This window comes from Crocodylus siamensis, chromosome 4 (assembly GCF_052110815.1).
Source record: "Crocodylus siamensis isolate JL-2025a chromosome 4, ASM5211081v1, whole genome shotgun sequence".
Taxonomy (NCBI): Eukaryota; Metazoa; Chordata; order Crocodylia; family Crocodylidae; genus Crocodylus; species Crocodylus siamensis.
The window spans coordinates 141,742,053-141,886,231 of NC_143398.1; the positions used below are offsets into that span (position 1 = coordinate 141,742,053).

The 144,179-nt window shown below is 46.1% G+C and overlaps 2 protein-coding genes across 3 annotated transcripts; one reads left to right on the top strand and one right to left on the bottom strand.

The window, feature by feature from the left end:
- Nucleotides 1–2,201: 2,201 nt before the first annotated feature.
- MFAP5 (microfibril associated protein 5) lies at nucleotides 2,202–22,544 on the bottom strand. Of its 2 annotated transcripts, XM_090043977.1 has the most exons (10): nucleotides 21,375–22,544; nucleotides 20,901–20,963; nucleotides 16,528–16,584; nucleotides 13,357–13,392; nucleotides 12,208–12,243; nucleotides 11,285–11,314; nucleotides 11,108–11,143; nucleotides 9,856–9,943; nucleotides 4,910–4,983; nucleotides 2,202–3,509 (listed from the first exon to the last, which is right to left on the bottom strand). In XM_090043977.1, coding segments are annotated over exons 1-10 (543 nt in total). In that variant the 5' UTR covers nucleotides 21,376–22,544; the 3' UTR covers nucleotides 2,202–3,387. The 2 variants fall into 2 exon arrangements, with proteins under 2 accessions (XP_089900103.1, XP_089900104.1); XM_090043978.1 differs by lacking the exon at nucleotides 12,208–12,243 and having other exon boundaries at nucleotides 21,375–22,539.
- Nucleotides 22,545–41,583: 19,039 nt separating this feature from the next.
- Nucleotides 41,584–115,872, top strand: RIMKLB (ribosomal modification protein rimK like family member B). Its single transcript, XM_090043972.1, is given in 8 exon segments — nucleotides 41,584–41,941; nucleotides 43,301–43,496; nucleotides 51,251–51,472; nucleotides 102,489–102,719; nucleotides 106,607–106,693; nucleotides 109,246–109,391; nucleotides 109,393–109,450; nucleotides 111,015–115,872. Coding segments are annotated over 6 exon segments (1,161 nt in total). The 5' UTR covers nucleotides 41,584–41,941; nucleotides 43,301–43,496; nucleotides 51,251–51,297; the 3' UTR covers nucleotides 111,479–115,872.
- Nucleotides 115,873–144,179: the final 28,307 nt, after the last annotated feature.

Genomic DNA, 144,179 nt, shown 5'->3' on the forward strand with positions numbered 1-144,179 from the left:
AGCATATACAGGCTAGCTGATGGCAACACCCTGAGGGATAGTCAGCACGGGTTTGTTGCAGGTAGGTCATGCTTGACCAATCTTATCTCCTTTTATGACTAGGTGACCTATCACCTGGACAAGGGGGAGGAGTTTGAGGTCATATATCTTGACTTTAAAAAAGCCTTCGATCTGGTATCCCATGATCACCTCTTGGCAAAACTGGTCAGCTGTGGCCTTGGGTCCACCACGATCCCCTGGCTGGGGAATTGGCTCCATGGTTGGACCCAGAGGGTGGTGATTGATGGAAGTTAATCGTTGTGGTGCCCTGTGGCCAGTGGGGTCCCTCAAGGCTCTGTCCTTGGGCCTATATTATTCAACATCTTCACTGATGATGTGGACATTGGTGTCAAAAACGGACTGGCCAAGTTTGCCGATGATACCAAACTCTGGGGTAAAGCATCCACACCTGAGGACAGGAGGGTGATACAGGCAGACCTTGACAAACTCATGAAATGGGTGGATGAGAACCTGATGGTGTTTAACACTGAAAAATGCAAGGTTCTCCACCTTGGGAGGAAAAACCTGCAGCATCCTTATAGGCTTGGCAGTGCTACGCTGACTAGCACTACGGACAAGAGGGACTTGGGGGTCAGGATTGACCACAAGATGAACATGAGCCTTCAATGTGATGCTGCAGTTAGTGAAGTGAGCAAAACCATAGCATCCATAGATGCTTCTCAAGCAAATCCCAGGACATCATTCTCCCATTGTACTCGGACTTGGTGAGGCCACAGCTGGAGTACTGTGTCCAGTTTTGGGCTCCACAATTCAAAAAGGATGTGGAGAAGCTTGAGAGAGTGCAGAGAAGAGCCACACGCATGATCAGGGTTCAGGAAAACAGACCTTATGACGAGAGGCTGAGAGCTATGGGACTCTTCAGCCTGGAAAAGCGCAGGTTCAGGGGTGATCTGATGACCACCTACAAGTTTATCAGGGGTGCTCACCAGGATCTGGGAGAACGATTGTTCACCAGAGCACCCCAAAGGATGATGAGGTCGAACAGTTATAAAATCCTGCAAAACCGTTTCAGGCTGGACATACGGAAGAACTTCTTTACTGTCTGAGTCCCCAAGGTGTAGAATAGACTGCCACCAGAGGTAGTTCAAGCACCTACTTTGAACGCCTTCAAGAGAAACCTGGATGTTTTTCTTGCTGGGATCCTATGACCCCAGCTGACTTCCTGCGCCTGGGGCAGGGGGCTGGACTTGATGATCTTCCAAGGTCCGTTCCAGCTCTAATGTCTATGAAATCTATGAAGTCTATGAAAAGAGCAGTAGCATTGGCCAAGCACTGCTCTACGCCTGTCCCATGACAAGATTTACTCCCCTCGCCAGCCCATTCTCCTCCTCTTCCCCTCATTTTTCTCTCAGCCATTTCTGGAATAAAAATGTCAGAGACAGAACAAAGGAGGGGGCGTGACAGAGAGTGAGCAAGAGATACACAAGGAGAAGGGGAAATAGGAATCCTGGTGTTCTTCAGGGCAGAAGAGGAGATCCCAGCTGGCATCAATGCCAGCAGAAAAAAGCCATGGCTTCCTTCCAGCAATGGCTTTACTAGTGACACTGGCTCCCTCTGCAGGGCAAAATGTTGCAGCTGCTACATGGAAGGAATGAGATGCCACAATTCATAACCTAGCAGTTTTACCTTGGGGTTTGTTAGTCAGTGGCATCCAGTGACCTCAGGGGAAGGATGAGCAAATTCAGCTGGCTTGCAGGAGGTGGGTATCTGCCCTCTGGCCCCAAATCACACCCTGTTATTCCAGCTTGAAAACAAATCAGCTAAGAGCTCTGGGACACCTGTTTAATTGTTGTTCTGCCACTTCTCACTGTGCACAACCCAACCTCAGGAGAACCAGGGCTGGCTGGAACTGTGCTTATATGCACTCTCCTGACAGCCATCTGGAATGGCTCAGAGACCTCTGCTCAGACTGTGAAAGGGTGCGTAACACCCCCTCCCTTTCTTCAGCTGGACTATGGGACATCCTCATCAGCAAGGTACAGTACATTCTTGATGAATGGGTTTCTCCGAGCTGCAGAAAGGAAGGGTCTGCAGGGCAGGACTGAGGGGTATGGGCAGAGCTGTGTGTAGAACCCAGGACAAGCTGTAGGTCAGGATCAGATAAAATGAAAGCCAGAGACAAATAAATCCACACACGAGAGTTGCTAAGAATAACAGGAAATAAAGTTTTCTTTTAATGGTTTTTTGCGTGCAGTATATGGACTCTAGTGTTCAGACAGTGTCTCCCAGGGGACTCCTTTCACTACAGATTCAAGCAGCAGAATAGGTTCCCAACTCACTTCTTCAGACTGTGTTGAGTCCTAGATTTCTATATGCTGGACAGCACCTATGTGATATATTTCTGTACCTATATACGTTTACATTTGGTTCTATATGCAGAGTGGAGACTTGGTCTCATTCGATTTCCAAGAGCTCCTTCTAATATCTGATTTCCACCCCACCCTCCTTTGCTTGTGCTAGAACCTCTACAAGACACTGATCCTTTACCACAGGAGTCAGTGGGAAAGTTGCCATTGACTCAAATGGAAAGCCAGATCAATTCTTACAGGCCCTCTCCTCCCAGAGAGAAAGGCTGCACTCTCCATAGGAAAATTATGCCTGTGTATAGGCTGGCGCTCCACCCCCTTTTACACCTTAGAACATTCCTCTGCAGAGTGGCTCTTACTAGAGAAATTCAGCCCCTGTACATCCTGCCCCTATATAGGCCAAATCAGCCAGCACATAGGGTATCTTCCCCTATATGGGAGGTGCTACAGCTTCTCCCTGTAGGTAGCAGGTATCTGAGTGTTTTTTTTATAGAGCAGTTTTGCCTTTAAACAGCAGAGATCTGCCCTTCTCTGGCTATCTGCCCCCTACATTGTGTTGCTTGGGCCCCATGGATCAGAGCACTGTGCCCATCAAGGAGAATTGCGTTCAGTACAGCAGGGGTTGTAATGCAAGAGTGAACTGAGGGCCTCATGAGAGCAAAGCAGTTTTCCCTGGTCATTGGAAAATACACCCAAAAATGGAGAGGCACAGCTGGAGCAGGAGAAGTGCAGTTAATAAGGACCTCTGGGGAATGAGCAGCTCACAGCTTGCGAGATCAAGCGTGGAATGAGAGGTGTGAGGATCCAGCTCTCTCCACATCTGACCTGAGAAGTGATGGCAGCCACCACCTGTGGCCAGCAGGGAGGAGACTCCATGTGGCAGCACCTGGAGAGGAGGGTGGGGGCTGCCGTTGCAGCAGGCCAGGGAGCTTCTTTTGGGAGTATGCAGTGGACGGTCTGGGTGGGGCAATGGCATCTCTTCCTTCCTCCCTACCCTCCTCTCTCCCCCAGCAGTGATGGCTCAAACAGCATTGAGCTTCCGCAGTTGCTGGTCCTGGGGCAGGTGACAGGGAGGGCCCAGGGGCCGGCCAGAACGGCGGAGGCGTCGTGGTGGGAGACCAGCCAGCTGGCGGCAGAGCTCCTCTGAGGACAGAACAGACACACACATAGATCAAGTTAGGGCCTCAGCATGAAAATCAGAAGACCTACAGATCTGCATTGCTCATATGCACAGGTCTGGGTCAGAAAGAGATAGGGAGTAGACCCCAAAGCCTTCATCTAAAGCTCATTCCGCCATCAATACATGCTGATATTGCCAGGAGCCTAGTCAGAGTAAAGACTGGGATAAAACCATGGGCTAGGTTCTGGGAAAGCTATGGGCTCCTCTTTTACCCTCAGAGAGGTTTAGGTAGATTTATCCAGCTTGCTCTGAAGTAAGAACTTGCCCAGAATTTAAACAATCCGATCTCTTATTTATGGGAACACCATGGAAATTCTGGGTAAAGAGCCTTTAAAATCTATTGCAAGAACTTGCTCAAATGTATTATATTTGGCTCTTGACCTGCTAATATGGCAGTGGTGATGACAAGTCCCCAGGGTAGATAAGACCTGGACCCATGGCTGGATTTTGCAGCTGCTTCCTATCTTTGTAAGAGATCAAACCAAGCCCTGGGACCTGAACTGTCAGCAGAGAAGGGTCTACAATCCTTGAGGCCTGGCCTGCAGCAGACTCAGTAGTCAGACTCAGATTCCAGCTCCAGAGGGTTGCCTGGAGCAGCCAAGTTGATGAAAACATGGTGCGATAGCCCAGGGCAGCTTGACAGGTGACAGGACGCCTGGAAGCAGATGCTGGATGTAGGGCCAGGATGGGGGAGGGCCTGTCAGTCATATGCTTCTAGATTGGAAATGTGCTCAAGAACAGTGACTTGAGAGGATTAGACTGTATCCAAGGGACAGATTGTCACTGGGGTGGTGGGGAACAAAGGGAAAGGCATGATTGTACAAAAAGGCCATTGCAGCAGGTCCCTCTCTGCTGGCAGGGCAGTCTAGGCTACTGGGATGGAGTCCCAAGATCAGAGGACAGGAGTGGGGTCCACCAAACAGTTACCTGGTAAGGAGCTAAGGTCAGTGGGCAGGTGAAAGGACTGGTAGGAGGGCTGGAAGCTGAGTCCCAGGCTGCGTGAAGGCCAGCTTCCCCCACAACAACATCACAGAACCCTCTGGATCACCCAATTAGAAATGTCCCTGGCAGACTCTATTCCAGGGGTGGGCAATTATTTGGGCTGGAGACCACTTGAGGAGTTAGGATGAGTTGTTGTGGGTGGGTGGTATGGGCCTCACCAGATGCTGATCCTCACCTGCCCTACGGCCCCATCCCATCTGCCCAGCTGAACATGCCCTGTCTCCAGGGGGTCCCAGGCAGGTCTCCCATGGTGCGTATTTTGACAACTCCTGTTCTATTCAGTGGCTCATATGCAGCAGAGCAGACAGGAATAAGGCGATTCCCCCTCCACAGAGACCTCTGCCTCACCCCAACCTCTCACCTTGCATGACTTCATTCTCTTTGCAGATGATACGAGAGCACACTTCCTTGTTGATCATGTATATGCGCCGCATGCTGTGGGGTTGCCAGAGACATCAGGAATGGGAGGGAGAGCAGATGGGACAACAAACAGGGAAATCATCATCACTCACAGGGCAAATGCAGATTCCAGTAGTCAAGCCCTTAGAAGGCAAAGCCCCCATTGGTGTCAGCAGTTATTTGGGGCCAATTCTAAATTGGGCCAAAGGGCAGTTGCCCAGGCAGGCAATCCAGATTGGCAGGTATAACAGGGAACCCTTACCCTGTTAAAAAAAAAAGTGGAATGGCCCTTCAAGGGAAGATTTTGGTGAACCAGCCAAAGGCAGCCAGCAAGACTGGAGTTAATTAAAAGCCCTGGGGGTGGGTCAGCTGACAGGGCACCTGACCAAAGGTGGGCAGGGCTTGGAGCTCAGCCAAGCAGGGAGTCTACCTTTGCAAGCTAGGGGATGAGGGGTTTTATGCTAGGCTCACTGCAGAGCTGCTCCAAGGGCTACCAGCACAATACTGGTCCCTTACGGAGGTCCTGCTGCAAGATAGCAGGCTATCATGGTCATTTGCTATACCTAGAGTAGGTTAAATTTATTTTAAAGCTGGTGTGCTTTCTCCCTTTGAATTCAACTGTGGTTTGTGGAAAGGAATAAGAGATGGTTTTGGAGAAAGGGAGGAGGTTCAAGGACCCTGAGTGGAGAGGTTAGTCGGGAAAACCCCTGACTCAACACCAATGGTGGATATTGGTGCCCTTCTGAAAGACAAACATTTTCAAGTGGAACAAAGCCAAGAGGAGGGATTTCAGCATGTGTTCTGTTAGCACTTGGCCCAGTGTAATGGGGAGGTGTTACATCCAGACTTGATGGAGGCAACCCTGAGAGTCAATGTTTGAGATGACCTCCTTTATAGGATGGGGGGCAGGAATAGTAGAGGAGGTGGAACAGCTACTGGTGTCGTCATGGTATGTAAGGGTCTTACTAAAAGTTGTACACAAGGTGACCATGGAAGGATATCTTGGGAAAGATGAAATGGACTAGAATTCAGGAGAGACTTTTATTGGCCAGGGTTGCTTTAGTAAAACACTATTGTACCTCATGCCCCATGTGCCAGAAGGCAGTGCCCAGCTACCTGTCCAGGGCACCTTTGGTTCCCTTCCTGCTGATTTGAGACACCTTTGAACAGGTGGCCATGGACACTGTGGGCCCACTACCAAAGAGTAGTACAGAGTACCAGCATATTTTAAATATCATGGACTATGTGACCTAGTACCCATGTGGACCTTGTCCGCACTGAAGGCAGCAGAAGAATTTATTGAAACTGTTTTCTTGGGTAGGACTCCCCCGAGAACTACTGACAGACCAGGGAACCAATTGCCTGTCCCATGTATTTTAGGGGTAAGTAAAATACTAGGAATTAAGCACCTGAAAACCTCAGTACAGTATACCACCCTCAAATTGACTGGTTGGCTGAATAGTTTAATCACACCCTGAAAGGTATGTTAAAAACTGTGACAGAACCCCCCCGTAAATAGGATCAGATGTTACCCTCTCCTGCTGCTTGCAATGCAGGAGGCACCCCTTTGAGTTTTTACCCTTTGAGTTATATGGGTGATGGGCTTTGCGGGGGTGGGGGGAGCCCTGGATCGGAAGACCAGTGGTATAGGAGCAGAAATCCTGTACAGTATGTAATTCAGCCAAAAGAGAGGCTCTGAAGTTAGCTCGGAACCGCCCTGCAGTCTTCCTGGTCAGGAGTTCCTCATCCCTTGGCTTGAAAGGCTGGATTCCCTGGCTTGGCTGAGCTCCAGGCTCATTCCACTCAAGCCCTGTCCATCTTTGATCAGGTGCCCTGTCAGAAGCGGCACAGAAGGAGGCCCTAAACAATCTCAGAGGGGTCCAAGAGGGGCAAATGGCCACCTATGTTCAAGAAGCCCGGATGAGGCACTTCCAAGTTGGAGACCAGATACTAGTCTCGTTTCCTGACCAAGATCCAAAGTTGCTCATATCCAACTTTGCAGAGTGAGTGGTATCTTGACAGAGCTCACATGAGTCAGAGCCCCAGTCAAGGTGAGATGGACCCCAGAGGCAGAAAGTGCCTTCTAAGAAATAGAGGGTGCTCTGTCAGTCTCCTCTTTTGTATACACCAGATTTTAATAAACCATTTTTGCTACAAATAGATGCACTAAATGTGGCTATTGGCACAGTCTTAATGCAGAGAGACACGAAGAACTCTCAGTGGTATACATACGTGGGAAACTACAGCCTCAAGACTTATGCCACAATAGCGAAAGAATGTTTGGCAATTTTAAGTGGGTGATAGAAATGCTCAGATATTATTTGTTAGGTTGCCAGTTCACACTAATTGCAGACCATACCCTGTTACATTGGCGCCACAATATGAAGACTAACAATACAAGATTGATGAGGTTGACCCTCAGTCTACAACCATATTATTTCTCAGTAGAACATCCACAGGGGACTTGGAATGTGGGCGCCAACTTCTTCTCATGGAGATATGGGTCAGAGGAGGATTTAAAAAGGAGTTTAACCCCCCCAGGGAAGGGGGGGTTTCTAATGCAGACCCCTTACCTTGTTACAGAAAAACAAAATGGCCCCTTTAAGCAAAGGTTTTTTTTGTGAACTGACAAGATCAGCTGGCAAGGCTGGGGTTAATAAACAGCCCCGGGGTGGGTCAGTTGACAGGGCGCCTGATCAAAGGTGGGCCTGGCTTGAGCCACATGTATACTGGGAGTTCAGCCTTGCAAGCCAGGGGATGAGTAACTTCTGGCCAGGAAGACGGGGTGACATGCTAGGCAGACTTCAGAGCTGCTCTAAGGACTGCCAGCAGAATACTGGTTCCTTATGAAGGAATACAACCCTGGGTAAGGGCCTTGCTGCAAGACAGTGGACTATTGTGGTCATTTGCTATACCTAAAGCAGGTTAAGTTTGTTACAGCTGGTGTGCTTTCTCCCTTTGAGTTCAACTGGTGGTTTGTGGAAAAGACTAAGGGGCAGTTTTGAAGGTCCCATTAGTGCCTAGTAGGCCTGTGCCTGGAAGGGGTGGAGGTGGGGGCCAAGGCAGCAGCGAGAGCCAAAATGGGCTCAGTGCCTGAGAGGGTCTAAGACAGGGCCAGGAACCCGAAGCCTGCCAAGGACAGAACCAGTGCCTGCAAAGGGTAGAAACCAGGGAGCCCATGCCCACAAGGGTTGAGAACTGGGGCCAAGGGCCCAAAGCCTGAAGAGGGCTAAGCCAGATCCCAGTAGTTTGAGACTTGGACTGGAGCCTAGAAGCTGGACTGAATAGAGTGGATTTGAGCTAAGTCAGCCACAAGGGAAAAGGGGGAGAAGCCAAGTGGGCCAAGGTCCTAACAAGGGAGACTGTCTGGACAGGCATCTGCAAGGCATGGGAATGGTGTTAGGAGGTGGTTTGGAGCCATGTAATAAGCTCCTAAGGCAATGGGTACCTTGGCACATACAGGCCAGGAAGGCCCAACTACAGACAGACTGGATTTGGGTTAGTGGCGCCTGGTAGGGGATCCACTGGTGAAAGAAGAATGAGGACTGTTTCTAGGATGAAAAGGCATCTTCCCTTTCCTAATTTAACGATTACATCAAGGCATGGCAGGGGGGAAGGTACCAAACTGATACCAACAGCAGCATGGAGATCTCTGCAAATTTCAACATCCACAGGCAGTACTTACACTGCTTGTTGGCTGTGCTGTAGCCTACTGGTTATAGCTCATACTCGGGTGGGGGGAGATAGGAGTTCAAGACCTGTTTCCACCTGAGGAGCTTAAGCCCATTTGTCACCTTTTACAGTGAATGGGTCCTTATCAACCTACTGTGAAAGTGCTGAGCGCATCTTCCTGGGAAGGAAGAAACAGTTTTTTTATCACTACTGCCAGAACTGCTTGTGTATCCTCTGTTGGACAGTCACTTACTAAAGTACAGAAATAGCCTTGCAGCAGGGATCAGCATCCAGGACTGTCCCCTCCTGGGTGATAACCATGTTACAATCAGGTTCCCTCTCACATGGTCTCTTTCTGACCCCATGAATCTTGCACTTCTGGTTGCCCTGCCCAGTGGCCTAGCTTCAAGAGCAGAAATGAAGGGGGCCCTCACACAGTTGATCCTGTAGGCTGGGGGTTATGGTGCTCTCCTAGGAGTTGGGGGGATGTAGTGTTGGGTCCCCTCAGGCTGAGAAGGACCTAAAACAAGAACTCTCCTTTATGGGGGTGTGCTCTGACTACTAGGCAATGGTGCCAAAAGTGGGCCCTGCCACCACCACTCATGTGCAAGAAAGAAAGCTGCTTTGAGCACTGTGCTCTGCAGGAGCAAGGCTGCTGGCAGCGGTAACCGGGCATTATGCATGCTCTTTGGATACCTAATGGACTAAGGGGCAGGCAGAGGCTAGCTGCAAGCTGAGTTTCAGCAGAGAGTAGCCAGTCTAGACACCAGGGTGCTTGGTCTGGATCACTTACAAGTGACTGTAGCAGCCTCAGGCTATACCTGATGGGAACTCTTCAGGACAAAAGGGAGATGCCTCCTAAATGTAGGTGCCTTGGTGGTTTTGTGGCTGTCGAAGCAAGGTCAATCTGTGTCACTTTTTGTGACTCAGGCTCCTCAGCTCCACCTAAGTCCTGCTTAGGCATCTATAATTACAATTTGGTTCTGGGCCTGGCCTTTGGGGCTTCATGTAGTCTTCATGGCCCAAGAGATAAAATAATAATTAACAACAGGGAATGCTTCACCACTTCCAGGAGGGTACGAATATTAAATTATGCTTCATTAACTAGTAACCTCAACAGGGCACCGTTAGGTCTCACTCCTCCAACTGCTCACACAAGAGGGCAGAACCAGGCTGGTGGCCCCAAGGGGATCTGAAGCTAACTTGTTTTTTATTTGTGGGTTGCAGACTTCTTACCTGGTCACACACAGGTAACTGATACATTGTTTCACAGGCTTGTGAACAGAGTACAGGCGTGTGCATGGAAACTGCTCCTCCCGGCATTCTGGAAACACATACAAACACAGATGCAAACTGTTGCCAAAGGCAGCTGTGGTCAGTCTGAAGTGAATACAGGGTCCCCAAGAACTGGACACCAGCCATCAATTCAGTTTGCAAAGACCTTGTAACTTGGGCTGCATCAAAATTACTGTTTATGTCAGCGCTCCACAAAGTTTTGGAGCTGTGGGCTCTATCAAACTGGCTCACGTCCCAGGTGTCTGCTGCTACCATTTCTCACCACCACTTAGCAGCACTGGTGTGCAAACTCCCTTTCTGCTTGGCCAAAGCAGCCCCAGTATGTAAATACCTCCCCACACCACTGGACTGCTATGCAGTGCCAGCATGCAAAGCCCTCCCAGCTGCAGCATCACGTATGTGCAACCCTCTTCTCTACTCCTTGATCCCTGGCTATGGCGCAGCTGCCTTATGCATAGCAATCATCTCTACCTTCCACTGCAGCGTAAGATGGGCCATGGTGCAGCATGGACAAAGTCACCTGACTCTGTGCGCCAGATCCATATCTGGCCCACAGCCTAGGTGACGAAAGGTTGCATACCCAGCTCCCTGATACCTATGAGAGACTGGGGTTCTTTAGAGAGGGACATTTTTATTCCTCCAGGATCCCCATGGAGAAGCAAGGGAACATTGTTGACTCTGGGGAACTGAGCTTGACTAAACCGGTGGAATTTCCTGATGCAGGATTGACACTACCCAGGGAGTGGAGAATGATTCAGAATGGACATACTGTACGAATAATTTTAGAAATAAAATTTTCTGGCATGTTACTTAAAATGCAAGTTTGTAGAGGGCATGAAGTCACAGTGCTTCAGGACACAAACCAACTACTTGTCCCTTGAGGTGAGGAAGAAAATCCCCCTCACTCTATACCATAACTCTGTTCTGGTCTGATCCAGTCTGAGAGTTAGTAGCTTCCCTTTGATTTAGGGCTGGATGGGATTTGATGCCAGACAGCTGAAAGGCTCCATGTCATATATTTGAGGCCCCAGGCCAGTCACAACCCCTGACTTGAGGCCTAAGATTAAATTAATTCATTAACAAGGGATTGCCTCCCCCCACCCCACATCCCCTTAACCCCAGGACTGGACAGAAGGAGGCAATAAATGAACAGAAGGGGCCAATCAGAGGCAAGCAGAAAAACAAAACCTACCTTGTACCCCTGTCACACTGTCAGTGTCAGCCAGAACTAGAAAAAGACAAAGGATTTGCAGAGTTTGGCTCTCTGCCATAGTTCCCCCACACCAAGGATCTGCCAGGGGCCCTGCACATCAAGGAGGGCAGCAGGCAGGAGGGGCCAAGGAGGCACAAATAACAAAACTGAACATACCTTGCGGCTTTGTTGGGGTCTCAAAGTCAGCTTGAAATAGAAAATAAGACATTTGCATAGTTATGGGTTATTTGCCATCAGTCCCAAAGAAAAAGTGAGCAGAAGGGAATCTCAAGTAGGGTAGCCTTCAAACCAAGGGGCAGCACTACCTCTGACCGTGCAGCATCCCAGTAATGTCCTATGGTACTGGCCCTGGTATTTCCCAAGTACAGAGCAAAGGTTGGTTAATGCTCCTTCAAAACTTGGGGCACCTTGGACCCTGATAAAACAGTACCTTGTGGAGTCTGCCTCAGGTATTCACTCAGAGACGCATCAAAAGGGAGCTCAAATGCCTTGTGAGAGATGGCTTGCCATAAGTACTGCTATGAGAGCTGAGGTCATCTTATTCCCCTGCCCTGGTGTCAAACAGCCACCAGTGCTGTCAACAGCCAGGGCCACAGACCAACGGTGAGCACAAGGAGAGGAGAATCTCTGGGGCACGATTCACAACCAGGGTGCTGTGAGATCCTTTTGGGGGTGCCACAGGGTGCTGTGGAACATTAGCACCGTTAAGTATGCAAAAAAATCTATGCATGATTCGCAAGACAAACTTAGAGATTTTCATTGGAATCTAGTGTCAAAACCATTCTACCCTGCTTTGGTCCCTCTGAGTTTTTGGCAACAGAGTAATTGCTCTATTATTTTTCTGTGGTCAACAAGTGAGTGAAAGCTAAGAGTTGGCATTTTCTGAGAGGTGCCTTGAGACCAACAAGGTTGAAAACCACGGCTTTAGGGAGCTGCAGAAGGAGCAAGGGGCTGAGCCTGGCAAAGGGAGACTCTGAGCATGGGGAGGAGGGGAAAGCTGGGTGTCTTGCAGCTGGGATGGGATGAGAAGTCAGAGGAGGCCCTGAGCTGCCCTGCTTTAATCAGAAGAGTGAACTCACCAGGACTAACTGTCGGAGATGCTGGATACAACCCAGCTGGAAAAGGAAAGACAGTTCTGCTTTAAGCCTTTGCTCCCCTACAGAGCTGGCCGCAGCCGGATGGTAGGGCCCCAGGCCAATCCAGTGGATTCACATACTCTGTGTCCCTCCCTTCTCCCACCAGTTCTCTAGGGGCTGGCCTTGGCAGTGCATGCTGCCCACCTCACCCAGCCAGTGTTGATCCAGCTTCACCCCACATCCCTCTGTGTTACTCATTCTTCGGTCCCCACCTATGAAGTTTTTCCTCCAGGAATTCATGTCTCTGTCTCCTCCCTGGCTGCTAATCACAGCCTCCCATGTCTTTTTTTTTTAATTTTGTGTCTTGGGACAAATCATCCAAATCAGTTCTGAATTCTGTTGACTGAGCAGAGCTCAATCATTCAGATCTATGTAGTGCTACCACCAGCAAGTATCCTCCCTCCCAGACTCTTCTGGGGCTTCACATACTCCAAAATTCAAGGCAGGCATCCTACATGCAAGCCCCAAACCCAGAGGCCTTGGAGTTCAGGTGTCTTCTAGTCTTACTTGCCTCTAGCCAAAAGGCTGAAGGAGCAACATAGAGGGAAAGCCTGAGAGTAATTCCCCATCACCATAAATTGCATAGCCTATATATCCTCGCATTTGGAGGCATTTGTAGACTCTCACAGGGGTCAGCCTGCCTGCAGTGCCTCACACTGTCCTTGCTGTACCCCAAAGTGGCCGCTAGTTGTCAGCAAACGCACACTAGTAATCTGTGTCACCACAGCCCACATGCCAGCGAGTCCTGCCAAATCCTGCCTCTGTTGTGCTGCCCTTCTTCCCTGCAGTGGTCCCCTGCTCAAACTTCACTTTTAATTGCTCCCTATCTCACCCTCCCCCAGGAGGTCAGGATGTCCTGTGTACATTGTCTAGATCAAGCACCAAATGGCATCCCCCCAGGAAACCACCCCAAACACCTCCTCCTTGTGAGGAACACAGTGAGAGCAGCGATCCAGAGCTGCAATGTAATGTGCCTCTATGGAGGCACTGAGGGGAAAGGAGGCTCTGAAGGGTCATACAGCTGGGAACAACACCAAGCCAGGAATAAGAGGCTCTGAACCCTCCCTGCTTTGCTCAAAGAGATGAACTCACTAGGTCTTGCAGTGGAGGGTCCTTGCTCATCTGCCTCTGGAAAAAAGAGAGAAAGCTGTAAATGATCCTGTTAGTCTCCTACTGAGTTAGCTAAGGCAGGCCCTTAAGAGAGTGCTAATGACTCAGTAAAGACTTGTGGTGTATCATTGCCCAGTCTCAATGACTGGGCTGGCATCTCCTAGTCTAGTGGTTCTCAACCTTTTTTGTACCTGGACCCATTTGTAAATGTTGATGGCCAGTCTTAACCCAGTGCCCCTCACTCCCAACCCACTGCCGCCAGGCTCCAGCTCCCCAGTGTGTGGGGCGGGGAGTGGGTGTATGTGACTTTGCGGGGGAGAGACAAGCAGCCCCTTGCAGGCTGGAACTCTGCCAGCCTGCAAGGGGAAATACACAATTTCCCACATTTTTGACCTTTAAAGGAGAATCCATTTTTAAAGTTTGCTTATCTATTTTTAATGTTTGTTCATGACCCTTTCATATATTCTTGTGGCCCACTTTTGGGCTGCAACCCCACTGGTTGAGAAATGCTAGGGTACATGCTGCACTCTTAGGTGCAAAACTGCACTGAACTCTGGACCCAGCTACCAACTTCCCAGCTTTGGGCTATCTTGGGTGGCCAGATTGCAGACAACCTCAGGTTCAGGAGCCCATGCTGCTGCATGCCCTTGAGAGTCAGACAGGGGACTGCTCCCTAGCCTAGGTTGTTAGCCACTGGAATTCCCCTCTAGAACAAAACAGATTGCCAGGCAAGGAGCAACAAGTGGCAGCAAAGTACCATCACTTCTTTGCTCTACCCTATGGGTTTTCAACCTTTTTGCATCAGTGTACCCCCAGCGGCCAGACATGGAGCAGTGTACCCCTGGTGGCTAGACATGGACTGGGGAGGGGGGGTGACCGGACATGGAACCGAGGCTGGGCAGGGGACACAGCTGGATGTGCGCAGGATAGTGCGTGGTGACACTCTGTCCCCACCCACCCAAGCATACCCCCTTGGGCTATCTCAGGTACCCCTGCTCTACCCAAAATTTTCACAGCCCTGTTACAGAACAGTTTCACAGTTTCACAGCCCTGTATCAGCCAAGCAGCCTCCAAGGCAGCCCCAGGCACACTGTATTGCAGGAATGGGGCAGATGGCTGAGGGGAAGGCATGGTCATGGAGCTCCCTGTGTTTCCACAGCACTGTACAAGCACAACTTCAGGTATTCTCTTGCCTCTTTTGGCAGGTATGTCCCTATCATCATCCTACTGTAAGTATGGGGAAACTGAGGCATAGAGCTATATGATGACTTGCCCAAAACTCCAGGGTGAGTCAGTAGCCAAGCCAGGGACAGGCTCTGGGTCTCCATAGTTCAGCGTGATTCCACCACTAGTTCATTCTGTCCCCAGCAACATGTCCCTGCTCTGCACAATTGGGTTTCACTGAAGCAACAGTTTGGTTCCCCTCACTTCTAGATTTTAGAGAGTGACTCAGATCTATCAACACCCTGCCCAGCTGCACCTCTGACTGCACCCTCCTAGCCTTGCCCCTCCAGGCCATGTCTGTCTCCTGAAGTTTCTACCTCCTTCTCTGAGATCTGGCCTTTGGTTTGTGCCTACTCACCTACAGCTATTGTCCAGCTCACCTCCGGTCACCTCTTCTTTAGCTCTCTGACAGGCCTGTCACCCCTCTCCCATCCATTCAGACTCCAGCCACAAAGGGCATGATATGCCATCTTTACTACACCTTCCCCCTTTTCGGATCCCTCCTGTGGTTCCTGAATCAAATCAGAATCATGTCCTTGCCATTACAGGCCTGTCAAAGTGCTCCCTTATCCTCTGTAAATGCCTTTTGTCTCTTCCTGCATTCTTTTAGTTGTCCAGGACACCAGCCTCACCACCCTTTTTAGGCACCTCTCTCCATCTTGCATTTCTGTAACTTCTTCTAGGCCACCCCATCCACCAGGAACTTCCTTCCTCAATTAATCCATAAAACTGTTACCTTTTCCTCTCCTGAGTTCCTGTTTGGCACTCACTTCCACCGTCACAAACTGTCAGATGACAGTCACTACTCATGCAGGGATTTAAAATAATGAAAAGGTTAAAGATCAGACAGAGCCTGGGCAAACCCATCAGGCTGGTGTGTTTAGGACAGTAGCTTCCAACCTTAGGTTGCGACCCAAATCAAGGTTGTGGGAGGTCTGCCCCTCCTGCCTGTGGGGCTGCTGCCCCCTGCAAGCCCAGCCCAGCCCAGCCCAGCCCAGGCATAACTGAGTCGGTGGGGGGGGGGGTCGTGACCCGGATTTGGGGTCACAGCAAAAAAAAGTTGGGGAGCCACTGGTTTAGGGCATGTCAAGTTCTGTAGCCAATGCACACATGTGAGTGATGGGGCCAGCATCACGTTTGGCAGCCTTGGGCTTCCCAGCCCAAATGGGCAGGTGCTAATTTACAGCTGAGTCAGTGGAGGGTGGCCCCCAGCATGAGGCTCAAATTCACACTTCTGGGTTGGTAGCATGGCATTTTACCTGCTCATCCATCACATCTCATATCATAATACACCTGGTGACTCCGAACAGACTAGTTGCACACAGAGCCAGTCCATGTAACTGCTATTGCTGCAGCACCTATGTCTTTCCTACCCTCTTCCCTCTATTTATGACACAGGTTTGTGGTGTCTGTAAGCGTTTTAGGCAAGGACTGTCTCTTACCCCATGCATGTACAGCACCTAGCACATAGGAACAATGATCTCAATGTCCATGTAATTAAAAATAGCAGCCCTGTTTGGAGTGGATCCTAGAAGCTGTATGATGCTGTGGAGCCAAGCTTCATGGCAGCTGAGGCCAGGAAATAGAATGCCATTTGCAGAGAGCAAGAATATTGACCAAGACACTGGGACCAAAGAACCTATTCCTGCATGAAGATCCCTGGGGTTTAACCCCTGTTATAAGCTTCACCCAAAAGGAAGCACCTCTGATACCGAAGGGCCTCCTACGAGCATGAAGGAGTACTAGGGTGCTTCCCACTGAGCAGCCAGCACCCAGATTCTCCAATGCTCGGGACCAGCCAGGCCCAATCTCTAATGAGACTGCAGCTTGACTGTGTGTAATTACAATGCATCTCCCTCCACCACATGACCCACACACTCCTGTATGTGCGTGCACACCATTTAGGGCAGACCAGACAGCAAGACTTACTGACTGTTGGGAGTGTTGGTTCTGTATCTTGTCCATTGACTACTTGTGGAAACCAGTCTGCAAGAGAAGAGGGGACAGGGCAGAGGTCAGAGTACAGGATTTGCATAGGCTAGAACACTTTTTTTTTAACATTTTTCATTTGCAGACCCCTAACATTTTTTTGCAAAGAGGTGCAAATTTGTAAATTTTGCAAATTTTGAATGGTGGTGCAGACCCCTTTGAATTGTAAGGAGGATATTCAAATACTTTTGATTGATCATAGTCATCTTTCACAGACCCCTTAAACATAGTCTGCAGACCCTCAAGGATATGTGGACCGCAGGTTGAAGACCACCGGGCTAGAAACATTTATGAAATACTTGGAGCTGGTGTATGGTGTATGTGAGGCCACTGCCCTCTACTGGAGGGGAGGAGAACCACTCAACTCTACCGATTATTGTTTGTTCTTCCCAGATTCTTGGAGTGAACAGATCTGGACACTGCTCCTGCTGAACCTGTGAACATCTGAGGTGGCAGTGTGGCCTGGAGGGACACTACCAAGCACTCCCCAGCCACATGGGCCTAGTGGCATGCTCCAAACCTGGAAATATAGTGGTGAGGCTGCTTCAGGAGGCATCTCCAGCAGCCAGTCTCAAACACTGGACATCGAGGGCTTGTGAGTGGCTGCAGAGGGATGTCCCATCTTCTCCAGCTGAATTTCAGGTGGGACTAGCATGGGGTTGCCCTAGCTGGGGCCACTGCTACCACTGTAGCACTGCGCCTGACAGGGACTCTTGAGGAGAAGCCATATACTCCTTTGTGGTTGGGCTTGTTCACAGATTCTGAATTTCTCCAGCACCCATCTGAGGACTTGGTTGCATTTTACAAACATTAACAAATTGCATGCCACAGCCCTCTCTTAGGCAGGTCAGGATCAAGCTACAGAAGAGGCAGTAAGGTATAGGCAGAGGATGTGACTTCCCAAGCCACAGAACAAGCCATTAGCTGTTCAGGCAAATGCAGTCTGCAGGTGGCTAGCCTTTCCCTCTGTGTAGGGACTCCCATGGTCCCACTTACCCCCTCCCTTGGCATATTGCATAGTGAGAATGACAGAGGCTGACTGTGCATCCAGTGACACAGACATGGAACTGAAATAGAGTTAGCCTCATTGCTTTTCAGAATGGAAAGGGTGAGATTGGTACTGCCTCAGGCAGTCAGAAATGGGAAAATATTTTCTTCTTAGTATAGGAAGAAGAACATGTCTGCATCACTGCTCTGGGAAAAGGACTCAGTTGGCAGGAAAAGGCTGGGAAGAGTTGCAGTAGCCCACTGTAGAGGGTGCCCTGATGATCCTGTCTTTGCCTTTGGCCTGTCTGGCCTGCCTCTAGCTAGCAACTGGGGGCTTTGCATGTGTGAGGACTACAGAACTAGGTCTGTAAAACCCTCTTTAAGTCCCAATACAATAGCAGTTATTTGTATCTTGCAAGGAAACACTTGTAGCCTGGCCACAGCTCTACTCAACAGCATTACAGGGCACCTACACGTGTGCCTGACACCTCTGATGCATGCTGCAGCCTCGATGAATCAACTTTTCTGAAGCATGCTAATTAGCACACTCCAGCAGACTTGGCATCTCATGTATTCAGTGTCCCTGAACTTCAAAATTGCATCTTTAACTAAAGCTCGTCAAACAAAATTTAGTTAAAGCACCCCCAGTATCCCTTTTGAAGCATGGGACACTGAATACACAAGAGCAGCTCCTGAAAGCCACTTCAATTAAAGCTTCCCCTTCCCCCCACATGTAAAGACCCTGTACAGAGTCCAAATATTCCATTTCATTTCCTAGTCTGTCCCTGTGTCCATGGAAGAACTGGGGTTGTAGCCTTTCTGCTTTCTTTGTGATGTGAAAGGAAGACCTGAATCTCTTAATGTTTTTATATTTTTTGTTGTTGTCTTTTTTTAAATTTTGCTTATTTTTCATTAAGAATTCAGGACTTTTCTCACCTGTTCTTCCAAAAGACCCTAAGGAGGGGTGTCAAACATCTGGCCTGGAGAGGTAGGTCATCCACCCCACAGGGCTTCTAAAAGGCAGAACCACTCACCTCTACAGGCCAGATTTGGCTAAAGAGCTTGTTGCCATGGGTGCCAGGGCCCCTGTAAGGGTGGTGTTAATCCCTGCTGTTCCAGCACAGCTCCAGAACCCAGGGAGTCACTTGACGCGTTCCCTCCCCACCTTATTCTTTGCTTAAAATGGAGATTTTAGTCACCCCAAAATCAGCACTAGAGGAAAGTGTGGTGTGGGGAGGGGAATGGCAGCAATGTTAACTCTTTGGTTCTGGAGCTGCCTCGTAACAGTAGCTCTGGCAGCTTCAGGGATTACTGTCCATGGGTCCTCCAGCCTGCAAGAAGCCCTGTTATCTAGGTCTGATCCAGAAGAAGCCCCACAGTCACAATCTAGTCCACAGGACCCAATAAGTCTGATGGCCTGGCTCTAAGGACATCTGGTCTGGATGTAAAATCACTGAGACCCCTGAGCAACTGAGAAGGGTAGGGACTTTGTATTAGGCTATTTAAATCCCTTTAGTTTGGGATGCATAAGGCTAACAAAATGTTAGGAGCACATTGTTAAATCTGTTCTCAGTTCCAGAAGGCTCCTACTTGAATTCTCTAGATCTCCAACTAGCCCTTTAGCAAATCAGATCATTGCTTGGAACTCCATAGTCATTTGCAGGTAAAATACCCCCAAAAACCCAAAAATAAAAACCAAGCAGGAATAATCCCTTTCCTAACTCCTTTATGTACCACAAAAAAAGAAAAAAAGAAATAACCTTTTCCCCTTCCTATTTCTTAAACCACCACCCTTAAGAGCAACATCTCTGTGCTATGGATGCCTCTCCTCCCTGCACTGTGGCCACAAGCTTTGTGTCTTCTGTGGAGCCTGCTTATGGGACAAAGCACTATTTGGAGTAGGAACAGGACTGAGGTGCATCCAAGATCCACAAGTGTAATAGGGAAATTCTCCTCTGAAGGTCACCCTCTCAACACAAGCTGGGTACTCATGATGAGTGAGGAAAGGAGATCAGAAAGTAATAGATGTGGATGCAGCTGATGGTCTTCCCCCTACCTCCCCTTCCATATCCAGTCCCTGGTTTTCTCCACCCTAGATGCAGCTCCCTCTTTTATAATGGAATTGTCCCTTGGTCTCTGCTCCAATCTCACCAGTTAACTCTGCTCTTTGTGGCTGCCTTCTCCAAATTTGGTTTCTTCTGCAGATGTTAATCCTCCTTCAATTTATCACACAGGATAAGCCAGCACAGATACAAAGTCACCAGAAAAGAGGGCTGAAAAACTAGGCTTAATTGACCAATAAAACTAGGAACTCAGCAGCTGGGAATTGGGAATGATGAGGAAGAAGCTTTGGAGGCTGAAGAATGGCAGGCATGTCACTGTTGTGAGAACAAGTTGCATGGACCATCTAGAGATGCTCTGCAGACTAGATCCAAGACGCTGCCATAGGCAGCACCTGGCAGGCACTGGTTACCAATGTCTCTGCTGCACTGTCAACTCCCATGGAGCATGCAGCATGCTCACCACAAAGCACATATTGCAGCTGACCCCCTCCCTAAACACTGGCTCTGGACTCCAAGGGGCAGGGATGGATTCATGTGCAGTCCTAGAGGGCCTGGGCCCATGACCCCCTGCAGCAGAAGACCCTACTGATGGAGCTCCCACCACTGCTGTTTTTCTACAGATGCAGCTCAGTCTGTTGGCTGCTGGATGATTTGTGCTATCATCGCCATACAGAGAGGGGGGCAATGCCAGCCCAGTCTTGCAGGGGGTGCTTCGTACTGGCTATTTTCTACTGTGGGTGGTGATCAATGCAATCTTCTTTGGGCCCCATACTTCTTGGGCCCACGGCCCCAAGAATTCTTAATCCATCCCTGCCAAGGGGCACCTGTCCATATGAGAGGAAAACTAAGCCCATGTTATCAAGAGGGGCTCTCCACTGATTCATCTCTGCGGGCCCCTCTACCAATTTCTATGCCTCCCACCTGGTGGGCAGAGTGGTAGCTACTTGGCAAAGTGGCCCTATCTTGCCTCCTGGCATCTCCCCACTGCTTACTCCTTGGACCTTATGAGGAAGGGAGAACACTGGCCCTGCTCACTGCTTTCCAGGCTGCACTGCCTCACAATCCCTCCTCCCTTCCCTCTCCTCTTCTGCACTCTTCCCTTTTCCTCCCCTTCACTTTCCTTTGGAGGGTGTGGGTCTTCTCTTGTCCCACACAAGAGAAGGAGTGTGCGGCAGTGGTCCCTGGGGAGTTTCCAAGGAGCAAGGAAAGCGGAAAGAGCCCTGAAGTCACTTCCGGGGCCAGGGGGGATGGAGGGACACTCACCACCTGGGGGCACAGAAAGAGCTAGGATGCACAGCAGCACACGGGCTCCCAGGGTCATCATCACTGCAGAGCAGAGGAAAAAGAAATCCAATGAAAGTCAAGCACAAGCCATAGGGAGGTCTATACCCGGCAGCATGGACACTTTTCTCACCCACTGACCACCTCAAACATGTGTGCCTTCTCATCCTCCCTCCCTCCAGCTATCTCCCACTATCTCTGCCTTCTCACATCCTCAGCTGCTGCCCAGGCACTTGAGATTGGACAGAGTGCTCTGTTTACCTTCTTTCTTTATCCTTCATCCTCCTTTCCTCTCTTTGTTTCTCTCCCACTTCTCTCTCTCTCTCCTAACCAGCCATCTAACCTTTCTCTTTTTCTTGCCTATACTGTTATTTTATTAACAGGAGCCAAGAAAAAAGTTCTTCATCATAACCCCCCCTCAAAAAACCAAACCAACCCAAAAACAAAAAAACTTACTTGCTGGGCTAGCAAGGAAAGGGATGGGATCCCTGTCACTGAGTGCTGTCCACTGCCTCTGCTCCCTTCAGCTGCAGACGTTGTCTCTTCCTGCTTTGGCTGGTCCCCCATTTGGCCAGAGTGTAAGTCATAGGCAGCCACTCCCAGAAAACGTTCCACTGTTAGTTGTCTTCAAAATACAATTTTGAAGAAAAGTGGAGCCAAAGAGTAGGACTTGGTGTCATAATGCAGATGGAATGAGGGGGGAGCGAGCCGAAGAGGCCCACACCCTCATTCCAGAGTTTATTAGGATCCAGAGGGAGCCAGCTCCTCCCGCTCCCTCTGGACAGTCCAGCACTGGGCCGGGTTTCCAGTGCCTGTGTCAGACCCTTGTGTCCTGTTCCATGCTGCCCTCCAGTACAGACGTCCTTTCCTCCCTGCCTTTCCCTCCCTCTGGCCCTCCTCTCGCTGCTCAGCTCTCCTTGCTGAGCTGCCTGCTCTTATCCATCTCCTCCATGTGCCTCTCTCACTGCCTGCCTATTGCTCTCTCGTATGTCAGAGGACTGCAAAGTACTCACCTGGATTTTCCTGACTGCAATTTAAATGTTATGTAAAAACTCCAAATTGCATAGAGATCCCAACGGTCATTCTCACCTGGCTGAAGGGGAACAGCCTTCCTGCAACCCACTAATATACCATTCTGTCCTAATTCTGGATTTAAAACCATAGATGAAGCTTAGAGCATTGGTTGCAACAATGTCCCAGGCTTTGCCTGGTCTCAGGTAAAGAGAAACATCGGGGATCTGCGTTCTAATTAAACTACCTGCATTACACTCAGAGATGATTACCCTGCTGATTACTGGTCTAAAACCAGTGACACAGTCATGGGTGAACCAGGCAGCTACCTGAGGCCCAGACAGAAAGGGGCCTGAAAATAGTATTTTTTTTTCATTGTCTGATTATTATTATCATTATCTCTAGCAAAGGAGGGCCCAAAACTAAAAGTTCACCCAGGGCCACCGGGAGTCTCGGTACAGTGCTGCCTAAAACATATCCCTGTAGAAGCATGCATCTATCACCATTTCTCTATTTTCCTGTTGCGATCTCACTCTTTTTTCTTCCACTTGCCTTTCCCCTTTCTGAACATATTTCTTCCCTTCTTTCTACAAACTTTTTTAAGGTCTGATTTCATGCCTTTCCCTCCTCCTTCTTCCTCCTTTTTCTCCTTCCCTCATCTTTTCATGCCTGAATATCTCCACATGTAATATTTATTTCCACCACCTGGGGACCTAGGTGTATCATCCTTTAAGCTCAGCTTGTTGAGTGAGAGGGTGAATTATATTCACCCCCATTGGTATCTCCCAGGATTTCTGCTTCCAAGGACCCTGGCTCTGTGGCTTAGTTATTACAAATAGGCAGCAAGTGATGAGTCTAGGAGGAATTTTGGATCGTTCAACTAACATAATTTAGCACACGAGCAGTGGGTGGGGACAGCCTGTAAACTATTGTCCTGACTGGATGGACTTGCACCACTGCTCTCTGCTCACACAGGACTGTCCTGAATGCTGCATCACAGACCCTGTACCATTATGGAGCTAATGTGGATTCTTCTTTAGTTCAAGCAGTCAGATCCTGGGTTTTTGGAACGGGAAGAATGAAACATTGTCTTTGCAGCTGCATGACGTTCCAAGTGGCCGAAGAGTGGAGCAAGGTGAAGTCTTAAGTGGCCACAGATGTGCTACAAGAGAAAAGCAAAAGACATGAGAAAACAGAACAGGGAGATAAAAGGAAAGAGAGAAAAAGCCCAGAACAGAGACGAACGATTTCCATGGCTCCCAGACAGATGGAGGTCCTGGCAGACAGCCAATCAGCTGGCAGAGAAAGTGATGACATCACCTAGCGTCTGTGTGCCAAAAGCTAGAGAGCTTAGCATCCTCCTTTTGCTAGCTACTCTGGCAGAATGGGCTGTGGGAGGGGGCTCGCTCCTGGGAACAAGGGGGTAGAGTGCAGGGATCAGCTTGAATGGGTTGAAGGGGGAGTTTGGTGTGGCTTTTGCCATGCTGGCTACTGTCAGAGACACAGGGAGGGAAGAAAGGCACAGAAAGAGAAGGAGAGAGTAAAACAAGGGGGACACAGGGGAGGAGCGCAAGGACAGCAACAAAGAGAGCAAGGAAAGGGAAAGAATGAGGAGGAAAGGGAGAGGGAGAGAGCGAGAGCTGCATGAGCCATTGGTATCAGACCCTTAACCCGCATTAAGAGTTTTGCCTTAGAGTTCAGCATCTTTCATGAACCTGGGGGTGCAAATTCATGCCTCCTCAAATACCCTCCTCCTCCTTTCCCAGCTTGTCAGCAACCCTACCTCCTCCCACCCCTCTGACAAGTCCCCCAGGGTCCTCCTATTAATTTTTGCTCCCTTTGGGGTGAGCTAGGGAAGCAAGGGATGACTTCCTTCCTCTTCTGCAGCTCCTGAATCTGACAGTTCCTCCTTTGGGTCTGGGTAGATACTGCCCTGCTCTTAGTCCCAAAGCCAATCCCATGGGTGTTCAGGGAAACTCTCTTCCTCATCAGGCAGCAGATGGAAGCCTGGCAGGGGAGGGCAGTGCCCCATAAGGCTTAACCCTGTAGTAGGTACCTCTCAGTGGTACTCTAGGAATAAAGCCCAGTAACTCCCAGAGGATGGTTGCTAGAGAAATCCACAGTATGCCCCAGTACTATGCCACAGCTGGCAGGGCTTGGGGGTGGATCCACAGATTTCACTGAGGAGGCTGGAGTTAGTACTGGAGAACTGTGACTGCTGCACAGTACATCTCAGCACAGGGTTCCCTGGCACTATAGGATTTTTATTTTTTTTTTGGTGGTGAGCCTGCTTCTTCTGCCCCTGAGACAACCTTTATCCCAGGCAGGGCAGATTCTTAAAAAGAACAGATAAAGGAAATGGCTAGGGGCTTCTTCCTGTTTCTTGCCCTCCCGGAAACTCAAGAAAGCAGCCTTTGGTCTCAGGAGGAGGTGAAAGGAGGACAGGGGGTGCAGGGTATTACTGGAGTCCCCTGGTCATTAAGGGAACAAATTAGACATTATGGCCTGCAGTGCCATCAGTCTGTGTCTCTGAAGCCAAAAAATGCAGATTCTACAATCTGGCCAAGATTCATGTTTGGCTGATAGGTGTTTGGCTAACCTGCAATTCAGAGGAGGCACTATAATGGTGAGGAAGTAACCAAGAGAAATTGTGGCAGAGGTTTCTGCCTCCTGAATGGAAAGATCCTCTTGGATCCAATGGGGGATCTTCTCAAATCAGCTGTTTCCCAATATCCAGAGGGTGGGGAAAACAACTTCGTTTCATCTCTACCTGGATAAATCAGTTTTTTGTTACTGGGAGGTTAGGAACACAGGAACATCAAAAGAAATACCATACTGGAACAGACCACTGGGCCATCTAGTCCAATATCCTTTATATCACAGTGGCAGAGTCTGGATTTCTAGGAGCTAACATGGGACTGGAGGAGGCCACTTGGGCCAAATCCCATCCCCTGTATTGACAGGAATTTCCAAAGTTGCTACTTCAAACCCTCATGCATGCTACAACGCACACAATCCAAAACATCAAGAACAACCTGCAACATGCCACAGGCATGCAGGGGAAAGAGAAAGACATGGCCAGGGCTCTGCCTCTTCAATTAGTTCTTAAATTCTCAAAAGATCCTGGGCAAGGGACCATACTGCAGATAAAGGCAAAAACCCTCAAGGTCCTTGCCATTTTGATTTAAGGGAAAAAGTGCTTTCCTGACTCCAAGTTTGGCAATCAGTGTGACCCTGACCAGAAGAGCAAAACCCTCTAAGTACCTCTGGGTTTTCTAAGTACCAACAGAAGCATCAACATACCCCAGTCAAAACCCTATAGACTTTCCTATTGCTAATGTACCAATGCTCGGAGAAAGGCAGAAAAAATCCTCAGAAGCCATTAGCATTCAGGAGGGAGGAAAAGAGATGTTTCTGGCCTCTACTGGCAATCAGTATAAACCCTGATTTGGAAACCCTTTTGTGGTTTGAGTTTCTTTGTAACTTTAAAACAGCCTGTCACAGCAGTTATAAACAGATATGGCACGTGTGCTAACAACTATCCTGTCTAAAGATCTAGGGCAGCTTCTGCTAGACCTTTCTTAGTGAAGGATCATCAGTCTGAATTCAGTTTCTTTTCCTTTTCTAGTCCAACAAGGCCTACAGCATTTAACAAGTCAGGGTAATTTGTAGAGCCCAGCTGTTTACTCAGCATACTCAGGGGCCAGGGAAATGGATCCCTAGTCTCTATATTGGTTTATCAGTCAGGCAAGACGGATGCGTCACTGCTGTTTATCTTAATTATGGTTGGAGGTAGTTCAACATTTTATAAGCGTACATGATATAAAGAGAAAATCCAGGGGTTGCCGCCCTTGCACTCAGGGGACACTGGAGGGAGCTACAGTATTCCAGCATGCTGAGCCTCAATCATTCCAGAGTTGTTCTTCTGCACTTTATCACCTGGATGACTGTTCATGGCTCTCCCTCAAAATCTTGTTTCTAAATGACCTAGTTCTACAACATTTTATTTGTGAGGATTTGGTGGGGGGAAAGAATCTGTGATTGTTCTCCCTGTTTCTTCCCCATGAAACTCTCAGAGATTTCAGGAGAATTAGTCGTTTCCAAGAGAGGCTTAGATTCACTTTACTTCCTGTCACTTAGTTCTCTGTCTCTCACTCTTCTTTATTCTACTCAGCTACAGTCATCCTTCCCCAGCAAAGGCGATGTTGGTAGCAAGATCTCTACTTAATGGTCCTGGGTACAGGTGCTGTATTTATATAGAAGACTCAAAAGGAAGTAATCTCTCCCTGAAGTTCTGAACCCAGTGATCCAATATGGTGTCAGAGGGAATAATGGAGGAGACCCAATGTGTGCTGACAGAGTGACACTTGCTGAGTGATCAGCCCCCTGAAAGTGCTCTACAGCTATGCCCTGACAGAAGTGCACAGCTGCAGAATGCTTTAGAGTGCCTGATCACAGAGCAAATTAACCCTCATCTAACGAAGGTTCAGATGAAGGTGCTCCAAAGCAGAGTGCCTTCTTAACTTGTCTCAGTCCATGTGCATGATTGGGGCTGGGCTGATGCAGCCCAGCCTCACCCTCAATGCTGTCTGCAGGTTGGGAGGGATAGCAGGGAGGGGAGGGAGCTCCGGGCTGGGGTTTGCCCAGCCTGAACTATGAAGGGTGGGGGGGGGGGGATTGGAGTCCCCCCACCTTGTGCCCCACCCTGCATCCTTCTACCTTTCCAGTTCAGGCTGGGTAAACCTCAGCCCTGAGCTTCCTCTCCTCCCTTGTCCTCCTTCCACCCTACAGACAGTACCAGAGCTGAGGGGGAGGAGGGGGCTAGGGGAGAGAGGCTGCATGCAAGCAGCCTCTCTCTGCTGGATTGACTCTAAAATAGAAGTCAATCCCCCCACCACCTCCAACCAAACAGCAAACATCTGTTGGGTCACGGGGGTTGCTCTAACTTATGGTGCTTTATGTAAAGCACCATGAGTTAGAGTGGGGGAGTTGCATGTCTGTCAGCACCCAATAGGGAATGCTCTCTTCCAGTGATGGTTGATCCCGGTATGGTACCAGGGGGTTCCATGTGGCAGTGAGTAAGTCAGCAGGGGGCTTTCTTCCTTCCAAGATCACTCTGACCCTAATGCTCCAGTTCTTTGCTAGGGACATGGTAGTGCTGCCAGCATCAGATTTTGGATGCAACACAAAACCAGTTGCTCTAGCAATACAAAAATCCCATGATATTTTCTACCTCAGGTGTGGTTGCTTTTCAGTGGGTGAATATAGAGCCTATGAAGGTTTGGGGTATATTGTAAATGCTAGCTAATTTCACTCGTGCTATGTCTTTGTTTTCTTAGCTCTCATACAGGCTCATAGTAACCAGGCATTAAGTTACATTTCAGCACTGAGAAATTAATGAGCTGCTGTGAGATGTTGAATGTATCATTTCAATAATGTAACACAACGTGTTCATCTGAGTAAAGGCAAGCAAGGTGAGCATTCTGGGGACCCACGCAGCTGATTCATCCTCCTTCTATTACCTGAGCCCTGGCACCACCCTTCGAGTAGACAGATGTAGGTAGAAGTAGTGTTAGTCTGAAGTCAGGCAGAAGGCAGGGTAGATCTGCACCTTACAGACTAATTAAATCAGAGATAGACATATTCCTATACTGTTCCCTAGGTTGGCAGTGAGGATGGACTGTCAAAGACAGGTTCAGAGCCAATTCAAAGCCAGATCCAATCATTTCTCAGTTTCAGGGGGTTTGAAGCTGAGCTTGTGTTCAGTTCATTGCAGATGTGGGAATGATTGTAATGTTCAGGACATGATGCTTCTCTGTTTGACAAGGGTCATGCCTTTGCAGTGCTGGTCCTGAGGATATGGAACTTTCTCTCATCCCACCCCTCTTGATATCTGCTTCAGAAACCACTGTTCTGACAGGCTGCAGAACATATGGGCACAGGGAGCCCAAACAGGCCATGAGAGTTAGTTGGACCTTCACCTTATCTTTCCTGCATCTCCACGTGCTATACAAGGTTTGAGTATGGACTCACTGACTCATGCATCTTTCTCTTGCTGCCAAGTATCTCAAGCTTCTCAGAACTGAAGAAAGAGCATCAGTGACTTTTTGCCTGTCCTAGCTCCCTGCACCATATTCTTCCTGCCTTCTTCCTTGGTAGCTTCTTCTGCTGTAAGCAAGGCCCCCTCCCTGAGGTTACCCAAACCATCCCATTGCTGTTCCTATCCTAAAGGAAAGCAATCTTCTGACATAATCTGTCTTTGATTTGCTGTCCCCAAATGTAGTTTCTACTACACACCCTTCCTTTCCAAGCCCACTGCTTCAAAAAAGTTGGGATTAACTTAAGCTAAATCAATAGCTCTAACCTCGTTGTAAATCAATTAAAGTATGTCAGCACAGGGGTAGACAGTCATGTAAAGAACAATTTTACCCAAGCTGGTGCAAGTACTGTGCATAGAGAAGGATGGAGTTACATCTTACTATCTGGTCTGTCTACTTTGAGTGGGAGCCTTTTATGCCATTTTGTTTTTTTCTTTCATACTCAGGGTCAAACTACTCCTTCCAAGAAGAGGGGGCTTGCAGTTTTGGCCATCCATAATCATTCAAAAATCATGACGTACACCTCAAAGATCATGACTAGCTTAAAAATCTGGAAGATTTTTTTTTAATCTGTTTTGTTTACCTTTCAAATTTCTTAGCTTCTCGGGTACACTTGGTCCCAAGAGTCTCATATAACCCCAGGACTTTAGTACCAAGGGCTTCAAGGAAAACATTACATCTCAAAAGATTTGGAATGAAATTGTACTATTTGGCAACACTCATGCACAATGGAGGCTGGGGAAGGAACATGAAAGGCTGACATCTAATGCTCCATCCCTTCCCCTTCCCCATCTCAGTACTTCCAACAGCAGTGTGAGCTCCCTCCCCATCCCATTGGGGTATCACCACAGCAGCTAACAATGTAAAGACCCACATTCAAAAAATAAAATTTTCCATATGAAAATTATGTACTCATAAACCATTACAGATCATTTTCAAAATATGCCAAGCTGGCAACATCCCTTTTAGTGATGATATTGTTAACTGTTGCCCTGCTGATGAAAAGGGTGAGAAAGGAGAGGTACAGACGTGTTGCACAGGTTTCTGCAAAGGGCTGTAAATATCATTGTTTGGTACCAATAATGGGTGAGGTTTGTGCTGTGGGTAGAGCCTGGTAATAACTCACATTTTGAGTTTTACCCAGCTATACCCTGTCCTGACACAAGTAAAGCTATGTAAAGACTCATCTATCTTTTAGGTCTTTTATGATGCTTTATTCTGCGGGACAGGGGTCAGCAACACTTCAGGAGCAGCGAGCCAAAATTACCCAGCTCTGTCTGAAGCAGGCTAGCCTGTCTGACCTGGCTGCTGCTCTTTCTTTCCACTGCTTGTCATCTTTCCACCATTCTTTCCACCACTTTCCCCACATCTGGCAGGGGCTGCGTCTCCCACTGCCTAGCTGTTGGCTGCTGTGCAAGTAAAGCCCTCCTGGTGCTGAAATGCTGCTGAAGCCTGCTGCTGCCAAAATACTGCAGGAGCCCAGGCTTTACAGACTAAACAGAATGGCTCCATAGGCTGGATCTCGCCCAGGGCCCCTAGGTTGCTAATCCTTGCTGTAGGAGGCACTAAGACTTTGTCTACACCCAGATTTTATTGACCAATGCAGCTGCACCAGTTCACACCCCTCTTATAGGAGTAGTTGACCTGGGTCATATTGCTGTGCAACAGTATAAATGGAGTTTACACTGGGGCCTGATTCCTTATTGCCCTTCATTGTGTACAGTCATATGCACCAGTACAAAAGGAATGTAAAACACAACCATGCTGGTATGTTAGTAGTTGAAACCTTGTACAGATTGCATTGGTGAAAACCACCCTGTGCTTATGTAAAATGTCCATCTACTAGGAGTCTGCAATGATGTAAACTACCCCGATTTGAAACGGAGGTAGGTTGTAGCCCTTCTGCACCAACACAAACTACATCTCCACAAGATGTCTGCATTGGTACAGGGAAGCTGGTAACTAACATGCCTGTGGAATCAAAGCTAAATGCAGTCTTCAGTGGTGTTTTGGTCAGTCACAGCTTAGGTCTGTCACTGTGGCTGTCTCTAAAGTGCCTACTAGCTTGCAGGAGTGGAGGAGAGAGAGACAGAGAGGTGTGTTTTAGCATCTGCTACTAATTTCCTGATTCATAATTTGTACTTGCATTTAGAATTTAAAAAATACTTCAATCCTATATAAACGTGGCTGTGCATAGTATTTACATCCATGACAAAACTTGCCTGTTAACAGAACATTAGAAAATGCAAAAGATCTGCTCTCATCAATCTGTCCCTCTCTCCTTGCCTCTTTCTTTATGCGTATCTCCTCTTCAGCTCCTTCTTTCTTGCTGTCTGTCATTTCTTGGGTCCTCCCCTCTTTCATTCCTTTTCCTTCCTGCGTTTTCTCTGTTCCTTTTTGTACCTATTTCTTTTTCTCTCTTGCTTTTTTCCACCCTCTGTTCATCTTCTTTTCTTTCCACGTGCTTTGTTTTCTTTCTGCCCTCTCTGCTTCTCTTGGTTTGTCTTTCTGTCTCCTACTTTCTCTCTGTCTCCTTGGTTTCCTCTCAGTCACCTTCACTGGAATGTTGGCAGGGACATTTTTTTCTTTGAAAACAAAGCAGCTACATAAATAAATAAATAAAATATCTAGGAGTAGGCAGGACTTGATTCCAGAAAGGTCTGTATTCTGAGAGCCTTTCTTTACTACTTAGCAAAGGAGATGGTTACACTCCCATACCCACCCCCAACCCTATTTGGATCCCCCTCCCACGTGAAGACCTTGGCTGGGAGTGATGGATTGCACTGCAGTAAGGGCTGAGAGCACTGCAGGGAGAGGAGGGGGAGGGACAGGGGAGGGGAGGAGACACACTGCCAGCGTCAGGACAGGAAAGGATAAAGTGGGGACTGAGTATAGCAGGGGAGGGGTGGAGGATTGAGAGGACATCTGGGATGGCGTATCTGCCTGCAGACTGCACCATTCTGATTCTGGCTAAGCAGCCTGGAGATCCAGAAACCTGGCACAAGGCAAGGGCTGGTGGCTGCCACAAGGACACCAGGACAGAGGCAGAGAGAGGGAGAACTAGAGAGACAGGCAAAGAGGCAAATGATGGGGAAGGAAAGTGTGTTCTCATGTGATGCAATAACTATAAAATAATACACAACAGCGCTAGGTCTCTTTTTTAATCTTTCCCCTGGCAGAAGGCAGGGCTACGTCATAAATGGAAAAGGGCAAATAATGAGGATTTGCTTAATATAGTCCAACGTATTTTTTTTACTGCAAACTAAGGGTGATAACAGTATGATCCATAGGCAGAAGTGAGGTGCAGAGCTATGCAGGGTCTTGTAGCTGGAGTAGCAGGTGCTGCAGGTCAAGAGTAAGGGCATCTGCAGAGATATTGGGAATCGTGAAGAGTGGCAAGGCATGATGGGGAGAGTAGAGTGGGGCTGTATGACAAGGCTGAGGTGCATCACAAGAGCTGGCAAATTGAGACAGGTCTGGAATAGCAGCAGATGTTATGAGCCAGCCCAGAAGGGCACTGAATTAGCTTTGGGAAGGGTTCTCAAGACTGCATTACCTGGTGTTAAAGGTCAGGATTAGCTGATTTTCTTTGAAGCTAGCATGATCCTGTGGGGAGAGGAGCTGGCTGCAGAAGCTCTATAGCTCCATGAATGTGGGTAGAAGCAATGAAAATGTACACTTTTAACTGGGCGTGTTTAGAAATGACAGTTGTAATATTGATGTAACTGTCTCCCTATATAATTCCCTTCCTTCCTCCCCTTTCTCTTCCTCCCTTTATTCCTATCTTCCTCTTTATTTTGTTTTCTTAGTTCCTTGTTTTTTTCCATCTGTTTCTGTTTGTGTCCAGATTTCTTTCCACATATGTTTTTATCTACTTTTCTTTCTTTTAGGCTTTCTCTCCAATGCCTTTTCTCACTTCTTCAGCTCCATCTCCTCTATCCATCCATCATTTTCTGTCCCTTCACCTCTCTCTTGCTTCTTCTACTGATTGCTTTCTTTCCCCTCAGGCCTCATTCTCCACTGAATATACTGTGTGACAGTTTTAAACCCCTCTTTGCACTTTGTCTGTATAGAAGGAACAATCCAGGAGCTCAAGGAGATGGAGAAGCAGTCCCAGAATTTCGTCCATACTTTCTCTTAGCAGGGAAGAGGGGGGTTCAGATGGTGGGAAAGGTGTGTTCGTTTGGGGGGGAGGCATGGGGAGAGGGGGTGTGTCTGGCATGCATGCAATCAGCCTACCGGAGGCTTCCCCGCCCCTGCAACTCCTCACAGCAACTCCCACACAATTCCCCCTCCTTTCCCACTCCCCCCCTCCGGTCATTCCTCCCTCCCCCATCCCTTCCCGACATCACACTGCACCAGCTGCAGCTGCCAGCTATGCTGACCTACTTCTGGCCTCTGCAAGGCACCCTCCTCCTTTCCCCTGCACCTGCATTAACTGCAGCCAAAGGAAAAGGGAGCAGCGTTGGCCTGTACCCCAGTGACTCCCCCCACCCCAATCACTGCTTAGGTGATGCTGCTCCCACAGGGAACAGGGGATTTAAAAGACACCCCGCCCCCATCACATCTCCATCTGTTTAGTGTAGGCAGGGGGCACTGAACATATAGCCCTCTTTGCTTGGTGAAAGGAGGCAGCTTTAAAGAGGGTTGATGGAGAGATCGTGCTCCACAATGAGACCCACTTCAAAAGAACCCCCGAGCTAACGAACCACCTAGTGCCATTTGCACGCAGATATAAAACACCACGAGAGCTCTCCTTTAACCCTCCCTGTAGAGATCTTTATTTCACAGAGCGTATGTTAATCGCCCCTTCTCAGGCCTTTGGAAACAGTGCCCTAAAGACACAGCCCCTGGCAACTCCATCACAGTTTCCTCCCCACGCTGCAAAACCCCAAGTCATCATCACAGGACAGCATGCAGCAGGAGACAATAGGGAGACACATCGATAGACCGAATGAGAGAGTCACAGAAGAGGAGGCAAGAACAAAAGAGGAAGAGACAGAAATAGAAAAGGTACTTTCCTGAGGCAAGAGAGAAAGAGGGAACTAGAAAGGGAGAAGACCTGATAGACTAAAGGGCTGGAAAGGAAGCACCAGGGAGAAAGGAATAGGGAAGAGAGCAAAAAGAAAAAGGGAAGGAGTGAAATGGAAGACAGCAGGGGAGTGCAGGAAATTAAAAGGAGGACAAAGCAGATGATAAGAGAGGATACGCTGTATTCTAATCCTACCTGCTGCCTTCTCTGTCTTGGTGGAAGAGACCTCCTCAGTGAAGTTCTCCCAAGTGCTCTTGGAACACCTTAGCCACCAGCTCTTTGGCCTCAGCCCACCTCTCTGCCCTACAAATTATCCGTTCCTTCAAAGCCCATCCTAACCCTCTTCCTTTCTAACTCCCAAGTATTATTCCCTGTCTCCTGCTTGTGGTGCCATCTGAACAGCAGCTGTCTCGTTCTCTATCCCCGCTTCTTTCCCTGCTTATATTTCTGCTTGTAATTCCAGCAGATTCTCACTCTTTTTTCTAATATGCCCACACTGGTGCCCCCAAAACTACTTGTCACTTGCAAGTGCGGTGGTACTCTCTACCATTCATACCATGAACCCTCAAATGTTCAAAATCAGGCAGGAAAGTCCTGTTATGGTTCATCTATCCACATCCTCAGAGGATGGTGCATCATGAGAGCAGAGTATACACTCCTGGGCTTTTTCAGCCCTAGTTTCTGAAATGCTGTGAATAATAGAGATCCCACTCCTCTGGGAAAACTACAGTATTCTGCAGTGTAACAAACCCTCTCCTCCTGGTTCAGTTTTTAATTCATAACTCCCAATCCACAGCAAATGGTCCCTCAGCATGCACCCCTCCCAAATTTGGCAAATAGGTAAGTCATACCTGGCCCCCTCCCCTCTCAGCCCATGCATCAGTTGACGAATGATACGTTTTAGCTTTATAGCTTGAAAAGGTTTTTTGGGTAAATCTGATATCTTTTATTTAGACCAACTAAAATAGTTGGAAAAATTCTTCTTTGCAAGCTTTCAGGTACAGACCCCCTTCATCAGGCTGAGGAAGCATCTGCAGTCCGTCTGTGCTCTTCCTGGGGTTAGGCAAGTTATAATGTGTCATAGCTTCATAGCTTGAATCTCTTCAGCTCAGGGTGGGAAAGAAATGGGGGCAAAAGAGAGGGAGGAAGTGGAAACAGTTATAAATGATCAGCATCTCTCCCAGGGTTGTTGATTGCAGCCGTGTTGGTCTAAGGACACAGGCAGACAAGGTTCTTTGGGCAGATGTGATATCTTTTATTAGACCAAGTAAACAGTTGGGAAAATTGTTCTTTGCAAGCATCTCTCCCAGCAATTCTTTCTCCCTCCTTCTCCCATCCCTGCCCCCGTCTCGTGTCCCCCAAGCTGGCCCCAGCCACCCTGCCTGCGTGTCTGTGCCGCGTAGGCATTTTCGGAGTGAATTCAGCGCTGCTGCGCGGTGGCCCGAGCTCAGGGGAGAGCTGGAGGAGAGGGATGGGCGGGGGAGCGCGAAGGCGCTGAGCCATTCTGACTGCGGAGAGCCGGCTGCTGGAGCCGGCCGGTTCTAGCCGGCTGGCACAGAGGGCTGGGAAGGCTGCAGAGAGCGGAGCTGCTACTTTTGCTGCAGGGATGTGCCCGTGCAAGCAGGTGGCGCGCCCCACGCCACAGCTCCTTGCCGCACCCATGCAGTCTCCCGCAGAGACACGCAGCTGCACTCCTAGCCCGCACCCCCCCACATCCGTGCAGCTCCATACATTTATACTTCTGTCACATAGCACATGCCGTGCAGCCACACGCTGCGCCCGCCTCTCCTGCACCTCCAGGCATTCATCCAGCCCCTCATCTACTCTCAGAGCCAGATGCCCCCCACCAGGGCCAGATCAACACATAGGCAAACCAGGCCCTAAGTGAAGAAGGGGCCCAGTTGTGCTTATTTTACGTATTATAATTATTGGGTGAAAAAGAGTAGTATAAATATATAGTATTTAGTAGGGCCCCATGAGTTTGTTTGCCTAGGGCCAAAGCAGGGGTCTTTACTTGCATTGCAGCCCATGGCCAGGCAGTGGGAGAAGCAGGGTTAATCTGGCCTTGCCCCCTGCCCCCCTCCCCCACTAGCTCAGGGGTAGGGAATGTTTTGGGGCAGAATGTCCAAAACATCTGCAGCCTCGACTTGTAAGATGTTGGCGTGCCAGGACAGATGGCATGGGAGCCACGAGGGTCTGATCCATGTTGTGGCAGCGTAGACCTGGCCCCTTCGCCACCCTCCACCCAGAGGCACACATGCCAAGCAAAATGGCTTCATGTGCCACACTGGCACTCGTGCCAGGGGTTGTCTATCCTTGCACTAGCTCTGCACTCTCACAGCCACATGCATATGCACATACATCTTTGCACAGGGCTACAAGACACCCCCCCACCGCCCAAAAAAAAAAAAATGTTTCCCTATCATAGATCATAGAGAAGTGGAGCTGTTGGGTTGCAGTGGTTGAGATGAGATTGCCTCCTCCACATCCCTTTCCAGGATTATCTTTTCACCTTCCAGCCTGAGGCTTCCATGAATCCTTCCTTTTGCCACTCCTAGCCAGCCTGTCATTTGCAAAAACACCAGGCATTAGATGGAAGTGACACGCACACACACACCCCTTTGTGAGCCTAGGTTGGGGATTTAGGAGCATCTGTCACACCCGCAGAGGTGGCAAGGAGTGGCAGCAGAAGGATCTATGGAAAGGATGGGGGTAGATGGGGTTTTTCACAAAGTAGGTGGGTGTTGGATGGGGCACACAGTAATGGTTGTGTTATGTGCATTGAAGACTGGGGTACTGAGTTGGAGGTCATGTAGGATAACCATGTATCTTGTTTTTCCCAAGACAGTCCCATTTTAAACATCTGCCCTGGACATCCGGGCAGTTTGGTCAAACTGTCCCATTTTCAGAGAATGCCAGCACTCTGGATTCCCCCACCTCACCCCCCTGCACACACATGCCCATGTTTGTAGCTGAAACCAGAGCTTTGAGACAAATGAGCATGCTGGTTTGGAGGGGTGGGGGAGCAGAATGTCCCATTTTGAGACTCAGGTAATATGGCTGCCTTGATGTCATGACAATGCTTCATGACTAATGTGGACACATCTTATAGGAGAGCTGGGGTAGGCAGTTGACTGTGTCACATGGATAGTACTGAGTTGGGGTAGTTTAGCAAATTTCTTTGGTTAGGGACACCTCTGCATAAGCAACTAGTTTTGCATTTTATGTTATTTTATGGCAGTTTATCCTGAACTGAAATAATTAGAGCAGTCATTACTGGCCCAACCCTGGGTTTGTGAGAAATTTGGAATAGTTCTGCACCATTTCATACAATCCCATTTGTTTTTATGTGAAACATTGATGAAATGGCTATTTTCTCATTGAAAACAAGCCATAAACAGTTGTTCTCCATTGGAGTACTCACATGCATGTGTGAAAACAGGCATTCATGCGTGAACAGGAATCTTTGCCTTGCCTTATATTTATTATTTATTATTCACTCACTCAAGTAGATAGCAGAAACAATGCTATATGAATTAGATGACCAACTCATACGCTGAAATATATTGCTATACACCAGTGGCGGTCAACCTTCTGAGCCCCTGGGCCAAATGTGTAGCATGGAGCTGTTTCATGGCCATGTCATCCAGCTTGCAGGGCTCCCTGCAAGGCCAGAAATTTCACAGAGTGGAGTGGCAATTAACACTTCCCCCACTCCTCTGCCACCAAATTGCCAGACCCATGGGGAGCCTTGGAGGCCAGATGACATGGCCTTGTAGGCTGGATCTGGCCTGTGGGCTAGAGATTGAACACCACTGTTATAAACCATTGGCCTTAGCAGCATTTCCAAACTAGACTTTCCACAATGGTCCTTATTGATATTGTCTATATTCAACCATCCATGTTGAGAAGAGACTGTATATGAAACTTTGTAACTTGCAGATCAGATCCCCCAAGCTTGCATGCTGGGGCCAAACAGCTGTTTTGCATTTTTAAGAGTTCAGTGTCAAAAAATGTTTAATGAAAGCAACTATGATATCAGATTCCAGATATACAGAGGTTCTGGATCAGTACCTGTATCATTATATTATGCTTTTTAAACTTGTAATGATTCTTATTCTTGATATAAGCTGAGCATGGGGAGGGGGACATGAAGGAAGGGTGCCATTTATGCTCAGTGTATAGGATTGCCTATTATTTATTGAGCTACCATCATTCATTCAGCTATCAGCCAGTTAATATGAATAAGGTTATATTTATTGCCTGAATGATAAAGCTGACATCATCTGCTGGTACATTTGCCCAGAATGTCATGATTAGCACCAAACCGTCTGTCTGAACCATTATTATATCTTGATTCAGGACCAGGTTTACAGTTGATAGGATATCTATCTTCATCATCAGAAAAATACTTGTTTTCCTCAAGAGGGAAAATATAACACTCACATCCATCTCAGGTGCTCCGATAATAATAAGCTAACCAGCAGATTCCTCAGGGTCTCTCCAATTGCTGGCATGTCCCAGGGAGTAGGATATGCTCCTAACACAGCTCAGAAAGACATGGGAGAGACCCTCTTTCAGCTAGATTACAGCAGTCAGATAACCGAAACTGTTTTGAACGTATGCTACCTTTCCTATTACCCCAACCACATTCAGCACCAGTAAGCAGGCTCTCAACTTTGTATTCAAGGCATGTATTGTGTGTGTTCAATATACTCCAGGTTAGCAGACTAATAACTTTTAATAAGAGACTCCACCTTGATCCAAGTCTCCATTTCTCATTTAAGAGACAGAAGTAGACAGAAGAGGGATGGTGTAATAGGCACAAATTCAGCAGTAACTTGTTGACCTGGATTCTTTTCTTTGTTCGGGTTGAAGGATTCCATCGGGCTTGACAGCTCTGTAGCCTTGTGTTCACCATATTGCCATTCTTTCTAGGCCCCAGACAGCTGCACCTGTTCGCTATCTCATACTCCCCATAACTGATTTGCAAACATATGGATAGACTTCACATGTACCATGATTTCCCAGCTGTGGAATTCTCCTCTTGCTAAAAAATGTTGTTTCAGATCTCAGCTTTCACTGTTGAAATAAGTGTGTTTCTAGACCTTCTGAATGCAAAGATATCTTCAGAAATGTGAAATTAACATACATGCTTGTTGTGATGCTTGCCTTATGGCTTGTCTATGTGGAGAAGGCAAACTGTACTGGTATTATTGTACTGCTATATTTATAATAGTATTATTTTCCTTGTGGCCACTTTTTTTCCAGTTAAGAATGCCTTTTTTCAATTTAATTGATACAGCTTTCAAAGCAAGAAAAGCAAAAAGGGGAACCTGTTGCAGAATATTCCAAAATTAGAGTGTCCACTTGGGGAATTATACCAGCTATGCCAGTATAATTATAAAAATATAGATTTTCTGGTTAATTTTCCTGTGTAAAAAAACCCTTAGATTTTTTTTCATTTATGAACTCTTTCCAGGGTTTTATGGAATCCATCAGTTTTGCCACAGAATTTGCATTTTATTATAGCCACGTGTTCAGCATTTTGTTTCTGGATTTTTTCAGCATCCCAGTCCTGCTAGGACTTACCTGCAATTATCTTTTGCTTTCTAGATTTTCACTCAATGGGGAGTTAAACAGATTAGTGTTCATGTTTCCTGCGCTGTTTTGTGGAACAAGACAATGTGATGACAGGGAGTTATGGCACAAAGAGAAACCAAAAGTATAGAGGGGCAAACTGGTCTGTCAGGACAGTGCTCCAAATGATACTAGGACAACTGGAAAATGGGATGATGAAGTCAGCGATGAGGTCTTCTCCTTCATGGCACCCCTATGAGAAAAGCTGCCTGGACAACATCACAGAAGCAGGCCTGGGGAGCAAAACCAAACTGTCTGGAAAGTTCTGCATACAACATTTAAAAAAGTCACTGTTGAAAATAATAGAGCGTACATCTATGATTTCTTTTAACTGTAGGCTATGGTGGGGTGGTGGGGGATAGGGAGGGGTTAGAAGTAAAGGGTGTTGCATGGTAATAGAATAAAACACCATCGTTGCAGAAATTAGGTTTTGCTCCATAAATTGTGCTGAAAGACTACATGGGACTCTCTGTACGGAGTGTGCACAATATACTCTTATTCAAGTGATTCCTGTAGCTGTAGGTTTTACAGCCTGCCTGAAATGGCTCTGGTTGTGTCATATATGCTGATAGTTGTTTAAGTATATTTGTTATGCACGAGGGTGTAGAGATAGCAGCTGCCCTTCAGATGGAAGAGTAAGACTTTGTTGAGATAGGTCTGTCACATGACTGAGAGGTAGAAGGAAGCTGGTTTTGATGCATTACATGCATAGGTGGGTGACAGGTTAGGCGCCACACATGAAAGACAAAGTAATGAGATGAGTTTGTCATGCTGGTGAAAGCTAGGTTGGATGTATGTGTGTTGTAAAGAAAGGCACTGGTTGAGTGTTTCTCAGGAAGCACGTGCAATCTCTGTGGTATGTATAAGTAGAGATTTTCATGCAGGAGACAGCAAGAGGCAAAAAGTTGGGTGTCAGGTGCGTGGTGATGTTGAGCAAGCAGCTAGGTGTGTCACATGCCTAGGAAATAGCTGTGGAAATGTGCGGCAGTGGGGTGGGAGTGCAATATTTGTGCTTGTGTATCCAGCAATACTTGTGCTTGTGTAGATTTGATAGCATGTTAGATATCTCACACAGAAATTTAATGATAATGGCTCATTAAATGTGGTACAGGACTAGCATCCCTGGTGGGTGTCTGGTGTCTGGCACAATTAGCATTTGGGGCATGTCACACACACACATGAGGGAAATGAAAGGCAATAATGTGCATATTTAAGGCATCATACATGGGGTTGGAGGGTAACAGAAAGAAATACTACACATGTGTAGATGGGCCCAGAGTCACATGTTGGAAATATGAGTACTCTCATAAGGACAAAGGATCCACTGACACATTAGGTGTGTGGTGGCAACAGTAGCAAGGGGAAGGGGAGATGAACCCTGGGTGCTGGAGCAAGGGGGGGTGAATGGGGTGACCGTGCTGGGTGCTGAAGCAAAGGGGTGGCAACAGGCACTGGCTAACCGGGGCAGGTCAGGGGACGAAGCCATGAAGCCTTTGTTTCGGGGTGGGTGCAGGGCATGCACTCCCTGGCAAGCATTGTGTGGGGGGGTGCCCCCTGGATCTGTGCGTGGGGTGAGGGTGGGCTGCCACTGTGGGCTTTGCCCCAGGTGCCAAACTTTGTTGCTGTGGCACTGGGTGGCAAAAAGTGTTTGGTGTATTCAACTTTGGGAATGTGGAGAGGTACAGTCAGTACGTTAGGTGACTGGCATAGTGGATATAGGGTGTCTGATACATTGGGTGTGTCACAAGTGAGGGTGTGAGAGGAAAAATGGTAGGTATTTTGCATATGCTAGAGAGGTGTTGGCTGGTGTGTTGGATGTCACAAGCGTTAGTTGCCAAAAGAGCTATTGTTTTAGGGATATGGGAAGACTGTCTTTGCATCACACTCTGGTTAGTAACGAGGAATGATTCAACCCAGCCTGTGTCTTGGACATGTCAAAACATGATAGGCATATGGCACCCGCTGTGTTGTGTGTCTCAGATTTGGATGTAGCAGGCAGTGGGGCCTCCACATCCCACACACGAGGAAGAGGCTATGTAGGCCACAGACATTTTCCATGCAGGGAAACAGGGTAAGAACTGGCCATACAAGATGGGAGTTGGAAGTATCGCCTGCAGAGGCCTACTAGCTGTGCGTGCTGCATTTGTATTGCTGGCATGGAGCGCTGAGCTTGGCGTTTCACACATGCAGGGCAGAGGCCAGCAGCCCAGGCCTCATGAGGCCTGCACATTGCTGTGTGAGGGAACGCTCTTGCATATGAATCAGGCATTAAACCCAACAGGGTGTGCCACAGGCCCATGGCTGTACCACAGGGCCCACGACGTGGTGTGGGCCTAGCTCAGTATAACCTGTACATACTAAGCCCCACAAGGGGCCACCATGTAGCATCCCACTTGCCAAGGGGCCAGAGGCTGTCCACGTACCACGGCCCAGTCAGAGGGGTGGCATGTGAGGCTTGCGTGGGGGCCAGGCCTCCTCCACGTGTGGCTGGCTCGGGACGGTGGGTGCGTTTCCGTGTGTGCAACCCGTATACGCAGGTGCGTTTCCATCAACATCACTTGCACACACTATGGTTCAGAGTTAGACCAAAGGGCCATACTTGGGCTAGGCCTGGGGCAGCGGTGAGGCAATATGTTACGTGGGGGAGCCCTAACCAACATGGCGGTTGGGAGCCGCCGTGGCAGGACGTTACAACCCCCTCCCCCCACCCGCCTGCGGCCTTCGCGCCTTTTGGAGCGCGGCTCGGGAAGGGGGAGAGGGGGGCGGGAGCGCGTCGCGTAGCGCTCGGCAGCGGATGGCTGGAGCTTGCGCATGCGCGCGGCCACCGCCCCCCTCGCGCCCCCTCCCCTCCCCTGGCCGCGCCCCGCCCCCTCCCATCCAGCCCCGCAGCCGGCGCCGCGCGGCTCAGTTGGGCAGCGGCGGCGGCGCGGGCGGGAGGAGGCGGCTGCTCGCAGCACAGCGCGGCGGGAGCGGCGGAGCCCGGGGACACGGTTGCCGCCCCGGCTCGCGGGCAGGAGGGAGGGGCCGGCGCCCCGCGGGACCCGCGAGCCCTGCCCCGGCCTGGGCTGTGCGGCGCGGGCGCGGGCGGGTGGCCGGGAGGCAGCGCTGGGCGGGGCCGGGGCCGGGGCCGCGCCGTCGGTTCAAGCCTCGTGGCGTTGCTTTCGCCGGGGAGTGGCCGCTGCCCCGCCCGCCGCGCCCGGCCGGCCCGGCCCGGGGGCCGCTCCGCCGCCCGCGCCCGCCAGGTCTGTTCCTCGGGGGCGCGTCTGGGCGGAGGATTGAGGTAGCGGGGTGGGGGTGTGTGCAGGTCACTAACGGGGTGTGGGGGGTGTATACGTGTGTGGGTCACTGGGGGGTGAGGGGTGTATCTATGTGCTAGCCCATGCGTGTGTGTGATCCCATATATGCGTGTGGACACACACACACCCTTGCATCATTCATCTCTGCGTATCCTGCTCCTGGCCCCAATCCACAGCCCTTGGCTAAGAGCCAGTCCCCCCAGCACACAGCCAGATAGCCAGTGCCTAGCCAAACAGCCTCTGTTCACACTCATGTGCTGAGTCCCCCCCATCACAATTAGGGGTGTCTCAATGGGGGGTGGGTTATATGTGCTTATTTTCCTGCTGCTGAGTCTCCTTGACACCCCCCCCCCCATCCCCTTGCACCAGGGTCCCCCTTCCTCTCTTTTGTTGTCTTTCCCACCTTCCACCCCACTGAATCAGTGCAGATGTTGGCTTCCTTGATGCCGCACTGAAAGCCGGCCCTTGCCCAACGCCACGCCACGCCACACCACGCCAGCATTCTTCTTTCCATGGTTCACGTTTGGTTCAGTCTGCTCCCAATGCCAGCGGATTTGCGGGGGGGGGGCTGTGATTCCTTAAGAGGAACACGTTGCTCACTTTGCAGCACGCCTCTCCTCAGCTCCCCGTTTCCTTACTTGTCTTGGGATTCAGACATACAATGCTGAAAACAATTTTCTCAGGTTTTTAGAGAATAGGATTTTCTAGCTGTGTTACTTTAGAAGCACTGATTTTTTTTTCTCTCTCTAAACATGCTGCCATTATACATGCACATGCATGTAGTAAAGTGGTTCACATTTTAATTTGTTTCCATTCTAAACACCCCAGTTTTGGGGGAAATGTCAGAACGTATGCTCTATAAACCATTTCCTGATTTTAAATGATTTTCCCCCCTCAGCAAAATGAGGTCCATGAGATCTTTTGGTTGTGTATCTTACCATTTTGTATTCATCACTCTGTTGTTCTCCTTGGAATCTAATTTCCTCTTTATTGGGTAAGGGTTTTTTGTGTTTAATATGAATCTTTCTCTGTCTCTGTAAGTGAAGGGGTTACTTCTGAGAAAACAGAGACACTGAGTGAGACTATTTTGCACAGACAATTCTGTTTCTACATCAGTCTGCTTACTCACCACCACCCTTCTTCCTGGGGGGAGGAGGAGTTGGGAGTCAGTTTTAACAATCCTTCATTCCTTCTTTCCCTGAACACACCTTGGTCTTTGGGGCATCAGCTAGTTATCACCCATTATAGGAACAGGCGAGCGTAATCCTCATCACCCCTTCATTTGCTTTGTGGGATCCACTACAGACATCTTCCCTCCTTTGGGGTGCAGAGCAGAGAGACACTGAGAGGACTTCATTTCCAGATTCTTCTCAGGAGGTACTAGAAAGACAGCATTTCAACTGAGAGAATCGAGATCAAAACAGCATTTGCTGAGGACACTGAAAGAAGCACCCATCTTTGGCATTCCTTCATCTCCCATTCTGTGCTCCCCAAATCTCTGGTAAGTCTCACCACATTCATTCATTCATTCCTTCCCTCATTCATTCACTGTGCTTTTCCCTTCCCTCCCCACTCTAGGAATTAGGAGAGGAGCATGCATAGAGATTAAGAGCAAGGTGGGGAAAAGGAGCTGGGGAAACTGACAGTATACACACAGATCAGGAAGGGTGGGGGGCTTTCACATACCCACACTGCAGGGGAACAAGGACAGGCATGCTGTTCTCAGAGAAAACCAATGGGGGAAATTTATACCTTGCACACACCCGCACAGGCACAGTGAGGGAGGAGGCAGTATCTGAGAGGGTGTTTGGGGAGGGGAAAGAAAAGGTGATGCTGTGCAACTCAACCATCCCTTTGATCTTTCCTGTTGACCAATACCAGCGTTGTGAGGCAGGGAGGGGAGGGAATAGATTCCTTACAGAAGATCTGGAACTGGGGCGTGTGAGTAAGGGATTTTATCACCTAATCACAAGCATGAAGATAGATGAGGAAAGAAAAGGGGGTGGGGATATTTGTATCTGAGACTGAGAAGGGTTGCTAGTATCTTAACTGTCAATATGGAGGGGTTGAGCCAATGAAATCCATAGGGGAGGATGCAGTTGTGCATTTGCCCATCTGCAGGAGAGGGCATGCTGAGAAGGAATGAGGGTGAAGGCTAATGTTTTATGTTTTACCATCCTGCAGTCTGTTTTTCAGACATAGCACTTAATACGTTCTCTTCTCTATTGACTGCTGCAGTCTCTACAAATCTCAGAGGGGGAGTCTGTGTACTGAGGGGAGGAGAGGGGTGTGAATTCAGTGCATGTGCTTTGGGATCACCTTTTTACAGTGACAACCATGTGTAAAGGGAGGATGAATGGCATGCAGCAATAATGGACAAGGCTATACTGCTGTTCAGGATACCTCAGCATTTATTCTATATCCTCTCTATCACTGTTTTATTTTTTAAAGTCTTTTATTCTCTCCAAAGCTCCATAAGTAGTTATATGCCATTAAAAACCTGCAACTAACTGCTCGGAATACCTGGGCCTGCTTTAGGGTTGTCAGGACCAGGATGAGTATTGTTTCAATTATTTATTTCAAAGTGGTTTTAAAGCAGTCATAATGAACGATCAGTGTATTATTTTTGTTTTCTATGTATCTGTTTCTGCTTGGGTGTTCTTTTGATGTACAACTACTCGTGTTAGGTTTTTCATGGATATCTGTTACCTTGGTGTCTTGCCTAGAAGGTTGGTTTTGATATTTCATTTTTCATGATTTTTTTTGTCAGTTTTCAGTTGCTGTTCTCACCATGAGATAGGGATTGGTCATGTTTCTGTAATGTGCCCAGGTATTACTGTCTTCCATGTATAATGACTGCAAAATTCATTCAGAGGTTTTCCCACCAACATGGTGGATATTACTTGGCTAACAGCTCAACCCCATCTTGAAATTGGTGTTATAATTCTGTTCCGTCATGGACTGATGTCTCCTATATTGCAATTACAGTATCTTGAAAGCCTTTGGATCCTCTTATCTTGATGGGGCTTCCAAAACATGGTTGCAGAAATTGCTGTAATGGAATAAGTAAAGTTATGTTTTAAACCTATCCTACCCTCTCAAGCATCCGCTAATTCAAGGAGGAAATTAAAATTCTCATCCCCACCCTAATAATGGAGTTCATAAACAAACAAAAAATAAGGATAGGTGTTTCACTATACAGTATAAATAAAAGAATGCAATTCTCTTTATAGTCAGGTGCATGGATAGGTTTTTTTTTCCTTGGTCAGCTGCTTCCCATACTGAGTGGCTTCTCCCACTTCCAGAATGTTGTTTGATTATCAGTATGACTTCAAAGTCAGAGCTGGGAATTTACTAAAAAGGTGGGAATAGATCTTGTCTTCCAGTCAATAGCTTTGCTTAAATCAGTGGAATTAGTTTGGATACATGCTGCTATAAATGGCACTGGGATCTGACTCAAAACTAGGAAAGAGGTACTGCTGAGAGAGGCTAATGATAATTTTTTTTTGTTCTTAGCCTTACTTCAGACAGCAAGAATGTGCCACTACTCAGATTACTAAGGTGGCCAAATGACATGTAATCCTAATGTTGTGAAACCTCTGGATTTTGCATTCGGTATTCCTGGAGGGAGGAAATGGAGGGAACTCCCCTTGGGTTTTTTTTCCGTTTTTTTTAATGGAGATTTTTTGTGATAGTTGTACTTTAAGAGGATGGGGGTGTAGAACAATTTGCTAAATCATCCATTAGTTGAGAGGGAAATCATTACTAGTTTAGAATTGTTCAGTTTCTCATAGAAAATGGGTTTCTCAGTCCAGCACACATAGGATAACTTGCCGTACTATGTAAAAGCTAAAGTACAGGTTACCATACTTGTCTACAAGAGCTCAAGCGGAAAAGACAAAGAATAGAGGTGTCCATGAAACCTAGGCTTCATCTTGGAGTTGGTTCCTTAACTGTAGGGCACAGATCAGTAGGCATATACTTGGTATACCCATTTTGGGGATAAAGAAATGTTTCCAGGGATTCTTCAGAGACCCAGTTTGATTAGCCTGTTTCCTCCTTATGCTTAGGTACTTAAACTGCCTCAGATCATGCAAGTTTTATTATACAGGCATGCCTCGGAGATATTGCGGGTTCGATTCCAGACCGCCGCAATAAAGCGAGTCACGAATTTTTTGGTTTCCCAGTGCATATAAAAGTTATGTTTACACTATTCTGTAGTCTATTAAGTGTGCAATAGCATTATGTCTAAAAAAACAATGTACATACCTTAATTAAAAAATACTTTATTGCTAAAAAATGCTAAGTGATCAAATGCTGTTGGAAAAATGGCGCCGATAGACTTGCTCGACGCAGGGTTGCCACAAACCTTCAATCTGTAAAAAATGCGATATCTGCGAAGCGCAATAAAGCGAAGCGCAATAAAACGAGGTATGCCCGTATAGAGTATTTGTAGGTAGCAGAGTGACAGTTAAGGAGTGCAGGAGAAGAGGTAAATGGGCAAAAAGTACTGGTATGTGGATGCCACAGTGAAAACTAACATCAGTAGTAGAGTGATGCCACAGCTAAAGTTTCAGATGATGCTTTCATTTAATCTATAATCAAATTGCTGGAGGGTTTGTGATATTTATCCAAAGCAGATATGAGTGAGTGCAGGGATAGTTGATTGGCATTTATCAGTACTTGTTTTTGCTGAGGCAGCAACCATGAGTCAAATCTCTGATGGATTTTTCTTGTTGTAGTCCTCACTTTTGGTCACCCAAATGATTTGAGGATCTGTTCAAAGATGGTTCTGAATTTTGCCATTATGGCTTAAGAGTAAAGGGGTTTCAGCCACTTCTGATTCCTAAGACTTTTTAAATATCTGCCCTCTGCCTTCTTGGCACACACCTGTTTTGGATTCTTTGCTCCTGTAGACACTGGGGGAAGTATTTAGCGCATACCCAGCATTGTCTTGGGCTACATCTCTGTTAGATTAAAGAGGGTGGAGTTGTCTTTGAGGAGGAGTTTAGGAAAGCACATTCTACTCAAAAGCTTAATGCTGTATGTAGCTGTTTTAAGGGAACATTTCCCCTTAAAAGGCCATGTTCTCAGGAACATAGGAGGGAACCTTGACATGTCCAGATTAATACAACAAATTGCTGTTTTTTTTAGCATATCCCCAATAATGAGAATTTTGACCATGGAAAATATTAATTAGATCTTGGAACTGCCATGTCTGGTCTGTCTTTTTGACAGGGAATTTGGCAAACAGGACCTTGGAGTCCTAGCCCCATTTATGATACTGCCTGCCCTTTGACTTTCTAAGCAAGTCAGTCATCTGTCCTCAGTTTCCCTGCCAAGAAAGTGAGGGTATTACCTACCTGATTCACAGTGGTGGAGGAAGGTCAATCTTAATTTTTATAAAATACGTTATTATTCTTAGATTGAAAGTGTTCTAGAATGTTTTATTCTAGGGAGACAGATATCTGCCCAAAGTGTTCCTGAAATGCCCTATAGTTTAATAAGTAGGTGGCAGTATCTAGATAACTTCTCTCTTTCATGGTCATGCTCCAGCTCCTTGTGATACTGTGTGGTGAAACAAAGGCTAAGAAAGGGATTATATTCTCCAGCTTCATTCTTGCTCTTCAGAAAAAGTCAAAGGGCAGCAAAACCAATGACTAGGAGAATTAATAGAACTTCTGCTCCTTCAGTAGGATGGAACTATGTTAGGAAGAAGAGACTTGAGAAAAAGAGAGCTAGAGGGAGCAGACCCTATGGTAATGGTAGAGAAATTGAAGGGTATTTTGTTGGTAAGGAAGACTAGTAGTGTAGGAGAGAATTCAAATTTGTTCCCTTACATCAGTGTCAAAACCAGTGGTAAAAGATGCACATGTGTGGAATCTGTAAGGGCTTTTGGTTGACCTGGTCTTAAAATAAAAATGTTTCTCTGGGATGTTCTTAATATTTCATGGTTGGTCTTAAAATGAGGCAGGCTGGCCTTTTTCAAGCAGGTAGCATGCTTTTGAAAAGGAACAGTAGGTGATGCTCTTCTGTCTTTCCTTAATAGTAAGGAGCTGTTTGTAGAGAGCATAAAGGGGGTCAAATAACCTAAAACCTTCTAAGTTTGGCTCTTCCTGAACATCTTACTGTTGGTAATAGTAAAGCTCAAACATCCTCTTCCACTTCATTCTTAACTTTATGCAAAGAGAGCTGTGATAACCTAGCCAGAGGGGAAAAAAAACTACTCAGAATCTGATGCAAGAGAGGAAAGTGGGTAGGGTCAAATTCCCAGCCAGGGTAAGCTCAGCTTTCCCTTCTCTCGTGTTTAGAAAGCAGCAGAGTCTTAGTGCTCAGGACCCAGTTTTTTATCCTTGTATTGGCCTCTCCCTACTAGGAGTGTAAAACTGGAAATGTTTCTCTTGCAAACTTCACTCCGCAGCTGAAAGGAGAAAGCATTCCATTTCCTACTTCAAACATGAACATTTTAGTTGCTGTAGGGAATAGGTACTACCCTATTTGCTTCTGGGTTTTATTGTTTTTTTTTCCCCTTTCATCTGAATAAAGAGGTAGAAGAGGTGATCCTGTTGCTGCTTTTAAGTTTCTGAAGCACTAGGAGCAGCGCAATGTTGATATGATCTTTGACAGTTACTTGCTGCCAAAATAGCAGGAGTGAATATGACCGTTCTTTTAATTTGATTCTTGTACTGTTTAACATAGCTTTAAGTAGCAGCAGAGAGCAAAAACTTTAATTTTAAAGTATTTTATATAATTTGTTTTTATGGTTGCCCCTCCCAAAACAGTTCTGAATATAATTTGAAGTAGGTTCTCTCTACTGAAGAACTGCCTGCCTGCATGTGGAATTTGTTTAGAGGTTAGATTTATTTTAGTCTAGCCTTCTATATGTAGAGCCTAGACTGCTGCAGTGGGCTTTATGTCGGACTGCCCTTGACCATTTGGAACCTGGTGCAGAACGGGGCAGCTCACCTGATGGAGTTGGTCAGGCAGAAGTGCACTGCTTCAGAGTCTGCATTGATTCTAGTTGCTTTTTGGATGCAATTCATCATGCTAACTTTTGACCTGCAGGGCTGTAAACTACTGGTTCTTGACCTCAATACATTCAAGGGACCCGTCAGAAAATGCCAGCTCTTAATTTTCACTTGTTTTTTGACTATAGAAGGATAAAGCAATTCTGTTGCAAAGAACACAGAAAGACCATAGCAGGTCCAAATATTTTTGACAATATGGATTCCTATTTGAAATCTCTGCACTTATCTTGTGAATCATGCGTACGTGTTTGCACATCCAAAAGTACTAGTATTGTGTGGCATCCTTGAAAGGATCTCATGGCACCCTTACCAAGAATCACTGCCTTGAACAGTCTTGGCCCTACATACACCTTCTCTCTTGTGCCCTATCTCAATCCGTAAGATCAGCTGAGAGCACCTTCCTACAATTATTATCTGCAAGGGCTGGAAGGGATCTTGAAAGGTCCCTTCCAGCCCTTACAATCTATGAATCTGAATTCCAAATTTACTTGGTGAAAACACGTGGAAGATAATTCTCCGAAGTAGCTTCTTTGCTCTGGAACTCTGTGCCTCTTGTGGCCTGTCAGAGTCTGAGCCTAGACATGTTTCAAGTGCTGTAAGATCTTTTATTTAGGCAGGCATTTAAGAAACACGGTTATGTTGATCTACTGTTCGGGAAGTCCTTGCTTGTTTTTCATAAGTAATTTTGTAAGCCACCCTCTACTTTTTGGAAAAATACCATATAACTCTAATAAATGAATTAAAATACATTTTGTCTTGTTACATCCATTAATCAACCACTGCTTGTGTGTTTCTAGTATGGTCAAGCAAAGTGGCTACTTGTACCAGCAGATTAACTTCTGCTTGAAACCCGTGTTGACAGTGATGATGTTGTCAGTGTTAGCGGTTTATGCCAGTGCAGCTACACTTATGTAGCTGATCAGTGACAAGTGTAAGTGGACCGAATCTATAGTTTAAATCTGCAGATGGGCTGCTCCAGTATTTTCAAGAATTCCTTTCCCTAACACATGCTCTGTCCTAGATGTTGGGGAAAATTTACATAATAGGAACAAGTTGTTGTTTGTTTGGTGGGGTTTTTTTGTTTGCATAATAGTCTTTCTTGGACATGTTAGAGGCTTTTTTTGTAAGCAGATGGCAAATGTACCATGTCAGTAACTAGAGACTAAAGTTCTCTGTATAGTCAAAGCAAGGAAGCAGTAACAGTGTACATCTGTACTTCCTTAGCTGTAATCTCCACTAACAGTGTTCATGCTATAATTTACGATTTTTGTATGTGGGAGATGGAAGTCCACGGGTGTTTTCCATGTATAAGGAAGAGATGGTTTTGTGACAAAGGAACTGAACTGGTACTTGGAGTTGATTTTCCTGTAAGCTGAATCTATGATCTTGAACAAGTCATTTAATTTTTTGCCTTTGCTTTCCATGAATAAATTGGGACAATACTTTGAGTTTTATGGATACCCCAATTGTAATAGATCTGTCCTGGCCGTACTGCTTGCACTAGAGTAGTGGTTTTCAACCTGTTTTCGCTTGTAGACTCCTAAAAAATTTGACTGAAGGTGCAGACCCCAAGTGTGGGTATTCACATACTTTTGATCACAGTTATCTTTCGTAGACCCCTTAGACATAGTATGCAGACCCCCAGGGATCCATGGACTACAGGTTGCAAACCACTGCACTAGAGCTTTGATTGAAGACCCAGAACTTGTTTCACAGGTTACCAGGCAATCACTTAGTGAAAATACTTTGTTACTACTATTCTTACATCTGTTACTGATTGGCCTTTGTACTGTTCCTCTGTGAATCAAGTTATACATTTTTATGCTGAAAGGACAGCTGCGTGTAGAGCAATAGTTTTCAGCATTTTTAGACTCAAGGCATCCCCTGGAAAATGCCAGCATTTAGCTGTTACTTGTGTCTTAATGATGGAAAAACAATAGCACGATTCTCTCTGTTGCAGAGAACTTGGAGCACAAGACTGGAATGTTTTTGATGCTTTAGATTCCTATTTGAACTCTGGGTTTATGCTGCAAATCAGACATATGAGTTCGCACATTTAGTGTTTCATGGTACCCCAGGACACTTTTAAAAGGATCTCAAGCCTCCTTGGTTGGGAATCAGTGGTATAGAGGGAAAAGGTTAGAGGCTGAAGGAGAGCTGAGGACAGAACCTTTTTACACTAACATGTTTGGGTTTTTTTTTTTTTTTTACCTTCTTTATTATCTAGAAGCTTCATTGAAAAGAAACCCCGGAGGTTGCAAGACCTAGTCCAAGATGTGCAGCTCAGTTGCTCCCAGGCTGTGGTTTTTAACAGATCGTCGCATCAGAGAAGACTACCCTCAGCAGGAGATCCTGAGGGCGCTCAAGGCTAAGTGCTGTGAAGAGGAACTAGACTTTCGGGCCTTGGTGATGGATGAAGTAGTACTGACCATTGAAGATGGGAACCTTGGTGAGAATTAGCTTAGTTTGGGGGCCAGGCGGGTATCTATTAAGCAAGACTGTTGCAGTTCATGATCACCCCTGTTTTAAGATTGTGTATGTGTGTACATGCATATACATGCCAGCACATCATATTGAATCTAAATTAATAGGGATATCAGTCACTTCTGATACCTGATTGTGCTTATATCTAAGGTGATCTTTAAATAGAAATTGTTGATTTTTGTGAACCTGCATTTGGACTACGTTGGTCCTTCAATTGTAGAATTAGGGGAAGGAGACTGTCCTTTGAGAGTTGTATTCAATCCAATTTCTGCATTTTTGGCAGGTTCACCATACTGTATTGAGGGGTTCTCTGTGTGTGGTATGAGATTAATCATATTTAGGGTGTCCGGATAGAACAAGTGACTCTTTTCATTTTGTGTTCATTCTGTAAGCGCAGATGGTTTGTGTTTTAGATGGGAGTTCTGAGGAAAATGCACTAAGGTTTATTTTCAGGCTAGGTACTTATTCCAGTTAAATATTCAAGTGAGTCTTGAGGTACAGCAAACAAAATGAAAGGGAATTTCACTTATCAATATAACCTGTCAGGAGTCTGGAAGGAGAACTTGAGATGACTAAAGCCTGTCGTCTTAAAATATGCGATGGGCGTACATACCCCAATGGAAAGATGTCTGGAATAGAGTGAGCAGCAAGGAAATTATGTTTTAAAAAAAACCCCAACACATTTATGTACAATATTCATGATCATGATCTTCCCAACATGTTTATTGTTGTTTTTTTCCTGCCCATTTTTAAGAGTTAATTTGGCTCCTTGGTTTGTGCCTTTGTAATTTGGTTGGGAGATGGTCCTGGAGTTGGCAAAGGCTTGTCCCTGAGCATGTTCCCAAAGTGTCTCCTTGTATCTTGCTAAAGCAGCTACATGTACTTTTGAAAAATCGGGCTGGAAGGGAACAGTTGGAAGTCATTCAATCCAGTACCTTGTTCAAGTTAGGATCAGCCCCATTTAAACCATCTCATTCAAGTGTTTGTCTATCTTGCACTTAAGTGCATTCACTGATGTAGATTCCAGGACCTCAGTAATTGTTCTAGGCTACTTGCAGATGGTGGGGGGGAGGGGGGAAGAATGTGTTTTACTGGAAGAAGCAGTGTGTTAGTTTGACCTGGCTCTGCAGCATCTATATAGATTGGATGCTTTAGTGGGCCTTTTTTGGTGCTTTCATCTAATAGCTGATTCAATCAGCTATTAGATAAGTGCCAAAAAAGGCCCACTAAACCACCCAATCTATACAGACACTGCACAGCTGGGTTGAACTAATGTGCTGCCTTTTCTGGGCATAAGCATGCTGAATTTAAAATAAAGCACTTTTTTGTTTTGTTTTGATTTTCCACGTCTGCAAGCACCCCAACTGCTTAACCATCCTTTCAGGTAGAAAGGTTTGTCTAGTATTGCCCATAACTTTTTCCTTGTTGCAATTTAAAACCAATGTTGTTCATTATGTTCCCCATAGACACAGAATAGCCAGTCATCATCCTCTTTATAACACCCCTTCTTGTATATGAAGATTATTGTCAAATAACCTGTCAGTCATTTTTTTTCTCCAACCTAAATAATCCCAGTTTTTTCAAAGTTTTTCTTTGTATGTGATCTAATCTCTGATCCTTGATAATGGCTTCTCTTCTTTCCCAACCCTTCCGACTTTTTCTACCCTGTATGTACTCAGTTTGAAGGGTAAAAACCTCACCAACCTTGAGGTGGCATTAGACTTTTCAGTGGGGCTTCAGGTAGAAGTTAAGGTGTGGATCTCTTCTTTCTCCCCATCTATGCATGTAATAGCTTATTCCACTGATGCATAGATAATTTAGCCAAGTATGGTCTCCACAGCCTGAAGTGCTGATCAGTTGAAAACCACCTATGCATCCTTGACACAATCTGTTATTGCTGTTCACCATTTAGTGCTCCCTTAATGGACAATTTAGGATAAGAAAGAAAGGAAAGAGAAGGAAAGCTACATTATTATGCAATGTAGAGCACTGCTACTGAAGGTAAAAGAATGAGAAAGTAGAGATGTAGAGAAATAGGAAAAATGGCATGAAGGAAGCAAATAAAAAAAAGAAGAAATTCAGTGAAGATTTAAAAAAATTATTTACTCTGTACAAAATGTCTGCATAAGTATACCATAATGTCCACTGAGCATCTTTAAAGGAGTGGGATGGCATGTTCTTGAGGGGTGGGAATTGAAATTTGCTATGGCCTGTCTTAGCTGGGTAGGCTATCAACCTTGCTTTTATCTCAAGTCAACCAAGGTTCTGTCTCCTGAACTTTCTTCTCTCTTGCTTGTTTTTGTGGTTGCTCCTTTGTACTGATCCAAATCTGTGGACAGCACACAGGCAAAATGGATCTGTTTCTTCCAGTCTTACTTCTTTCTCTCTCTTGTAAAATGTTTCATGTAACCTAGGAGGTTACACTAAAACAGAAGCCAGGAGATTATTATTTCTGTCCTGACTGCTATACATTGAAATGCCCAGAATTATTGAACAAGATCTCACTCCACACAGAGAAGTTACAGAAGCTTATTCTGGTGAAACAGAAATTAGAATTCCAATATCTGAATGTGGTAAACTCAAGCTCCTTCATTTAGCTATGTGTCTCCCAAAAAGATTGTTTCAGTATTTGTGCCTGTTTATGTTGTTAAATGGAGTAAATGTGCAGGTTTACCCATTTCTGGTTTGAAGGTGACTCGTGTATAATGTCCCAACTAAGATTTGTCTTTTAACTGGGATGATAGTTTATGGTTCCACATTTCCAAATGAAAATATCTCTCTCTCTCTCTCTCTCTGTCTCATGTTAGATTTGCAAAATATGAAATAGTAGAATTAAGGTTGGAAGTCTGATATTTTGTCAGTGATACACCTGGGTTGGAAATTCAGAGTCAAATTAGTGACAGGTGAGATTAAAAGTGTAGAGTGCCTAATAACAGTAGTATAAAGTTAGCTACTTGTATCTTCTGAGAAACAGTGACTAGGAAGAGGGTATTCAGTGTAATTGTATAGCAGGAAACAAAAAAACTGATACAAAGAAATACTTTGTGTAACTGTTATGTATGACCCCTGGATCTTGTTGATACAATGCAATCACTGAGGACAAGCACTTAGAAGAAATCAAATTGGATTGTAGGTTTATATCAAAATTGAGAGCATGTGAAACAACTGTAAGTAAAGCATTGATTTTTGTTTATTTTGTTTTGTTTTTCTGTTAAGCTTGGAAGGGGTGGAAACCTCCATGAGTCGAGGCATAAATCAGGTATGATGTGGTTGAGATTATTCTTCCCATAGGAAGAATTCCTTTCTGTCTTCCAACCTGAGGGTTCTTGTACCTTGGGCACTATTGGTGATAGGGTATGAAGTTTTCTATGATAGGAGGACTGCTTTTCTGATATGGTCAGTATGGTACTTCTGTCTAGAATATATTAGAAGTAAATAAGATGAACTTAAGCAAAGACTTGAGACTAAATATTAGAAAGTATGTCCTAACAGTAAGAATTCTGTTTGGCCTTGGGAAAACTAATAGAGGTACACCAATATATCAGTCCACATAACATCAGCACCGATAAAAGGAAAATTGACATTATCAGCAATTGGCTTTTTTTGACTGGAGTATCCAATAATGTCACTGATAAATGCTGTGTGCAGGCATGTAGCTGCAGCATACATGTGGCCAGGAATGCAGCCCAGAGCAGCTGCCTGCTAAGTCTGTGGGGAGGAAGGGGTGTAGGAGGGACAAGATCAAGGCCCCCATGGTGAGGGAGGGAGTGGAGCTGGGGCAGGGGCTGCCCAGCTGGGGTAGGGCACAGGACGGAGCTGCAGGTGGCTCATCTGGGTGGTGGGAAGGAGTTGGCTCCTGCCACTGCACACACTCCCAGGGGAGGCGGGGGTATGTGCCCCCCTGCATTTGTATGTGGGTTAAGGGTGGGCTGCTTGCTGCAAGCTTGGGGCTGGGGACTGTGCCAGCCTCTTCCCAGCATGGGGGCTGGGCCGAGGCTGTGCTTGGGTTGGGTGGGGTGGGGCAGGCAGCAGTGGCACTGGAAGTGGGGCTATGGGGTGGGCTACAGCAACTCCAGAATTCACTGTAGCCCCCCTCCCAGTGTCGCTGCCTGCCCCATCTCTGCCCACACTGAGTGTAGCCCCCAGTCCCACCCAGTGAGAAGAGGCTGGTGCAGCCTCTGGCTCTGAGCCTGCAGTGGGCAGCCTGCCCTCGCTCCATGTACAAATTTGGGGGGCACATGCAGGGTTGCACACAAGAATGGGGAGCCACCACCTCCCCCCATCCTTCCTGCGCCCCCCTGATGAGCTGCCAGCAGCTTTGTCCCATGCCCCGCCCTGCCCCAGCTGGGCAGGCCCTGCCCCAGTCCCACTCCCTCCCTCACTATGGGGGCCTTGATCTGGCCCCCTACCCCCACCTCTTCCCCCCACAGACCTGCCAGCTGGATGCTGCTTTCCAAGCTGCTCAGCTGCATAGTGGCTATCAGATCAGTATTGTCCAGTATGGCTGTTTAATAATCAGTCATTGGTATCAGCCAAAAAAATCTATTGGTGCACCCCTAAAAACGATTCCATGGCCTGTGGTAGAAAGGAGAGAGAGATTCTATTGTTTGGGCCACATTTAAACTAAGCTAAACTGGACAGTAGACTGTATGGAACACAGTGCTATGAGAGGAGGCGGGCAGTGGACAAGATACACCCTTATGGTTGTCTCCTCAAGTAAAGTTTGTTTGCTTTTTTTTTTGTGAGAGGGAGAAATGGAGTGCAAAGCATAACTGCTGCTCAGGGTAGCTGTAATGAGCTCTAGACTACTCCTCGAATCCCCCCATTATATTTATAGCACATTCATCTTTAAGGGTTGTGCTCTCTAATTATCAGTACTATCAGCTCGTCTTTTGGGGGTGCCAGTTCCTTCTTGCTTGTTGATGCTTGCTGGGGAGGTGTGGAGGCTGGTTGCAACACAAGACTCTTTCATAAGCAGGAACAACTACTGAACTGAATGAACCTTGAGTGTCCTAAATATTGTTGAAGGTGAAAGTTGTTTGTTTGTTTTTTTCATAGGATTTCCTGGGCTTCTATACTGGGAATTCAAAAGCAAACAAACTGCCTAAAAGACTATAGGAAGAAATTACACTAATGTGGGTGCATAAAGGAGAATATCTGAACTGTGATCAACGGGCCTGTTTGTTGTCTGTTGGATGACATCTGAAAACTGGATAATGATTCTGGTTTTGTTTTATTTGTCAGGGAGAAGTTAATGAGAGAAAAGTTGAAATGTTCCCTGTCTGCAGTTAATGGGGATTCCTGGTCTAGTCACTCATTTTTTTGGTAACTAAGACCTATAATGATGAGACTGCAGTTCATTGCAGGTCTCTGACCTAGCTCTCAGCCACGTCGTAGGAGCTAATTCATTTTCTATCATGAGATCTGTCCCTTGTTCAGCCACTGACTTGGAAACCAGTTAGATGTAGCTGAGATCTTGTCTCATTAAGCTCCTGGGTGACAGCCAAACATGGCAATGGGAGTGAAAGAACTAGGATGTTGGGGTCATTTCTGCAGGATAAAAAGGAGCTAAAAGAAATTCAGAACTAGAATGATGAGTGTTGCCTTCACCAAAACATAACGAGTGTGCTTGGATCAACTTGATCTATTGTTGAAAAGGGTTTTAATGTAATTTTAAAATGGTCCTTCTAAAAATTGTAAGAGCCACCCCTAAATCATCCATCATAGGTATCTTTTTTTCTGATTCGCTTTCAGCCGCCTCTTTTTTTTCTAGCTGCTTACCTTTTGCTTGCTTCAGCATCCTCCTGGTATTTGTTAGTCCAACAGTACTGTTCTGTTTGGGAGCCTTCCCTGCAGTTTGCAGGAAATGGCTCTGGGAGTGATCGAACAGAGGCCAGCGGCCTTGGCGACGTGCCTTGCTCAGCACTGCAGAATTGACCTATCTCCTGTTGTTTGCTGCTGGCAGCAGCATCCAACACAAGCTGATTCCCTGACAGTGGGGAGGTTGCAACTCTACAGTAGAGGCTGGTTTATTAAAAATTGTACTGAGTACAGAGTACTCAAAACCAAATAGAAAGCAAATCTCTTTGGTGCTGGTGGGAGGTGATACAGTGGGAGCCTCTTAAAACTGACAAGCTCTTTTTCCTGATCCTGAACAGGGAAAGTACAAATGTTTGGGTGTTGCTTTCCTGTCAGCCGAAGTACCTCAGCTTTGAGCTGATGGGGCCATCCTCGGGATAAAAAACAAGGTTAACCTGTGAGTTTTTTCAGTTCTGCATTTCTCTGTATGTTGCCAGCAGTGCTTAGTTAGACATCCATCAGTTCAAATGATACTGTCCTGCTTCTTCCACTCCATTTCCTCAGTAGTCCATTTCATGCAGGCCACCAAACCATAGTGAGATTGGACTGACTTTTCTTTCTGCCAGGCTGAGTTGAATTTGAACTGGTGTTGGATTGAACTCTGTTTATATTCTGAAAAAAGTAAAAACTTGTTTTAAATGCCAATGTTATTCAGAATTATGTACAAGATTCAAGTATAAAACCAGTACTTGAGAATTGCTTTGTTCTTTTACCTGTGTAATAAGAGCTGGTGTTGATTTTCCACGCCCCCTCCCCCAGTAATGATCTTCCAAAATCTGATAATTAGCCAAAAGCTGTACTGTGGTGGGGTACAATTCCTTGTAGCCTGGTATGTCAACAGTAGTACAAAAAACCTGCAACCACTGACTTGGGTCTTGATAGTTTAAAAAGTCCTCTCTCTTTATCTTCTAGCACTAAGTTTTATCCCACTAATTCATGTCCTTTATGTTCCCTAATCTTAATCAAGAACTTGTCAAGCTGTTTTTTGTTAAATGTCAGGGTACTATTTTCATGAGTCGGTGATTATGGAGCTGTGTGGAAGCTTAAAATTATGCAGTAGCCACAGCATGGACTGCCTAGATTTCAGGGTGTCCCTGGTCAAAGAAGCTGCAGTTTGGACTTTTCCATGATTGTCTCAGGGAAATGTTTTAATAGCTGCCAAATGCTGCAGGTACAGTTGTTGTTTCTTTGCATGCTTTCAGTCACGTGGCATCCAAAATATACTTTATCATGCTGAATCCATGGGCAAGGGAAGTATAATCTATTGCCAGAGCATTGCTGTGGTTGGCTGCTGCTTTACCTGCAGGAATTGTTGTTCTTAAGTGAGCAGTGACTCTTTTAAGTGATTCACTCAGTTTTTCTCATCTGTTAAAAGGGCCAAAGAATTTATTTACCACCCTGAGTTTGACACTTGGAATGTAATTGCAAGTAGTTTGAGATCCAGCAGTTCTAAATTACCCTGACACCTTGTTGTTCTTAAAACATTTTTGTTTTATAAATTGCATCATCTTGTTAGTGTATGAAGGCTGGTACACAGAGGCAGGGCCATCACTAGAGTGGGCAAATCAGGACGACCGCCCTGGGCCCCATGCTTTGGGGTGCCCTGTGGACAATGCTGCACAGGCCCGGCCATGGCCACCACTACCGCCCCCCCGTTCCGCCAGCTCCAGCCACTCGCCACCCCTTGCCCCCTCTCTGCCAGCTCCAGCCGCTTGCAACACCACCCCCACCCTGCCAGGCCCCCACATAAGCTGATATGCCCTGGGCCCCGTACACCCCCAGGGACAGCTCTGCCTAGAGGAAACCACTGAGTGTACTACAGTATGCAAAGTGTACCTATATGTGTTTGTTTAATTTATTTTGCCTTCTTGTTGTTGCAAAGAAATACAAGCAGTCACAAATCTTTAGTCAGAGGTATGACACTGTCCTTTTAGTGTTTCTACAATCAGTTGTAGAGGTGCACTGATATATTGGTCCATGTTGCAATAGGCACTGATAAAGAAAAATTGACATTGTTGGCAACCTGCTTTTTTTGGCTGGTGTAGCCAATAAAATGTTACTGATAAATGCTGCATGTTTGCATGCAGCCACAGCATGCACATGGCCAGGAGACCAGCTTGGAATGCAGCATCCAGCCACTAGGCCTGTGGCGGAGGGAAGGGGTATGGGGGAGAAGGGGGAGTGTTGAGGGGCAGATTGAGGCCCCCATGGTGAGTGGGGGAGTGGGGCGGGGGTAGGACCAGACACTACCTAGCTGGTGCAGGGCAAGGTGTGGGATGGAGCTGCTGGGAGGTGGGGAGGGGGAGAGGAAGGCAGTTCTCTGCTGCTGCACACACCCTGCCACTGTATGTGTCCCCCAGATTTGTGCACAGGGTGAGGGCAGGCTGCCTGCTCAGGGCCAGGGGCTGCACCGGCCTCCTCCCAGTCAGGGAGCTGGGTCAGGGCTGTGCTCGGGGTGGGTGGGGATGGGTGGCAATGGTGCTGGGAGGGGGGGCTGTAGGGTGAGCTATAGTCGCCCCAAAATTTGCCTTGGGTCCCCTCTCATCATCACTGCCACCTGCCCCATGTGCAGCCCTAGCCCAGCTACCCCTGCCAGGAAGAGACTATTTTGCTCCCCACTCCCCTGTGCCCGGACAAGCTGCCCACAGTTGCATCCCATGCCCTGCCCTGCCCCAGCTGGGCAGCGCCTGCCCCAGCCCCACTCCCTCACTGTGGGGACCTCAATCTGCCCCCCCATTCCCCTTCTGCCCCACGGACTTACTGGTCAGACGCTGCTCTCCAAGCTGCCGGGCTGCCAGCTGTCGGATTGGTATTAGCCAATATGGCTGCTTAATAATGGGCCATCAGTATTGGCCAAAAGAATCTTTATTGGTGGACCCCTAATCGGTTAGTTCTTGAATGGAAACAACTCTAAAATTATGCCAAGTAGTCTGTATTTCTTAGGCTCTACCTTTTCCATAGTTGAAATGGTGACAAACAGTATTAAAATGTCATTATAGCAGGCAGGGGTCTAGACCAGTCAGACAACTAGGTATGGCTTGTTTTGTCTGCTATCAGCGGCAGACAAAATGTGCCATAGATTACCTGGGGATCAGAAGAGAGGTAGTGTACCCATAGGTCAGACTAGCTTTTCAAGCTGGCTATGCTCATTACGTGAACAGCTTGTGCCATAGTGTGTGATGTGCCTCTGCCCCCTCGATATGATGCAGTTACTAGAATTAAAACCAGCATCTGCATGCTTGTCTCTCTCCAATACCAGTATTTTAATTTGCAAGTCCTTGTAGTGAGTGGGGAAACTGTGTGTGTTAATATGCTTTTGTGATTATATGTGTGTTGTTCGTGTAGATCAAAATACATTAAGTGGGACTACCATAGTTTTGAATTTGGCTCCTCAATTCTAGTGTTATGGGCTTACTGACAGACTAGAGAATGACGCAGAGTTCTCTTTTCTAAGCAAATGCCATAATAGGGGTAATAGTATTTAATGTTACAGCTGGATGCTTGCATAAAGGAGCTCCTCTCTTATTTTGTATTAGCAGCATATTCTTTCCTCTACCACATTGCACATGGGTATAATGTGCAATATTACATATCTGTTTTACTGGATATATCTAGTATTGGCTATAGCAGGGGATTAGCTAGTTATTGGAGCAGATGGCTCAATAAGCTAATTCCTTATAGTAGGAAGGGAGATACTATAATTGTATGGGCCAGTGTTTTCATATGATTGTTGCTTCAAAAAGGTGAGACACTGGGCTAGATGGTTTGCTCTAGAGCAGCAGGATGCCATGCTCACTTGACCAAGCTAGTGTTCTCTTCCATCAAATCCTGTTGGGTTTTTTTTTTGTGGTTTTAGCATTGGATACTGATGAATTACTTATAGCATACCTATAGCATAGGAGAGGGTATAAGGAGATTTTGGGAGGCTCTTTCTAGAGTTAACAAGAACTTGAGCTACAAAGCTGGTGGGTTTATTCTCTAGCTTCATTTGGAATGGCTTCCTAGAACTTCTGAATTGGAACTAAATATTTTGTTTTAATGTCTTTGAAGTAGAGTTGCAAAGTGGGAGATGTCTGGATTCAGTTGCATGCTTGTTTCCTTTAATTGCACAGTGTAGGAAGTGCTTCTCATTTTAGACATGATAACAGATAGAGGTGTACTGAACTTGATGAGCAGAGCTATAGTATGTTCTCCTGTATGTTGTGTGTTACAGCTCAAGTCAGTTTTGTCTATGGGTTTTGACTTCCATTGAAGCCCAAATATGTTATCAGGCTGGTAGTTTGCTCCAGGGAAGGGCTTCCACCTGTTGTCCTCTGTGTTGGTTTCCCTAGGCTGCACATTGGGAGAAAGACGTGGAAAACTGCACTAGTTGTTCCTTTGAGTACAGGGATCCTCGCTAAGTATTTTAAAATACATTTTTAAAAATTCTTAGTGGCTGACAAGTTTTAGGCAGATGCAAATGAGGTGCCCATGCATATAAATGCTACTAACTTGTACATCACTGGAGCTCTGTACATAATTGGCTTTGTGGTTTTGTGGCCAAATAACACGCATGCACATGTGTGTGCGTACACACATGCATACCTGCAAAAAATCTTTTGGTTCAGAAGTAACTGATTAACTCCAAAGTGTCCTTTATTTCAAGTGTAGGCATTTTAACTGTCTTATCCCTGAAGGAGATAGGGAAACAAAGGGTTAGCTTCATAAGGGGATTTGGATTCTCTTCATAAAATGAAGGAAGAGCTGGTGGTGGCAGGGATCATTAGTTCAAACTGCCTTTTGTTGGAGTAAGATGTAAATAAGGTGCAGAAGAATCTCTGATATAAATGGCAGCGGGACTGTGTAGTGATAAAGGTCATAGATCTTTTCTGTTGCCAACCACAGTACTCTACAGTTACATAGCGTGCTTCATGGTGGCATTTCTGCTACTTACTGATACCCTTGTAACATTGGGTGTTGTGTTATCTAGTTTTACCAATGCAGAAAATAAATTGGAAAGACCGTCAATGCTTCTGTGCCTTACATATGTTGGAGAGTTGGAAGCTGAACCCCACCTGCATGACTCTTAGCTGTTTGCTTCCAAATAAGAAGGCCAGCTTTTTTAAACTCAAAGTAGGCACTTCGGTATTAGACATCTGAATACCTAATTTTCAACGTTGTTGAACACTAGTGGCTGTTCATATTTAGTGCCTGAGAAAACCAGGCCATTTATCTCGGTATCTAATTGCAGTTGCCCAAGGTTCAGAATGAATGAAATGTCCTAATATACCCTGAGACCAGTAGGACAGACTCTTTCCTTCCCCTGCTGTGTCTTAGGAAATGGTTATGATAATATTATTGCTACACCCTCTCCAGAAAGAAAGTAGTGTTTTATAACTGAACTTTAGTCTGAGCCCAGAGGGTTTGTTCCTGATTTTGCCCTTCCTGGCAGAGAGTGTATCCCTTGATGTCTGCATTTTCTAGAAAGACTGGTGTTAAGGTTATCTAAGGTGTGATAACACTTCCCATTATAAGGCCATATTGTTTTTTCTTGGTTATGAGTTGTTAGACTGTTGAAGCTGTTTGTTTTGTTTCTTTTTCCTTATCAGATGTCTGTTTCAGGCAGTCTGTCAACCAAAAAGGATCCATTCACTGTGTTGAGACTGAGATGAAGCTAGGGCAGATACTGTTTCACCCATGTTAAATTCTGACAATCTCTCTGTTGGGAATTTAGCACACCTTTGCTTAGAAATTAAAACCTGAAATTGGGTGAGAGATGACATTTGTCATGAATTTATACCCCTGAAAATCAGTGTTCACCTGACCCAAATTGTTAGTATACTGGGGGGAGGAGTAAGGGAAGATATGCTAAAAGTTTACAACTACTATTTCTGAACATCTTGTTTGTACAGAGTGCTCTCTAGCTTTGTGTTGAAAAGGACTTCACCAACAATTGTAGCCCTGCTTTTCATTGGGGTGGGTCAGGACTGAACTCCAGAGCTGGGAGCAGGAAGGGAGATTGAAAATATGAGAGGAAATACCCCACCACCACCACCAGGGTCTGGGGAGTGTGGAGAAGGAAGTTTTCTCATTCATCTGCCAATGGAAATAAATTGGGTTTAGATGGAGTCCAGGGGGAAATATATTGGAACAAAGAGTCAACATGAGAGAGAAGGGGAATACAGCTGGAGCTGAGAATGAAGCCTGTGTTATGAGGTGACCCAAGCAGGGTGCAGGGCCCAGGGTAAATCAACCCATGTGGGACCCTGGCCCCAGTCCAATCCCATACCCGAAGAAGCTGCTGCCACCATTGGCAGCAGGGGCAGGGGTAGCAAGTGTCTGGACTCAGAGTCACCACTCTGCCTAGCTCCATACTGCTGCTGCTCTGCCCACCTCTGTGGGGCCCAGGGTGGTCGCCCTGATTTGCTCACCCCCACTAGGAACCAGTAGGTTTGGAGGAAAAATGAGAGAAGGAAAAGTCAGATCTGATTAGGAGCCAAGGTACTAGGGAACATGTGGCTAGGAAAGCAGAATGGATAAGGAGCTACATTGTCAAGGAAGGGGTTGGTAAAACACTGAGATCATGTTGGGAATCCAGACAGGGAAACTGGGATTCAAAGTGGGGATGTAGAAAGTTGGCAATAAAAACTGTTGAGCAAGGAGACCTGAAGCTGGTAGAGAAGCTTGAGGAATGGAGACTGTGGCTGGCTAGGTAAAAAGAATGGTATTGTGATGAGGAGCCAGTAGAGAAAAGGGAGGTGGGGTGGGGGTGTCTAGAGAATGGAGCTTAAGGGGACAAGATTGGATAAAAGTGGGCAGGACAGGAGAGTCCTGTACCTGCTACACCTTGTCTGTGAAATCTTTGTTCCCATTCCAAGTTTGAGTCTCGGCATTCCTCTGCTCGGCATTAAGGAATCTGCGTATCTGGAGTCTGTGTATGGTGGGGTGTAGGGTGTGTATGTGGGGGTGTATGTGTGTGCACGGGGGTTGCAAGAGGGTGTGGCTGTGTGGGGGGGATGGCATAGGCTATGTTGGGGGGACTATGACGGTGTGTATATATGGGAAGGGTTTGGGCAGGGTGTAGGGTTTGTGTGGTGCAGGATCCCCCCAACGGCAGCAGCATCAGGTGGCAGGCCCTTAGTGTGCTCATGGGAAGCAGGGAGCAGGTCTCCCTGCCACTTCTGGCAGAGTCCCATGAGCTGCATGTGGCGGCAGGGAGTGGAGAAGGCAGTTGGTTCCATTGCATGGCGTTTCCCCCTGGTGGCGTGTGAATCCTGGGAGTTGCACGTGAGCCCCCCCACAGTGGAAGTGGGCTGGCCTGACTGCTCTTTGCCGCTACTTGCAGCTGAAGGAACTGGCTGGAACCGTGCACTGCCAGGCAGTAGTGCCTGCATGGGCCCTGAGCACTCCAGGAGCCTGCAGCCTGCTGTTGTTGCAGCCGCCAGCAGCAGGGCCTGCGTGCCATGAAAGTGGGGGCGTCCCTACACCCCCTGCCCTCTCTCATACCCACACCCTGCCCACCCGAGCTCCATGCTCCTGTTGCCCCACTGGGTGCAGGCCCTAGGCTCTGCACTTCTGCCAGCCCCATGCTCCTACTCAGCTGCAGCTTCCCTACCTGCTGCTGGGAACGAGTGCTGTAGCAGGGACGCAAGAGGCTGCTACTGGAGGCTGGGGAAGCTGAGCAGGTCTCCCAACAGCTGTCCAAAGTTAGGACATAGAATAGTCAGGGTTGGGTGCTTATATTATAATAAGTCTTTTAATTAGATAATTGCATATTATTTTTTTCCATGAGACTTGCCTTGTCTGGTACAGAGGAGGGGTTGGCTCTCAAAATCAGTCAACCAGGAATGAGAAGGCTTCATTTGTTGCAAGACTTGTTAGTGAATGAGGCAGGACTTGCTGGAAGAGAAGAGGGTTGGTTTTATGGTTAAACTAAGTGACTATTCCATATGCATGAGGGACAGGATAGGACAACAAGAAAGACTGCACGTTTGTCATTTCTTAATTTAGAGCTTGGCTTTACAACCTAAATAAGATTCTCTGACATAGCAGGGGGGGGGTTTGTACATGATGAGTATATACACATGCATTCAGGCTGTGTGAATAATATGCATCTGTTAAGGTTTTCGAGTCTATAGAAACTTACTTGAAAAAGGTTTCGTGTGCAAGATGTATAAGCATGGCTTAGTTGTAGATGTGTGGGGAAGTATTATCAGTGGGCTTGAAATGGTGACCTGCCATGTGGGTATCCAAACGATTCCCTGTTGTGCTAGCAAGGAGGTGAGCAGCTGGGCTTTATAGCAATCTTGTACAGAGCTGCATACCAGAACTGTACTGCCTGGGAATGTGAGAGTCACCCTCTGGGCTGATGAATATGTTATCAGCTCAAAGGAAGGTTGCTTGTGCAGGAGAGAATGAAGGACGGTTTGAGATAAAGAGAAGCCTGACTGACCAACCTGTGTCTACAAAATGGAAGCTGGGAGAGTGCCGTGAACATGGAGCTGAGAATATAACAGAGGCGGACAATAAAATCTCCCTGCAGAGACTGCTGTGGTTGCGTGTAGCTTTTTTGTTTGGTGTTCTTTCCAAATAGTGATTTTTAAAAGTGAACTACATTCTTTCTTCTTCTGCTTCAAGATGGAAAGATGTGTTGCAAACACTTAGAGGAAAGGGCTATAATTTGTTAAATATATTTAATCTTATAGTTACACTGTCACACTTCTTCTTTTACTGCTGATGGATCAAAGGTAGGTCAGTTGGCTTGATTGTGCAGCAAAAAGAGGCAGATTATCAGAAAACGATAAACTGAAAACATGCAGACTAGGTTCTGGAAGGAGTGGGTCTTCTTTTCTGGGCTGAGCCAGGCTTATGGTGCCTGGTGTGTGAATATAGAGCTTCAAGTTTCAAGTTTCTTCCATTGTTTTGTTTGTGGCTTTGGTTAAATTAGTCATTTTAGTGCTTTTGTTTTGCCACCAAAAACGAGTGTGAATTTTGTCTGCTTCAGGATGGATGGATGGATATGAAGAATGGTTATAAATTGTAATGCATGCAAAAGACATACATTATGGTTACCTGTTGGCTTGAAAAAGCTAGCCAAATTCAAGACCAAACATGAAGCTTGGCTACAGTGAAGCCTTCTCTCCTGAACTTGATATCTTCAAAAGCCAACCAGAGTATTTTTGGAAACTTGAGGTTTGGACAGCAAAGTGCTTCCCTTCTATTCACTTTGATTTGCTTTCTTTGGAATGGAGCAGTACTAATTGCTGAACTTTTTTTTCAGTGTGGTTTCAAGGACTGTATACAAGCATAGTTCTATAGAGGATTTTGTTGCAAGATGATTAGGGGCTGTGCCAAGTGTCTTAATTAGTGGCCTCAATTATCTGGTGTTAATTAGAAGATCCTTCAGCCAACTGAGATTGACATAAGTAGGGTGGGGTTCCCCCAGATTTTAGCATGGGTCCTGGGAGTAGCTGCTGTGACAGTGCAGTTTTAACCATGTGATCCATGAAGGGCAACTGAACATAGATTAATGGGTATGTCTTTGCCTCCCATCTGGTTTTAAATTGTTAATTCCTCCCAGAGATGATAAAAATGGGCAATTATTAGCCTATGTTCCTAAGAATTCCAATTTCTGAGTCCAGGGAGGTGTCAACCATTTGCCAAATCCACAAGCCGTACAAATTTGGGTGTTTTTCTTGAGTGTTCTTTTACCTTGCCAAAAAAAGGCAGTTGAATTTGAAATCTGTAGGGGGGAAGACTGATATGTGGTCTCTTAAATCTTAGGGCTAGTTGTCACCTAAACTTGCACCAAAAACCACTCTTTAATTTGCATATTTTGAAAGGTCCAAGATATGTCTACACACAGACTTGCACTGAAATAGTGTGTGCAGTAGAACTGATTTGAGTACTTTGGTACAACTGTGTGTTTAGATCAACCCTTAGATGAGGTGTGGGCAAAATGCAGCCTGCTGGTTGAATCCAGCCTGCCCAAGTATTCTGTCTGACCCATGGTAGGTCCCTCAGCCCTGCCTGGCCCTAGCGTGGGGGGCAACCCAGGCTGTGGTGTGGGCAGCAAGTCTCGTTGCCCCTGGATGCATGGCAGGATAGGGGTGGCGAGACAGCCAGACTTGGCTTCCCAGTAGCCCCTGCACTAGCTCACTCTGCCTGGCTGCCGCTCCTTGTCTCTGCTACTAGTGTCTCCACCACTAGATCTGGCCCCAGCCTTGCTGCCTGGGCACGCTGTCTGCCCCACACCTGCTGCCAGGGCTGCTGGTTGGAGTGGGTGGGCAGGTGGGCAGGGTCTCCATGGAGGCTGACCCAAGACCCTCACAGGCAGGGCGTGGTTGGCTGGGGCAGGGGTCACAGGTGTTGGGGAGTGGTGTCCAGGAGTGGGACAGGCAGCTGGGGCTGGGATTGCGGACCAGAGACAGCGTGGGGTCGGAGTCCTGGACAGAACTGCTACCCACTCCCCACACGTCCCTTCCTGAGAAACTAGTACCTGTTGCAAGGATGTATGGGGAGCAGATCACTGCTTTACCTTGGCCTCATACTGTCATCACCACCTCACAATCCTGGTCCTGATCCTGGCCCTGGATGCTGCACCCTGCCTGCCTGTGGCCCCATCCCATTTGCCCAGCTGTGTTCCCTGCCTGCAGGGGTCACAGACCAGTCTCTGAGTCCTCCAGCCCAAATAATTGGTCACCCCTGCCTTAGATCTTTGAATAAGCAGTCAGTACTACAAACTGGGGAGGCTTTCTAGCCTGGAGGCAGCAACTTATTTTTGGGAGCAGGGACAACTGAGCACTTCAGAAGTTTCTGATAGCATGAAAGTGCCACCCTTTAGAGGATTTCCAGTGGTTAAGATGCAAACAAGGAGGAAATGCATATCTGGGAATGGGAAGGATATTGACAATAGGTAGCTAGGATACCATAGGAACTATGTGTTGGAGAGCTGGATAGTTTTCAAGCATTAAGGAGAGGCTGCTTGAGGAGAGAGCTTTTTTGGCTTCAGGCATTCATTGCTGATCTGGCATATTCTGGTAGGAATAGTGAAGGTTTCTGGCAATGGAAGGATAAATGCCATGGAGTGCATATTTCAAAGGAATTGAGGAGGCTTGGTGGCAGTGGAGAGATAAATTGGATGCACTCTATTGCAGAGATGGGCAGTTATTTTGGCTGGAGGGCTGTTTAAATTCTGCTGAGCTGTGGAGGGCTGCAAGGGTAGCCTTGCCTCTTGATGGGTGCTCCACCCCCTGGTTGCAGTCTTGGGACCAGAAGTCACATCCGTGACCTTTGCCACCAGAAGTCCCTCCCCTTGCCCTGGAAGTACTCCTTTTGGGAGGAAGGGTGCTAGCATTTTACAACTGGAAAAAAAACAAATCATACGTTAAAAAAAATGCATCTGTTATAACATATTTTAATTTTATTTTAAAAAAATGTTTTTGTCATGATTTATGTGTGTTTTCATAGTATATATAGAGGCAATTGCATAATAGCTCAAAATACAGGGATCTATTGTGTGTGGGGGATAAGGCTGTGTATGGGAGGGGTGTGGTGTGCATGCGGTGGGGTGTTGGCTGTATGTGTGATATGGAGGGGTGTGGGTGTAGGGTACATGGTTAGGGTGTGGGCTGTGTGGGTGTGTGTGGTTATGATGTAGAGAGTGGGAGGGTGTGGGTGTGTGTGGGTATGGTGGGGTGTGGGATGGTAGATGTGTCTGAGCGTATGGGTGTGTGTGCGTGTGGGAGGGGGCAGTCCTCAGAGTCTCTGGAGTGTGCCAGCCTGTGGAGCTGGATGTGGTGACAGCAAGCAGGGCCAGCCCTGCTAGCTCCATAGAACACAGCTCCTCACGCTCCCACCCTAGTCCCTGGCTGTAGATGGTGGCAGTGTGCCGGGCAGTCCCACCCAGGCCCATAACGCGCAGCTCCTGCCCGAGTCCCTGGCTGCATGTGGTGGCAGTGTGCAGGGCCAGTGCCACATGGGCCAGTAGTGCTTCCACACAAGTCCCCGGTCACATTAGGTGTCAGGGTGTAGGGCCAGGTCCTGCACTCCCACCCTGGTCCCTGGCTGCAGGTGCTGGCAGGATGCAGGACCAACCCCACCCAGCCTCCTAACATGCAGCTCCCACCCAAGTCCCTGGCCGTATGTGATGGCAGTGTGCAGGACCAGCCCAACCCAGCCCCATAACATATAGCTTCTGAACTCCTGCCCAAGTTCCTTGCTGCATGTAGTGGCAGCATGTGGGGCCAGCTTGACCCAGCCTCGTAGCACATGGCTCCCTGTACTCCCACGCCTTTCCCACAGCAGGAGTCCCTGGATACAGCCCAGTGGAGCCATACCTGAATCCCCACTTTCCCAAGTAGGGAGTCTTTGCATGGCCAAGCAGAAGCTTCTTGTCTCTAGCTCCCCTTGGCTTGGGGTTGGGGGTGGGAAAGGCCAGGCTGGGATGAGGGGGGTTATTTGCTTAGGAGCCAGAGCTGTAACTTCTGCAGGGATGTGCTGGCTTGCAGAGGGGCAGCAAGGGCCAGGGCATACGGAGGGGCCCCATGGGCTGGATGGAATTGCCTGGAGAGCTGGATCTGGCAATTTTCGTATTTTCAAATTTGAAAATTTTCCATATTTTCAAGTCAGCCGCCCTCCCAGTTTACACCCAAGTGTACTCAAAGAGCTGGCAATCATCGTAACTCAGCCGCTTACATGGATCTTTGAGAACTCCTGGTGAAGTGCCCGACAATTGGAAAAAGGCCAATGTGGTGCCTGTGTTCAAAAAAGGGAGGGAAGTGGATCTGGTAGACTACAAACCCATCAGCCTGACCTCTGTCCTGGGGAAGGTCTTGGAAAAGATTATCAAAGAGGCCAGCATATACAGGCTAGCTGACAGCAATATCCTGAAGGATACCCAGAATGGGTTTGTTGCGGGTGGTCTTGCTTGACCAATCTCATCTTCTTTTATGACCAGGTGTCCTATCACCTGGACAAGGGGGAAGAGATTGATGTCATATATCTTGACTTTAAAAAAGCCTTCAGTGTGGTATCCCATGGTCACCTCTTGGCAAAACTGGCTAACTGTGGCCTTGACCTCACCACGATCCGCTGACTAGGGAATTGGCTCTGCGGCAAGACCCAGAGGGTGGTGGTTGATGGAAGTCAATTGTCGTGGTGCCGTGTGACCAGTGGGGTCCCTCAGGGCTCTGTCCTAGGGCCCTTACTTTTTAACATCTTCATCAATGATGTAGACATTGGTGTCAGAAGCAAGCTGGCCAGGTTCACCGACGACACCAAACTCTGGGGTAAAGCATCCACACCTGAGGACAGGAGGGTGATACAGGCAGATCTTGACAGGCTCAGCAAATGGGCAGACGAGAACCTGATGGTTTTTAACACTGAAAAATGCAAGGTTCTCCACCTTGGGAGGAAAAACCTGCAGCATCCTTATAGGCTCGGCAGTGCTACCCGGGTTAGCACTACAGATGAAAGGGACTTGGGGGTCATGATTAGCCACAAAATAAACATGAGCATTCAGTGTGATGCTGCAGCTAGTAAAATGAGCAAAACACTGGCTTGCATCTATAGATGCTTCTAAATCAAATCCTGGGACATCATTCTCCCCTTGTACTCGGTCTTGGAGAGGCTGCAGCTGGAGTACTGCATCCAGTTTTGGGCTTCACAATTCAAAAAGGATGTGGAAAAGCTTGAGAAAGTCCGGAGGACAGCCATGCGCGCATAAGAGGTCAGGAAAACAGACATTATGATGAGAGGCTGAGAGCCATGGGACTCTTCAGCTTGGAAAAGCGCAGGCTCGGGGGTGATCTGGTGGCCATGTATAAATTTATTAGGGATGTTCACCAGGATCTGGGGGAACATCTGTTCACCTGAGCACCCCAAGGGATGACAAAGTCGAATGGTCACAAACTCTTCTGCGACCATTTCAGGCTGGACATAAGGAAAAACTTCTTTACTGTCCAAGCCTCCAAGGTTTGGAATAGACTGCCACCACAGGTGGTTCAAGCACCCACTTTGAATGCCTTCAAGACACTTTTGGGTGTTTATTTTGCTGGGATCCTATGATCCCTGCTGGCTTCCTGCCCCAGCTTGGGCAGAGGGCTGGACTCAATGATCTTCCAGGATCCCTTCCAGTCCGAATGTCTGAAATCTATGAAATTTTGCCCACCCTTGTTCTGGTGGGAAAGCCCCTCCCTCTTTCAGTGCTGGAATTCATTCTTGATTCTCCCCCAGCACCCCTCTGGGGGAAAAAAACTGTTTAAACATCATTGGTGTTTTCAGGTGCTTTCATGGAAATGTGAAAGTTTTCTTCATCTTACTTTACAACAGTAGTTGTAGTACGGAGTATTAAACAAAAGCTGAAGGGGACATAAAACTATTAAAGATGGTTTCAGCCTTCAGTGTTTTCACTTTGAATAACCTCTAGCATCATTCCACAATGTTGAAGATTCTCAGGGTGGAAGAGGTAGAAAGATTGTCAGAGTATCTTGCCATTTAGACTACAAAACTCTTCCAGCTGGTACTTGAATTGCCTATATGATTTTGGCCTTGATGTGTGGACTGGGCTGAATGGCAGGTTTTATTTCTAGTTATATTTTGAAAAACTGAAGATCTTATCAAAGATTATGGTATAAAGTATTCTAGATAAGGAAGGAATAGAGGCATTTGAACATCCTAAGCAATTCAGTAACTCATGGTATCCATTATAATAGGGATCTTTCATGCTTTCTTCAAAGGCAAAAAACATTTTATATAATTTGGTAGTCCAAAAAGAAGTAAAGTAGTGTGCAGTTGACTGCAGCAACCCTACCAGCTGCCACAAATCTCCAGTGACTCCTTTCTTCTTAAAGCTATTATAGAGGTAGGGCTTTCAACCTATAATGGTAGTCCCTTCTCCTGGACCTTCACAGTCAGCTTAGGACCAATATGTAGCATGGAAACAGCCCTGCTACAGCTGAAAGAAATGTATCTTGGCCTTAAATACTATTATTTTGTATTATCATAGTGTAAGAATCTTCGTACTTGATCAGGATCCTGCTTGTAATGGTAAATCTTTCTTCAACATATATTATTGTTGATCACTCAAAACTATAAGACGCTGAAGAAATAAACAGGGCAGCTCTGTATTGGATTAACTGATTACAGTCAGATGTAGTGACAGTCATGACTGCTTTCATACAATATCTCTTGAGTATTTATTTCCCTTTCTTTTCCAGTCTGTGTGAGATTTGTGAGTGATCTTCAGGTCCCACCCAGATTTATGCCATCAATATGCAGATGACAGTCATCTGCCTTCTACTTTATAGAGTTTGCTTATACTATTTCTAAGAGATCCTGATATCCAGAAGACATCAGCCTGAAGAACAGATTGCTTGAAATAAGTCCAGGGGGAACCCCCCCTCCCAAAACAAACAAACAAACAAACCTGGTGTTAGTAGGAAGTAGAGGGCTGCTTTGAGGAAACTGCTGGTATTTTCCTCTCCAGACTTTGAAGGATTTAAGTTCTGTGCTGTCAAGGTGGTGTGATATGCCTGTTACAACAGAACCATCTAGGGTCAGGCACCTGTGTCATGAGCAGTCATTTGTCCCTTCTTTCATCTTGCCAAGAAGTAACACCTTTTCCTTTCAGACAAGGTTGTAATCTAGGTGGTTTGTGCTCTTCTTTGTCATTCCTGCATTTGAGTAATTTAACTTGTTTTACCTGGTTTTCTGTAAGATCTCTGCAAGAAGGCAAAAGTTAGTGAAGCATGAAGCAGCAAGCCTAACAACAGTAAGTACTCATGTTTAGTACTTAAACCGGCGTGGGCAAAATACGGTTCGCGGGCTGGATTCAGCCCTCCAGGCTATTATATCTGGCCTGTGGGGCCCCTAAAAAATGTAGAAAATATATATTTATCTACTCCTGGCTTCCTGTCAAAGATGACACGAGCCAGGGACAGTAGGACCCAGGGGAAGCTGGCAGGACTCGCCAGCAAAGCCAGTCCAGCCCTGCCCCCTGCCCTCCGGAAGCCTCTGCCTGCTGCAGCTTTCACTGCTTCCCTGCACGCCTGCCTGCCACTCCAGTACCATGTGGGCCCGGCTGCGTTGCTGGACCGGGGAGCTTGAGGCCATGCCAGTATCCTGGGGCCAAGAGCAGGAGGGTGTGTCATCCCTGCAGTGAGGGGAAGGGAGAGAGACAGAGTGTGCATGTGTGTGTTCATAGGGCAAGTCCCACATGCACACCTCCCCATACACATGCCACCTACACACCCCCTCGCACTGCCATATATGCAGACCCCCCCACACACACCCATATGCTCCCACACCCACAGGCCACCACAAACCCATACCCACCCCTCCCATGCCACCGCCCCCTGCCCCCAATATACAAGAGTAAGACTTCAATTTAAGCTATGGTGCAATCACCTCTATGTACACTACACAAATGCATGTAAACCAGGAAAACATTTTATTTTTAAATCAAATTAATGAATTTTGTACACATTCACTTTTTAGAATATAATTTGGTATTTTTCTGGTTCCTAGATGGCCAAACTCCTTCCTGAAAGAAGTACTTCCAGGAGTAAGGGGAGGAACTTCTGGTGGCAAGGGTTTGGGGTTAGGGGGTGGGACTTCCAGTTACAAGACCGTAATGGTGACCAGGAGGCGGGGCACCTGTGAAGGGGTACCCATGTGGCCCTCAGCAGCTTGCCAGAACTTGGTAAGCAGCCCTGTGTCCAAAATAATTGTCTGCCATGTCTTAAACTCTACTGGTTCCCCCATTTGCAGTAATCCAAATCCTAATCTAAAGATCTTTTCTGATCTATTTCAGAACCCACCTTGTGTTCTAAAATTGTAAAACTGCTTTCAGTTTATACATCCCCAGTAGGGCTGTGCAAAATGGGCCCTATTCAATTTGGATTCAGCCCAAATTGAGGACAGTGATTTGATTTGCCCGAATCTGAATCTGAAGATCTGATGCTGATTCAGAGAATCAGCAATTCGGACAGACACAGCTTTAAAAGTTTTTCTACATACCTTGAGGTAGCAGGCGCGGCTTATGATTGCTGCAGTGGTGGGGCAGATGGAGTGAGGGAGGCAAGGGGAAGCCCCGCATGCTTGGCAGTGAATCCGGAACTGGACTGGAAGTACTTCTGGTCCATTTTCACCTCCACCAGGGAGCATGTGGCGGGCCTCCCTCTATTACCTTGGCTTGGTGATTGGCCAAAGGGGGACCCTGGGTGCCCTCCCAGACCCAGGAGGCACCAGTCACCGAACCGGGGGGGGGCAGGGGGGAGCCCGTGCACTCTCTGGCAGACCTGGAAGTGGACTGTAAGTGCTTCTGGTCCACTTCCAGGTCTGCTGCTGAGCACACTGGGGAGCCCTGCGCGGTCGTGTGGGACGCTCCATGCACCCCAGCATGTCAGTGTTCACGAGCCCCTGCTGCCTAGAGGTATTTAAAGCTGTTTCTGTCTGAATCCAGAAATCTCTTCATATTGATTCAGAGGGTTCCGGTTTGACTTGATGAGATTAAATGGTCCTCTGATTCGATTTGGATTTGGAGATATGGCCATCAAATTGGGCCAAATCTCTGCCGAATCAAACTGGGGACCTAAGCTTCACACAGCCCTAATCCCCAGCTGTAGACTAAGAGGAGCAGGCATGGAAAACAGGAGCAAGGCCCAAGCTCTAGACCAGGGGTTGTCAACCAGGGGGTCTGTATACCTCCCTGGGGTACCTGAGAAGGCCCTAAGGGGTATGTGCAAGTGGGCAGGGACAGAGTGCCGCCATGCACCATCCCATGCTGCCATGCAGACGCCACCTGCCCGGCTGGATGCGGGGGCAGAGGAAGATCGCATGTGATGGCTTCTGCTGCTCTGCGTTCAGCCGCACGCCACCCTCCCCACTCTGCATCTGGCCATTGCGGGTACACTGCTCCACATTTGGCCACTGGGGGTATGCTGATGCAAAAAGGTTGAAAACCCCTGCTCTAGACCAGTGGTTCTCAACCTTATTTGATTTGTGGCACCCTTTGGAAAATACCAGCTCTTAGTTTTTGCTTGGATTTGACTACAGAAAAAATAATAGAGCTTCTGTTGCTAGAAAGACCACAGCAGGGCAGAATCGTTTTAACACTGTTAATTCCTATTTTAAATCTCTGGGTTTATCTTGCGAATCATTTGCACACCTAACACTGCTAAGATTGGATCCTTGAAAGGATCTCATGGAACCCCCCCTTGGTTGAGAAACACTGCTCTAGACCCAAATGTCAGAACAGATACACTTTGCACCGAGTCTGATTATATTCAGTTCAAAGTGCAAGGTGCAGTTTTTGGATAAAAATATCCATGGCAAAATGCACATTCACAAGCCAGATTAGCTTTCTGAGTGGAGAGTAAGTATCAGTTTTCAGAACTTTCTGTGTTTGCTTTCTGTACATTTATTTTGACACTTAACAAAATGATTGTGGGGGCCTTTACAAATATTGTTGACGGAAAGACATTTTTAAGAGAGGAAAAATTAGATGTCCACCTCCTACTGAGAGTCAGTGGAAGGTGGTATCTAAATTTCATTTTGTGTTTTTCAAACCTTCCCCAATTAAAATAAACCTTTCATTAATTAAAAGACCTTTAATTGAAAACAGTGGATACGAATAATCTTTTAACATAATCAGTCATTGGTTAAGTGATGAATTATTGGTTACAAATAATTGGTTATCCATAATGTAGCTATAGACGGCATATTAAGTTTGTGTGCTTTTTCTGGGTATTTTTAATTTTTGGGCAATCTTTTTGCAACAATCTCATCAGAACCACATTTTTCTTATCCTGACCTGTTGGAGCCTTTGTTTCATTATAATGAAATAATTCAAACTCACTTTGATCAACAGTTGCACACAATTTATTTGAAAAAAATAATTTCAACAAATTTAAATTGGTCTCAATATTGATGTTCTCTCTCTCTCTGTAGGTTTGAGTTGGAAAGGTTAAATCAGGAAAATGCATACTTTTTATTTCATATTTTACATCTTCCTTGTCTTATTGCATTTATAACTCATTCCTCATCTGTTAGGAACAGATTTAAAGCAAAAGCAGAATGGACTGGTTTTCAAAATTACCTAGTTAACTTAAGGTTTGAATCTTTTGACCTTTAGTTTCTAATAAATGTACACTCACATATCACTTAATTTGAACATATTAATTGTAAATTTAAATTTTTGTAAATTCAGAGCTAGTGTCCTATTTGGGGAGCGGAAGGGGTCAAAGGAGAGCAAGGTTCCAATGTAGTTGTGCTCCATCTACCTTTGCAAGGACCAGCTGTATATGAATGCATTTATTAATGAGTTAAGTAACTCATATTCTTTATTACTACAGTAGAGACGCACTTTGTGTAGAATGACTTGTGTTTGCAGCATATATTGTTAAAAAAACCTTCAAAGCAGCCCATGTACATTTGGATTCCTTTGCCATATAGCTGGAAAAGTACTTGTGATTTGGAGCTGGAAGCAGCCAGCTTATCTTTTCCTTGACTGGGAACAAGGCATAGAATCACAGTGTTAGCAGTTATAAAATTATCTGTTTTTTATTAATTCAATACTGAATAAGAGCATTTTATTTCTATGGGCAGGGTCTCTTGGGAGGTCATTCTAAGGGGGAAAAGAGTCCAGGAGAGCTGATTGTATTTTAAAGAAACCTTACTGAGGTCACAGGATTGAACCATCCCAAGTGCAGGAAGACTAGCAAGTATGGCAGAAGATCAGCTTGGCTTAGCAGGGAACTCTTCAGTGAGCTAAAACACCAAAAGGAAGCTCACAAGAAGGGGAAACTTGGACAAATGACTATGGTGGTGTATAAAAGTATTGCTCGGGCATGATGGGATGAAATCAGGAAGGCAAGAATGCAGTTGAAGTTGTAGTTAGCAAGGGATCTGAAAGGTAACAAAAAGGGTTTCTACAAGTATGTGAACAACAAGAGTAAGGCCAAGGAAAGTGTGCATCCTTTACTGAATGGTGGGGAGGCAACCTAGTGACAGATGCAGAAAAGGCTGAAGTGCTCAATGCCTTTTTTACTACTTTCACAGGCAAGGTCAGTTTCCAGACTACTGCATCTGGCATCAGTTTGGGGAGGAGGTGAGCATCCCTCCATGGTGAAAGAACAGGCTAGGGACTGTTTAGAGAAGTTGGATGTGTACAAGTCCATGAGGTTAGATGCGATGCACCTGAGGGTACTGAGGGAGTTGGCTGGTGTGATTACAGAGCCAGTGGACATCATCTTTGAAAACTTGTGGCGATTGGGAGAGGTCCTGGACAATTGGAAAAGGCAAATATAGTGCCCATTTTTAAGAAAGGGAAGAAGAAGGACCTGGGGAACTACAGACTGGTCAGCCTCACCTCAGTCCCTGGCAAAATCATGAAATGGGTCATCAAGGAAACCATGTGTAAACACTTGGAGGAGAAGTTGATTAAGAACAGTCAGCAAGAATTCACATAGGGCAAATCATGTGAGACTAATGTGATTGCCTCCTATGATGAGATGACTGGCTCTGGATGTGGGGAGAGCACTGGATGTGATATACAGGGACATTAGCAAGGCATTTGATATGGTCTCCCACATTTTCGCAAGCAAGCTAAGGAAATCTAGGTTGGATGAATGGACTGGACTATAAGGCGGATAGAAAACTGGCTGGATCATTAGGCTCAATGGGTAATAATCAATGGTTTGAAATCTAGCTGGCAGCTGGTCTCAAATGGAGTGCCTGAGGAGTCGGTTCTGGGGCTGGTTTTGTTCAGGGTGGATTTGATTTAACTGATAATCAATTTTAAATCATGATTTAAATCACATTTTAAATCGCTGGTCAGGAAGCCTTGATTTAATCATTGTTTTCTACAAAAATTGCATTCTTGTTGTTTGATATAATCTTTGTTCAAGGCTATAGAAGTAGGCTTCAGGATAGTCAGCATATGTTCTATGTTTCTCTTTAACGCAATGTTGATAACTTTGGCTATTACAATTGTATCTATTTTGTCACAGTTTTGTTCACAAATTGTCATCAGATTAGGCCAGTTCTCAGTATATCACTCAAAACAGTCCACAAAACAGTCTACTACTGAGTTATATTGGCCGTCTTGTGGGAGAGTTAGTTTGGTTCTTCCTGCTTCCTTCAGAGCAGCTGTTGCAAGTGGTTGTTATAGAAGTATTTTGCATTTCCAACAAAATTCTGCTCAAAATGTTACTCTTTAGTTTCTCTTAAGTTTTTACGGCCCCGTCCTCCTTGCATTTATGTCTAGACTCCTCCTCCTTGCCCAAATATACTCCAGCCCCAATAATTCTCTATTCATTTTACTTCTTGAAACTTTGCACTTTTAGAGGGAGGTAAGTGCTTGACTGTGTACACAAACTTGCAGAGGGACAATAGGGTTGATGCATAGGTAATTAGGTATGTTATCGCTCATCTTCATATACTGCTGTTAACAAGGATGTTATCTCTGGAAACACAATTCACAGTTGAGAACTGAAACTAAGCATCACAGAGGTGGTTAATGGGATCTTTTAGACTGAGCACTGAGTCCCATTGGTTTTCTTTAATCTTTACTAGTAATCTATAGAGGAGTCTCTGGGAACCCCATATGATTGGGCACATAAGATAGTGTGTGTGTGTGTGTGTGTGTGTGTGTGTATATATATATGTATATATGATATATGTGTGTATGTATATATGTGTGTGTGGGTGTGGATGTGTATATATGTGTGTGTGTGTGTGTATGTGTATATATATATATATATATATATTAGTATATACTATATAATGGCCTGTTGTAACCTATTTATCTAAAAAGGTTATATGAGTAATATTGTCTCCAATACTATATAATTAGAAGTTATAATCCCTATTCCATGGTGGTATCCTTAAGCTTTAACATTTCTTAAATTAAAAATATCTTTATATAGGTTTTTTTTTAAGCATCTTAACAACCAAAAATATGAGTAAATAAAAACATTCTGCTTTAAATAAAACAAATCTGACTTTTTTTTTAATTGTTCATTTTTATCCATGCTGGTATTGTTCAATATCTTCCTCAGTGACCTGGAAGATGGGATGGACTGCACATGACACAAAGCATGTGCATATTCCCTGGAGGGAAATAGTAGGTAGGGCAAGAATTCAGAAAGACCTAGACAGATTGGAGGATTGAACCAAAAGAAATCTCATGAGGTTGAACAAGGACAAGTGCCAAGTCCTGCACTTAGGACAGAACAATCCCATGTGCCAGTACAGGCTGGGGCTGACTGGCTAAGCAACCCATGAGCCAACAGTGTGCCCATGAATGAGCCAACAGTGTGCCCTTGTTGTGAAGAAGGCTAATGGCGTACTAGGTTGCATTAGTAAGATCATTGCCAGCAGATCAAGGGAAGTGATTATTCTCCCTCTGTTCAGAACTGGTGAGGCCACATCTGGAGTATTGGTTCCAGTTTTGTGCTCCTTTCTACAGAAAGGATGTGGACAAATTGAAGAGAGTCCAGTGGAGGGCAGCGAAAATGATTAGGGGGCTAGGCACATAGCTTTTTATCAGTTCGGATCTACCAAACTTGAAGCAGTGCCTTGCCAATTTTGCAAGCAGATCCCAGGCTGAGAGCCATTTTCATGTGTTGAGCATAGCAGGGCCCCCATGCCTCTGGCCGAAAGGCCCCAGTGGCCCTGCCCTTGCTGCTGATTGGTTGTGAGGGCTGTCCTATGTTGCAGTTCCATTCTCCTAAAATCATGGTTTCTGCTAAAATCCACAATAGCAATTTCAGTAGGTCCCTACTTATGGGGAGAGGCTGAAGGAACTAGGTTTATTTAGTCTGGAGAAGAGAAGACTGAGGGGGGATTTAATAGCAGCCTTCAACTACCCGAAGGGGGGTTCCAAAGAGGATGAAGCTGAACTGTTCTCAGTGGTGGCTCATGACAGAGCAAGGAGCAGTGGTCTCCAGTTGCAGCAAGGGAAGCTTAGGTTAGATAATAGGAAAGACTTTCTCACTAGGAGGGTAGTAAAGCACTGGAACAAGTTACCCAGAAAGGTGGTGCAATCTCCATCCTTGGAGGTTTTTAAGATCTGGCTAGAAAAAAAAAATCTCCCTTGGAATAATCTAGTTTGGGATGGTCCTGCTTTAAGCTGGGGGTTGGACTAGATGACCTCCTGAGGTCCCTTCCAATCCTAATTTTCTATGATTTCTTCTCATACCTGGAAGGAATCCCCACAAAAAGTCCATTATCTTTTCTTTCTTTCCTCTGATACCTTTCCCCCTGCTCTCTCAACTCCATCTGCACCCTATGGATTTTTAACAAGCGTGTAGTCAAGTTATGCTTTGCCTTCCTGAGGAGATGATGTATTGAATGGCCCCTCAGATGGGGAGGGGACAAAAAATGGAAATACAGCAGCCAGTCTCCCGCTCTCCCATCTGGTAGGAGCTGCAGCAGAACTGAAAGAGGCCTTTTGTTACGGTTTTCACAGCATGTTAATTTATAAACTTGTAAATTGAAACTGAAGCGGCTGCCCCTTATTTTTCTCTCTTTGCTCCCCTTGTCTACTCCTCCAGAAGAATGGAGCATATATTCTGCTATTATCCTGAAAATCAGCTTTGGTTTTTTTCATACATCTAATTACATTTAAGCCTTCAACATATAAAATGTCTGTTTAGTGTTCAGTGAAGTTCTAGCTCTGTGTGTGTGTGTGTGTGTGTGTGTGTAAGGGTGTGGGAAAAACCTGTAACAGTAGTAAGCTAAAATTATGCTGTAGCTTTGAGAATTAAAAAGTGGGTTATGGCACACAGAGTTTTAAATTAGTTCATCCAACATTAAAATGTGTTGAGAGATAATGTTTCTGTATATATACATTTGATTTAAACATAGCTCATTAACAGGTGTGAAAAAGTTGCATGGGTCTAGAAGGAGAGAGTTTTACAGGTGAATTAAGAGAGAATAATTAGGCATGGCAGAATTTGATATTTATTTTAATTTTGACAGATAACATCAATATTTGTTTATTTTTAAGCAGGTATTTAGGTTTTTATTGATTTAAAATTTTGAGGATCATGCAAAACTAGCGGTGTTGGGGGCAGACAGTTAATTAATGAGTGACAGACATAACTACTGTAGGACTGCTGCCAGCTGAGCTGTAGAGCTACCATTGGTCTCGGTTCTGCTTGCCTGTAGCTCCCCTTTTCACTTTGTCATTTCCTCTTCCTTTGTTCCCAGTCCCCTGGGGTTTGTGGGAGTTGCACTGGTCAGCAGGATTTTCTATCAGCCATCATTTGTCTTGTGTCCCTTTCTATAAATTTCAAGTTAGTAAGGATGGAAATTTTTTTTTGATTGATCATATTTTTATGAGATGAAATTGATGTTTATCAGCATTTACTGATAAATAGGGATCTACTTAATTTGTAATTTTTGCAGAAATTGCAAAATCAGGCATTGTCCATGAAATCCATGAAATGATGGGGAGAAACCTTACTAAAAATAGTGCTGGCTCCCCAGAGGGAGCCAGACAGCAGTTGTTATGGCTGTTGTGGCCAAGCCGTACAGCCTGATGTAGGGGAAGTGGGGAGGAGAGTTGCTGGCATGAAGGGGAGCAGCCAAGATGGCTGCTGCCCCCATTCATTGGTGGTGATTTGGCCTAGATGACTGCCTGTTGTGAGGCCCTACCCCTCTCTGCCAATTAGTGGTGAGGGGTGGGGCCACATGACAGACAGCTCTCTCAAACAATCAGTGGGACCCATAAATAGGGACTTATTTAATTTGTGATTTTGCAGATTACAATCAGGGGTGTTGGGGGAAGGCGGAGGAAGCCCACTGCGATACACCTGTGGAAATGGCAGCCAGTCCCATGATCTGCCCACAAAATTGGCCACCTGCCTCCTCAATTTGGGTAGGTTCCTACCATTAAAAAATGGAATCCTACCAAACCCGTGAATAATCTTCTGAGTTGGTAAGCTGAGGCTTTCCAGGTGATACAGTTGCAAAGGAGAATGCTGTTGCACAGTTTGGTGAGGTTTGGTGAAAAGATGGAAGGGACTTAGTAGCTGATGAGTAGATAAGGATAAGATTGGTAAAAGCCAATCCATGAAGGATTTCTGAAAAAAGAAACAATTAACATGTAGTCCCATGAGTTCTAAATAATGCAGAGTTTTTCTTGTACTCTTGCTTTTATGCAAGGTGTACTTTTTGGCCTCTTCTCAAAACTTCTGATTTGTATTTGGTCTGTTTACTTACTGAATACATCTTATGTCTGGGCTTAAGACTAATAATTTTCATGTTTTTATGAGAAGCTTACTGTGGTTGTTCTGAACTGGGGAATCCATAATTGGAAGAAAGGGCTCAGTTCTTTTTGACTCTGACTATTTAAACATACAAAATGAATTGGCCTTCCAAGCTTTTTCACTTGAATCCATTCAATTTAAGTAGCCACCTGTAAAAAGTTTGCTTTAAGTGACTTGTATAGAAACTAGCTTTGAAGCTTGTTTTTGAAGCTAGGATAGAATCCATTTTTGAAGGGCAGCATTAGCCTGCCATAATTGAGACCAGGCTTTTTGTCTCTAAAATCCCTTACTTCATTCACTATATATACCTTCCAGCTTTTGCAAGAAATTAACTGGGGGTTATAGATACAACTTCATTCATTACACATTCATTTATCTTCAGTATGTAGTCCAGCTTGTGCACTGAATGAGGCAGGAAAAGAAGAATTAAAAAAAAAGAATAAAAAACAGTTATTAAATTAGCTGTTCACATACTGCCATAATGGCTGAGTACAAGGCTAGGGGAAATTAAAGTTACCTGTATAACCTTAATTCTGGCATCACTTAACTTCTGAGTGATTGTCTTTACAATATACAATTTTTAGCATACACTAGGTGTTCTTTGGTTTTGTTTTTTTGTTTTTGGATCATTTTTGGCTTTTGTTTATTTGGTTTGATTTGCTTTTTAAACCTAGTTTAATAAAAAAGAAAAGAAAAATGCAAATAGTGCAGAATTCTGCTAACATTACCATAGTCCACCGTCAGACTTTGGATAGTGAAATCCACAACACAGCCCTCTATCTTGTGAGCTAACAGAATAATTGATAACAGTAGTAGGTTGTCATCTTCCATCTGGACCAAACACTAAAGCGGGTTGGATATTCTTTCAAATATGTTTATGGTCAGAATCAGGATGTTGAAACTCTGGAGTCTTGGATTCTATTCCAAGTATGGGTGTATAGACTTTCCTGTCCCTATCCTCTTCACCTAATTCTGTACCAGTTGTTTTTTCTGTCTGGCTCCAAACCCTTTTTGTAGCTCCACCTTAGATTTCAGTGTTCCTGCCACACCCAGCTTCTTCCAGTGATTCACATTCCCAGTCTCTCCTTCCCAGTCTTTTAATCTAATCTCAGTCTCTTTCCTCACAATTCCACAACTCTCTGTTCCACTGTTCTCTCCCAGCTTCCAGTTGTCCTGCTTAGTCAGGGCCACTCTTCTGCGAATAGCTTTGTCCTAATTTTACTTATGATACACTCATTCTCTTTACCCTTCCAAGTTTAGCTGCTCTCATCTTTGCACCTAGTTGAGCTGCTGCTTCTCTCTGTTGGCCAGGTACCAGGGGCTGGAACACAGTACGTGGGAGAGAATCCTCTTCAGCTTTGGTTGCACCAGCTGGGAGCAGCTACTGCAGGGCAAGTTCTGCTCAGCCCCAGTATTCCCAAGCCAGAGATCCCCATTGAGATGGAATAGTGTAGTTGTTAAACCCATGAGTCTACTGAGCATCTTTAAATGAATTCCTCCCTGCCCCTGCTCCCACCCTATACAATCTTTATGTGTGTATAAAAAAGATGGTCAACCATTTGGGCCCGAGGGGCACTTAAGGAGTTTTGGTGAGCTGTTGTGGGCTAAGTCAGCAACCCCCCTGCCATTCCCAGTAACAGCTCACCAAAAGTCCCTAAATGACCCTCCAGCCAAATAATTGCTCACTTCTTGGTTAGGAGAGCCTAACCTTTGTTTCCTTCCTTCTCTCTGCATCCCCAACTCCCTTGTACGCAGCCAAGCTGAGCTAGTGATACGCTGTGTTCCCATGTGCCACCTCAGGCCACATAGGTGGAACTGGAGTGGCTGCTGCCTGACCCAGGCATGTGCCAGGGACTCAGAATGGGATAGGGGATGCAGGGAGAGGGGGGCTGGGAGCTACGAGTTATTCAGGTCTAGCCAGGCCAGCACTGTGCTGTATTTTTCCCCCTTCTTCCTGAACGCTCTCCCCTGCCCCAAGTTCCTAGCAGGTGACTGGGCCGGTGCCGTGCTGTATCCCTGAGCTGTATTCTGGCATGCCGCTTCAGTCTACATGGGTATAGCTGGCACAGGTCCTGCTCAACCCAGCTGTGTGCTGGGGACTCGGGGTCAGGCAGGAGCTATGCCAGCTGCTCCAGCTGTGCCTAAGTGGTGCGGCCCAAAGCAGCACTCAGGAACATAGCGTGGCACTGTGTTAGTGGCATCTGTGGCCCCATCAGGCCCTGAGCCAGCAGAGCCAGGGTGACCCAGGGCTCCTGGCCCTCTTCCCTTGGCCAATGAGGAGAGCCTTATTTGAGCTTCAACTTGCCAGGGAATGGGCTGTCTGGTCTGCAAATGGCTGCAGGGTTGGAGCTGCCTGCAGACAGACTCGCTGGACCAAAGCCTGGCCAGGAGCTCAGTGCCCCCTGCCTTGGAGTGCACACTGGAGGCTAGGGGGCAAGACACGGTGGGCCAGACCAGGCTGGGGAATGGCTACAGCATGGGGAAGGAAGAAGGGTGAAAGGTGCCAAAAGCCAGGGTAGCCACAGGCTGTGTATGATTTTTCTTCAGAGGAGCAGCTGCAGGCCTGATAGAATAATCTGGTGGACTGGATTTGGCCCACAGGCCATATTTTGCCAACTCTTGGACATATATAAATAAACAAACAACAGTTTTATAATAAACCTTATTGGTCAATTTGGCTTTTATTCCTGGAACAACAGAAGACAACTCCCTTCCCAAATTTCAAGATGAGTGCAGCATATTTTTCCCTAACCTCCATTTGCAAACAAATGAACTATTTTTCCTGAACAATTAAAAAAAAAAAAAAAAAAAATCAGCCTGAGGCAAAAACAACTTAAACCTGTTTCACAAAATTTTAAGCAAATGAGCACAGGACCTTTAAGGTGCAAAGTGATGGGCTGTTTGAGCTTGTTATGCTACTAGCTCAGTCTTGAATATACAGATTAATCTACCATAGGCTGTCTAAAACTGAGCTACTCTAACACCGAGCTCTATTCAACTTAGAGGCTTTTCTACAAATACAGTTGGCACCAGTGTGGCTAAAATTGTTTTTAATCAATATAATTTATTGACAGTTTAATCAATACAGACTCACAAATCATACAAACCAATTGTAACTCCATTATCTTGACTTGAATTAAATGGTATAAAATGTATTTAATACAATAATTGGGCCTGGGCTATTATACCTACCTTGTATGCGGGTGTTGCAAAATATATTTGGTGCCTGTGAGATAAAGGCAGAAAAAACAAAACTATTGTTTGCTAAACATACTTATTTGCTTTCTAAGAAAAAGGAGGAGCTAGTTGTCCTTATCTTATTATTTTCACACATGGCTTTCATGGTAAATTGACTTCAGCTCCCTATTATTGTAGGTGGATCATGTGATTTAGGCAATCAGTTGTTATAGGATAAAGATTTTTAAAAAATCTAAGTAAACTCCTTTTGTGTTCTAGGGTACTCCTACCTTAGCTTGTCCAAGGTTCTTCCAGAATCTGAATTAAGCTACAAAGTGACTCTGAAATTCCTCAGGCCAGTACTCTGGGCCACCCAAAATTTTTAGACTGGAGATTGTTATATTCTGGGAAACCAGCTTCTCATTTGGACCTTTATCCTCAGCAGCCCTTCAAAACGCAGTTCTTGAAGAGAATTATTTGCTCAAAGTGTATTCAATAGCATCTCTTAGGCCAGTGGTTCTCCCAACGTTTTTTATACCAGGACCCATTTGTAAACATTGATGGCCAGTCCCAAACCAGTAAATGGTTTAAGTAGAAAACACACAAGTATTTTTCCCCCAAAATACTTATTACACGCTACATACACATTTAAAGCAGTTCAGCAGTCTTAATTTTAAAGACATAAATCAGCATCAATAGGAAACCATTAACAACAGCATCAACATGTAACCCAACATTACTTTCAAGTGACATTCATTGAGCCATCTGAAAAAATACAGTAAACTGACTTATCAGTGCCTCTCACACCTGACCCACAGCCCCCAGGTTCCAGCCTCCCACTGTGTGAAGCAGGGTGTGTGTGTAGGGAGCAGAGAGGGGAGCACATAAAATGTAAGTATGTGTAGTAGAAGCCATCTTAAAAAAAAGGAAAAAAGAAAAAAAAAGAAAATGATTGAATGTTCTTTATCATTGAATTGATTGCAGCATGCTGAAAAAGGGAACTTCCACAGTCCCGTTTTTTGTGTCATCTTCCTCTTTGAATCCTCTTAACTTGCTGTGGTATGTCATGGACTCCTCCAGGCATGTATGTATGATGCTGGACTTTTTTTTTTTTCTTTTTTAAGCAAGGCATTTTATCAGTTGGCCTTGGGCCAGGAATCCAGAGTGTTTGGCAGTACCAATCCTAGAAATCTATATTGAAGTCTTAACATTAAGAAAGAAACATATTTCTCCTTGATAAGGTTTTCCTTCCTCTTCTGTAAATGCACCTCATTTGCATATCTTCCTCTACTCCTAACATGTGACATTTTTAACAGTCATACTTTTTATATGTCATCTGTATAGCATAAGTTTACATTAGTTTAGAATTTACACATAGATGCATAGAATCATAGAAAATGAGAGTTGGAAGAAACCTCCTCAGCTGGTCATCTAGTCTAACCTCCTGCTCAAACCAGGACCATCCCCAGCTATTATCATTCCAACCAGGGCTTTGTCAAGCTGGGCCTTAAAAACCTCCAAGGATGGGGATTCCACCATCTCTTTAGGGAACCCATTCCAGTGTTTCACCCCCTTCCTAGTGAGAGAACTTTTCCTAATAGCCAACCTAAACTTCCCTTACTGTAACTTGACACCACTGCTCTTTGTTCTGTCATTTACCACCACTGAGAACAGTTCAGCTCTCATCCTCTTTTGAACTTTCCTTCAGGGAATTGAGGCTGCTATAAAATATCCTGCTCGGTCTTCTCTTCTGCAGATTAAATAAGCCCAATACCCTCAGCCTCTGCTCAGAAATCATGTGCCCCTTCCCCCTACCATTGTTTGTTGCCCTCCACTAGACTCTCTCCAGCTTGTTCACATCCTTTCTGTAGTGGACACAGTACTATAGATGTGGCCTCACCATTGCAGAATAGAGGTGTATAATTACTTCCCCGATCTGCTGTTCTACTAATGCAGCCCAGTGTGCTGTTAGCCTTCTTCACAACAAGGGCACACTGTTGGCTCATATTCAGCTTATTGTCCACTGTAACCCCCAGGTCCTTTTCTGCAGAGCTGCTGCTAATCCAGTTGGTTCTGAGCCTGTAGCGGTACATGGGATTTCTCTATCCTAAGTGCAGGACTTTGCATTTGTTCTTGTTGAACCTCACAAGATTTCCTTTGGCTCAATCCTCCTATTTGTCTAGGTCACTCTAAATGCTAACCCTTCCACTGTATCTTCTACTCCCATGGTTTGGTGTTATCTGTGAACTTGCTGAGGGTGTAATCCATCCCATCTTCCAAAACGATAGTGAAGATATTGAACAGAACCAGCCCCAGGACCAACTCCAAAATATACCGCCTGCCAGCTAGACATCAAGCCATTGAACACTTCCCGTTGAGCCCGACTATCCAGCCAGCTTTCTTTCCACCTTACAGTTCATTCATCCAATCCACACTTCCCTAACTTGCTTGTAAGAATTCCAGGGCTTAGGGCCATGCTGTCCTGCCTGCAGGGTTTCCCATGGGTGTGAAAATTTGGCAGCAAGAGAACAGTTCCACCACACCTCTACCACCAACTTTTCAAATGTTTGCAGAGCCTGGCAGGCCAAATGACCCCAGCACTAGGGACTGGATCTGACGAGCAGACTGGGCATTGATAACCCATGGTGTAGGTTATTCAATACTATATTTCATGCATTAAAATAGGGAATTCAGGGGTGTGGACCCTTACTGGCTCTAATATGTTTTTGGGTATCCCCTGTTGTATCTAGTCTTGGTACTACCCAAAGTATTTGCTTGTTTTCACTATGTTCATTTCCATTGGGCCATGGATCCCACCATATGTTTTTTGATTCTTAAGCATCCTCTGGCAGCACCCTTTTGGACCTATTAGGGGCTGTTTTGGTGAGGGTTCTGTTGTGAAGCTTCTGCCAGCATCTTGGTTGCTGTTGAGCAGGCCTCCCTAGCTCCTTTGTCAGGCCAGGGTTTTTGTCCTGTGAACACAAAGGGTTTCATATGATTATAGTGTACTACAGATGTGTGTCCACCAGGCATGCTTGCCAGCTCATATAACACCTCAGACAATTTCCTGATGACTGCATAAGGACCAGTGAACTTCTTGCTTTTGGTACTGATCCTACCTCCTGGTTTGGTTCTGTACCTATACCAACTCTTCAGTTCTTACACCTGCCTACTGCCCTTGAGGTACTCTTTTTGCCTTCGTGTAGCTGCAGCCTGATGTCTCTTAATAGCTTGGCTAGCTGAACTTAGGTATCCTTCCATCGATGTAACATATTCAGAGGGATTGTTAAATTCTTTTGATTTATTTACTCCAGTGACAACATCAACAAGTAGGCAAATTTCCCATGCAAACATGACTATATATGGTATATATCCCATAGATGACTGCACACTGCTTTGATAGGCCATCATGACATAAAAGGGTATCTCATCCTGCTCCATCTGATTGTCTTTGATCGGGGAGGACAGGACATCACCCAGAGTACAGGTGATTTGTTCCACTAATCCATCAGATTGGGAGTAATAGTGTGGTTTGGGTTTTGTTGGTTTCCAGGTCACATACACGATGAAATAGTTGAGATTCAAAATTTCTCCCCTGCTCAGTATGTAGGGATCAAGGTACACCATGGCAACACACATTTTTTCAACAACCACCTTTGCCACAGTCTGAGCCTCCTGATTAGGGAGAGGGTGTTTCTGCTCACTTAAAAAATAGTCAGCCACTACAAAAAATAGTGAGCCACTACTAAAAACATACTTATTTCCATGTGGTATAATGGGCAGGGGATCAGGGATATCCATTGCTATCCTTTCCAGGGGTTGTTCAGCCTGCTTGGAGACTATGGGGACTCTGGGATTACTTTTCAGTCCTTTCAGGGCAACACACATCTCATATTACCCGCACCAGTCTTTAACCAGAAATACCGAGACTGGACCTTATGAGAAATTTTCTCTGTCCTCAAATGTCCCTCCCCAGTATTGGAATTATGTAGAGCTGGGAAAATTGTTGGTATTTCCTTCTCTGGTACCATTACTTGAATAACTGTAGGTGTTTGGGCAGATTTTGGAAGTTTTTTTTTACCAGTATTCCTTGTGTAATGCTTAGCTCAGGCCATGCTGTCTCATACCTCTTTAGGTATGGATGATGTTGCCCTTCAGGGAACTTCTCACTATTGATTTTCTTTCACCTTATTAGTTTTTGAATGTCAGCATCTTCCCATTATCTTATACACCAGTCTGCCAACCTGCTGGCTTTTCTTTTATTTGAGGTTGGTTCACAGTTTTAGCTTTGTCCCCACAGCTTTAGTTTTATGTTCAACTTCTGCTATGTGAGGCCTACGGGACAAGGCATTAGCATTCTGGTGTTGTCTGCCAGGGTGATCCACTATATGATAGTGAAATTCAGCCAGCTGATCTAGCCAGTTGTTCTTTGGGTTGTTGGAAATTGTGTAGCCACTGGAGAGAACTGTGATCTTTTCTTAATGTGGAGCATCTCCACTGGAGGAAGTGTCGAAAATGTTTAGTGAAGATCACCATCACCACAGCAAATGACTCCTTTCTTGCAGAAGCTAGTATCTTTTCCTGGCCTCCTTCAACTTGTGACAAAACAGCTCTGATGCCAATGTCACTTGTAGCAGTTTCCCCACAAAAAGGGTAACTGAGGATAAGGATATGCTAAGATAGGAGATGACATCAACCGCCACTTTAGCTGTATTAAGGCATCTTGACATTTCCTGGTTCAGATGGGCTTCTCCTTATGGGAGAGCTTATGTAAGGTGCTTTCAATGGTAGAAAAATCTGCCACAAACCTTCTGTAATAGGAGGCAAAACCCAGAAAGCTGCTCAGTTCTGTTGCATGTTGAGGTACTTGCTAAGACTTAACAGCCCCCACCTTCTCTGGATCTGGGCCTGTTGTCTCAGTGGAGATCACGTCCGAAAAAGTTAACTTCCCTGCAGAAAAGCTGACATTTGTGAGGTTTAATTTTTAAGTTGGCTTCTTTAGCCTCTTAAATGCTGCTTTCAGTTTCTATAAGTGCTCTTGAAAGATTCAGCCTATCGTAGTGATATCTTCCAGGTACACCAGGCAAGATGTCCCTCATAAATCCACTAACATGATATCCATCAGTCTCTGAAATGTACTAGGAGCATTACATAAACCGAACGGCATAAAGTTAAACTCAAAAAATCTGTTCTTAGTGCAGAAAGGTATCTTAACTCTGTTTTCTGGGTGCACTTCCACCTGCCAGTATCCACTAGCCAGATTGAGGGTGGAGAACTGTCGAACTTTGGCCAGGAGGTCTAGCGTGTCATCAATTTGAGGTGAGGGGTAGATATCCTTAATAATAACATCATTCAGTCTACCATAATCCATACACCTCCCCCTTTCTTCTGCACCAACACCACAGGAACAGTCCCTGGGCTGACAGGGGGCTTGATGATGCCTCTCCTCTCCATCTCTTGCAGGTGCTGATCAAATGAAATGGATGGGTAGTCTTTGAGGCCCCTATGTGATGGGTTTGGCATTGCCAGTATTAATTTGGTGCTTTGTTAGACCTGTATGCCCTAGGTTGTGGTCTTCAAGGATGAGTACATTTGCATATTCCAATAAGACTTCTTGCACTGCCTTTGCTTACTTCATTTAAAATTCCTACATTGCATTGAAGGTTATTGCCTGGTTCCCAAACCCTGGGTCATGACCCAAATGAGCGTTGCAGGAGCAATGCCGGCAGCACCACACAGAAAAGAGGAGCCATGCTGCATGGCAGGAGCTCCCCCGTACCTGGGCTACCTCCACTGCACTCTACTCCTACCAGTGGGGGTGTGGGAAAAGAAAGGTTGGGAACCACCACTCTAAGGTTTTGGCTTTTGTCTGAGCTCATTACGCTTACAGCAACCAACCTTTCTGATCCAGGATCCTCCTACAGGACAGCCACATCTGTCTCCAAAGTCCCAATTGCCATGCCCTGTTATGTAGCCTGTAGTTCTGTTGATGTCTTGGCAGCATGCACTGGAATTTCACCTTTGTGGCTCTTACCCATTGCAGTCCCCACTAGGAATCCCAATTCATCAGTGAACTTAAGTTCAAATAAGCTCACCTCTTCTTCATGGAACCACCTCTTCAGTTTGCCAGTGATCATCATCTCACCTCTGGAGGTATTATTAGATTCTTCACCACCATCCCTTCACATGCCCCCACTTGGCTATCTGTGATATACAGGGGGGAAACACCTTCCCAGAAAGGAACATGAACAATCTCCAAAATGCATAGTGACCTAATGATTTTTTAGGAAGTTGGTACCTTACAAGGCATCTTGATTGGCATCTTTTGTTACAAGGATTTTAGATGGCAGCTGTAGGCCTTGGAAGTTGATGGTTTTACTCCACTCTTCCAGATTTGGAAGTGCTTTTCCATTGGATGCCTTGATCATAAGCCTACAGGGTTGAAAGCTTCTTTCAGTCTCTGGTGTAGCCCACACCTGACTATGTACAAGGGATACCTGGGCACCTGAAACTAGGAGGGACTGTCAAGGAACTTCTGATTCTCCAGGTAGTATCCCAACCCTGCGACATCAACAAGCACCACCTCATTTTGTGGGCCTTTGTATCTACTAGCAGTGAATAAGCCCCTTTCCACTGTCCACCTCAGTTTCCCTGCCCTGAACGCCACCTTCCTTGGACATTCCTCCCCAGAAGCAATCATGGCTGCCACAATGCCAACATCCATCAGCATTATCCTGACAGCACCCCACCCATAGGCAACATGTAGGAGGTGCATGGGGGGGCATCGCCAGTTCCTGGCTGGCTGCACCAGTCATGCCCCCCTGGTGCCCCCCCAGACTTGGGAGGAACCGATTGCCTATGACCCCAGCCACTATGGTCCAGGAGGATCTCCCCTTGCATGTCTGCTCTGGGACTGGGTTTCCATACTCTTCAGCTGGTCCAGTTCACTTTGGATCTCTGTTAATGTTTCCATTACTGTTGGCAAACCTGGTGACTAGGATTGGGATGTATGCTTCTAACTTTTCCTCCCTGGCGTATGCATTCACCTGTGCCTCAGCACCTTGGATATCTAGGACCTCCAGTTTTCTCATACTTCCATCTCAGTTGCTAGCCTAATGTCATCATCTAGTTTATGGGGTCCCTCAACCAAAGCAGGACCTGCTTCTCCACACTGAAGGCACTGCTAACAAATTGGTAATGGACCAGTAGGTCTTATAACTCAGGGCTGACTTGTGGGAAGGTCTTTACAACTAATTAACTCAGGGCAGTGTCAAACTCTGCTGAAGCTTTCTTATGATTAAAGAAAGTGGCACCTGGTTTCCCAAAGAATTCCTGAGGGCCCCTGGCAGGTGCTTGTAATCCTTTTTGACTTCACTACTGAGCCCATGGTAGACCTCCCTGGCCTTTCCTGTGAGCAACAGGCTCAGGAATTGTAGCTTAGTATCCTCATTCCACTCATTTAACTCACTTGCCATTTCAAATTATTTATGCTAGTTGCCCCAGTTTGTTGCTCTCCACCAGGGGGTGGTGGATTGAATATAGGCCTTGAGACACTAGATGGGTGTGTGTGTGTGTAACCCCTTTCCACTAGGGGTTACCCTGGGGGCAGGCAAAATATGGCCTGTGGGCTGGATCTGGCCCACCAGGCCATTCTATCTGTCCCACAGGGCCCCTACAAATTTAGTAAATTAATATTTATTTGCTCCTGGCTTCCTGTCAAAGATGACAGGAGCCAGGGGCAGTAGGACCCAAGGGGAGCCGACAGGACCAAGCAGCCCAGCCCTGTTCCACCCCCAGGCATTTCCCTACATTCCTGCCCCTGCACTGTTCTAGCACCACGTGGCTCCCAGCTGCAGTGTGGGACTAGGGAGCACAGGGCCGTGCCCCAGTATCCATTCGTGTGTGTGTGTGTGTGGTGAGTCCTACATGCACACCCCACCATACATATGCACCCACATCTCCCCTCACTGCTATACACACAGACTCCTCACCCACCCCAGCCACCCTCCCCCCACATACAGCTGCCACAGACCCCATACCACTCACACCCCATATATCCATACACACTCACATGCTCCCTCACCCCACCCCCACCCCGTGTACCTCCCCACACACCCTCAACCCCCGACAAACCTTTACCCCTCCCCTCCCAGTCTCGGGCTATGGGCTGAGGAGGGAGAGGAGGATCCACGCAGAGAATCAAAGACTGCGGAGCTGGTGTCATTGGGAAGGCTTTGGCTTCCATGACCACAGCCCGCTCTTTGGAGAGAGAGGCAGCGAGCTGCTGGGAAGGGATGGCCTCTACCTCTCTCCCCTGGGGAGGAGGCTCTTCTCAACCAGGCTGGCTGACCTGCTCCACCGGGCTTTAAACTAAGCCCGCTGGGGGATGGGGGGACTACTGCCACTGCTGGCCTGCTGAGCGACCCTTGCAAAGCCAGCAGACCAAGGCACTTAAGGGAGCCCACCCCTGCCCCAGCCCTGGCACAATCTGTGGGCAAGGCAAGAGCCCCCAAGGGGACACTTGCCTGCCTGTACACTAATGCCAGGAGCCTGGGCAACAAGCAGGAGGAGCTTGTCCTCCTGCTCAGTGCAAAGAATTATGACGTCATTGGGATAACGGAGACCTGGTGGGACTCCACCCATGACTGGACCACGGGGGTAGAGGGCTATACCCTGTACAGGAGGGATCGTGTTGACAAAAGGGGCGGGGGTGTAGCTCTCTATGTGAAGGAAAGCTACATGTCCCTGCAAGCTGATGTTGGCGACCAGCATGGACAGCTAGAGACCCTCTGGGTAAAAATTCGTGGGGAATACGGCACAGGGGACACAACGGTGGGAGTCTACTACAGACCTCCCACTCAAAGTCCCGAGCTTGACCAGGAGTTTGCCCGGGAACTGACTGAGGCCGCTTGCTCCAGGACCTTGGTTGTCATGGGTGACTTCAATTACCCGGACATCTCGTGGGAAGATCACTCAGCAAAATCCGAGCGTTCGCAAAGGTTTCTCTCGTCCGTGGATGACCTCTACCTGACTCAAGAAGTCTATGGGCCAATGAGAGGCAAAGCGCTGCTCGACCTGGTACTGGCTGCGGGGGACGACCTAATCGGCGACCTAGTGATCGATGGGAAGCTGGGTGACAGCGACCATGAGCTGATCACCTTCACCATCCGCCGTAAAGCTGGCAAGTCAGTCAGCAACATAGAAGTCCTTGACTTCAGAAAACCGACTTTGACAAGCTCAAGAGGCTTGTCAGTCAGGCCCTCAGGGACCATGACCCCAGGGAGATGGGAGTTCAAGAAGAGTGGTTGCTTCTCAAGGAAGCGATCCTCAATGCACAAGCTAAATCTATTCCAACACGGAGAAAAGGCAGCAAGAAGGCACAGCAGCCCTCCTGGCTCTCCAGGGACCTAGCGGACCTCCTGCGGCTAAAAAGGAAAGCCTACAAAGGATGAAGGACAGGATTCACCTCCAAGGAGGATTATTCTGCACTGGTCCGGTCCTGCAGGGAGCAAACCAGGAAAGCCAAGGCTGCAACTGAACTCCAACTAGCTTCAGGCATCAAGGACAACAAAAAGTCCTTTTTCAGGTATGTGGGGAGCCGGAGGAAAAGCAAGGGCAATGTTGGACCCCTGCTAAACCAGATGGGGCAGCTGACAACTGACCCCCAGGAAAAAGCCAACCTATTAAATAGGTACTTTGCGTCAGTCTTTCATCAGTCCCATGGGATGCCCATGCCTGCTATGGGACAGGGAGATCCAGGTGATGGGGATCCCCTACCCTCCATAAATGCTGACCTCGTGAAGGAACACCTTGAGAAGCTGGATACTTTCAAATCAGCCGGCCCTGACAATCTGCACCCCAGGGTACTCAAGGAGCTGGCGAGCATCATAGCCCAGCCCCTGGCACGGATCTTTGAAAACTCCTGGCGCTCTGGTGTAGTGCCCGAAGACTGGAAGAACGCCAATGTGGTGCCAGTCTTCAAAAAAGGGAGGAGAGTGGATCCGGCTACCTACCGGCCCATAAGCCTGACTTCTATCCTGGGGAAAATCCTAGAAAAGTTTATTAAGGAGGCCATCCTTGATGGACTGGCCCAGGCTAACATTCTAAGGGATAGCCAGCACGGGTTTGTTGTGGGTAGGTCTTGTTTGACCAATCTCATTTCCTTCTATGACCAGGTGACCTATCACCTGGACAAGAGAGAAGAGATTGATGTCATATATCTTGACTTCAAAAAAGCCTTTGATCTGGTATCCCATGATCACCTCTTGGCCAAACTGGCCAGTTGTGGCCTTAGGTCCACCACGATCCGCTGGCTGGGAAACTGGCTCCGTGGTTGGACCCAGAGGGTTGTAATTGATGGCAGTCACTCATCGTGGTGCCCTGTGACCAGTGGGGTCCCTCAAGGCTCTGTCCTTGGACCCATACTGTTCAACATCTTCATTAATGATGTGGACATTGGAGTCAGGGGTGGACTGGCCAAGTTCGCCGATGACACCAAACTTTGGGGCAAAGCATCCACGCCAGAAGAGAGGCGGGTGATCCAGGCTGACCTGGACAAGCTCAGCAAATGGGCAGACGAGAACCTGATGGTGTTTAACACCGAAAAATGCAGGGTTCTCCACCTGGGGAGGAAAAACCTGCAGCTTCCTTATAGGCTCGGCAGTGCTACGTTGGATAGCACTAGCATTACAGAAGAAAGAGATTTGGGGGTCATCATTGACCACAAGATGAACATGAGCCTGCAATGCGATGCTGCAGCTAGTAAAGCAACCAAAACGCTGGCTTGCATCCGTAGATGCTTCTCGAGCAAATCCCGGGACATCATTCTTCCCTTGTACTTGGCCTTGGTGAGGCCGCAGCTGGAGTACTGCGTCCAGTTTTGGGCTCCACAATTCAAAAAGGATGTGGAGAAGCTTGAGAGAGTCCAGAGGAGAGCCACGCGCATGATCAGAGGTCAGGAAAACAGATCTTACGATGATAGGCTGAGAGACATGGGACTCTTTAGCCTGGAAAAGCGCAGGCTCAGGGGTGATCTGATGGCCACCTATAAGTTTATCAGGGGTGACCACCAGGATCTGGGGGAACGTTTGTTCACCAGAGCGCCCCAAGGGATGACGAGGTCGAATGGTCACAAACTCCTGCAACACTGTTTCAGGCTGGACATAAGGAAGAATTTCTTTACTGTCCGAGCCCCCAAGGTCTGGAACAGTCTGCCAGCGGAGGTGGTTCAAGCACCTACATTGAACACCTTCAAGAGTAAATTGGATGCTTATCTTGCTGGGATCCTATGACCCCAGCTGACTTCCTGCCCTTTGGGCAGGGGACTGGACTCGATGATCTCCCGAGGTCCCTTCCAGCCCTGATGTCTATGAAAGCTATGAAATTTTAAGTGATTATATACAATCACCTCTGTGTACACTACACAAATGTATGTTGTAGATGTTCGCTTTTTAGAACAGAATTTGATAATTTTCTGGTTCTGAGATGGCCAAACCCCTTGCTGAAAGGAGTACTTTGACAGCTTGCCAAAACTCAGTTAGTGGCCCTCTGCCCAAAATAATTGTTCGCCCCTGGGTTACCCGCTTTGTACTAGGGGTTACTCCCTCCTTCGTGGTACTCATCTTTCCTGATCAAATACCCATACAAGAAACAAAATCTATACGCTCACTGCAGCAGTTTGCCATGTGCCTTATTGTCTGTGACCACCAATCCCCATTTGCTTCACTTGTGGGATATCGCCCTTCAGAATCCACTGCTCTCACCAATTTGTGCCCACCCTGCAGCCCAGCAACTGGCATATGAAGCAAGGGTGAGCTCTCTCTTTTGTACATACAATCATAGGGTTTGGGGTCACAAGCCAAAGAGATGGACCAGGTAGAAGGTAAAGAAATATTAACACTGGTAAGGGACACTTGGCATCTTAATTTCTCCCCCACTCCTTCGGAGGTGCTCCCAAATGAGCCTTTAGTCCTTAGAGTGCTGAAACAGCAGCCTGCAGCTGCCTTCTGTGCAAGTCCAGCTCCTTCAGTCCACAGTCCTGTCTGAAAGAGCCAGTGAGATCTCCAGCTGCACTGTGCACCCTTCTGTGTCAGGATGGCCAGTTTCCACGTACGCTGTCCCCCTTACTCCATCCTCCAGCTTCCTCTGCCTTTTTGCCTTGCCCCCCAGCACCTGGGGGTTTCTAGGAGTTGTAGTCCCTATTAACAGTCAGTGCAGCTCTGCAGATGGCCCCCTGGTTCCTCCTGCTGTTCCACATGTTACATTCATATTACAAATGTTTAATTTTATATCATACCATTATGTAAGGGAGCGGGTTGGCAACTTCTAGCACACGTGCCGGAAGTGGCATGAGCAGCTTCTGTTTGTAGCATGAGGCAGATCTGGGAGGGGTTCAGTACCACAACAGCATATGGGGCAGGAAGTAGAAAATACAGCAGCATACTGGGGAGGGGGAAGGGAATGGCAGTGCCACTCAGGGAGGGTATGGGGTTAATATGTGCCATGACTGCTGGAAAGGTTGGTCTTCACCATTAGAACCACAGCTGTCTCCTTATATCAGTGAAGTACTGCATTTGGAATCTGTTTGATTCCTGAGTCTCAGACTGTGAGATCCTGGCAGGCCTTATTTTCCCAATTATGATTTGAGGGAGGTAATATTTAACCTGATTTTATAAAATTATTTGATACAAATGAAAAGTTTTTGTTATAAATGGTATTTATTATGATGGGATGAAAAACTTGTAGACATAAAATCTTTTGATGTTATTTGCAAGTCACGGAGGTATTGCAACTACTTCCTGAATAGTTTTTTTTGTTTCTGTTAAATTTTTCCTCTGGGTGTCATTTTCAGTTGAACATTTCACAGTAGTTTAAGACAGGAAGAGGGCTGTGTTGCTGTGTAGCAGCTGTTCTGTTGGTTAAGCGATTCATGCACAGTTTCTAAAGGATTTGGAGGAAGAAGAGTTGAATATTAGGAGCTGTCAAAATGTCTTTGCATAAATTAAGATCAGACCTGGACACAGTTTGAAATACCTTAATCCATTTTAGCCAGCCTTATTGCCCTCATTGCCCAAATCCATCTGCATTCATGGCCTTGCAACTTCACAAGCAAGAGAGAATTCAAACTGTGCAGCTGAAACTCTTAAGATTAATTGTTAGGTTAAGTAGGAAGGGAGGGGAGCCTGAAGTTTAAATATTTAAACACTGAAGCATCTTGCCTAGAAGGGATCCTCCTTCTTTCAACATGTCATGTCTTAAAAGTAGAAAAGGTGATTATAGGATGAATTTTTGTCATGAAGCGGGGAAAGATATTTTCTTTTCTAGGAGGAGTTTGCATCTTCCTAAAATTGCTGTGAATTTATCTGAATCTGAATTAGGTTCTGCCCTGTTGGCTATTTAATAGCATGGTGCTGGTGTTGGTCTTAATTGGTTTTATGGTGCTGTTTGATGGACTAACTTTTGTATGAGAGTGAAAGCCGAGGTTGGGTTGCTTCCCCACTCCCCCTGCCAAAGTACAGTGTGTCCTAATCAAATTCCATCTCAAGTAATTACAGCTTGTATTTCTAAAATTCCCCCCAGTTTTTAGTCTAGATTAAGTGCTAGCCATTTCTTGTCCTAAATTATTGCACGGAGTTAAAGACTTACCATCTTCTGTTCTGGAGAGTTCTGTCTTGCCAAGGAGAGCAAAAGTTAGCTGGTATTTTTGGGTGGAAAGGTCCATCTAAATGAAAGCATTTTGTTGTTTCTGTTGTTATTCGAGCCTTTAGTTTTACGCTGCCTCATGTCCAAAAATCCGAAAGTGTTTTATAATTACATATGCAGGAAGCTTTTTGTCCACTATTTAATGTGAATGTTATTGGTAAAAGGCTGCAAATGGGTATCAGTCATATACAGAAACTATCCAAGAGCTTCCTTCTTCCCCTAACTTAACCAATTAGGCACTTTTGTTTACCTGTTCTGTTCTGGGTCTCCTTTGAGGCTGCCAACAAGGTGGCCCAATGTTATATAGGTGTTTTTGTCTGATGTTGGACATCTGCCTGCTAAGAGCTCAACTGCCAGGCCACTGAACAGCCTTGCAAGAGACCTACTTCAGTGTTACTGTCCTGGGATGATACTAATACCCCGGGGATGTTTAGGGGTTCATGAAAGATGCTTTTGATTTGATCATAGTCATGTGAATTTATACTTACAATTCAAAGGAGTCTGCACCTCCATTCAGAATTTCCAAAGGGGGCTACATTTCCATTCAGAATTTTTGTAGGGTCCACAGAAGAAAAAAAGTTTGCAAACCACTGCACTAAAGAAAAGATGCTGGGTATGCATTCCCTTAAACTCTTGAGCAATTCTTACCTATTACAGCTCTGATGTACATATCAATTTATTTTTTTTGTATACACATCATTTGTTTGGAAAGATAATTTGCTATATAGGTTAACAAGTTGAATATTAGTGCATGATTGGATATATAACTATCACTTTACCAGGGTACTTGGCAATGCTGGACACTAACTTGACTACTAATGGCTGGATCTTGGGACCAGTGCTAAATCTTATTTTTCAAAATGGCAGAATCTGACTCTCCTGTTTACCTTAATGGAGCTGCCTCTCTGTGCAGCACTCTGTTGCTGGGAGACTGCAGCTAATTTTTATGGCGCACGTCAGTAGCAGTGACTCAAATTATACATTTCATCGAGTGCCTCTCTCCTCTTTGTTTTTAAACTGTCTCCTCTGAGGGAAGAGAAAATGTTCTTTGTTCTGGGGAGGAGAGTGTCCAGACCGGAGAAGATGCTTGAATCAAAAACAAAAGCCAGATTATCCTTGTGGTTGAATCACTGTCATTCCAGTGTCACCTGATGGGAGCCAGTGGCCTGGCTTGAATTTACAACAGTGTAATAAAATCTGGTCCAGATATTTAGGGGAATGCTGGAGGTGGTCTACAGTCTCCTTCAAACTGCTGTTTCCTTTTTTGTAAACTCTCACAGCCAAAAACTGCTGAAAACAGTATGATTTCATTTTAAAGAGAAGTGACTAAATGGATTCAGAGGGTTCTTTAATTGGAAACATGCAATATTTTAGTGCCCAGTGTAAACATGTAATGGCTATTGTGAGGCTGTGGTTAACAGACTTGCACAACTTCTGTGTGTCTCTATACAATGTAAGTGTCCTTTCCTTTCTTTTTCCATGTCTTTGTGACAAGGAATTTGCAGATTTGAATCTGACAGGCTGCATCATGAGCACTGGTGCTTCAGCTTCAAACTTGCAACCTCTGGGCTGTCAACCATGCACCATGAAGGGTGAAAAGTGGGTGGAGGTTAGGTGTGGAAACGTGTGACCAACCAGGAATCTGAATGTGGAATAACTCTGACAAAATGAGTGCTTCTTATTTGCCAAATTGAGGTTCTTCTTCAGGTTGAAGGGGCTGTTTGCCTTCTCCCAGGTATTCACATCCTGCTTGGTTATTTTGGCAGTCACTGTTTTTTAATCTTGCTTGAGAAAATGCTGTAAAATAATTTGCGTGCATGTCTGAAGCCTGCTTGCTTAAACACGCCAGTCATGTCAGCTGCAATGCGGCAGTGCTTGGTGCTAATGAGGTGAGCTGCCAGAACAGCCTTCCCCTTGTGTTCATTTTCTCTCCAGTTGTGGGAGAGTGGATTGGGAAAAAGGATGTGTGTTGGAAATAGCTCTTTCTGCCCTTTCCATAATGGAGATCTATGGAGGTAGAGAGGGCAGATTTCTCTGTGTTGTAGGGTACATGTGACTTTCTATAAAAGGCAAGCTCTGAAATGTATCTTGGGTGGGAGGAAACAGGAAGGGCAGCAGAGAGAACCTGTCTCCAGCTAAAAGCATTAATTGTAGTGCTCATTGAATGCAAAATTAAAACGCATACAGCTGCTGACTCTACCTATTGCACACCAGAGAATTGAGTAGATCAAAACTTTTATTCAGAAAGCAAATAAGCTTATTGATATGGAAAATGTTCGTTAATACACCTTGGCAAGACCCAAATTGTTCCAGCTGGCTTCCACCAGGCACAGAAATTTAAATTTGCTGTCACTGTTTTGCCCTTCTTCCTTTCCTTCCTTTTACTCCTAGTCTGCTGATGGCAACTGAGATTCCTCTAAATTGTACCATGGTGTGATGTTTATGCTTCTACAAGTTTTTGCTGCAGTTTGGCAAAGTGGATAAAGTAAACACCAAAAATATCTCCTAGCTCCCCCCTGGCCCTCCTCTGCCCAGCCTTCCTTATGAGATTTGACACTTTCCAAAAGCAGCCATATCACTCTTTCTTTCCTGCAACTTGTTTGTACTCCTGAATTTCCACCCATCCCTTCAGATATGCATGCTATTCAGTTATTAGAGATTGTGAAGTACCAATTTATATTTATCTATTATCCTGGGAACTAGTTTAGGATTGTTTACTACAAATTATATTCTATCTAATTCCAGCTTTAAATATATTAAGAGGCAAGAGCAGGATTTTTTTTCTACCTTACATCCAAAATGGTGCAATTTACTAGGTGCATTTTTGGGGGTAGAGTTCTATTTAAACAAAGTATTGTTCTTTATCATAGTAGACAAGATGGATGAGCAGTATCATCTCATTTGGCAATGATTGTTGGGCTTCTCTCCCTCTTTGTTTTGAGTCCTTGGAGTTCATAAGAATGGCTTTTCTCTCCTTCTGTTTTGCAGGTCTCCGGGTAAATGGGGAGCTTGTTACTGCTTACCCACAGGTAGTGGTGGTGCGTGTGCCAACACCCTGGGTCCAGAGCGACAGTGACATCACAGTTCTCCGTCACCTGGAGAAGATGGGTTGTCGGTTGATGAATCGGCCCCAAGCCATCCTCAACTGTGTCAACAAATTCTGGACCTTCCAGGAGCTGGCTGGTCATGGTGTGCCTCTCCCAGACACTTTCTCTTATGGTAAGCCCACAAAGTCAAATAGACAACATGGTATCCAGAAACAGTAGTTAGACTAAGTAGGAAGTCAGGTAAATTTTGGAAGTCTTTAGGACTGGATTGCATGGCACAGCTGCCTGAGAGAAATGTGTAGTGACTGGAGCAGGAGATTGGGAATGAGGCCTCCTGGGCCACATCCAGACAAGTATGGCCATGTGGTATGTGGCACCACAAACACATCTGCAGCGCCATGCACCACACGTTCAGGCATTCCCCACGCTGCTACCTTGCAATGCAGGGGTTGTTTTCGACTCCCAGGATCAATAAAAACCACACAGAAAAAAAGCAGGGCAATGCGCACCATGCAAAAGCAGAGCCTGACCTGCCAGAGCTATGCTTCCAGCTGCAGAAGCAATGCAGCCACTGCTCCTCAAGACCCCCAGGACTCCAGGTGAGGCTGCTGGAGCAATCACAGTTGCTGGGCCCAGCCTCTCTTACCTCACTTGGGGTAACCTGTCATGCACCAGAGGGTGCATGGTATGCACATTCCCTGGGGACAAGTAGCAGCAGTACAAGGTGTGCTGCTGCTGCTGCTTCTTGTCCCTGGGGAAACAAACATCTGCGCTTGTGCAGACGCAGCCCTGGAGTCTGTTTCTAGCTTTGCCACTGATTTGCTGTAACACAATGGACAAGTCCCTTAAATCAGCGGTTGGTGATCTAAGGCCCACTGGTCAGATCAAGCCCAAGTGCTGTCACCTGGCCTGCAAAACTAAGGAAGTTGATCATAATTCTGCAGCAGAAGATGTCTGCAGATGTTTTGGGAAAGTGGTGTCAGCTAGAGGAGCAGCAGCTCCTAAATGGTTGCTGACCCTTGACTTAAACTGTGAATTAATACACCCCCAGACACACACCTCTTGTCTGAGTTGGGGGTTCTAATAAAGTGAGATAAGTAAAGGTCTTGGAGCTCCTTGGATTAAAAGAGAATTGTGCCTTGCTTTTGCATGGTACATAGATTGTTTGGGACTCAGTGTGGTTTATACCAATTTATAAAAGCAGAGTGAAATATTTAAATACAATAGTATAACAACCCCCCTCCCCACAAATACCCCCAAATGCAAAATAATTCACTGACTCCACCCCACCTGCCAGCTCACCTGTTTCTCCCCAGTGGAGCGTTTTTTCTCTCCCTGCCTTCTTCCTCCAACCCAGACTTGCTTTTTATTCCCCATTCATTACACCCATAAATGATAAAATTTCTCTTCCCTAATTCCCTCCCATCCCTGTCCACTCCCTTACCTCTTGCTAAGGGGTGTTGTCTACAGCCCTCTTTTAACATCCCTCAGTAGCCCATGCTTTCCTCCCACAGGGAGGCTGCAGTTTCCCTATCACACCCATGTTTCATTTGTAGAATTAGACACCATGACATATTGCTGAAGTCAAGAATCTTAATAGTATTTTGAAAAAAAACCCAGACATTGATATGAATGAGAGCACTTACAGCTATGTTCCGTAGACTAAAAATGTTTAAAACTCTTGTGCTTAATCACCATCAGTTGCCTGGGGATAGGAAAGGAACTTTTTCTTTCTGGGAGAATTATTCAGTAACTGAATTTCTTGCACTTCCCTGTGAAGTATCTGGGACTGGTTGTTGTGAAAATCAAGTTACTGTATCAGATGGACCACTAATCTGATCTGGTATGGCAGTTCCTGTGTCCTTAACTATAGTGTGTTCAAGAATGGAAGATATCTCTCCAGACTTCCTTTTCTGCCACAGAAATGGCAGAATTTTTGCTTCTGTGTGCAGGTGGCTTTGTTAAGGGATCGGGTATACCAAGCCTGCACGGCTGGAAAAACATCCCATGAGTCGAGACTTACCCATGTTTTGTCACCTAATATGGAAACAAAACCCATTCACTTGAAAAATGACTTCTTCACATTAGAGAACCAGCTGCTTCAGCCTTTGGAGAAGTGAAGGGGTTTGTTTCTTTGCTAAAGAGAGATCCAAAGAATGATGGGATAACCAACAACTATCTCCCACCCTACACAGCTCTCCCTACACTTTCTATTAGTGTCCATCTCGGGTATTGGACTCTAGGCCCTCTCTTGTTAGGTGACTGGTAGCTGGTGGCTTTGCCAAGAAAAGCAGGATATGGAAAGCTTTCTGTATTCTGTTGCAAGCAGTGAAATCCCAGGCAGGGTAGTGTGCTGCTTACTTTCTGGCTCTCATTCTCTGTTGTACTGTATGCGCCCTCAGGGCCAGATGAGGAGACAGGAGAGCCCCGCTATTATTTTTGTTCCTCATGTTGTGGTCAGCCTTCTGAATAATGGATGAGCTGGGCTGAGGAAACCTTTATAATGCCAGGCAGAATCCAGGTCCGTGTTGCTGCTTTCAACCTGGAAGGGCAGGTGGAGTGTGCATTCTGCTGACTCCAGAATCTTGTCTTGCCTTCCTGCTAGTAGTTTGGATGGAACTGTGACTAGTGCAACTCCCTATTGCTTTACTTCCAAGCAGATGGGATGGGAGGAGTTAGGGGCAGGTAGAAACTGGTCAACAGGAGAGAATAGAGATTATGAAAGCGTTTATAAAGTTGGAGTGTTCCAATTTTGGGAGTGGGATTGAGTCTCGTCAGTAGCAATTGAGAGTTCCAAGGCAGACTGTGGCATATTAGGAAGGGAAAGTGAGAGAGAATAATAATACTAGGGGTGCACTGATAAAGATTTTTTGGGCCGATACCAATGGCCGGTTGTTAACAAGCCATATCGGCTGATACTGATCCAATTGCTGATGTGTGGCCTGGCAGCTTCGAGAGCAGCATCTGGCTGGTAAGTCTGTTGTGGGGGGGAGAAGAGGCAGGGGGAGGGAAGGGGTATGTGGGGGGAGAAGATCAAGGCCCCTGCAGTGAGGGAGGCAGTGGGGCAGAGGTAGGTGCTGTGCCAGTGGGGTGAGGTGCCGGACAGAGCCATGAGCAGCTTGTCCTAGGGGGAGGTGGGAGGTGTTCCCCCAATGTGTAGGAGCATAGGGGGTGTGTGCTCCTGGGATTTATGCATGGGGCAAGGGTGGGCTGCCACTGCTGGCTGGGGCCAGGGGCGGTGCTGGGCTTTTGGGAGCTGGGCTGGGGCTGTGCTTGGGTGGCAGCAGCGCTAGGAAGGGGGCTATGAGGTGGGCTACAGCCACCCCAAAATTTGCCATAGCCCCCCTGTAGTCCCCTCTGCCAGCGCCACTGTAGTCTGCTCTGAGCGCAGCCTCAACCCAGCTGCCCGTCTGGGAAAAGCCCAACTCGAACCCCAGCCCCAACCTGCAGCAGCAGCCTGCCCTTGCCCTGCACACAGATCCCAGAAGCACATGTCCCACATGCCTCCCACGGGTTGCACACAGTGGTGAAAACGCTGCTTGGGGCTTCATCCTGTGCCTCACCCTGCCTGGCTGGGCAGTGCCTGCCCCAGCTCCACTCCCTTCCTCACCACGGGGGCTTGATCTTCTCCCACCCCTTCCTCCCCAGCAGGCTTACCAGCTGAACGCTGGTCTTCAAGCTGCTGGGCTGGCCATATGCATGCTGAGGATGTGCACATGCATACAGCATTTATCGGTGACGCTATTGGCTACGTCAGCCAAAAAAGGCTGATTGCTGATAATGTAAATTTTCCTTTTACTGGTGTCGATATGATATGGACCGATGTATCGGTGCACCTCAAAATGATGCATTTTCCTTGTGAACGAAGAATTAAAGTCTTGTCATGGATAAGGGCCTGGGACACACTAATCCTTATACCTTGGTTTCTTTTACCATTGGTGTGTATTGCTGCTTCTAACTGTAAGTGTGGCTGTGGAGTGTGGATGAAGCAGATGTATCCACAAATTGGCAGCAGCAGTTTGACTGCATGTAACTTTTTTTTGGCTCTTTTCTTGTCAGGTGGTCATGAGAATTTTGCCAAAATGATTGATGAGGCAGAGGTACTGGAGTTCCCCATGGTGGTGAAAAACACGCGGGGTCACCGAGGTGGGTATGGGGACGTGGGTGAGGGGAAAAGGTGCATAGTGGTCTTCCATGTATACAACTGGGGAGGTTTTGGGGGGCCCTAGAACTTGCTTTCAGTTTGTGCCTAAATAATTCCAGCCTTTTGCTCCTGAGTGTTTAATAGACTTCAACACTGGAAAACAATTTTTAAGAGAAATAGCGGTTGCCACAAGGACCCTAGGACTAGAATTAGTAGAGATGCTGCATGTTAGTACTAGGGTGCATTGGTGGAGTTGTGTTTGGGATTGGAATAAAAAGATTTGGCTGGAGATGCATTACCATAGCTATGGAAACTCCCCAGGGCCTGGAACAGTAGAATTTCTGGATGACATCAAGCTGGGTGGAGTAGTAGATATGCTGGAGGGTAAGGCTAGGCATCAGAGAGACCATGACAAATTGGAGGATTGGGCCAAAAGATCTTATGAGGTTCAATAAGGACAAATGCAAAGTCCTGCACTTATGACGGAACAAACCCAGGCACTAGTACAGGCTGGGGACCAAGTGGCTAAGAAACAGCTGTGCAGAAAAGGGCTGGGGGACTACTGTGAACAATAAACTGAATAGGAACCAACAGTGTGCCCCAAGAAGGCTAACAGCAGACTGGACTGCATTAGTAGGAATAGTGCCAGATTTCAGGAAGTGATTCTTTTCCTCTATCCAGCACTGATGAGGCCACACCTGAAGTACTGTGTCCAGTTTTGGAATTTTGGGCCCCCCCACTACAGAAAGGATGTAGACAAATTGGAGAGAATCCAGTGGAGGGCAATGAAAATGGTCCAGGAACTAGGGCACATGACTTCTGAGGAGAGGCTGAGGGAAAATAGTCTTACTTAGGACCTTGTTACAGGGAAATTTTGGGAAGCTCCTAGAGCTCTTTAACCCCTGGATTGTCTGCACATTAATGTCTTCAACAGTTGTAAGTTATGTGGTTCAGTGACACCACTCCAAGGGAAGATTATCTCTGATCTGTGCTACACAGCCTGTGTTATACTAAGTTGTAGCCTCCTATAGGCCACACTTCAGTGTATAGTGAGGTGCCCCCACCTGCTGCCCGCCATACTGGCCTGAATGGCCCACTGCTCCTCCCCACTTGTTGCCTTTACAACCTTTTACTTGTGGATGCCCACTCTGTGCATCCTTGGGGAGCAGGTAAGGAAGGGTTAAACTGCCTGCCAGAGTTAAACTGCCACCTGCAATCTAGGCCAGAAGAGCAGCGGCTACTGGGCAGTCACATTAACCCTTCCCTGCCTGCTCCTCTGGGACAAGGTGCACAGGCAGCCACAAGTAAGTAATGCTGTGGGGGAAAACTGGGAGGTGAAGGGAGGAGCCGGGGGGGGGGGGGGGGGGGGAGGGGAGGGGAGGGGAGGATGTGGGAGGGATTCTTATCTTACAGTCCTCCAGGCCCCTGGAGCATTTTTACACATGCAAGCACCACAGTGGAAGCTCCTGGTGCTGCAACGCTTGCAGTTTTATAATCGGCGAATTGCACATGAGTGCTGAGAAAATAGTGGCAGTGCGCTTTTGGACTAAAACACCTTGGAGGTGCTTTAGTTCAAAAGCGCACTGCTGCCATTTTCTGCACACTGACACACAGCCACTTACACATCTGCACGCAGCGCAGCACAGTTCACTTCAGTTTGTGTATGGAGCAGACTTAATTAATCACAGGGGGAAAAGGGTATGTGTATAAATGCACCCGCTGGCCTGAATGTGTGACTGCTCCCAACTTGAGCTAGCACTAACACCCATCAACATTTGTGAAGTTCAGAGTTTAAGGTGTAAGGAGGAGGCCCTTAGTCTGGAAAAGAGAAGGCTGAGTGGGGACTTAATAACAGCCTTCAACTATTTGAAGTGTGGTTAAGAGAGGATGAAGCTAGACCAGGGGCGCTCAACCTCCAATCCACAAGCCAAATGTGGCCTGCAGAGCCATCTCATCTGGCCCACAAGGCATGCTATGAGTTAGGAAATTTTGGCTGTGAGGGAATGGTGGCCATTAATATGGCCACTCTCCCCCACCCCTGCGACATCCCCAAGGCCCACACATCTGGTTGGAGCCAAGCCATGCCCCCTCCACATGAGGCTGGACTATACCCCCTTTTCCTCCACAGGGCTGGGCTGGGGCTGGGATATGTCCCCATTTCCCCCAATTGGGGCTGGGCTACGCCCACCCCAACACTCTGTGGGGTCAGGCCATGCCATGCCATGCCATCTTCCCTCAGATTGGAGCTGGGTCACATTCCCTTCAAAACCCCATGGGTCCAGGTTGGGGCCAAGCCATGCCTCTTTGTTCCTTTCACCTCCCATGGCCAGGTCATTGTCCCCCCACTGCTCTGGGCACCCCTTTCCACCTGCCTGCTCTCCCCTGCATTGGTCTCTACAGGGAATGTGTAAATGGATGTAAAGTATATCAGGGCCTTGAGGCTGGGCAGTTTGGAGATTTTACATGTACTGAATTAACAGTGTAGATGGCTCTGACGGGTCTTACACTGCTTTCAGTGTTCATCCCCATCCTTCAATGTTCTGTTTTGACACAGGAAAAGCTGTATTCCTAGCACGAGACAAGCACCATTTAGCAGACCTGAGCCATTTGATCCGTCATGATGCCCCCTACCTGTTCCAGAAATATGTCAAGGAGTCCCACGGCAAGGATGTTCGTGTCATTGTAGTAGGAGGCCGCGTCGGTGGGCACCATGCTCCGCTGCTCAACAGATGGAAGGATGCAGAGTAACTGCTCACTTGGTAGGAATACCATTGCCTGTGGCCTTGATCAGCGTTTGTGAAGCCCAATGGGAGATAAGTGGCAACCCCAATTTAAATAATATTTACGGGTTTTTTTAATCAAGTTTATTACAGTAGTGTATATGGGGTGAATGAGGAGTCACTGTGCTGACTAAACCCAGAACAAATGCTGATACCTGCTCCACAGAACTTCTGACAAGTTGAAGCGAAAGACGGGTGAGATGGGGAAATAGGTAGAAGAAACAAGCAGACTGAATTATGTGATAATGTCCCAGCCCCCTACAATCTATGGATAACAGCTGATACTACATTAGTGCCACAATATCCTTGTTTTGGTTTTATTATTTTCTGTTAGAAGGAGATAAATTAGGTGGGAAGACAAAGGAAAGGAGGGTATGGGAGGAGTTGGAGGAAACATCCATTTAGCACAGGGTAGAGAAGGTGAAGAGTGAAAACAGAAGAAAGCAGTCAGGAGTCTTCACTGTCAGTCCTTCTTGAACTGTTTTTGCAGTTGCAGTGCTGATTTTCATGCATTCCCCACTCCCTCCCCTCAAAAAAAATGTGACAGGAAAAAGGACAACACCTGGCTCCTACTTTCCCCAAAGCGGGTATCTTCTGTGCAATTCTGGATCTGGGGCATGCTTGGGGGAGAGTTAGACTTGGCTGAGCCCCATTTTATCTTTTCCGTGTTCATGTACAGTACAACTACAGTTATACAAAAGTTTTGGGAGAGCAGAGGTATGTTTCTGAATAACCTGGGAATTTTCAGTGTACCAGGTATTAAGGAACTTGACCCAGTTTTGAAAGATGAAACAAGGAAGAAAGCTTCATTGTTTGTTTGTTATTTTTGCTCAAGGGATAAAGCCCCCGCAGTTGTCATTAAAAACTAGTGGGGGCTGCAGAGGCTCAACACTATTGACAATGATGTTGTCAGTGGATATGCAAAGAGACTGAGGCCATGTGCTTTTGTACACTTCCACATTTGCTGCTGACCTGCAGCCACTCCAGGGAATCTGTTTTAACGTTCAACAGCAACGCTATGTAGTATGTTAGGTCAGAAAGGGATGAAGGTTATATACAGTTGAAACTGCAAGTGGAGTCTTAGCCTTAGCATGAATGTAAAGTCTGATTTTGCTGGAAGATCCAAGTTTTTAAAAGAAGCAGCAAGCAGGCATACTTACTGCAGAGTTGGGACTGTTTCAGATCTCCATATATGATAAGCAAAAAAAGTAACATACCTGTTTGGGCTAAGAAAAGTGCAAGCCCTCTTATTTAAAGAATAAGATGTGAGGTGTGTTCTCTGTGCTGACAAAAATGGTCAGAAATTTGTTTGATTTGTTTGAAAGGCAATGTTTTCAACACCTCATGCCACCAGTCAATGTCTTGTTCATTATCTACTGAAAGGGAAGTAAGTAGTCCTTTTCTGGGTCACCCACACCCTTCCTGCAACATTCTTATTTCCTCTGTATGTTCTCCAAGATGAGAGCCATGACTATCCTGCTGAGCAGGTGATATCTAACCAGATCACAGCTAGAGAATTGACTCTTATTTTATCTTTTGCCAGGCGGTGTAGGAATGATGTGCTCACTGAGTGAACAAGGCAAGCAGTTGGCAGTCCAGGTGTCAAATATCCTGGGGATGGACGTATGTGGCATCGACCTCCTGATGAAAGATGACGGCTCGTTCTACGTCTGCGAGGCCAATGCAAATGTAGGTTTCATTGCCTTTGACAAGGCTTGTAATCTAGATGTAGCTGGTATCATAGCGGACTATGCCGCTTCTCTCCTTGCCCCCGGTCGCTTGACGCGGCGTATGTCCTTACTCTCTGTGGTGTCCACGGCCAGCGAGACTAGCGAGCCAGAGCTGGGCCCTCCAGCTAGCGCCGCTGTCGACAATATGAGTGCTAGCTCCAGCTCTGTCGACAGCGACCCTGAGACCACGGAGAGAGAGTTGCTCACCAAGCTCCCGGGGGCTCTGTTCAACATGAACCAGCTAATAGCCAATGAGATCAAACTCCTTGTAGAGTGATGCCACATGTAAATACATGACCAACGTATCTCTTGTAAATTTTTTAAAACCAACTTGCAATGCTGTTTATCGGAGAAGCTCAGGGAGATGAAAGGAATGGGGAGGGAACCAGTCATGGGAATGAGATTTTCTTAAAAGGTTTCATAGGTGCATATTCTGTGGTTGCTGTTCTTCCTTTATAATTCTTTAGAACATGGCATCAGTTTCATTCTCTAATTGGGGATGCCTAATTCACAGCCCACAAAGGGATTTTATTGGATGCAGCTCTGGTCCCAAGTCTTATTGCTACCTGCATTCAAGGGGCAACACTGTAGCACAATCACACTTTTGGTTTTGGAAAGCTGTTTCACAACTCTCCAGAAACTTCTGTGAAATTGTGCAGTTGTCTCTTTAAGACCTTGATTCTGTCAGTTGTGGAGTGCCTCTTACCTTGTGAAAGTTGAGGTTATTTAAGGCCTGATACTTCACAGTTGCTGAACTCCTACTGTTAAAAGAAAAGACCCATTTTGGTATTGTAGGATCTGGTTCCTAAACAAGGAAGCAAGACGAAGTATTTGTTAAACTTGAGCTTTCAGTGCAAACCTGCGACTTCTGCTATTTCAGTATTAACTGATAGCTTTGTGTCCATATTTGTTTATAACGCTTTTGAAGGGGGATTTTTAATATTTGTGTTTTTTATCATCTTAAATCCTGTTTTTGGGCAGAAGGTGTATAGGAGAATTGGTCACGTTTTATTCATGGCAGAAGTGGCATGTTTTAACTATTTTTGCATGATTGGAGGAGATAAACAGCACTGTAATGTTTGGTGTACAAAATAATGTTTAATCCAATGTGAAAAAAAGAATTACATTAGTTTAAAACAAACGTGCATTGACTTGTGTTTGTTAGTGTTTTAGTCTTTTTGAGAGAGATGCTATGTTAATGTTCCTTTTTTTTTTAATACATGCTAATCCAACACTCCCTTCTCTATGCCTGCATCTTTAACAGTGGCCAAAGTGAAAACACTGCAAACTGTTTGTTGACAGAACACAGAATTGAAGCCTGAACATCATTCTTTTTTTTTTGGTCATTTTAAGGGGGAAATCTGGTACAGTATGGAGGAGGGAAAAGGTAGTTGAAAACTCCAAAATACCGAGAAACTCTTTAGGATAAAACTGAAGGTCACTCAATACCAGTATTACGAGGCTTGCACTTCCCAAGTTGAAACTATCTCAAATTCAATATTAATGGTGTTCCAAAGAGTTGTATCCAGGGGAAAATATGCAGTTCTTAGGTTTTGGGAAACTGTGCAGCAAATTAAAACATAATAGTAATAATAAGGTTCATCCAGAATTAAAATATAACCAAAGGACACAAGCAGTGATTAAATGGTTCCTAGACCCTTCTGTGTGAATGGGTGTCTGTGTGTGTGCACGTATGTGTGTGCATGTGCACTTTGCTCTATCTCTTTGGTTTTTGGGCTGTTCAGCTCCTAATTTTCTTTCCAGGCTGCCTGATTTTCCTCACTCCTCCTGGCTGCGCAATTTCTTATTCAGTCTGAGCTGTTTTGAAAAAGCAGGAACCAAAACAGCAATGCTGAGTCCATTTTTAAGTCCTCATCTTCCTCATCCCTTTCTTACTCTTCCTTCCCTCTGGGTTCATAAAGCACTGAAACTATAGATTATATAAATAAATACAAGCCTTTTTTGTTTTTGTTTTTTTAAAGAACAAAACATAAGACGTTTACAACTCAAAGGCAATCTTGTGAAAATAGGGTTTGTTTGAGGGGGGAGTCATGCGCGTGCAATGCTGCTGTTATCTGGATACTTTAAAGGAGGAGCATGTCCCAGGTACCCTCTGAGGCTCTGCACTTCCCACCTCTCTGGCCCCCTCACTTCTCTGCCGCTGTGCTGTTTCACCTTCACTGGGACCTTAAACAAACACTACATGGACGCTACACAGAGAGACTTCAAGAGGCAATAAACAGAACAGTATTAACCTGCTTTCATGGAGGTTTGATCATGCTTATTTGTACAGTATGGTTTTCCTTTTTTATTTTAAGATGGAATGTAAAAAAATGACCTTTTTTTGTAGAATTAAATATTATTATTAAAATCAAGTGAAAGGTTGACTGTTGGTGTGAACAGGTGGAGTGGACCAGCTGGTTCAGCAACAAAAGTTTCAGCAACAAGTTTTCAGCAATCAGGGTCTTCCCTGCCTTTATTCCCAAGCCTTCAGGTGTACAGGTTAACACAAAAGAAAACAAAAGATTTCTCTTTATGACCCGAACAAATATCCCAACATGGGTTACATCCAATCCAAACAACTACCTGGTAAGCTCTGTCTTCTCAGAGTCCCTTCTCCCATAATCTAATTGTCAAAGAGCTGTTTTTTGGAGTTTCCTGTGTTCTCTTCGACATGCTGATTTGAGTCTTTAGTTTCTACCCTATGTTAGTGCATCCTGAACACCTGTGGGGCAAAGGAGCAGAGCTGACTCCCTGTCAGCTTGCAGAAATCTTCAAAGGCCTCTGCAGTATTGTTACAGTTAGTTAGTAAGTAGAGCTTTTGCAGGAAGATGCTTGTAGCCAAACTTCCTGGGTGGGCTTGAGTCCCCACAATGTGTAGGCATGAAGAAAGATGCCACAACAGTAGGGAATCTCTTATTGCTTCTCACCTTTAAGAATTTCCTATTCCTAATCACATTTTAGAGCTATACAAGTTTGCTTAGTAACACATGTGATTTATTCTAAAACACAAGCAGGTAGTTAGCTCCCTTGTGATGAGGTCCTCATATCTGATTAGTGTTAATACTGCAAGATTGGAAAAAATTGTGCATACATTGCTCAGAAGGGAAAAGTCAGAGTTAATAACCTCACACATACTCATTTAGACAGCAGTTGATACTGCTTACAAATGCGTTGCTGATGATCCAGTGATAAAAATGGGCAGAGCTCTATGGTGTACTTCTCCCCTGCTTACCCATTGCTTTGGGTCAGCAAGATGTATAAGTGGGGAAAGAAAAAATGGGTTTCATATTTTTGTCTGTAATACACAACTAAGAAACATCAAGCCCATCCCACCCAGGGATTGTCTCTGTCACATTTAAGCCACAGAGCCAGATGACCACTATGGGCTGTACTCCCCTTGTTTCCATATTCTGAGGAACACTTGCCATATTCCAATGTTTTAATAGCACTGTTGCAACCTATTACATTCTGGTTTGAAAGCTGATATTGGTAATGGCAGGTAATCAGCCTACACTGTGTTTTAAAAGTGTCAATGCACATCAATTTATAACTTGAAAACCAAGTACAAATTTTGGTTTGCAAAAAAAAGTTTTTTCAACTGAATCTGATGGAAATCCGTATGCTGTTTGCAACTGTTTTTTGTCTGACCTGTTTTTTTTTTCTTTTTCTGTTTGCATGTGGAGACTTTTCTTCAGCTGGTCATGTGTTTACTATTTCTATCACTATGTCAAGTCAGGTTACCTATATAGCTTTGTATACTGTTAAGCCTTGTATTTACTGCACCAATGTGTTTTTATAAAACCTTTCTCTGGATTGCTACAATGCCTCATCTGTAACGTGATGGAAGATCAGCACTACATACACACATGAACTGGTCATCTTTTTGTTCTCAGTTAATGATCAAGCCTCCAATGGCCTTTCTCCTGCCCTGCCTCAGTGATATCTTTTAAGTGCATTATCTGCTCAAGAAATGCCTCTGGAACTTCTGTATATGTCAGGTGCAAAAACAGGGTACTTCAAATGTTGCACAGGACGTTTAAATCAAATGCATGGCATCAGTGACTCTTTTCGATCCTCCTCCCCTCCCTTGCAAAGGGCTTCAGTCAGTAAAATATGTATAGGGTGTTGAGGGCCTAGAGAGACTCTGTGAAAGTAAACTGTATGTACAGTATCTTTCTCATGGCTCGCTCTTTTTGAGAAGGTTTATGGGCTATATGGCTGGTGTGAGAGACACGACCACTCCTGTTCTCTCTATGGAATTGTAGGTGCTCGGACAGGTAACCAATGTTGCTACTGTCTTTTTCTTCTTTTTTTTTTTCCTTTTCTTTTTTTTCCCCATTTTTAATTTCTCTGTTCTAGGAATTCTTTTAAAATGTAACATTGCAGGATTTATAACCAGGTGTTTGCTGCTTTTTCTTTGTTATATTCTTTGTCTTTCTTGACCTTGGAGGGCAATTTTTGGAGTGTTCCGATATTATATATTAATTAGCCTGCTGAAAGAAACCTCAAAAGCCCTTGTATTACAGTTTTTTCAGTTGAAATGTTTTGTTTGTTAAAACTAATGTCTCAAACTGATGTGCGGTTCTCAGGTGGTTTTGTAAACTATTCTACTTTGTGCATAAGAAATGTCTTCTAACAGTTCATACTCTTACTGTTCTTTGCAAAACTTTTCAGGAGCCAAAAAAGTCAAACAATCCAGAGAAAAAACTTCCCTTCTCCCCTTTCTGATGGCAAGAGTGAGAGCTTATGAAAAGTCCTTGAGAATATTCCTTCCTAAACTTTTCCCCCCAGTAACGCAAGCTGGTAAAACGGTAAATGCAGCAGTTTGGTGGCATCCAAAACCGACCTGTTGGCAGGTAAATTCACTCTTTCTGCTCCTTTTTTAAACCATCACGTTTGCTAACTTGTCTGCCTGTCTTCTTTCCTTTCTTCCTTCCTTTCTTCTTTTTCCTATTCAATCCATTTTTTTGAAGAATCTTCTCAGAGGATTTCTCCAACAATGAGGCTAAGAGAGCAAATCTTACGTTTTTTTTCTTTCTCTCTCCTCCCCCCTCCCCCCTGAATAAGATAAATTTTAAGAAATCTTCCAAGCTTTTTCCCTTACTTTGTTCATTTGAGACTACTGTGAGGGTGGTTTAAAGCCAACACTGTGTCATAATGGGGATGGTGTCTAAGTGCACAAATTCCATCATCCTCTTTGAATCTCTACTTTTTTATCTTTTTCCTTCCAATGTGCTATTCTGGCTTAAGTTTTCACAGGGCTATGGTGCTTCCCCAGGTGTACAGTGAGCACAAACTTAACGGCATCAATTAGAAGTTGACAGGTATGGAAAACTAGTACAAAGACAGTTAATTTTAGGATTAAAATTACATAGAAGGGCTGGGTATTGGGGCATCAGGGCAGATGGAAGAATGCCTCTGCTTAAAGCAAACAACCCAGCACTGATGGTATCCCTCTGGAGTATTTTTAGTGTTCCTCTCACTATAATATCTCAGCATCTATAAACACCTAGTTGTTTTTTCACCTCCCAGCCAGTGGTTTCAAATCACCTTGCAGATATCCACAATTTAGTATCTTCCTAAGAATAGGAGAATCCATGATGGAAGCTGAGGCCCAGAAGTAAAGGAGATAGCAGAGGGAGTTCCCTAGTTGGGCATATGATTCCTCAGGCAAGTTTTCAAGATGAGTATCCCAGATAAAATGCATTTTTATCTTAAGTATACTCCTAATAAAGGAGTCCTTTCTTAGCCCTGTTTTAAAAATGTTTTGATTATACAAATAACTCATCAATGTGTGTTCTAGAAAATAGTTATGTCAACAGTGTGTTGAATCACTACTATAAATGAAGCAGAAGAAAGTAATTTTAGGTAGACCCAAATGTTGCTCTCAGACGCACTGAAATAAATCTAATATCCCTCTCTGGAAGTCAGTAAAGTGACTTCCAATTTTCAGTGGCATAATCAAGGGTTAAATTTGTGCCTCTAATTTTACAGACCTCCTATATTCACATTTTTCCAATGCTTTCCCTCCTTCCTCTCCCCTTTAAGATGCATCCACTTCTTTCTTCTTGCCACTGGGCAGGCCTATTCCTTTGTTTTTGGTTTCTGTTTGTATATCGACTGCTATAGGATACGGATGTAACACTTTCACACCTGGCTGTGTCTTTTCTTTTGAGGAACTCTCTGTGGGACTAGTATTCTTTAAAAAATGGGTCTGAATTCTTCTCATCTCCCAATATGTTAGGCATTTGCATCGCTGGCTCTAAATTTTACACCTAAGATCCATGATAATTCATGTTTTGAATGTTCTCTTGGTAGCAGAAAAAGTTAAATTGTATAACTTGTCTGTAGGGGAGTGCAGAAGAGAGACTATTGCAGGGTCCTAAATGTTCAGCCCTGCACCTCTCTCTGGTTTGCTGGAATGAGTTTCAAAAGATGTGGCTACACACCTGCCTTTGGTGCCCTTTCAAAGGAGAGCAGCTAGTTTGTTCTAATTGCTAGTGTTGATGAGCCCACAATAATTCAAAAAGCTCCAGCTTTAACACTCCTTCGTCCACATTTATACATTTGTATTGTTCTTTGCTGTTCACACAACAGTTGGAATGAACAGACTGTTGTCCCTTTGAAAAGTTTCCAAATGTACCTATGTCCACACCCAGCATATATCCACACCCAAAACCTGGTATTGGTTTTGCTTGTTCGCTGTGCTTTACAAATGGTATTGGGTGAGGGGAGGATATCAGACACTTGATTTAAGCCTTGGCTCCTAAGACAAAGGGATCCCTGTGTGATTATCTGAGTGCTGAACAAGAACTTCTTCTATATGCCCTTATGCTGCAACAGAATAATAAAACTGGTAGGTGGCAGTAGCAGAAGAAGGAACTAATGTGGCTGTCACCTGAGAAACCTGCAGTGTGGGGAGAAATGGAAGACAAAATAACTGAAGCAGGGGGAAGAGAGGAGAGAGACGGAGGTCCCAGAATTCTCCCTTTGAACGGTGAGTCAGATTTACTTAATTCTTACCCATCACAAGAATTGCCTGCATAGATTAGATACGTTGGGCCTATCTTGCTTCTTTCCATCTTGGTTTTGATTCTCATTGCGGTCTTCAGTTTCCATACTGTCTCTGACATGAGCCAAGGTTTAGATACCCGAGAAGATGTCCCATGTCTCCATAAGGCTATTTGCTGTGGAGTATTATGCAATGGAGAGAGCCCCTTTCTGACACCACTCTCTTTTCAGCCTGCGATCAGACCCAAAGCCTGAGGGGCTGATGGCCTATGTAATTCTTTTAATTCTGTTTAGTGCTACTTTTATGTGCTGTTTGCTCTCACATGACTATATAATCCCTTTCTGGAATGTTCCAAGTGGTTTACCATGATATTACCCTGTGGCTACAAATACTACATGTTAAATATATTTAGCATTTCCTCACCAAAAGTACTTTCCTTTAAAAGAGGAACCAGTTTTAGAAGTAATCTGAACTGTTTTCATCCTAGTATTATTATAGTTTTTCATCCATTTAGAGTGTGTGGGGAGCATTAATTACAGCAGTAGAGCAGCCAGCTGTAGCTCCCTAGTTTTATGGTTCATATTATTACAGATTTTTGGTCACTTAAGATGTCATACCTGCCACTTTTGCTATATAGAGAAGCTACTTGAATTTCACAGCAACAGCCAGGATTATCTGGCAGCAAATGCGAGGGTTCAACATGAGGTTTGTGACACGGAGTCAGACCAGTCTGCTTAACTTAAGAATGTAAGGGATGCCATGCTAGGTCAAACCGCAGATGCATCTAGCCCAGTGTCCTGTATCTCACAGTACGCTTCAGATACTAAAGGGAAAAGTATTTATTCAGGGCCTAGCCAGAGTGATCAATCCCCTGCCCTGCTTCCCTTGCAGCTTCCAGCATATAAAGTACTAAGAGGTCCTAATATGGAAGTTGCAGCCCTAATGGTCATATTTAATATTACTGAGGTACATTTCCTGCATCAGTGTGTCTGAACTGCTCTTGAACTTGGTTAAATTGTTGGCCTCTACCTTGCTGCAGTGAGGTTCACATGTTAATTGCATGTTGTGTGAGAACTTCCTTTTGTTAGTGTTTAAACTGGTTCCTAATTTCCTCCAGTTCTAATAGAAATGACATATTAAATCCCTATTTACTTTCTCCGCCTTTGGTTGCTCAGCAAAGGCTTCTCAATGCATGGAGCCCCTTTCCTATCGCTTCTTTTGCTACAGAGTCTCCAAGATCTTAATCTCATTGGGACCTTCCCTCCCTGATTCTGAATCCTGGTCTCTGCACCATTGTTCTAGGACTTGTGAAACAGGAAGTAAAGGTCACCCATAGAGAAATGTTTAAATCTAAGGTGATAAATGTAAAAAGCTAAATTGCTTTTAGGGTGAAGTATCACAAAAGTCTTTAAAAATTAAACTGTAAGTAGTGCTTACAAAAGCTAGTAAAAAAAAAAGCTTCTGAACCTGGCAGGTACCCTTATAATGTTTGCACAGGGAAAATGGATATTATTTATTGTATCAGTCAAAGATGTCAGAGATGTGGCCTGTAGTGTTGGCTTGGGTTTCAGACCAGATCTGTATGCAGGGCTGGTCTGCAGGCCCAGGCTGGCCTGTGGATTGACCGTACACCAGTCATTCAGCTCATTGGGCCAAATGAGTTTGACACCCCTGCTTTTAAGTGATGCCCTGGAACTGTACAATGACTGACTGCTCATTGTGAGTTCTTTGTGGAGGACAGAGATGGAGGGAAAGATTCCTACTTGGGACTAGGCAATCAGGACTCGTAGTAGAGATGATCTTTTTTTATTAGACCAACAAGATTTTTGCAAAAAAAAATTATTTAATTGCTTGGAACTAATCATTCATTGGCCAAGTGAATTGAGATGTAATATTCTAGGGTTACCATATTTCTAGTTCCAAAAAAAAAGGCCACCTATCGAGGGGACACCTTACTCCCAGCCTGTAGCCACCTTCCCTGCTGCTGCTCCTCACTTCCGACCTGAGACCCCTGGCCTCTCACTCCTGACCCACAGTCCTTTGCCCCCTCATCCCTGCTGCTGCCCCTCCTGACCTACATACCTTTGACCCTGCCAGAGCCTCTCACTCTCAACCCAGTGTCTTCCCCCCCCCGCCCATGTTGGTGCCCCTCACTCCCGAACCACAGCCAGCTGGCACTGCCAGTGTCCCATGCTCCTGAGACACAGCTGCTACCTCCTCCCCACCGCCTCAGCTGCCCCTCTCTTTACTGGAGTCCAGGTGGAGTGCAGCAGCTCCAGCTCATGCAAGCAGTAGTGGAGTGAGTCCAGCCCCAGCGCAGGCTGGAGGGAGGAGGAGAGGATGCCTGTGGCACCCCCTGCCCTAAGCTGGGGCTCCCATACCACACCAGGCAGCCTAGCCATGACCCCACTCCCCAGGCAGTGCCACCTAGGGCTGCCTGGCCCCAGTGTGGGTGGGCTGGTGGCAGAGTTCCCTGCTGCCCTCAAATGGCCCTTCACCCCGCTTCTCCTGCTGGAGGGGTTGGCACCTCCTCCAACCCTGTCACAGCCCCAGCAGCCAGACAACTTTCTCCAGTACTGGCAGGCACTTGCACTTCCCCCCCCCATACATGCATGCATGCACACACCCCGGGCAGTCCCCCAACCCTGCCCCCCATACACTTACCTGCATCCAGCTGCTAGGGCTGTTTCTACCACTCTGCATGGCTGCATGCTAGGCATGCATGTGCACATGCAGACGCATGTGCACCCGCTACCTCTGTTTGCCCTCCCCCTGCTCCCACCAGTGGAGCAGAGCAAAATCCTGGATGCTTGTTCGGATGTCAAAAAACCACCTGGACGGAGATTGGAGGATATGTCTGGGAAAGCCCAGATGTATCATAACCCTATAATATTCAACCTGATGGCATTTCTTTCAGTAACTTGAAAACTATGACTGTTCTAAGCATTGAAGACCAGAACTTTATTAACTGCACTGGACACATAGCTGGAATCCTTCGAATAGTGTCTTAAAATGTTGACACCCAAAAAACTTTACTACCAGACAGGAATAAGAATGGGAGAGAGGGGAAAGGATAGTCTTGCCAGAAAGTCTTGAAGGCCAAAAGAGATGGTTTTGAGATTAACCCTTCTGATTCCAGACAATATAACTGATGCCTGACATAATATATATGTATACACAGATCATAGCTGTAGCTTTTCTTTTTTTTTTTTACTTGGTAAGTATTTCTAGTTCACTCTGCTGCTAAATATTTTTTGGTTACTCAATGCTTGCTTGCCTTCTCTGAGCAGTCTCTACTTGAAATCAATGGAGAACTCTCCTGTGGGAAGTGAGCCTTGGTCATTCTAGAGGTGCAAACTGGAAAAGGTACTTTGAGTAGGAATTTGAAAAGCGTCAAAAGGTCAGTGGAGGTTCTTAAACCCATGGTCAGACCATTGTGTTAGACAGCAGGCTGAGACATTCAAAACAAGAACAGTCAAAAGTAGGGGTATTGATGAACAGAGGTGTGGTCAAGACCAGTAAAATGGCTCTTTGTGATCCTCTAGGATTTCCTCCTGTGTGTTGCAAGACCATCCCTTCACCACCACCCTTGGCCATGAGTTGGAACAGGAGAGCTGAGTGAGCACTGCAGTGGACCTGGGGCAGGAGCTGTTGTGGAAACCTGCATAATTCCTTCTGATTGTGATAGAGGGTCTTTTGGCCATGTTTTACCCTGGTAAGATGACAGGTTCTTCCTCTGTGAGAGTGAGTGGAACAGGAGACCTGAGAGGTGTGAGGAGGGCAGATCTGTCTGGACAGAACAGTCAGTTCCCAGCTCGAGAACACGTCTGCTTTACAGAGCATCTCCAGGAATCTTTTCTCTTTGGCAGTGCTTGGGAAGGGAGGGTATAAAATGTGGGCCTTGGTTTTACAAAGCCATTTCAGATGAACCTTTGGTTGCTCAGCAAAGGCTTCTGAGATGCAACAGAAGCAGAGCTTTTATCTGTTCAGTTCAGCCCTCCTGGTAAAGATATCCAAGGGAGAACAGGATGTTTCTTTTCATGGACCCAAAGTGGGGGAAGGGGAATGCATACATCAAGAGGAGTGGGCTTCAGCAGGCTAGGGCCCTGGGGAGAGAGCTGGAGTGTGGATTAGCCTAAGACAAAGAGGAGCATTTACACTGCTGAGGCAGGGTACTGTGAGGGTACTTCTCCATTTCTCTTGTTCTCTGATATCAGGGTAAGCATGTGAGGGCTGTGTGGGGTCAAGGAGAGGAACGGGAAACAATTTCTGAAACTGCAACAAACCTAAACTCTCCAACAGCATGATGAATAATGCAAGAGTTGCCCAAGTGTATCAGTGATAGGATCTAGGTGGAGCTAGATTAGCACACTAAGTGTTTGCTTAGGAGAGGGTTTGTTAAAAGATGTTAGTGGGTTTCATCGGTTGCCTCTGTTTGGCAGCGGTGTTTCCATCACTGCATCACTAAAACAAATAATTTTGCTCTTTTTTTTTTTTTTGAACTAGGATGCACAGAAGTTTTCCATGCTTCAGCATTATTTCTAAAAGTAAAATGCCCAGTGGGGTGGGAGTATTAGCTAGAAGGTTAAAGTTTCGTTCCTTCATAGTCCATTCCATGCCTTTTTTTTACTTCTTTGTAGGAAGCACGGTTGGGATGGAGGAGTGTGGGGGGAGTTACATTTGTGACAAGCAACCTTTTTAGTGCCTGTGCAATAAGGTACTATTTGCACCCACAGTTTAATCCTGACCTGGTATTTATTGATGTGCTTGGGACAGCAGGCCCTGTGGTTAGTTGGAGGAAAGAGCAGGAATGGAAACCTGTAAGGAGTAGGAATTGTCACTTCTGCCTGCCTTAAATAACTGCATCCTTTGTGGCTGGCCTTTTAAAGCATCCTGGTGGGCTTGTGCACACATCTTATTAAAAGAACAGTTGGCAGTGTTTAGGGTTGAAATCTGTTGTGGGGAGGGGAGAGATCAGGCTTTACAAGTAGCCTAGGCAAGGCCTGCCAGCCCATAATGAGAACTGGCTTCCCAGGATTGGGACAAAAAGTCTGTGCTCTATAAAGATGACACATCCAAGTGTTATTTTTGAAAAAATAATGTAAATTGAGCAGGTTGTATTCTAACTCATTAGCTGGTTGAGGTAAACTGCTGAAAGGGTATGAATGCTTACTAAACTAGTTTTCCCAGTCTATACTAGGGTTTAAAATACGTTGAAATACTTTACCTAATATTTTGCTCCAGTCTGTTAGATGCCCCCAGAGCCATCAACCTTTACATTAATTCTGCAAAGGCAAAAGAATTAGATCACATGTCCCAAATCAGGCATTCAGTCTGCATATGATATCATTCTTACTGTGATGGCATGGTGGGATGGGCAAATGCTGTTTGCTGTCCTCTACAAAAATGATTATTTATGAACTTGTAGAGCATTAATAACTGTCACTGAGTGGTGTCTGCTTTCTGAAGATCAGTGTTCTTAGTTTTCGTTTTACTGTATCCCTGCATATTTTTGTCCAGGTGTAGGAACTGGCCATTTACACAGGAATGTTATGTCTGAGTTGATATAGGGCAGGGCTGTCCAACTTCTAAGTGCCCAGGGACCATGCTATCCTATCCACCGCCCAGAGGCCTGTGTGGATGTTCTCCCACCCTTCTGCAAGGTGTGCCCATACAGGCATCCTTGCCCCACTGTGCAGTGTAGGGCACAGGCAGGCACTTATTTCGGGTGGAGGGCTGTTTACGGAGTTTTGGCTCATGATAGGCAGCCAGAAGCAGATAAATATTAATTTTCTAAATTTTTAGCAGCCCTGTGGGCCAGATAGAATGGCCTGGCGGGCCACATCTGGCCCACGGGCCGCATTTTGCCCACCCCTGGTATGGGATGTAATTGTTCTGCCCAGTGCTCACCCTCAGCTTCCTCTGCTGCTTGCCACGTTGCCCCACCTCCTGGGGTGAAGGCAGGAAATGGCAGCTGGAGGAGGGGGGAGAAATGCAGGGACATTGGCTTCTGCAGATGGAGAAATGAGGGAACAGCAGCTGGGCAGGAGTCTGGGGAGCTCAACTTAATCCCTCATGGGCCACATGTGGCTCCATTTGGACAGTCCTGGTGAGGGTAATAAGTTACAGGTGGCTGTGCTAGATATGGACCTCAGTTTTGTCACTTGGGACAGAATGGGACCAAATGACATGTGACACATGCCTTTTTATAGTATCAAAAAGAGCTTGTTAGCATTTAGAGAAGATTCTTCGAATTAAATTATTTTAATCTAAAAATGTGAATTTCTCAAAACCAAAACTTCTCAGGGGAATACATTGATTTCAACAAAGATTTTTTATTCAAGGGGTGAAATTTGTGGTGAGAAAGTAGGGCAGGGCCCACCCCAGCATGGCTGGTAGCACAGGGGGTAGACCTTTACAACACCCTTGGTTGTTACTTTTGGGCTTTTTAAAGCAGGCTTTCCCCACTAACATCAAATGCATGGAGGGAGCTCAGCATATGGGATTTAATTCATTGATGTCTGCAGAGCACTCAGGTTTTTGAAGAGAAGGAGCTATAGAAGTGTATTATTACATAGGTAAATAAAACAAGGACTCTCCTAAACCTGAAAATGGAAACCTCAAGATAACAGGTGAGTGAGGCAGTGCTGGAATATGTACATACTGGTTTGACTTCTTATTGCCTTAAAAACTGTGATGGACTAGGGTCCAAGAACGTTGGATGGGGGTGTTGGTAGGGGAAGAGGAAGGCACCTTTGCCTCTTGGTAAACTGTAAAGGTTTCCTAGGCCATTGCTATAAAGATGTGGTTTGCCTATGTGGTGATAGGCAATTCTTCTTCCTTACTGTTGTTGCGTGGAGCACTACATGCCATTTAGCCTTTGGGCTCTCCTACAGGTATGAGCCTTGCAGTGTTGTTGTGTGTTTTGCACAGAATTTGAAAAATACTTCAGGTGTTTTAGAAAGAAAATTGTGATGAGTGGCTTGAGTTCTCTTAGAAAAGAGAGGATACCAATACTGTCCCGTTCATCTAACAAACATGCTGATGGCAGAAAAAACGCTTACAATCTAATTCCTCACCCATTTTTGAGGCAGCTTCTGGGAGGAGTAGTCCAAATGCAGTCTGTTGTGAGAAGTCTAGTCCTTTCTTGAATGCCAGAAATGTTTGTCTTCCAAGTGGCACATTCTGAGGCTTTGCCAATGGGCGGACTGGAAAGAAAGAGGTTGCAATTTTGATTCTGGCAGACTTATATACGAATTTTCCTCCATATGAAATGTTTTCACAGGAAGATAATGGTGGTGAAAGGTGCTGGATCAGCAGTCACAGAGATTGAAGCCCTCTGTCCACAAGTCAGGTAACCCATAGATGCCAATAAACTTCTTCAGAGCATACAGCATCCACTGAACCTGGCGGGACCTTCCCTGAGGTCAAGAGAGGAGCTTGGTCTCCATGGTCCAATTGGTTCTTGGTGTGTCTGCTGAGACTGCCACCAAGGGGGCCAGTTAGTTGCCAATTGAAGTTGTGCCTTTTGTGATGTGTGTTTGAAACTTCCACTTTCTTTGTCCTCGTGAAGGAGACTGACACGTTCTCTGGCTTATTTCTTTAGGTTTCGTGAAGCAACGAGATCTTCCTGCCAGAAACTTTTCCCTGCACCCTGAAAGATAAAGGGAAGAATGAGCAGGCCTGAATAGGTGTGGGTTAGGATGAAGACCAGAAGTTGGAATAACAGCAGCCACAGTGGCCTTTGTAATATGGAAAAGCTAAATAAATGCATTGTGAACTGATTCACCAGTGTGGGGTCTTTTCAATAGCTCTTTTTTTCAAACACATTGTCTTTTTCCACCCTTCTTTGACTATATTTTCTTTGTGTCGGTCATCTTCAGAAATCTGGTGACCCCACAACTCTGGCTCTGTGAAGTCAGAACCTTGCAACTGATTCCATCTTCTCTCTTGTAACTAACTTTTCCTGATTGATTTCATTCTGAAGGAAGCCAAAGTACTTTGCAAATTGTGTGTGGGGTAGAGTTGTGATGATTTTGTTTGAGCATTTGTGAAAGAAAACTTAAACTATGCTGAGTAATACTTAGTAATAATCTAGCTACACTATGTTTGTGTGTATGTGTGTGCGCACGCTCATATACGCATGCATCACTGTCTTTTACTTGATGGAATCCAAAAATGCTCAACTATGTGTCAGAAGTTGTATACCGACCACATTCAGAATAGATTCTTTAACTGATCAGAGACTCTGTTTCTAGTGGGATCTGACTTTTATGCCACCTGTTACTATGAAGTTCTTGCGGAGCCACAATGAAATAGCTACTTTATAACAGTGGTGTTTAAGACAGCCATATTGTTGTTAAAATATGCTTCACAAGCTGATTAGTCACATTTTAAATAAAAAACATGAGAGATAAAACATGCACATCTTTTTAATGTTTCACTATATCAGCGTAATACAACATCTGCAAAGAAAAACATTCTGTTAGCATTGATTTAATAATGTGCCTACTGAAAGCTTTGGGAGGGTGAAAGAGAAAGACAAATAAAGAAGTTTACAAGACATCTGAATTGATAAATCCAGACTAACTTAATTTGACAAAACACAAAAACATCAGTTTTACACCTGTCTGCAAAGTCTGGATCAGCACTGAACAAGGGCTTTGTAATGTATTGGGAAGACTGGCAAAATTAAACTCTGAACTCAGCAGCTTTCCTGAGATCTCCTTGGACATGGAAAGCTTAAGTAACAAATATCAGTTGATGATAATGACCATGGGTTCATGCAAGCTGTTCCAGATTCGAAGAACAAAATGTTTTTTTAAAGCTTAAACCTAGCAACTTATTACTACGAGAGTAGAAGCTAGATCAGTATAACACACTTCCTCTAAAAAGCAACACTAAGGCAAATGAATGTCAGTGTCGAAACACTCTTCAGGATATTGGTGCCCAAAGCTGAGCAGGATTCATGAAAAAATTAAGCCTTTATATGAATAAGAACATCCACAGTTGTACTAAATAAAGAACATATAATTTTTTATCTTAGGACTTCATGGCATAAGCTGAATCTGACTGACTGAATCAGGAAGAATATTTCCTATGGGCAGGTTTATTCCTATTGTACTTGGTTTTCACTCCCTCTGAAGTGTTCTCATAAAGGCCCACTGGTCTGCTGTGGTGTGTCATTTCTATTTTCAGTTGTAGCCCTTTAGGAAGCACCTTGCAGTAATTCAGTCTAGATTCGTAAGACACAGCCAATCATATTGTGAAGCCTGCACTTAAGGAAAATGATTGCAATCTGCTCATCAAGAGTAAAGTGAGATTATAAGGTCAGTATTTCCTATTGCTACCATCTACACTGTCGGAAACCTGGGCCCAGCGCATACATGGGTTTGTAACCTGTATCATGTTAAAATTGATCTACAAAGCTTTCTTGCAACTGGAGATGGTATGCAAAAATAAATAAATAAAAAACACAGGCGAAGTTGCTGCTCACAGTGCCCCAGCAATCTGATGAGTTGTCCAAAGTGCAAACCCTGTGTGCTGAAATTGGCAACAGTTGCTGTTCTGCATGAATCGCTTGCTTTGCGTTTATACTGCATGCTGCTCCATAATTCCTTTGCCACATAATCATTTGTAATTAAAGTAAACTTAAAGTGCATTGCTCCCAAGGATTCCTGTCTTCTGGTTGGCTCTCATACATCTGCACTGACAGATGGTGTTCAGGAAGTTGGGGGTGAGGCTCAAAACAAGAAAAACTACTGTCTTGAGCTCCACTTCTTTTTTAAGCAGTATTGCCCAAAAGAAGGAGCATTGGAAAAATTATCCAGAACCCTGGGCTCTATTGCTACTACTGCCACTGACTTGCTGTGTGTAACTTTAGGCAAATATTTGACTGTCAGTGGTTGAGTCTACCCCCAGATGCTGCATGGACATTCTCTGGCAGTGGTGACAACTGGTCTTTGCTCAGCTTAATTTACAAAGCTTCTCTTGGTTCATTTTTATTTAGGTAACAAGATCAATATGTAATAATGTACTCAGTAGCACTGTTGAGGTGTGTGGACTTTAGATATGTGATAGATGCTAGTCAAGTCTCTTCAGGTTAGGGGCACCACCTCAAATGAGTTGGTGGGTTTAAAGTGGTTAAATCATAGTGGGGATGGCATAAACTCCCTCATTGCTGGTGCTGATACAGCAGTTCCAGCTACTGCTGCCAGTTAGACAGCCCTGGCATAGATAATAAAGCCTTTTTTCTTTCTTTCTAAAGAAGGCAGAGGTAAGGGTGAACTGCTTTCTGCCTGACTTCAGACTAGCACAGCTAGCGCCCTCACTCTCATTCTCATCCTAGTTTTGCCATGCACCCCGATGACAGCAGGATCTAGCCCTAAATTGAAGGAAACAATTTAGGATGTGGACTTCTACAAAACTAGGATAGAAGGAAATGGGTGACATTTCTCCTGACTAAAAAATCTGACAGATAAGGGTGTGTTTGTTTCACATGGAAGACAGAGCGTGAGGCTTAACATATAAAAGCCTTACTCTTTTAGTTACATTTTGGTTCTGGGATGGAACATAGCACCCCCATCTCATCTTGCACTCAGCTATAATCACAGAATGAATTTAAGGGAAGGAGGGAGAATATCATTTATTTAACCGTGTTTTCAAATGATCGTACCAAGTATGTAAATATAAAACCCTCTGGGTATCGATCAGTAAGGCTTCTCCTGGGTTGTGCCCACTCTGGGAAAGGATGTTTTCTTACTGTTGGTAACTATAACATTAGTGTTGACCCAAGGCCAATTGTAGTTTGCCAACAAATTACTTGGCCGAGGTAAACGGTAGATTTTAACCTAGGATTTGACTTGATCTGTTAACACTCGCATTAAACTTTTCTGGTTGCTGCCTCGTCATCTTTCCCATCTACATAGTTTGTCCAATAAAAGATACAGCCAAAAAAGCCCTTGCTTATCCAATCAGGAGTGTTTCCATATGTTCCTAAAATGGTGAGAATAGGGTTATTTACCTAATGAACACAAAGTCATAAGAAAAGTGAATGGGCTTCAGATTTTAGCCTGGTTGGCAATAACCCCAACTTGGGGAAGAGCACCTGCTTAGTGAGTCAATAGCCCCACTTCCATCAGTGTTTAGCTTAGATTCTCCATTTGTACTGACTCAGCTCTTTGTTACTGAGATGTTGTATAGGGTGAAGGCCCTTTTTGCTCTTTTATTTTTCCTAAAGTGCCAGTTGTGTTGGTGCAGTGAATTTGGTAGCCATGACAGCTGGGAGTTGGTTCTTAACTCTTTATCTCTATTGCGAAAGGTTTAGTGGTAAAGCACCTTTTCCTGACACAGCTGCTGCGAACAGCTCAGCTATTGCACTTGCCCTGCTGCTGTGTAATTTGGCCTTCTGGGGTTATTTGCATTGGTCTTTGTGATTCTCCTGCTTACTTGCATGTTAATAGCAGCTGGGAATATAATGAATATTCTGTCTGTAGCCATGTCATTATCATTACCCTCTTACTGGTGGAATGTGTGCCTAAAGCTACACTCACCAGTAAAAATATTGAATAATTGGAATGGCTGCCATTGGAGGTGACTGTTTTATCTCCCTTGAAGCCTCCATGGACTCTGGACTGGTCTTGGCGTGGGCTGCACTCTATTTCAATAGAAGGCAATAGAAGGAAAGGAAACCACAGACTGGCACATACTTTTGGGATAGGAGTGCAACAGGGAACCACTGCCTTTTTCTCATTTCATCTGCTACAATTTGCTGGCTTGATCCCAGTACTTGTCTAGTTCCTACTCTTTGTCTCAGACCCCTATGCCTGTTGCCCCAAATCCATAGACTTGCTAGTCCTGCAGCCCTCTCCTCACATAATAACATCCTTTTTTTCCAGATCCACCTACCTACAGAGGAGCAGAAGCCTATCATTGTTTTTCCTCCTCCTCACTAACCCTAGTCTCTCCCTGCTCTCTGGTTGCAAGAGCCTGCCCTCACTCCCTTTCCCAGTCACAGTGACGTATTCCTCTTTAGTTATTCAGCAACTATTTAGAACCACTCTTTGGTATATGCATGACTTGCCAAAAATATAAAAGGCCTATTTGTTTCTTTTTTTTTTCTTTTTTTTCTTTTTTTTTTGCTGGAGGAGATGGGGAGATGGACTGGCCTGTTTAGCCTTCATATATTCCCCTTCCATACTGCACAGCCCAAATGCAGCTGTACCAAGCTGCTAATGTGAAAAAGATCTGTTTAATTTTCCTGCCAAAGCTGAAGCAGGCCAGCAGACGGCATTAGTCCTGAGAAAAGTCGGAGACCATACTCTTTGCGCTGTTGCATCCTCTATGTAAAAAGGGAGTAATTCCCCCCAGATCTGTGTCTCCGCCCATCCCTGTTCCTCAGGTCTGCCAAGCACTGTTCAAGAGCAAATGCACTATAACAGCATTTCTCAACCCATGGGTTGTGACCCAAAAGTGGGTCACAAGAATATATGAAAGGGTTGTGAACAAACTTTAAATATGGATCACAAACTTTAAAAATGGATTCTTCGTTAAAGGAGAAAAACATGGGAGATTGTTGGTTTTCCTTTGTAGGCTGGCAGAGTTCCAGCCTGCTTGCCCCCCCATGCCCCATATACCCCTCCCCTGTTCCACACACTGGGGGTGGGGGGCACCAGCAGGGCCAAGGGACTGTTTTCTACTTAAACTATTTATTGGGTTGGGACTGGCCACTGATGTTTACAAATGGGTCCTGGTACAAAAAGAGTTTCATAGTTTCTAGGGTTGGAAGGGACCTGAGCAGATCATCAAGTCTGACCCCCTGCCATGGCAGGAAAGAGTACTGGGGTCAAACAACACTGGCAAGGGGTCTACTGCACTACAGCATGTTAATAACAAACAAGTTTAGTCTCCCCTCATCCTCATGTCCCTCTGCCTTTGCCCCTTGGCTGTTATCATGGTGTAAACAGAGCTCTCACATGGGTCTCTGGTTATGGGACAGACCCACGCCTTGGTATAAACAATGCTTGATTTCCCTTCGGACGGATAGTGTTTGTCTGCTGGCTGCAGAACAGGAGCCCTTGTTAAAAACAGCTGTGTAGTGTAATGGGGGCCTTGGGTGGGGTAGTGGGGAGCAGTTTTGTTTAGCACAGACTCTGGTAAACCTCTGTGTAATCTGGCTAGGCCTATGTTCCCAGCTGTGTGTGATGTAAACAGGCAGCTGTGCTTCCACCATGGTTTTTTCTCCTCTTGATCTCTGTCCCTCCAGTGCCTTTGGCCCTGTCCCTCCTTGATCACTTCTCTGGATCACCTTGTCCTCAGATGCTCAGATGGAAGTGACAATTTTTGCCCGATCTGGCCACAGAAAGCAGTTGATAGCTGTGACCAAACACAAGTGCATGGCTGCAGACAGCTTAAAAATGGCCGATCAAGTGAAAATCTGAACCCTCATTGCATGAGGGATCAGATGAAAAGGTTTCAAAACAGTTTCTTCTGTAATTTGTCTGTGCTGCCTCCCAGTCTGTCACTTTTCAGAATGGGAGGGGGGAAAGGGAGCAGAGGAGTTCAGTCTGGGGGGTTTTCAGCCCCTGCTGGAGGGTGGGGTGGGTGTATTGGAGGCCTCCCCCCCCCCCCCCGTGGTTGAAGCCCCATCCTCAAGTGCTAGCTGGGGAACCCCTGGGACAGGGGTGGGCAAAATGGCAGATCTGACCAGTGGCCAGACTCCATTTCTCAGCAATCCCTGCCCATGCTGCTGCAGCCAGTTTCCAGGGAGACCCCCAGCAGTGGTAGGGCTGTGATAGCACAGGCCTGGGGTTTCCATGGAGACTGGTCCCAGTAATGCTGGCAGGGTGTGAGGCTGGGCAGGGAGCTGCTCCAGGGTTAGGGCTAGGATCATGTGGCAGTGACATGATCTGGAGCCAGGTCAGAGCTGCAATCTGCTGCCAGCCTGCCCCTGCTCAGGATGTGTGGGCAGCGGATCATAGTTCTGCCCCAACTCTGGACCCCGCTGTCTGCTGCAAGATCCTGGGCCCAGAGCAGCTCCCCGCCCAGCTGTGCACCCTGCTAGCACTGCTGGGGCCACTCTCCATGGAAACCCTGGCCCTGCACTGTCACTACCTTGCTGCTACTAGGATTTCCATGGAAACCAGTCACAGAGATGCAGGCAGGGACTGCTGGGAAGTGGAATCCGATGTAGGCCCACTTTGCCCACGCCTGCCCTAGCAGGAGCTCCTGTTCTACCCTCCCATTCTGAAAACTTTGCAGCCTAGCAGCAACCTCGGGCTGTTGCTATGGGAAACCGGCTGCAGGCTCTCTAGATTCCCCTCCCCTCTGGAACCAACAGCAAACTTCTGTTTGATCCAGGAGATCTGGTAGCTCAAAACACTTCCTGCAAAGTGTTCTCAGTTACGACGGGGAGCTGCGCTTCTGTCTGCACCCTTAGTTGCTCAGTGTGCGACTGTTGGCAGGCATCACGAGGAACCCCTGTCTGCTGCTTCATTCAAGGGCCATAGTTAGAACTGTTATATTCTCCCTCAAGCACTGCAATTTCCTTGTTACATGACCTTAGGCAAATTTCTTAACTGCCGCTGTCTGTTTATACATGCGGTTGTAGGGAGAAGGTTAATATTATGGCTAAGTGGAGAGAGTCAAATAGCCTGAGGCTGAATCAGTTCCATCTTCACAGGTTAGCCTAACTGCTTAAATTGAAACAATAAGCAAGTGAACATTCACTTTTCATTCCAGAAATGCAGCCACATTCCTACAGTGGCTCAGTGCACATAAATTGCTTTGAAAAAGGCTGAAGCTGGTTTAAGATAAACCTGGATGGATGTAGTACCCGATTTAACTGATTTAGGTTAAATCAGTTTATTGAACATCTGTCCCAGATCCCTTCCAGATTCAAGTTAACTCAGTCCCCCAGCATCCCAGGATGCTTTACAACACAGCACCCTCCCTCCTCCCCCCCAACGGTGAGTCTTGCCGCAAGCTGGCAGGACAGTGTGTTCTGGTGCCCCGCCCCCCCCGCTTCTGGCCTGAGCCACTGCAAGCATGTGGCTGCCCCCTGCCCTGCTGCTGCCGGCTTCATCGTGTCAGGGGGCTCCAAAACTATATCTTGCAGGGGGGGTCCCAAAAAAATTGTGGGCCGGCCCTGGCTGGAGGAGCCCATGTGGTGGGGGCCAAAGGAGCTGTGCACCACTTGTGCTGCCTGGGACGTGGGGAGGCTGCATGCCACCGATGTAGTGTAGGGCTGGCCCTGCAGCAAACTGCCTGCACAGTGTGTGACCCAGGGGTCACATGCCAGTACCCCAACCTCATTCAAGTTGGTCAACCCTGTTTCAGAGCACGTATCAGCTAAGTGTGTAATCAGTAGATCTAGTGCCTAGAAGCCTTGATAAGGCAATCGCCAATTTGAGCTTATCCTTTCCCTCGAAGGTGGGCCAGCATCATTCCCCCTTCATTTTACAAATTTGCCTAAGACCATAAGCAAGGAGTGACCTGGCTAGCAGTGGAGCTCAGGCCATTAGCATTCCGGGTCTCCAGGTTTGACTCTCATGGCTTTGCAGGTAAAGTGCCGGAACGCATTTTTCTTTCCTTTTTCTATTGTTAGCATGGATGCATTGAGATCTGAGGGGAGGGGGCCTCCCTTCTCACTGCTCCATTGTGGAGCCAGTACTGACTGAGAAGACATAGTGCCTCCTAAGTGAGTCACTCACTGGGTCCTGTTCCAGCATGCTGGGGTCTCAAATGCAGGAACTGACTGGCAGGGAAGAATGCCCCTCATTGCAATCATTGTGTTTGCTCCCTGCAGTCTGAAGCTACATACCCTCATCCTCATCCCTCTGAAATAGCCAGTATGTATTGAAAACAGTTGAGAAAGGGAGCCGGGAATATCAGTGAAAAGCAGCTGCCTACCAGTCATGGGACTGCCGGCTGACACCAGCAGTGTTTGAAACAGGAGAACAGAGGCCCAGTGGAGAGATGGAAGAGAAGAGGGTTTTTGCAGCAGTTAGGTTTGGAATTTGAGTGCCTGGGCATGTACAGATTTCAGAATAACCCCCACACCAACCCTGATTTCATCAGTGCCCTGGAGCTACATAGGGATGGGCCAAGCTTTCTGGGGGCTGGGAGAGCTTTAAGAAATAGCATTCAGCCCTAAGGTGCAGAGGCTCAGGAGGGGGCTGCCTCTTTCCAACCATGACTAAACTGTGGTGGGGAGGTGTCACTTTGCTGCAGAGTGGGCCTTAAAGGGAGTACTTTGAGGAACATGGCCCTGCTTAGCATAAGGCTGCCCTGCCTTGCAAGTGGCTAAATGCCATGGAGGTATTGAAAACCTGCCCTTCATTTCAGGATTTTAGCTCCTCAGTTTGAACCGCCCCTGTGGGTTTGGTAGGGGAGGAGTGGGGCGGCATTATTCCTTCTCTTCTGGGATGCTGTGCGCTAGCACAGGGCTGGGTTCCTTCCAGCCCAAGGTGGCAGCTGTTCAGTTACTGTTCATGTATATTGCTGTCAGCCCTGGGCACAGACCAGGCCCTTGTTGTGCCAGGGGCTGTACAAGCACAACACAATAGAGAGCTCACAGTCCAAACTGGTAAACAAGGGCTGGATGCAGACTGGTGGGGGGAAGGCGTGTGAGGGAGTAACAGGTTATGACTGGCCAGTATGTCAGGCAATAGGCAGCACCGCAATCCAGTGCTTCTCCTACACCCACTGCACAAAGTGCTTGGGTGCAGGGGAAGAGAGGGGAAGGCCTCTTGCAAAGAAAGGGGCAGGGCTCTGTGAATTGGCCAGCCTGTCTCCTTCCTGCCAGTACACCTCCTTCCTTCTCCCTTCTGTCATCCTCCCCTGGAGCCAGCTTGTACGTGGCGGGGGGAGGAGACGCATGCTATTTCCTTGCACAGGAAGGGCGGTGGTCCTCTGTCTTTAGCAGCTGATGATGCCTCCCCTTCTCTCCAGTTACCTGTGAGACTATCAGTAGAAGCCAGACCCGCTGTCACCTCTCTGTGGTAGGGAACACGTCTGCCTGGCCCTGTGCCACTGAAAACATTGGCACCAGAATGACGGATGTGGTCATGGGAACTTTGCCTTGTGACTGTCCAGACGAGGCTGGTTCAGAAGGCAGCCCTGAGCCTATAGCAGTAATACTTGTGGTCAAGTGCCACCTGGCATGGAGCAGAGCCACCCCCTGCTGCCAGGGAGACCTGTGGGCATGGGAACTGCATCCCCTGGGGAACGCAGACATCCCATACTTTCTTACAACATGGTATTCTCTTCTTCCTGCTTAACAGAGGACCCTTCCCTCTCCTCTCCCAACTCACCAGTAGCCCCATGCATGCATCCCCCATTCCTTGTGCCTTGAGATGAAGGGAGTTTGCCTTGGGCTGAGTGGAGAAGTCTGCTGGAGTCTGCCCTGAGTCAAGAAAGGGGTTTGCCCAATTCCACAGGGAGTTTCCTCTCCTCCCATCAGCTTCCAAGGGCAGAGAAGCACTGGGATCTTGCAGGATCAGGCCCCTGGATCTGCTGACAGGGAGGGAGAGAAGAGCGTGTGCTCTCGAAGCAGCCAAGCCATGCAGAATTACATCAGCACAGCCACTGACTTTTAATTAGATTTCCATCTCTTCCCCTTTGCCGGAGCGGTGGGCGTTTCTCCTCCCCACGTTCTGCGTCCCTGGCAGCAGAGTGCACTGTGGTGCATTGTTTTGCTCATGTGGAATTGGCAAGGAGGTCAGAATTTCCTTTCGCCCTGGTGTGAGCGAGTGTGCGTGTGTTTGCTTGCTTGCCTGGAGGAGTTCGGTGTCTCTTAATGATAGGTTTTCATCTGTATCCTTGAATAGACGGACCCCTTGGGAGCCAGGCAGGCCTGTGTGCAGGGACTTGGGCTGGTTGGCCTACGTGTGGAGGCCGCAGCAGAGAACTGAGGGAATCAAATCTTGGTAGGGGAAGCTCGTCATGCGCGAGTTCGTCCAGTCTCTCCCACAACTCTCCCCACAGCCTTCCCTCAGCCACTTAACAAGTGTACGCTCCCCATGTAACCCTGCTGGCTCTTTGAAACCAGCCCCTGTCCTCTCCGCTGCGTTAGGCCCACAGCAGCATGACCCCTCCTTGCTCCTCAGCTGTGATCCCTGTAATCCTTGCGGTTGCAGAGCGGTGGTGAGGCTGCTGGAGGAAGGGGAAAGATACTGCAGAACTCCTCTGCCCCCGCTTGCACTCCCCTGTCATCGTTCCAAGTGCCTGTGTTGCAGCAGCCGAGAGCACCCCGGTTTTAAAAGCAGCCTCAAGTCACGCCGGCCCAGCCCCAGACATCGAAGGCCTGACACAGTCAGAGGCAAGAAGCATCTCCTTGGCTTCGGCTGGAGTAGCAGGCGCTCAACCCTTCTGCGTCTCAGAGCTGAGAGGGCCACAGCCAGAGGCCTCCCCCAAGCAAGCCAGCAGTTGCTTGGAGACATAAGCTGGAGGCCTTGCTCTAGCCTGCAAATTGATTGGAATGTATGAGATATAAACAAGGCTCTCACTGCCACATCTTCAGGGGCCAAATTTTTTTTCCAGGGGCAAACCAGCTGTTTTCAGTGCAGTCACACCAGGGAGGATTTGGGACCCCCAATCTTGCCAAAATGGAAAGCTGATTGCATTTTCCTGGGCCTGTGTCTCCCTCTGCTGGCCTTCACTATAATGGCCACGCATTTGCATTTTCACAGACCTGCATTTTACATATTGGCTTTTATACATACACCTTTTGCATACTGGCATTTTGCATATTGGCATTTATACACATACCCTTTTGTCCCGCAACGTGCTGGAGATCCGAGATCCGATTAATCGAATCTGCTCTGCATGTGAGCTAACGTGCACTGTGCTGCGCCGCATGAAGTTGTATAAGCGGCAAAACTGCGTCAGCGTGCAGAAAATGGTGGCAGTGCGCTTTTGAATTAAAACACCTCTGATGTGTTTTAGTTCAAAAGCATGCCACCGCCATTTTCTCAGCACTGACGCGCAGTTCACCGCTTATACAACTGCATGCGCTGCAGCACCGGATACTTTTAAAAGCACCCGGTTCTGCAGTGCAAATGTGTACAAATGCCCTATTCTACCCAGGAGAGCACACAAACACCAACAGACCTCCCTGTTCCTGAAGAAGGGTATTTGTGCCTGAAAGCTTGCAAAGAACAAATTTTCCAACTATTTATTTGGTACAATAAAAGATATCACATCTATCCAGAGAACCTTGTCTGCCTTTGCTTTTCTCACCTTTCAGCTGGTCATCTGGAATCTGCTGTTCCTTGCACAACTGTATTTTCCAGCCCAAAAATAGATTTTGAAAGCAGGAATTTGGTGCTTGACATGAGCACACAGGGCTCTGGTCTAAAGCATTTTAAAAAAATCAAAATCTGAAGTTAAGCAGAACAGAACATCTCAAAAGCCACTAGAAATTTTATTAGAGATTGGACAAAACCCAAAAAAACAAACTCAGAAAAGGTCTCCTGAGGGCGCAGAGCCTAAACACCACATTGAAATTGGCTGTTGACAACAGTAACATGGATTTCATTGCATTTTAATTAAAATTGAAAGAACAATGGATTGAAAATGCTTCATTTTCCAAAAGCCAAAAGGATATCTGTATGGCATGTTTAATATTTTTATTTGTAATAGTTCAAGGACAATATTTAATAATAGGCAACCATTATAATGGCATATGACGTAGCCATTGATGCAGGTTTTTTGGGGGAGTTAGAAGGGAAAGTGATGACAGCCAAAGGCTGGATGCTTATGATTTCCAGTGTTTAAATAACAATTATTTCTGTTATTTTTACCTTGCTACCTTCCAAATAGACACAGCAGGTGCATCCAGATAAGCACACACGTGCGGTTTGTGGCATCACAGGCCCATCTGAGGTGCTACAAACTGCACACATTTCACATGCAGGCATTTGTCACACTGTAGCACAGTGGGTTTTTTGATACCAGGAGATCCTGGTATCAAAAAAAAAAACCTGCGCCAGAAAAAAGCGGAGTGGTGCATGTGGCAGCAGCATGCACTGCCTGAAACTGAAGCCTGGCTGGCCAGAGCCACACTCTGGCTGCTGATCAGGCTCCACGCTCCTGGATCACTGCAGCTTGAATCCTGAGAGGCCCCCAGGACCCCAGGTAAAGCTGCTTGGACCAGCCCAGATGCTGGCCCCAGCCTCCCTTACCCCACCCAGGGCATCTTGCCATGTGCCAGAGTGCACACTCAGGGGCATTCCCCAGGGACAACCAGCAGTGGCACAAAGATGTGCTGCTGCTATTTGTCCCTGGGGAATGCACATTCCTGTTCATGGGGATGCACCCAGCAGCAGCAACTAACATTTATATTCCAAGTATGCAAGGTGAAATCATTTGAATCATTTGGAGTATTTTAGAGTGTTTTTTTAAGTCATTGATTTAAATCAGGTTGTGCCTTGTACAAGAAATGTGAAAAAGCAAGCCACTGGGAGTAGACAAAAAGGACCATCATGTGAACTAATTTTTGAGTGCCATGGCTAGTGTATGTACATGGTACTAATAGACATTTTTGCCTATATTAGTTTTGCAAAATTCAAGTAACAAAATATTGGAAACAAGGGCCACAAGTGGGCAAACATTACACAGGTACATATATTTACTCACATCAGTAGTCCCATTGCCTGTGATGGGGCTAGCACGCATGAGTAGTGGGAAGCACACGTGTGTTTGCAACATCAGAAGCTAAAACTGAATTTATTAACTTTCATTAGTGCCTGCCTATAGGAATAAGTAATGTTGGCTCTGGCTAAATCTGACATGTTGCATTAAGAAATTTGTATTTGGGATGTGCTATGTAGAATCCCCTTCAAGGATATTTGCATGGACTTTTACATTTTTCCCCTGGTCTTGTGTGTTTTATTTTTATCTTTCTGCCTAAATTAATAACAATACTTAGCATTTATTGGGCTTATCGCCCATCTGCTTGAAAGCCTGTTTCCTTAGTTACCACAAATCTAATTACAGAATAATCAGGAGGAGAGGGAAATAGCCAATACAAATTCAACAAATCTCTGATGTAGCTTTTCCAGGCTTTATAGTACCATAGTTTTAACATCTGATGTCTCATAGCTCCAGCACTAGGAACTAGTATGCAGGCTAGGCCTACGCTGGAAAGATTTTGGCACCAGAGCACCTGAGACAAAAGGCTGGACAGAGAGGACTTTCACAGGAACCCAAGGGAATTAGATGACTGAACTGTGGGTCTTTCTGTGACTTCCCTGCAATGGTTCTGGTGAATTTATTGTAATTGTTGGGGAGAAGGGGATGAATTATACATTTGGGAGAGGGGGGCAGCCACTGAGCCTCTCTAGGAAGGGGGTTGCAAGCTGGAAGGGACATTGGGGAAGGGAGGAGGGATCTCTGGGTGGGAAGCAGGGGAGGGGGAATGAGAGGTTGTTTCTTGTTCTTACATGTAAACAGAAGTTGAGAAAGTTTGGAAGCACAGTTGGGATTAACTGATTGCTCTTATGAGTGATAGCCACGGAAGCAGGATTTGGGTAGGGGGTGGAGTTTTCAAGTTCTTGGGTGTTATTCGGGAAGCCTGCTGTTGTTTCTTACCTGGGGGTTGTTTGCAATTATTGTAAGCCGCCCTGAGCCTTTCTGGAGAGAGAAGGATATAAATCTGAATAATAATAAAATAACACCACCACCAATAAGAGCCATCCCAGCAAGCCCTACAAGAGGAGATGTGACTTAGCCTGGCAGTTGAGTTTTTACCAGTTCCCCTGCACAAAATGTTTTAATTGGCAAAACCACTTCCTTGCCAGTGTAACCATGACTGTGCTAGGGCTCTGGCCCATATAAAAATGTTGTAAAGAATCATATTCCTAATTCACATTATTAGGCAGGCCAAAATTCCAAGCATTGACCTGGTGAAGTGAATGAAAGTCACATTTCTTTGGAAAGCAATGAGTCTCCCCTTCCTGCTGCAATGAATGCTTTTCCTAGTACTGCACAGTGGTTGGATCTCGATCCAGTTACTCTTCCAGGACTCAATATAGGCCTATATTGATGTGCCTGATTTTAGGGAGGTACCCTCATGTGTGAGTGAAGGAAGAAATAGCCTAGTGTGCAGGATTTTAACCTGAAACCCTGGAGACCTTGGCTCACTGCCTTGTTCTGCCAGCATCTCCCTGTGTATCCTTGAGCAAATTACTTACACTACCCCTGGGCATCAGTTCTTCCTCCAGCCTTCATAGCCTCACAGGGAGACTTCCAGGATAACCGCACTGCAAAATGTTTGCTTTGGGGCTGACTTGTTCCAGATATTTTCTTTCCAGAAAGCTGGAGCAAAGACGTTTTTGATCCCCTTGGGTATACTTTTCTGGGAGCCCTCTTCCCACTCAACAGTTCTACAGCTGAAGTGAGTGAAAATTAGAAAGCTGAAAATGCCTCTCTCTCTAATGGTCAGAGATACCCGTATTAATTGAGAGGGGTGCATATTATGCTGTAACAGAAGATCACATCAGAATGCAGCTGCACAAGGGGGCAGAGTTAAGGTGAAAGACAGCCCAGAGGCCAGTGCTAGAGGAGCTGAGTGGTAAGTAGCAGCAGACAAAGGAATGGCTGTTTCTTGCTGAGAGAATCCTCTCTGCAGCTTCTGTCATCTCAATGTGGAAAAGACACGGGCAAATTAACTAACTTGGCCTGAGTTCTGTGCAAGGTAAACCTAAGCATGTGACCAAAGCAGATTCCTGATTAAAAACCGAGTGAATGCTGCAAACACCTAGCAAGCAAATACCCAGCTCTACTATTTAGGCATTGCTCACTCAGCAGCCTGCTCTGGGGTGGAACAAGGCAGGTGCTGTGCCTAAATAACATTGGCCACCAGGTTATGACAGGAGCTGGAGAAACAAGTTCCCAGATAAGTGGATTATGGGCTAATTTTTCTGCAGTTCAGTGGAGGGCTGACCATGCTGCCTGAGATGGAGCAATCCATATTATACTCAACAAGGCCATTGCTTGAAAATGTTAAGGTTACAAAGCACTCAGAAAATCAGAACTGCCAAGATTAAGTTGCTTGTACAACCTTAATTTGGGGTCTTTGCACATGTACATTATGAGGCAGTCTGCCTCATTACTCTTCCCACCAACACCAGGGCCCCATTCAGCGCACAGGGTGGAAGGCTTTTAATGAGCAGTGAGTCGCTATCTTGGTTTCCCCTCATTGTTTGCATTACTCAAACCCTGCACTGAGGGGAGAACTTAAATTTCTCTGGAGCTTTTCTACTGTGTTTGAGTACTTTGCAAGCATCAAACATCCATTCATTTTCATAGATTTTCATAGATTCATAGATTTCATAGACATCAGGGCTGGAAGGGACCTTGGGAGATCATCGAGTCCAGTCCCTTGCCCAAAGGGCAGGAAGTCAGCTGGGGTTATAGGATCCCAGCAAGATAAACATCCAATTTACTCTTGAAGGTGTTCGATGTAGGTGCTTGAACCACCTCCGCTGGCAAACTGTTCCAGACCTTGGGAGCTTGGACAGTAAAGAAATTCTTCCTTATGTCCAGCCTGAAACGGTCTTGCAGGAGTTTGTGACCGTTCGACCTCGTCATCCCATGGGGCGCTCTGGTGAACAAACGTTCCCCCAGATCCTGGTGGTCACCCCTGATAAACTTATAGGTGGCCATCAGATCACCCCTGAGCCTATGTTTTCCAGGCTAAAGAGTCCCATGGCTCTCAGCCTGTCATCGTAAGATCTGTTTTCCTGACCTCTGATCATGCGCGTGGCTCTCCTCTGGACTCTCTCAAGCTTCTCCACATCCTTTTTGAATTGTGGAGCCCAAAACTGGACGCAGTACTCCAAGGCTGAGTACAAGGGGAGAATGACGTCCTGGGATTTGCTCGAGAAGCATCTATGGATGCAAGCCAGCGTTTTGGTCGCTTTATTAGCCGCAGCATCGCATTGCAGGCTCATGTTCATCTTGTGGTCAATGATGACCCCCAAGTCTCTTTCTTCTGTAGTGCTATCCAACATAGCACTGCCAAACCTATAAGGAAACTGCAGGTTTTTCCTCCCAAGGTGGAGAACCCTGCATTTTTCGGTGTTAAACACCATCAGGTTCTCGTCTGCCCATTTGCTGAGCTTGTCCAGGTCAGCCTGGATCACTCGCCTGTCTTCTGGTGTGGATGCTTTGCCCCAAAGTTTGGTGTCATCGGCGAACTTGGCCAGTCCACTCCTGACTCCAATGTCCACATCATTAATGAAGATGTTGAACAGTATGGGTCCCAGGACAGAGCCTTGAGGGACCCCACTGGTCACAGGGCACCACGATGAGTGACTGCCATCAATTATAATCCTCTGGGTCCGACCACGGAGCCAATTTCCCAGCCAGAATCCTGGCAAGATGAGAGACTAGGCTAGCATTGTATTTTCTGTAACCCAGTTGCATTCCCCTCCTCACCCCCATCCCTCTTATATTAGTCCCTTGCTCAGGCACTCGGTATTTCCCTACTGGCTTTGTCATCTTTTTGGTTCATAACTCTTAACATCTACTAATAACATTCAATTTGTTCACATTTCACAGACGGGATTGGGGCACCAAGAAGTTCAGTCAAAAGAATACACTAATTTTGTGTACCCAATTTGGGTTGCCTAGAACAGGGGTAGCCAGCTTGCAGTCCCAGTGCCACAAGTGGTATGGGTATGCAGCAGATTGAGGAGGGGGCAGAAAGCAAAGCAGCAGATTGGACAGGGGAAGGGGATTGGAGGGGTGCTCGAGGAAGGTGAGGGGCTGATTTGTGGCACGCTTGCCAAAAAGGTTGTCCCCTGCTACCCTGCAGCATGATTTTTTGGCACATTTCACACTGTACAGCACTCTCCATATGTTCAAAAAGCAGCAGTTCAGTTGCTGCTATGGGCACACAGCACTTCTGCAGACCAGACAGCAAGATCTTAATTTGGGCATCCAGAAAAACAGTGGACACCTGTAATGAGCTTGGTTTGAGAGATTTGTTCAGCATCATCACACCACACAGGATATCTGAGGTAAGGCAGGGACGGACGTGAGTTCTCTACGTCAGTGTTTCTCAAAAGTGGGTTGCAAGGATATTTGAGAGGGTTGCAAGCAAACTTTAAAAATGGAGCAACAGACTTTAAAAATTAGATTTTCCTTTTAAGGAGAAAAATGTGGGAAACCAGGGTTTTTTCCATTGCAGGTTGGAGCCCCACACATACCCCACCCTGTCCCACACACCCACCCTCTGCCCCACATATTATGGAGCTGGGGGCAGGGACACTGGGTCAGGAGTGAGGGGCACTGGGCCGGGACTGGCCATCAATGTTTACAAATGGGTTCTGGTACATAAAAGGTTGAGAACCACTGCTGTAGGTCACTATGAAGCTGATCTAACCATAGAAGTGTCCTCTCTCTTCTTACAGTTGTGCTCTTGCCCTCCTTCCAGTTTCTGCAACAAACAAGGCCAGCGGTTTGCTAGCAGCATCATTCAATAGCAACCTTAGTGTGTCCCCAGAGCAGGGTAGAAAAAATAGCATGGGACAGGTGAATTAAAGACAGTCTTATGCATAGATCCAAGGGGAGCAAAATCCAGTTTTCCAGAGTTAGTATTGCCTGTGTATTCCCTAACTCTCAAGGGTGTGATGCAGAAGACTTCTTTCCAAGATTTTGGCTGCAACTTCCTAGATTTGAAAAAAAGCAAAATTGAAAAACAGAAATTCTCTTATGCGGTATGGTACGGATATGGACGTGAGTCACCAGGAAGGTTGGAAGCCTTCATGCACAGGCCGCTGCCACATGAGCTAACCAAATAACTTACAGCAGCAGTAGTTGGCTGTTATCCATATAAGGGTCATAGAGAAGAAGGAAGCACTTGCTTTGCCAGGGCTGTCACAGTTATTTGCTGATAGCAGAGCAACAGTGAGGTGTGGGGATCTGGAGCTCCATTCCACGCTTGAAAATAGCAGGT

Coding starts and splice junctions, on each gene's coding strand:
- MFAP5 (XM_090043977.1), bottom strand. Junction 13,393..16,527: donor ACCAACACTCCCAACAGTCA/GTAAGTCTTGCT, acceptor TCTTTTTTCCAG/AGGCAGATGAGCAAGGACCC. Junction 11,144..11,284: donor GACCCCAACAAAGCCGCAAG/GTATGTTCAGTT, acceptor GTCTTTTTCTAG/TTCTGGCTGACACTGACAGT.